The following is a 144,179-nucleotide window of genomic DNA, read 5'->3' as shown; positions in this document are numbered from 1 at the left end:
ATTTAAAAGGAAGGTGCTCTACACAACCACAGCTTGCATAGAAGTCCAGGAAGTAGCCTGTGGTCCGTTACCATCTACATTTTCTGGTCCTCTAACCTGTTTTTCTGAATCCTTCACAAATTCACCAAACCCCAAGGATGTTTTTACAAGGGAGTGCTATAATTACAATTTACCTCAGAACATCAATTTTTGTTTCGTGCATGGAGAACAGTTTATTACCCATCTTCATTCTTAGCACATTTACTTAATTTGCTGAGGCAAACCAGCCAAGTGTAAAATCAAATTATTTAAGGAAGATTATAGGTTAATAAGGTAGTCAGCATTAGTATAATAATCATTGTAATGTGCAGGATATTGCATATTCTGTGTTTTATTGTGGAAAATACAATATTCTAGTGAGTAAACTGACTAGAATTTTCTAGTGGCAGAAATATGTTGGTCATATATTTCTCCTTCTTAAGTAATTTTCCCTTGTAAACCTCATTCAGAGAAGGAAAGTTCCAACACTTGATTGCACCAAAAGGCATCGATTTACAGAACAAAGTTTAAGTCACTATCTTCTATGATTCATTCTGAACTCAGTAAAAATCCACACAAGTCAACGGAAAGGATTCTCACTGCATTTTGTCAGCTTTACATCATTACCTGTAGATCCCAATAGGTAGAGAGTCTGATCTCGGAGTAACCCTCCAAGATATCAGTGAGCCATCATCATCAACAATGAAGTGAAAGGCTAATTTTTGAAACTTTACTCCACTTGAATATTCAGATTAAGGCCTTTTATAGTATAAAATTATTTTCTTAACCCGTCTGCCTGCTACATGACAGTAACTCACTAAGTAACGGACAGGAACAGTATCATAGAAATAAGATTACCTGCGTAAAAATGGAGATGCGTTGTGTCTCTCTGTGGAACTGTCATACTTCAAAAAACAGCCTTAAAAGTGTTCATAGGGAAATCATTAATAAAATTAAATATATAAGAGGGTTTAAAACACAAATCTTACTTAGGTTGACCTTGTAAGGTTGAATGCATATAAAATAATCCTGTATGAGAGTTATACATTCAGTTCTCTCATAGATGTCTTTTTTTTTCCAGTTGACTGATGTGTCACTTTCAATTTTTCCATTTTAAAAGGAGGCAAAAAAAAGCACACAAAAAGAAGCAAAAAATACAACTAACTACATCAAGACAAAATTCATGTTCCAGCAAATGGTTCCCCTAGAGATATCAAGAGATGTCTCTCTCATGGCTTCCCACAGCACAACGCTGAATTTCACTGTGTTTATTCTGTGCTATAATATAATCAGAAACTGCATCATCATTATCAGACAGATCTCACGGACTTCACTGGGACTTAGGCACAGCATTAAAGCTTTCCGGAGAGGGACAGAATTACTTGTGTGAAAATACTTTGCTCTTTTGTGCTCACAGCTTAATTTCCTGATGCCACAGATGAAAAGTTCCAAATATGTCACTATCTAATACTAATGTCTTGACCCACACAGTTTCCTCCTTTTGGAAAATTTTCAGAAATATTTGACCAGATAAGATTTTTCAAAAACTGAAAGTATGTGAGCTAATCCTATTTATCATTATCCCCTTATTGAAAATACTTTATAAATATAAATGTATTACTATATAAGCACATATAAATCTGTTTTATATACATATATATTTTATATATGTATTTTACATATATGTGTGTATATATATTTCCATATATATGTACATATATCTGTTTTCCATGCCTTTCTTAAATTTGGCTCATCTGTATGCCTGGAATTTTCTTTTACATACTTCACATGCCTTAACTACTGAGCAATTTTCCTGTTTTTCCTCTGAATACTGAAAGAAAAGTCTATGACGAAATAGCTAAAACAGTGCCTTCATCAGCAAGTTCCTCTCCTCCTCTCCCTTGCCTGAGCCATGTGTGAAACACACAGGGATGCCATGGTCTATATTTCCTTATCTTCTGTAGAAAAATACATCAAAAAACAACGGTGGATGCAGTGTAGCAGCAACATAGAAACTACTTAAGCCTCTCAGAAGCATCATACCTGCCACATACCACAAAACAATTTAGGAGATGGGAGATGGTAAGAGCCAACACTGATTTTTAATAACATGCTGTGATTCATTGGGCTACAGAACATGTGAAGTACATTGCCCAGACAGTCAATAACTAGAGCTAGACAAAGTACAGAACAAAGTTAATTTCTAAATAGAATTTTAAGCAATCATTGTTTATCATTTTGCCAGCCACAAACTCTAATGTCTTTGGGGCCTGTCTGGAACAACTTGAGGGATCAATCAACAGCTATCCATTAAAAATTATTTGCCTTTTATTTATAAATAGAATTTACACAGATGATTCTCAAGTCACAGAAAAACAGTAAATATCAGAAATTAGGTCCTGTCCTTGCCTCATGGCAGATCTTCCCAAATAACAGTCTTGCTCTTTCTTGTCCTCATCTGCTTCCTGTTTGTTTGTATTATTTTAAGGTTATATCCTCAGTGTCTGACCTCCAAACAAACACAAACTAAGCCAATCAGGAAGCCCTAGTGACAGGAAACTTGAATCCACCAAAATATGAGTCAGTTCCATCTCTAAATCAACAAATAGGTTGTCCTTGATTTCATAAAATGTTCAATCAGTCCAAGAAGTGGCTATTACCATCCTGGCACTTCCCCTCCATGCTCACAGTTGCGCAGCAGTTAAACCCTGCCTTTCCTCACCAGTTGGCCATGCACACTCCAAATTTGGATACTTATTACTGAGATAATTCAGTGATTCATTTTCAAAGTCAGCAGCAAACATGAAACCAAAAGAAATTAAATTACATGTATTTCTGTTGACTGTAACATGGCAAGGAAACGCCTAACTGAAAATTCTTCCCGGAAGCAAAACAATCTCCAATAACACACATGAAAACACCCCTTCCATAACAAACATTCAACAAAACTTTTCTGGGTTCCCAACTACATAATTCATTGAACTGGAAAAATAAAAGATCATGAATGTTACTCAGAAGTGTACTTCAGATGTACACAGATGTTTCCACTAAAACTCCTCCTTACTCCAATGATAGGAATTATACTGGTACAGAGAAATCAGTGATGTATGTAGGTAGGGCATCTCTCCTGAAACAAGAAACAGCATCACCTCAATGAGATTATTGCAATTCTATCTATATTGGGAAATAATAACATACTACACCAACTAAAATTAGATTCTTTTATTCTTTCCAAGTAACCTAAACTCTCAGAGGATTTTGTATTTGATTTTTAGCAAAATTGTAGTACTCAGAAATAAAAAAATCACTTGAAATCACTAATGGCATCACAAGTGGATGGAGGTTTTGGATCATGCCTCTTGCATAAAATTAAATATTCTTCTGTGCAAAAAGTAGTTATTCCCCTTAAAAGAAGGTAGGTGAACTGCTGTGATCAAAGTTTCTCCATCTACTACACCACTGGTTCTTGTACACGGTAGGTTAAAGCACTAAACTACTGACACTGAACTTTAGATCAAAGCATGGATGCTGGCAAGGAGAACTGTGCCCTGACAGAGTATATTTATCAAAAGATATCTGAGCTTCAGAAAGCCTTGCAGAACACATGAGGACAGAGGTATTTTACAAAGGACAGCTATTTTACAGTGAACAAGGAATAGTTTATCCATAAGAAGGCAAACAACAAATACTACTACTTTTAGAAAAGAAAAGAAAAAAAATAAGAGAAAAAGAAAACACTTCCTTCCTCCTCCTACATAATTAAAAAACATTTGTCAGCATCACAGCATGTAGCTATGTCTCAGCCTGCAAAAAACCCAAGTCCCTTAGTCTCATTAGGAAACCAAAACACATTAAAACCGGTCCAGTGAAGGCAAAATACTCAGCCTACAGCAAAGTATAAAGCGCCAGTTCAGAAGTGTGTCGGAGAGGTTGTTTTCCTTTTCTCACAGGTAGGTTAGTTTGCAGCCAGGCTGAGGAATAAGGGGTACCATTACATGAAACACTGCAGGAGTAAGAGGAAATAAAAGTACTCTAAAACAGTAATAGATTAAGAGTAAGAGCAATAGAGGAAAACCAGTTCACTGTACCCAAGCACAGTAACAATAATATTGATAATTTGCTAAGTGTCCATTTCAGATTTCAGCATTGCATTTTATGTCATTACTGCTCCCGAAACTACATCATTTAAGCATTTGAACAGAAATATTGCAGAAAATATTAAAAAATTATCTTATCTTTGATTTGCCTACACTGCTCATGGAGTTTCCTCCAAAATTTTCTCAAAATTATTCACCATTTCAGAATTTGACCTAGTCAGATAACACAAACAAACACTTATGTCATCTGTTATTTGGAAACCCCAAGACACTGCATATTTGGAATTGGCACTCTTTCTTCCAATGGCATGAGATAGATTACTATGTCCTGTGTTTTTTCAGGAGAGTGATGGTACACCTTGCGACTTTTTGCAATCAAAAGATTTCAGTGTAGTTTTTGCAAGAGTAGATATGGTATACAGCAATGTTCTGTCCAGTTTTCCTCTCTGCAAATGATTTCTCTTTAGTCTTTTTAGAGGTTTGAGCCTTTGCTCTAAAACGTTCTTTAACCCAGCAACTGTACCCCTCAGAAGAAGAAACATCAGTTCATGGGTAGAAGTACTGCCGTTGTCTGATATTCCACCTTCCTTCTACGTGGAGAATGCAATGCAAAGACAAAATGTTTTTATTGTAACCAAGATGGTCTCACTTGAGACTTACACACAAACACTCTGAATCCTTCAACAAGTCACTAGAGCAAAGCTATATACAGCTTAGGTAGAGTAGATACAAGTGTGTTTTGGAAAGGAAAGAAATTATGCAAGCAGGCTGATGAGACATTTGGTGTTACTTTGCTTCTCATGGCAAGTACCAGCACAGACCATTTCTAAGTACATCTGTGCCTAGAGTATGCTATGTCCTAAGCAGATTACATGTTAAGCAGTGTGGGTATGCTATACCTATGGCTTTCCAGTACCAGTTGTGTGCTCTGTTTGTACTTTCTTTCCAGTGTCGCAGTAACCTCACAGAAAGCTGAGCAAGCTGACCTGATTTTTCAACATGTGAAAGGCCTACCAGAAGTACTTCTGACTGCCAGGTCACCATTTTATTTATTCCCCATTCCAGTGTGGAAAGAGCTTGGTAATATTTTTTGTTCACCGTGTCTATCTCATTTTCTTCCTGCAAGCAGTTTATGAAAAGGGAAAGAAAGGATTTCTATTCTAGACTGACCAGGTAGAATGGGAGATGCATGGGTTTCAGTTATTTAAAAATACAACGATTTCCAAGTTCATTTAAAAATTGATGTCATTTTCTAAAGATATAAGTGACTTGAAGGGTTAACATTTTCCCCCAAATAAAGGAATCAGTAGTGCAAGGATTTGCGTGGATTATGCTGAAATTAAATTTGTTTCTTAAAAAAAAAAATCAATTTTGGACCAAGTCAAATAATTTTTTTCCCTTTTTTTTTTTCTATTGTGGTCATTATGCCAAAATAGTTATTATTCCCTCAACTCTAGCCATCCATCTTCTGAAAATAGCCTTCTTGGAGGCAAACAAACAAAACAGCATCGCTGATATTTTCAAAAATTATCCTCAAAAAAAAACCCAACCTAGAATCAAAACGATTCTCTAAAATCCTCTACAAAACTCCAATCAAATTAATCCTAATTTAGGAATATTTATGAGCCCTCAGGGACCTTCACAGTACCATAGTGCCTCATCCCAGAGACGTTCCCATTTGAAACCCTGGTCTGGTTTACCCACTTACATGAAGCTGGCTGATTCAGCATTAAGCTCAGATTACTACCTTTATTAGTAATTTGTAAGATGTGATAAACTTCCTGTGAATTTAATCCATGGAACTGGAACATACTTCATATACTGGGAAAAACAAATTAATAATACAAAGCCGTCCTTTCAAGTCTTAAGCACTGGCACTGCTATCCTCTTGCTTCTCTCCAGCTCCCCAGTTTTCCTTCGTCTGTGATGTGTGCAGAGCACCAAAGCCCATTCCCAGCATGTGGCCCAACATGTATCCCATATATCAGGACTGCAGTGACATGACAGACACGTTCAGGATGTCTGTGGAAGACTATTACAGAGGAAAAATGGTGACTAATTAGGAAAATACAGGACAGGGTGCAATGATGTCAATCCGAAATAACTGCTTAGAAAACGTCAATGCAGGAAGGGGCAGCTGCAGCAAATAAACTACACGAATGGGAGGTGAGAGATTCAAGTTCACTTCTTAGCTCAGCCACAGATCTCATGAATAGCTTTGGACAAATTAAATGGACCAACATTTTTGAATGCAGATGCCCATATTTGTGCATTAAATTTCACAGTTTCACCAGTGTTAATACTTCTGCATGTCTGATGGTCAGTGCGTTTTGACACCTCAAATACACATTTAAAAGTCTAAAGTTTAAGCACCTCCACTTGAAAAGTAACTTTTTAATCTTAGTGTCTCAGCTTTCACACTGAACATCATGTAGTAGATGCTAAAAGATCTGTTGTGTTGGCTGAGAAACTGAAGGCTTAATAATGATTATGAAAGCAATGATGACAAAAAGATTACAAGGCTAAATGAAACAATGTACCAAAACATCAGTGTTATGGCAAGCTTCACACTGAGGCCCCAAGGAAAGATCATTCCATTTGACACAGCATTAATGTGGCCATTAGAGTGGTTTAAAATATTTGCAATACCGTATCTTCTACTAAGTGTATTTCAAAGTGGAAAAAAATACACCAAACAGATACAATATATATTAGATTTACAATTTCCATCTAGTCTTATTTGGAAAGAAATTTTTTTTAAAAAAAAAGTGTGGTCTGTAGGACCTAGGCTCCGTAGTGTTGCCCTCACACCACACCCCAATTCTAGTGTACCGGTGCATGCCCAATACAAAATGACATAGTTGAGGTAACACATAAACAATCTCATTTTCTCATGTCACTGCTGTCTATGGTGTGCTTTGTGATCTCACCTGGGTTGTTCAGGAGGTCCCTTAGCCATGTCCAGTGCATAACCAGCAAAGATTGTCCAGGCTTCATGGCTGCTGGGATGGTGGACTTTTACAGCATCATAAAAGAGAAGCATAAGCACGGTAACAGTTTTGCAAATAAATCTCAGACTAATTCCTCATGCCATGTCTTACCTAAAGAGCTATTTCAGGTTTTCAAGTATCATTTCAACTTACTGCTGACACCTGAAGTTTAAACAACCTTGCTGACTATAGTGAAGGTCACAAACTGAAAGGTACTTTTCAGCAGGAGCAAATGGAGAGAAGATGCAAAATAATGTAATGCTACAACTGGATATCGTTTGTTTCTTAATGTCTGGTTATGCTTTTGGAAACAAAAACTGTATGTAAAAAGTAAGACTTCTACCTTACTGACAGACTCATATGCACCAGTTTCTCCTATTTCAATGTTATTTGCTATAATTATATTCATTGTGCCTGTTTCTCCATGCTGACCACTTGTCTGCTTACACAACGCTGGACACTGTCCCAACAGAATTACAGGCAGCCGCAGTCCTGGTCTAAACAGGTGAGAGATGGGGAGTGGGAGCAGAGGTGGAGCTCAGTATGATTAAAACAAGCGTCGTCCTTGATGTGATCTGTATATTACCTAAGGCAGTGGGAGCTAAATAGGAGAAGATAAAGGGATAGCCCAGGTATGCTCCAAAGCTGTGATCAGTTTAAATAATTAAGAACATGAGTAAAGGCAATTCTACTGCATTATTCCTCACTCTATTACGGATAGATGATCCCCAATAAAAAGTGGTCATTCAAAGCACAGTTCAGGTCCCTGTTTTAAAAATGCAAATAAAATGGAAAAAATGTGTTAATTTCTATAGTACTGAGCCAGTCTAGCAGCTCCATAGCAACCCTTTTCCTAAGTCCTGTGCAGGGAAAAGGACCTGTTCAACATGAAACTGTATCAAGGATCAAATTAGTCTTTAGCTGGCTGCAACATCCTGGAGCCAAAAATCTGCCTGAGGTACATTCCACGCTTTCCAAAAGCAGCAGCTCTACATGTGCAGTTGTAACTGCCCATGAATGCTTCTATTTTTTTTATTGAACATCTATGGCCTATGTTATAGAGGAGGTTAAATTAATTGACGTCATGGTCAGTTTTGGTGTTATAATTGAAAATCTATGTTAACAAACTACCTTAGAAAAGACAGTTACTAGCCTCCCAAGAAGGATAACTAATGGCATAAAATCAAGTAAAAGACAGGCTGCCTTCTAGTGGGAGTTGTTTTAGTTATGTTGATGGCAAATAATCAATAATCAGAAAACACAGATATATAAAAACAATTATTCATTCAATATCAAGTAAATCTGTTACACTTACCTCTGAGGAACATAAAACGTTTTCCTAGAGAACTAACAAGTTTCATTTGAGACTACCATCATTCTACATAATTACCTGAAGTATGTTTGTGGAACGGTAAGGCTTTCAAATTGTGGATTAAGTCCTTGTTTCTGTACTGTTAATTACTCCATACTTCTTTTTCTCCTGTCAAAAGATGATTACATTGACTTTTACTTATATATTAACTTATTATTTATATTAGCTCAGTATCCTGTATGGTTTCTGTACAAAGCCAGCAAAAACAGTTTTAAACCTGAAGTGAAAAAAGCAACATAAAGTTGGCCATCTCCATCTGTCTATCTTAATTTCTCAGTTGAGTCAGAGACAGATATACATCATTAATCTCTCTTTATAGCTCATAATCATTCAGGATTGGGCAAATATAACCATTTCCAAACCCGATTATAAAAGCAATTCAACGAGTTCTGATCCTGCGAGGACACCTAGTGAGCAATTCCATATAGAAACAAAATAGTAACTACTCCTACCACATATACTATGAACAAATATTTTCATCAAACAGTTTATTGCAAACAGATATTATTATTACTGTTTGTATTACAGCAGCTTCTAAAGTCAGGCAGTAGTTGCAATAGGCTCCCTATATGCTTTTCTATAAGCATACAGAAAAGAGAAATCAGTATCCCCAAAGTTGATACTCTAAGGAAAATTAGCTCACACATTTTCACAAGCACTTATACAGTCTCTGGTAAAACAACTTTACAGCCTGTTTTAAATATTTATCCTAATATTATTCCTGTAACTACCACGGGGCTGTGACTGTAGGCTTTCACTGGAGAAGGAGCCTTCTGGAGGGGCTCTCAAGAGAGGGTGCAAGGAGCCAGGTGCCAAGCAGGTGCATCTGGCAGTGTGAGCACTGCAAGGAGACACTCTGGACCAGCGGGGAAAACACATGAGATGTAGCAGAAGGGACAAGGAGCATGTCGCATGCATTTCACACAGACTGCACAAGACTTGACAAGTCTGTATTTACAGAGGGAAAGAAAATGACACTGAGACCCAGAGCTTCATCCAGCAACCCTCTGGATTCAGTTAAGAGCAAGGCATGGTATAAAGGCAGGCTTTCTCTCCCTTCTTGTCTCATTTTTTTCCAGGCAGAGTGATTCTCCAGGTCACTGCCAGACTTTAATTTGCACATAGTATTTGAATGTGATTGCAATCACTGCTTTGTTTATTAGACTGAAAAAGAGGGGCAGAAAAAAACCTCTCAACGTTTGCAGAGTTTTGATAAATTATTCTGATGTTTGACCCTCTCTAGCTATAATATATGCAAGCTTTGTATCAGAAGAGCAACTACAATCAACAAATGATCAGCTATAGAGGACCTTAGCTACAAAATATGCCATAACATCTTAATGAAATTTTAAAGGGAGGAAACACACATTTCAAAGAAAGCCTGTAACTTTGTGTCTAGTTGTAACATCTTAAAACTTGGAAGATATGGATGAACACCACATTCAGCCTCCAAACACAAAATTTCATTTTGTACAGTACATAAATAACATGTTTATTGAATTGTGCATACAACTGCACTTCCCTAAGGTTCTTTTTGTTCTCTGCAAAGGCAGTGACTCTCTCATTGAAAGACTGCATATAAGAGGAGACTGAGGGGTGACCTCATTAATGTTTATATATATGTAAAGGGCAAGTGTCATGAGGATGGAGCCAGGCTCTTCTCAGTGACATCCATTGACAGGACAAGGGGCAATGGGTGCAAGCTGGAACACAGGAGGTTCCACATAAATATGAGGAAAAACTTCTTTACGGTGAGGGTAACCGAACACTGGAACAGGCTGCCCAGAGAGGTTGTGGAGTCTCCTTCTCTGGAGGCATTCAAAACCCGCCTGGACGTGTTCCTGTGTGATATGGTCTAGGGAATCCTGCTCCAGTGGGGGGATTGGACTAGATGATCTTTCGAGGTCCCTTCCAATCCCTAACATTCTGTGATTCTGTGATAAGAGACTCTGAGACTCTTCTAAATTAGTAACGCCCCAAACACTGGTTATGGCAGAAGTATTAATTGATAAGGCCTCCAATTTCCACCTAATTAGTGCACTAGCCAATTTCTCCAAATCCTCACTAATATTTAAGAAGTTGCCAGGTAATGCAGCAAGCTTAATGAAAAACAGAAATTAGCTACAGAAGGAATTTTTGCTACATCTCATGGCATGAGCACAGGGAATCTGAAATACCTGAAAATCCTGTGAAAGGAAGAACACAAATAGATAAATGCTTTGGTAAATTCATTAGTTCTGACCTGTGCTAAGGTTTTGCCTGCCTGCCCTTTTTGAGTCATCCAGACACATTTACACTTTCAAGAAACTTCCAGTCTAGAAGTAGTAGCTCTGTCATTACACTGAAACCACCCCCTTATGTTAGTGGAACTAGCAGAGAACAAAGGAGTTAGTTTTATGCATTTGAAAAAGTTAATTAGGTATTGTTGGAAGAAACATCTTTCTTAATCTTTTGTGAAAGCCATTCACAGAATAAACAGTAACATGTATGTGCAAATAAGCAGGATTTAAGAGTGGGTATGGAAATTCTGAAAGCTTTTTTTTTTCCCTAGCATATAAGGATTGAATATTAAATAGTACTTACTGAAATTATTCTCTAAAAATATTTTTGACAAACCAGAAAAAGAGACATGATGCTGATTCGATTTATGTAATTATGTTAAACATCTGAAGGACAATTGCCATGTTATTTGATGAGTTATTTTGTGAAGAGCAACCTAAAATAAGCTTATTATCTGGTATTGTTTCTGCTCTGAGACTTTTTAAAGTTATCCACAGACGTTCATATTTACTTGAAAAAACTAACACTTGGCAAATGAAAACTTTTGTAAAAATTGCTGCAGAAGTACTTCTGACATGAGTCTTCATGCCAGTAGCCATGAACAGTTGGATCACCCAGAAATGGTAATATCGTAGATCTATAATGAATGATACGCAAACACTAGAAAGAATGGCAGAGAAACAGTTAAATAATTCTGATATCAACTCCAACATCCATGTCCGCACCCAGTTTACTAAAGGAGGAAAAATCCCTCTCGATCACCAAAGCGTCATTGATTCTGCCCCTCACAAACTCTATAGCATCTAAAAGTAAAAAAAAAGTTAGAAATCCGTGTTCAGTCGGGGGGTTATGATCTAGTGGCAATTACAGAGACTTGGTGGGACACCTTGCATGACTGGAATGTGGTCATGGATGGCTATGTCCTGTTCAGGAAAGACAGGCCACTAAGGAGAGGTGGTGGAGTTGCTCTTTACGTGAGTGAGCAGCTAGAATGTATTGAGTTCTATCCAGGGGCGGATCAGGAGCGAGTTGAGAGTTTGTGGGTGCGAATTAAGGGGCAGGCTGGCAGGGGTGATACTGTTGTGGGTGTCTATTACAGGCCACCGGATCAGGATGGGGAGGGTGATAAGGCCTTCTACAGGCAACTGAGAGCAGTCTCTCAATTACAGGGCCTGGTTGTCATGGGGGATTTCAACTACCCTGATATTTGCTGGAAGGCCTACTCAGCCAGCCATCCTCAGTCCAGGAGCTTCCTCCAGTGCATTGATGATAACTTTCTGATGCAAATGGTGGGTGAGCCAACTAGGAGAGGAGCGTTGCTGGATCTTGTTCTCGCTAACAAGGAGGGTCTGGTTGAAGCGGTGAAGATTGAGGGCAGCCTTGGTTGTAGTGACCATGAGATGGTAGAGTTCAGGATCTCATGTGGCAGGAACAGAATAGCTAGCAAAATCACAACCCTGGACTTCAGGAGGGCCAACTTTGGCCTTTTCAAGCAATTGCTAGGGGAAATCCCATGAGACAGGGTACTAGAAGGTAAGGGGGCCCAAGATAGTTGGTTAGCATTCAAGGACTGCTTCTTCCAAGCTCAAGATCAGAGCATCCCAGCAGGTAGGAAGTCAAGAAAGGGTAGCAGGAGACCTGCATGGTTAAACAGGGAACTGTTGGGCAAACTCAAGTGGAAGAAGAGAGTGTACAGATCATGGAAGGAGGGGCTGGCCACTTGGGAGGAATATAAGTCTGTTGTCAGAGGATGTAGAGAGGCAACTAGGAAAGCTAAGGCCTCCTTGGAATTAAACCTTGCAAGAGAGGTCAAGGACAACAGAAAGGGCTTCTTCAAATACATTGCAGGTAAAACCAACACTAGAGGCAATGTAGGCCCACTGATGAATGAGGTAGGGGCCCTGGAGACAGAGGATGAAAAGAAGGCGGAGTTACTGAATGCCTTCTTTGCCTCTGTCTGTACTGATGGAGGCTGTCCTGAGGAGCCCCGGACCCCTGAGGCCCCAGAAGAAGTCAGGATAGAGGAGGAGTCTGTCTTGGTAGATGAGGGCTGGGTCAGGGACAAATTAAGCAATCTGGACGTCCATAAATCCATGGGCCCTGATGGGATGCACCCGCGGGTGTTGAGGGAGCTGGCAGAAGTCATTGCTAGGCCACTCTCCATCATCTTTGCTAAGTTGTGGGCAACGGGAGAGGTGCCTGAGGACTGGAGGAAAGTGAATGTCACTCCAGTCTTCAAAAAGGACAAGAAAGAGGACCCAGGTAACTATAGACCGGTCAGCCTCACCTCCATCCCTGGAAAGGTAATGGAACAACTTGTCCTTGGTGCTGTCTCTAGGCACATCAAGGATAGGGGGATCATTAGGGGCAGTCAACATGGCTTCACCAAGGGGAAGTCATGCTTAACCAACTTGATATGAGGACTTGATATGAGCCTTTTATGAGGACATAACCCGGTGGATAGATGATGGTAAAGCAGTGGATGTGGTCTATCTCGATTTCAGTAAAGCGTTTGACACGGTCTCCCACAGCATCCTCACAGCTAAACTGAGGAAGTGTGGTCTGGATGATTGGGTAGTGAGGTGGATTGTGAACTGGCTGAAGGAAAGAAGCCAGAGAGTGGTGGTCAATGGGACAGAGTCCAGTTGGAGGCCTGTGTCTAGCGGAGTCCCTCAAGGGTTGGTACTGGGACCAGTACTATTCAATATATTCATTAATGACTTGGATGAGGGAATAGAGTGCACTGTCAGCAAGTTCGCTGATGACACAAAACTGGGAGCAGTGGCTGACACACCGGAAGGCTGCGCAGCCATTCAGAGAGACCTAGACAGGCTGGAGAGTTGGGCGGGGAGAAATTTAATGAAATATAACAAGGGCAAGTGTAGAGTCCTGCATCTGGGCAAGAACAACCCCATGTATGAGTACAAGTTGGGGACAGACCTGTTGGAGAGCAGCGTAGGGGAAAGGGACCTGGGGGTCCTAGTGGACAACAGGATGACCATGAGCCAGCAGTGTGCCCTTGTGGCCAAGAAGGCCAATGGCATCCTGGGTGTATTAGAAGGGGTGTGGTTAGTAGGTCAAGAGAGGTTCTCCTCCCTCTCTACTCTGCCCTGGTGAGGCCGCATCTGGAATATTGTGTCCAGTTCTGGGCCCCTCAGTTCAAGAAGGACAGGGAACTGCTAGAGAGAGTCCAGCGCAGAGCCACGAAGATGATTAAGGGAGTAGAACATCTCCCTTATGAGGAGAGGCTGAGGGAGCTGGGTCTCTTTAGCTTAGAGAAGAGGAGACTGAGGGGTGACCTCATTAATGTTTCTAAATATGTAAAGGGCAAGTGTCATGAGGATGGAGCCAGGCTCTTCTCAGTGACATCCATTGACAGGACAAGGGGCAATGGGTGCAAGCTGGAACACAGGAGGTTCCACATAAATATGAGGAAAAACTTCTTTACGGTGAGGGTAACTGAACACTGGAACAGGCTGCCCAGAGAGGTTGTGGAGTCTCCTTCTCTGGAGACATTCAAAACCCACCTGGATGTGTTCCTGTGTGACATGATCTAGGTAATCTTGCTCCGGCAGGGGGATTGGACTAGATGATCTTTCGAGGTCCCTTCCAATCCCTAACATTCTGTGATTCTGTGATCTAAAAGGAACCTGACAGATTTGAACAGCTATCCAGGACAAGAGCTACTCACTCATCAAAATTAATGCCTCTGAAATGGCTTTGAAAAACTCACCCTTGACAATCATTATTCAGAATGCATAATATACGTAGAGCTGCACGTAAAAATGATAATGCCTTATTTTATTCTAAGGGAAAGGTTAAAACATGACCTCGCATTTTACATAACATCATTTAGAAAACTGTTATTTGATTAAAAGACTGCCTAACATCATCTATGTCTAGTTTAGCGTGTTTTAAATTTCCCAGAACAATAAATATGAAGATGAAATAAGCTGAATAATCAAGGAGTGCTTTCTGTCAGAACAGCCAAACCACTCTTACTGCATCGGCTGATTTAGCTCAGGCTCTTATTTTTCTTATTGTTTCTGATTTCATAGCATGGCCAGACATCCTTATCCAGACCCAGCAAAGCTGGATTAAACCGTTCCCCTGCCCTCATTAATCATCTCCTCAGCTCTGTTTGAAAAGGGGACCTGGTGTGCCACCGTAAGCCGTGCAAGTCAGAATGGTATGGCTGAAATTACTATATCTCTACCTGAAGTAGTGGAGGAAGTGCTCCCACCGTCTACTTCTACTAGCAAAGCTATGAAAGCTTCCAATGCCCCTCACAGGGTGAGAAGCGATGGTATCATTTTTAAGCAGCACATTGCCTTGGAAATGAAGCAGTTTAGGTGAGTGGAGCACACTGCTTTGCAAATACACCTTTGTTACTTCCACAGAAGACTCAGATCCCTTTGCATGAGGCAGAACTAGAGCTGATCCCAGGGACTTTATGCAGACTTCTGCACCCCATTCTTACCACCAAGAGTGCTAGGAAGCAAAGTGTAGGGAGGCTCTGCGTGAGGTCACTGAGGTCAGCTGGAATTTCTAAAATCAGCCATGCCATCGCTCAGGTGGTGGTTTCCAAAACCTCTGTTTCTTTAACTTGCTCCCTTGCAACTCCATTTCCAAGAGTTCGCTAAAGCAGGTGCAATTACACAACAGTACAAGGAACCGTCTTGTAGTCATTGCTTCATCTGCCTTCACACTTCCCTCTGAGAGCACTGAGGAGAAGAGAAAAAGGAGATATTTGATATGGCTTCACAGAAGTCAGCCTACATCTAGTGCAGCTTATGTAGCACTGGATATGAACGAAGATGTTGGGACACCACTGCTGTAGAGAGGTATATTTGCTTGAGTCAAGGATGGGCCTGAGTTGGCCATTTGTCTATGATACTGTAGAGTTGCTCCAGCAAATCTCCTAAGTAAATCCACACCTGGTTTTATGAGAACTTTTGTATTAATGCTCTTTGTCTGCATCAGTTTATCAAACTACTCACTTCTGTATGGCCACTTTTACACATCTGACACCCTACTTCCATTTTGCTTGCCATTTCCCCAATTTTCACTACAGCTGAAACACCTGAGTATTCACCATTACAGTATCATAGACAAATAACTCCCTTTTACAGCAACCATACACACCTTAATGCCAACCATAGGAAGTGGAAGCATACAGCATCAATCCTTCCCTTGGTGGTTTCCAAGAGCCGAATGCATTATCTCCTCATTAGAAATTGTACTAAATTATGGCATTAAAAAAATGGGATGCAAACTCCAACCTTCAGTGCAACTTACAACATGCAATAACATTGGTCTTTTTTGCAGTCGTCATTTATGAATGTATTGATCTTACACTTTCATTACTTTCAATGAAAATATCTTGCATTCAAGAAATGAAAGCTACATAAAAGCTTTAATTTTCTCCTTGCTAATGAACTTTATCAAATCTTGATACCAACTGCAGCTGAAAAAACGCATGCAAAATTCAATTACCAGAAAAAATAACCATGCTAAATTCTGAAAGAGTTTTAGTTGCTAATGTTCATAAATAAAAATATTTTCATCAATCTAATGTGTTTATCACAACTCAGTTAGTTTGTTTTCATACCCCCATAGATATTTCCCCCTATGTGTAGAGGGGTTTTTGGAGCAGAATGGTCATGTAATGAGCCAGAAGTATAAGAGTATGGAGTGAAGGCCTAGCTGCGTGAGAAGATTCATGTAGCTAGTGTCAACAAGCCGACCTTCGAGAGATGAGGAAAAACAGCAGCTGAGCAAACAAGAATTGAGGGAGTAGCCGGTGGGAGCCGAACACAGAGGAGAAGAAACAAGAACTGACGGAGCCAATTAAGGAAGGACCAGTGGCAGAGCAGTGACCAATCAACACATCAAAGAAGAGTATGTTTAGTAATATTAACAAATAGCAATGCACATGCTTACAGCCAGGGAAAGTACAAAATGTATAAAAGGGACAGCTTATGCTTAATAAACTTCTTCACTTTGATTCACATTGGATTTTGTGGAGGTGTGTTCCTTCTCCTCAGATGGTGACCCTGATGAGACGCTGATCGACGGCAAGTTCGGGGAATAGCCCAGAAGGAGGTACACTGGCTGGAGTACGGCTCAGCAGGTCTGAAGACCGGGGCAAGACGGAGGACGACTCGCAAGAAAAGAAAAGAACGTTGCAACGGGACACTTAGTGAGGTGAGCAGCCGGGGGAAAAAGGAGATGGGCCAAAATATTTCTAAAGAAGAAAGTGCGATAGTAAGGCTTCTCCTACATATCCTCTCTAAGAGAGGAGTGAAACATGATGAGCATTTGCTCCGGAGACTGTTAGTTTGGTGTCGAGAGCATGGGTTCCCTTCGGACCCCCAGAGCGCTTTTAAGGTGGACACTTGGGAAGATATTGGAAAGGGTTTATGGGACGCGATAAGCAGTGGGGAAAAGGAGGCAATAGAACTGGCAACTGCATGGAGGGCTGTTCTTACTTCTCTTCAAGAAATGAAAGCAGAGAGGGCTGTTGCAGCAGGGGCTTTTACGGCTCTGCGTCCAACAGAGGTTAACCCTGGGGCGAGAGGTCTTCGCGTTTTTGGTCAGCCGCCAATACCGGTTTTTTCAAACCCCTCCGCACCACCAGAAGAGCAGGAAAAAATGGAAATACCCCCTAAACCAACAGGGGAGCCCCCTAAGCCGGAGGAAATGGAGGTTGATGAGCATCAGCTCGAGCCCACCCCCCCACCCTTCAAGCCTCCGCAAGCCGCCAATCTTGCAAATCGCGCCGAATACGAATATCTCCCTCTGCCCCCATCATCTCACCCATCACCTGCTGGCGGTCCAGGGAAATTTAAGGATCCGGTGGCTTGGGCGGAAAAATTGTTAGCAAAATTACAAGACCTGGAAAGACAGACAACCTTAACTGAGCGACAACATAAGGAGGAGAAGAGGAGAGAAGAAGAAAGGGAACGCCTACGCGGGGGGGCCAGGGAGGCTGAGGGGGGTGCTGAGGCGGCTGGGACTAGCCGCATGAGAAAAATGGATGGGAATGTTGGTATGCACTCTGTCATGGGGGACGGGGGAGGAGACGATCCGCGATTACGGTGGCGAGGAGTTATACAGAATGCGCTAGTGGAGGGGGAGATTCTGCCCACAGCTTTCCCAGTTATTTTGGGAAATCGGAGAGAACCACCGCGCTGGGTAGGATTACAGTGGGAGATTGTTAAGGAGGCGCGGAAAGCGGTACAACAAAATGGGTTGCATGCACCTTATACCCAAGCATTTATAAATAGTATCTTTATGTCTATGCTTTTAACACCTTTTGATTCTAAGCAATTGATGGCAATGATTTTAACCCCGATGCAGGAACTCTTGTGGCGGACGAGGTGGCATGACGCAGCACAGGCTGCAGCGGTGGAAAACCTGGGGAGGGGAGATAAAGATCCACTTTTAGGGATAACATTTGACCAACTGGTGGGAGAAGGGCAGTTTAGTGATCCACAACGACAGGCATGACTTAGACCAGAAGCCTTGGCACTTACTGCCACCTTAGCCCGAGAGGCTTTTAAAACCCTCCCAGAAGATGGGAAAGTAATTCCTGCCTATACAAAAATAAGGCAAGGTCCATCTGAGCCTTATATGACATTTTTAGAAAGATTGCGTGAAGCATTGGAAAGGGCATCACTGACCAATGTAGCTCGAGAGGCGTTGCTAATGTCGTTGGCAGTCGACAATGTGTTAAAGAAAATTGGCAGAGTCCGGGTCTCTAGATTTGCTGGTTTTATTAACAACTCAGAGTTGGACCACCACCGCAGTGAATGGTACCTGACTCAAATTCACTATCGGTTTATATAGAAACTAATAATCAATTACATCATAAACATTTCATAAGCTTCTGTTAATAATCCACTAACTATTTCAATTCCTCTTTCTTCCTTCATCAAGAGTCCACAAAAGTCCATTCTTTTCCATTGTTTAGCTGATCTTTATGTTCTGGTTCCGCTCCGACTCCGGTCGACACCCCGTCCTCGATGTTCTTGCTGTGATCGGCGTCCTTAATGTTCTTGCCGTGATCAGCGTCCCGTCCTGATCCAGGTTGATCAGAGTCCAGTTCCCACCGCCAGTGTCTCCTAAACATTCAACCTTAAAAACAACTGAAGTTATGTTTAAAACCTTATCTATACTAATTTTTATTTCTAAGTGTCCTATATTTCTTTTAAGGTAAAGAAAAGGTTAACCATACATCCCCTTTACTAAAATCATCAGAAGGTAATACTTCTAGGCCTACTCCTGCTTAGCTACTCATTAAGCTTTGATTGATGATTTGTTCAGTCCTAGGTCAGGATTACACAAGGAGCTTTGAGAACAATATTCATGGATTGTGAAAGCCCACCTGTGTTTATTCAGATAGACTTATATTAATTATTCTATTCACTGTTCTATTTCACCCCTATTGATTCTTGTCTCTCTAACTCATAAGAACTTTTACATTAATTATGTGAAAATTTCTATAACAAATGCTAATCCTACTTGTAAGCGCATTTTACAGACATTACCCAAAAATTCTAGCCTGGCAGAAATGATGGATGCGTGTGAGCGCGTAGGAACAACGGAAGAAACAGCAGGATACATGGCATCAGCCTTTGCAGCTGCGGTGAAACCTCTAGTACCATCAGGGAGAGGCGATCAGGGACCAAAATGTTACAACTGTGGCAAACCGGGACACCTTAAGGCTCAATGCCGAGTAAAAAGTCACGAGTTTGCAGGGACCTGCAATCGCTGCCGGAAATACGGTCACCGTGCAGATGAATGCCGATCTAGATTCACTAAGCAGGGAACTCGGCTGGGAAACGGGGGGCGAGCGCGAGGAGACCCAGCGCGATGACACAAAACAGGTCTTCCACCCGGGCTGCCTGGATGGCGTCGCCGCCGCCACAAGAGGGAGTGCTGGGGTGGACATTGCCACAGCAGTAGAGGTGACTCTGATAGACCCGCAAGTACAATGTATACCCACTGATATGAAAGGCCCACTGGGTCACGGGTTGAGTGCCTTACTTATCGGGCGATCCTCTATGACCCGAAAAGGTCTTTTCGTTTTACCCGGTATAATCGATGCCGATTTTACAGGGGTCATATCTATTATGGTATGGACCCCCCTGCCACCAATTCATATACCCAAAGGAGAAAAAATTGGACAACTGGTCCCCTTTAAATCAGCTGTGCCCACAGCTGGGAATCAGATAAGAGGGGCTGGGGATTTTGGATCAACAGGTCAGGCTGACATTTATCTGGCAATGGATATCAGCAAGGCAAAACCAACAGAACGGGTAACACTAAAAGAACCTGGTGGGAAAACTTGCGTGGTAATTATGCTGATTGATACTGGAGCAGACTTTACAATAATCAGTCAAGCAGCGTGGCCTCATTCGTGGCCATTGGAGATCCCCCCTACGCCCATTTTGGGGGTCAGGGGAATACAGACCACTAAAATCAGTACAAATGTGATTTGTTGCAAATTGCAGGATGGGAGTACCTGTACAGTAAGACCATATGTGATGCCTGTCCCCATTTGTTTACTGGGGAGAGATGCATTAAGTCAATTAGGGGCACGTTTGGTAACTAACAGTGAGGGTTTTTAGAGGCGGCCATTGATGAAGGGCGACCAATCCTAAAACTAACCTGGAAAACAGAAACCCCAGTTTGGGTTGATCAATGGCCGCTGTCTGCAGAAAAAATCGCCCACCTTGAAAGCTTGGTACGGGAGCAACTGGAAAAAGGTCATATTGAGCCCACAACAAGCCCATGGAACACCCCAATATTTACTATTCCGAAAAAAAGTGGCAAATGGCGTTTGTTACATGACCTTCGAAAAATCAATGAGGTCATGGATGATATGGGAACCCTACAACCAGGGCTCGCATCCCCCAGTATGATCCCTAAAGATTGGGACATTTTAATCATTGACTTAAAAGATTGTTTCTTCACCATCCCTTTGCACCCTGATGACTATCAGAAATTTGCTTTTTCGGTGCCATCAGTGAACAAAGCTGCACCTATGAAACGCTATCATTAGGTTGTGTTACTACAGGGAATGAAAAATTCACCGACAATGTGTCAAATGTATGTGGCCTGGGCACTTGCTCCTGTGCGCAGGAATTTTCCAAATTTGATTATATACCATTATATGGATGACATTCTAATAGCAGGGAAACAATTGGATAAAAACCAATTGATTAATACACTGCAGACTGAACTAGCAAAAGGTGGATTGCAAATAGCCCCAGAAAAGGTACAACAGGAGGAAAATTGGAAGTACCTTGGGTGGGAAATTACCAAAACTACTGTTAGACCCCAAAAACTAGAAATTCGTGTGAATATCAGTACTTTTAATGATGTACAAAAACTGTTGGGAGACCTCAATTGGGTGCGAACCCTGTGTGGTCTCACCAATGCTGAATTGGCACCTTTGATGCAATTGCTAAAGGGAGGAGGTGGTGCAGATGCCCCCCGCACATTGACACAGGAAGCTGAGCAGGCATTGAAACACCTGAGTACCAAAATAGCTATGGCATACACTCACCGTTGGGACCCAGATTACAGTATTGGAGTATTGGTTATCAATCACGATCGCCACCCCCTGGCATTAATTATGCAGTGGGTGACTGACAAGGATCCTCTACATGTGCTGGAATGGATCTTTTTGCCTATGCAACCAAAACGTACCATCACTACGAAAGTAGAGGCCATAGCACAACTTGTAATGAAAGGAAGGCAGAGGATTGTAGAGATAGCAGGCGTCGAACCTGCTTTTTTGGTTATTCCACTGGTTGCAGAGTATCTACAATGGGCATTACAAAATTCCATACCATTACAAGTTGCATTATTGGATTATAGGGGCGAGTTGAAGGTACATCTACCCCCTCACAAATACTTCTCTGCGCTGCAATTGGGTCAATGGGAAGAATTACCAAAAAGGTCAGAACGTCCGGTCAGTGGTGTCACCGTTTTTACAGATGCTGGAGGCAAAGCTCAAAAAGCAGCACTAACATGGTTAGACAATGGGAAGTGGCATGATGTAATTTTATCTGACATTCAAGGGTCTACACAACAATTAGAATTGCGAGCTGTGGTGGAGGTCTTCCAGCGATGGAACACAGCACCTGTTAATGTGGTATGTGACTCTATATGTCGTAGGGATTGTCCAGAGGATGGAGCGTGCTCTGCTCAAAGAGATAGCTAATGAACAACTATACCAACTTTTTCATGAATTATGGCTTTTGCTGACAGAGCGACTGCATCCATATTTCATCACACATATCCGTAGTCACACAGGACTCCTGGAAGGCTTAGCTGAAGGCAATGCTCGGGCAGACAAACTTGTCGCACCTGCCTGGGCTGCACCTTCAATTGATCGCTTCACTCAAGCACAACAATCCCATGCCTTTTTCCATCAATCTGCTAAGGTACTGTGGCGTCAGTTTGGGCTACGCAGTGCAGATGCACGTGGGATAGTCCAGTCCTGTCCAGACTGTCAACATCTTGGGGGTGGTTTAGGACCTGGTGTCAACCCCCGCGGTACTGTACCGTTGGAGATATGGCAAATGGATGTAACACACATCCCCGAATTTGGACGGCTGAAATATGTCCACGTGAGTGTTGACTGTTTCTCCCTTGCTACCTGGGCTACAGCACAAACAGGCGAATCCAGCAAACACGTTCAACGACACAGGCGTTCTGCTATTGCAGCCCCGGGCATTCCACAGACGATTAAAACGGACAATGGCCCAGGCTATGTGGCACATGCCACACAGGACTTTTTCCAACTGTGGGGTATAACACATGTAACGGGCGTCCCACATTCACCAACGGGACAAGCTATTGTGGAGCGCATGAATCAAACTCTGAAACACCTTTTACAAAAACAAAAAGGGGGAGAGACAGGGCTATCTCCTCCTGACAGGTTGTGTAAAGCGCTTTATGTACTAAACTTTTTACGCTTGCCACAGGACTACTCTGTACCTCCAGCAGTAAAACATGGTGCAGGGTTAAAGGGAGGTATGGAGGCTTTTCAGAAAGAACAGGAACAAGCCAAAGTGATGGTAAAAAATGGGGTGACTGGTGTGTGGGAAGGTCCAATTAAATTAATAACGTTGGGTTGAGGGTATGCATGTGTCGTTACAGATACAGGAGCCAAATGGGTACCAGCTAAGTGGGTGAAGCCATGGCTACAAAAACAACCTGAACTACAGGAGCCAACTCAGGATCTGCCTCGGAACACTGACCTCTCGAGAGATCCAGTGCCCTGACTGCGGGAAGTGTGAAAAAAGGTTTGCGTGGGAGGTATAGAAAAGGGAGCAAAAGGCGCAGTCATGATGAAGCAAGGGGTTGTTTTTTCTGTGTTAAGCCTGCTTTGGATCCTGGACCTGACAAAAGGTCATCAACCAATAGTCCTTCCACCGACACCGTGGAAGGGGAGTCACAACGTTTGGGTGACTCTGATGCAGAGCTTGAACCAGATGCAGTTTTGTGCCTCCTTAGCTCAGCCTGAACAACCCTTTCATACATTTCTAGTGGGGGTCCCCTTAAACAGATCTGAAAGTAAGGAGATAGTGGCAGGGTAGAATGTGCTGAAACAGAGCCTCTGTGAGAATGCAATGAAATGTGGCGAACATTGGGATTTATGGGACGATAGCTTGCCTGTCAGTCCCTTAGAGCCCCAAGAACTTGACATCCTAGGAACTTTAGAGGCAGAATCCTGTGTGTTTTTCAATTACACAGAGGGATCAAACATTTATCAGAACAACATAAAGAGATTACAAAATGTCACACCCAGTAATCCATTGTGGCAAAATGAATCTATCTGGTGTGCAAACGTAGGGCGCAGTCGAACAGAACCAGCACTGGATTTGGCCATGCCTAGAAAATTACCAGAAGGTTTATTCCTAATTTGTGGAGATAGGGCTTGGCCAGGGCTGCCCAGTAAAAAACTGGGAGGTCCGTGTACCATAGGTAAATTAAGCTTACTAATGCCTACATGAAAGGTCATATTAAACCACACTAACCTACACAAGATTAAAAGAAGTGTCACTACCTTAGGGAAAGAATGTAAAGATGAGGTAGAACTATGGTCTAGGACCAAAGTAGTTCTTTCTTCTATTTTTGCACCGGGTGTTGCTGCTGCACAAGGACTAACACAATTGCGAAATTTAGCTTGCTGGGTTGCAAAAAGAGCTGATCAAACTTCTAGAATTTTAGGAACATTAGCCAATGATGTAGATAGTACCCGACATGCTACCTTACAAAATAGAGCTGCTATAGATTTTTTATTATTAGTGCACGGTCACGGATGTCAGGAGTTTGATGGGAAGGGTTGCATGGATCTGAACTATCATTCCAGGTCAATTCATAAGCAGATCAAAGAGCTCATGGATACCACACAGAAAATACGGGAACAGCATGGGTTCCTGGATGACTGGTTGGGTAATTTGGGAATTGGAGGGTGGCTGGTCGGATTGATTAAAATGCTATTGATGGGATTGTTTGTGATTTGTATTATCATCCTTGTATCACCGTGTTTATTCTCCTGCTTGCAAAGGGCCCTGCAGCGGATGATAAACACGGCCTTTCTGGCTCAAGAAAAGAAAGGGGGAATTGTAGAGGGGTTTTTGGAGCAGAATGGTCATGTAATGAGCCAGAAGTATGAGAGTATGGAGTGAAGGCCTAGCTGCGTGAGAAGATTCATGTAGCTAGTGTCAACAAGCCGACCTTCGAGAGATGAGGAAAAACAGCAGCTGAGCAAACAAGAATTGAGGGAGTAGCCGGTGGGAGCCGAACACAGAGGAGAAGAAACAAGAACTGATGGAGCCAATTAAGGAAGGACCAGTGGCAGAGCAGTGACCAATCAACACATCAAAGAAGAGTATGTTTAGTAATATTAACGAATAGCAATGCACATGCTTACAGCCAGGGAAAGTACAAAATGTATAAAAGGGACAGCTTATGCTTAATAAACGTCTTCACTTTGATTCACATTGGATTTTGTGGAGGCGTGTTCCTTCTCCTCACCTATGAAGTAAGATTCTTACTGTTTTATTTGTTCTTGTCACTATATGTTTTTTTTCAGATAAACTCATTTAGGAATTTTTTTCTACTTGTTATAGTTAATTTTCTTTGTTAGCTTAGAATTCAAGCTCATGCTTGAATCTGAAGAGAACCATCTGGATCACATGCCTGGAGAACTGAAGTATGAGGATGAGAGGGGAAAAAGGAAGAAACTTTCCCAACCATCAAATAGTGTTTTGCTTGAATTTCTGTCTTTCACCACAGCTATGTTCTGTTGCGGTAAAACAAAGAACTCACAGAAAAACAGAAATGTACTTCTGAAAATTACTAATAGGTTCTAGATAAAACTCCAAGCACACAAAAAAACACATTCAGCATACTGAGTCAGGAAAACTAAACCATTCTTCACTTACTGGCAATATGGCACAAGAAAAACCATAAGTTTGAGTAAAATTTTCAAAACAGAGCAGTCCACATTGATTGAGAGGAGAACTGGCTTTTTGTTTTTACAGAGAATAAAATGAATCTGAAAGCTTTCTACAGTTCAGAGAGTAAACATGAAATTTAAACACCCTCGAGAAGTGATATTCTAAATGAAATTTTGTTTCTAATGGACTAAGATTTTATTTTAAACTAATTAAAATGTTATTACCTCATTTAAACTCCTTTCAGCTTTCTGAGTAAAGTAAAACACTATTTCTCAAAGCAGAAAAGAGCAGTTTCAAAGCAAAGTCAAAGCATCCTGCCCTGTAAACATCAAAATAGAATGTAAATGCATTGTTTTATTTTGCTGGGCTTTTGTCTAAACAAGAATTCACTGCCATGGTCATGCTTCCACAAAAGGTCTGGGTTTAACACAAACAACATTTTTAATAGAAAAACCTTCTGTCAGAAAATTTCTGATTAACACTAATCAAACTGTATTTAAATGAAAGTTAAATTAACAATCGGTTTTATCCCAGATTTTCAGATTTATACAGACACCTAAATACACAGACAGTGCCTAGCCGGAATATTTTAAAGTACGTAAATGAATACATTGCTTTTGAAAATGAGAATTAGCTTTCTAATCCTTCCAGATACTTTTGAGAAATCAATTTAAATCTAATTTTGCTATCACATTTTAAACTATCCTTGTTCCCTTCTTTCTCAGAGAATATACAGAAAATTCTTGGTTTCACAGAATCACAGAATCAATCAGGTTGGAAGAGACCTCAGGGATCATCGAGTCCAACCGTTGCCCTTACACCACCCTGTCAACTAGACCATGGCACTAAGTGCCATGTCCAGTCTTTTCTTAAACACATCCAGAGATGGTGACTCCACCACCTCCCTGGGCAGCCCATTCCAATGTCTAATAACCCTTTCTGAAAAGAAATTCTTCCTGATATCCAACCTGAACCTCCCCTGGCGAAGCTTGAGGCTGTGTCCTCTTGTCCTATCGCTAGTTGCCTGGGAGAAGAGGCCAACTCCCACTTCACTACAACCTCCCTTCAGGTAGTTGTAGACTGCAATAAGGTCACCTCTGAGCCTACTCTTCTCCAGGCTAAACAACCCCAGCTCCCTCAGACATTCCTCATAGGTCAGACCCTCCAGACCCTTCACCAGCTTGGTCGCCCTCCTCTGGACTCGCTCCAACACCTCAACATCTTTCTTGAAGTGCGGGGTCGAGAAGTGGACACAGTACTCAAGATGCGGCCTCACCAGTGCCGAGTACAGAGGGACGATCACTTCCCTAGACCGGCTGGCTACACTATTCCTAATAGAGGCCAGGATGCCATTGGCCTTCTTGGCCACCTGGGCACATTGCTGGCTCATGTTTAGCCGGCTGTCGATCAGCACCCCCAGGTCTCTTTCTGCTGGGCCACTTTCTAACCACTCTTCCCCCAGCCTGTAGCGCTGCATGGGGTTGTTGTGGCCGAAGTGTAAGACCCGGCACTTGTTCTTGTTGAACGTCATGCCGTTGGTCTCAGCCCATCTATCTAACCTGTCCAGATCCCTCTGTAGGGCCTTCCTACCCTCCAGCAGATCGACACTCCCACCCAGCTTGGTGTCATCTGCAAATTTGCTGAGGGTGCACTCAATCCCTACGTCTAGATCATCTATAAAGATATTGAACAGCACCGGCCCCAAAACTGAGCCCTGGGGAACACCGCTAGTGACCGGCCGCCAGTTGGACTTTGCCCCATTCACCACCACTCTCTGGGCTCGGCCATCCAGCCAGTTTTCAACCCATTGAAGAGTCCACCCATCCAAGCCCTGGGCAGCCAGTTTGTCCAGGAGGATGCTGTGGGAGACAGTGTCGAATGCCTTACTGAAGTCTAGATAGACTACATCCATAGCCCTGCCCTCATCTACTAAGCGGGTCACTTTGTCATAGAAGGAGACCAGGTTGGTCAAGCAGGACCTGCCTTTCATGAATCCATGTTGGCTGGCCCCGATGCCCCAATTGTCCTGCGTGTGCCATGTAATGGCACTCAGGATGATCTGTTCCATCACCTTGCCTGGCACCGAGGTCAGGCTGACAGGCCTATAGTTCCCTGGATCGTCCTTCCGGCCCTTCTAGTAGATGGGCGTTACATTTGCTAATTTCCAGTCAGCTGGAACTTCTCCAGTTAACCAGGACTGCCGGTAGATAATCGAGAGTGATTTGGCAAGTTCATTTGCCAGTTCCTTCATTACTCTGGGGTGAATCCCATCTGGGCCCATAGCCTTGTGGGTGTCCAACTGGCACAGCAGGTCACTAACCGTCTCCTCCTGGATTATGGGAGGTTCACACAGCCCCCCATCCCTAACTTCAGGCTCTGGGGGCTGAGTCTCCTGAGGACAACCGGTCTTGACATTAAAGACTGAGGCAAAGAAGGCATTGAGCACCTCTGCCTTTTCCTCATCCCCTGACACTACACTACCCTCCTCATTCAGCAAGTGGTGGAGGCTCTCCTTGACACTCCTTTTGCTGTTGATGTATTTTTTTGTTATCTTTGACTGTATCAGCCAAATCAAGCTCTAATTGAGCTTTGGCCCTTCTAATCTTCTCCCTACACGACGTGGCCACGTCCCTATAGACCTCCCAAGTTACCCGACCCTTCTTCCAGAGCAAGTAGGCTCTCTTTTTTTCCTTGAGTTCTAGCCTAAGTTCTCTGTTTAACCAGGCCGGTCTTTTTCCCCTATGGCTTGCCTTCCTACACACTGGGACAGCCTGTTCCTGAATATTTAGCAATTCCCTTTTGAAGCATGTCCAGCCTTCCTGGACTCCTTTGCCCTTCAGGACCGACTCCCAAGGGACTCTGTCCACCAGCCTCTTAAACAGGCTAAAGTCAGCCCGCCAGAAATCTAAGGGAGAAGTTCTACTCTTGCCCCTCCTTACTTCCCCCACTATCGAAAACTCTAACATTTCATGGTCGCTACTCCCAAGACAGCCACCGACCTTCACATCTCCCACTAGTCCTTCTCTGTTCACAAACAACACGTCAAGCAGGGCCCCTCCTCTAGTGGGTTCATTTACCACTTGCATGAGGAAGTTGTCCTCCACACATTCTAGGACCCTCCTAGATTGCTTCCTCTCTGCCATGTTGTATTTCCAGCAGACATCCGGCAAGTTGAAGTCGCCCACGAGTACAAGGGCCGGCGACCGGGCGGCTTCTGACAGCCGCTTGTAAAATGCCTCGTCCGCCTGCTCATCCTGGTTGGGTGGTCTATAGCAGACTCCCACCATAATGTCCGCCCTGCCGACCTTCCCCCTGATCTTCACCCATAAACATTCAACCTTGTCATCCTCACCATCTTCCTCAATTTCAACACAGTCCAAGCACTCCCTAACATATAGCGCTACCCCACCGCCTCTCCTGCTTCACCTGTCCCTCTTAAAGAGCTTATAGCCATCCATAGCTGCACTCCAGTCATGGGAGTTATCCCACCACGTTTCTGTGATGGCAACCACATCATAACCTCCTGCTGTACAGTGGCTTCTAGCTCTTCCTGTTTGTTGCCCATACTGCGTGCATTGGTGTAAACACACTTCAGCTGGGCTAGTGGCCTTGCCCCCAACACAGGCCTGTCACCCCTAGGTTCATTTGTGGCTGCCCTGGTCTTATCCCCCTCCCCCATCGAACCTAGTTTAAAGACCTCTTGATCAGCCCTGCCAACTTCTGGGCCACAACCCTTTTCCCCTTCTGATTCAGCTGTTCCCCATCCAGCATAAGCAGGCCTGGTGCCATGAAAGCCGCCCCGTGGTCAACAAACCCAAAGTCCCACCTACGGCACCAGTCTCTCAGCCACATATTAATCTGTTGTACTTTCATAGTCTTTTCTCTATTTTCACCAAATACCAAAGGAATTGAAGAGAATATCACCTGCGCACCTACCCCCTTTACCAAACGCCCCAGGGCCCTGAAGTCCCTTTTGATTGCCCTGGGACTTCTCTTCAATCTCATCACTACCCACCTGGAATACTAATAGTGGGTAGTAGTCAGAGGGCCTCACCAGTTGAGGAATCCTCCTGGCAACATCCCTTACCCAAGCCCCAGGGAGGCAGCAGACTTCCCTGTGAGTCGGGTCTGGCCTGCATATGGGGCCCTCCGTTCCCCTTAGCAGGGAGTCACCTATAACAATTACTTTTCTTTTCTCCATTTTGGAGCTGGTTGCAACCCTCTTACTCGGTTGCTTCTGTTCACGTAGTCCCGTAGAGGGTCTTTCACCTAGATTTGTATCTTCCTGACACTCAGGAAGACGCTCAGGCTCCAGCGCCTCATACCTATTCTGCAGGGGGACGTGGGGAGGGGAGGAAGGTCAGGATGGGATTCGCCTGCCACCCCGAGCAGGGACCTGCCTCCATTCTCCCCCATCCCCTAGGTCTCCTCCTGCTCCATGTGGAGGAGGAAGAGGATCCTCCACTACCCGGGGAGCATTAGGCCCGTCTGTTTTCCCCAGGACGGGCAGGGAACAGCACTGCCTGACATCCTCTTCCTGGGATACTCTTGTACTCCTTAACCTTTCCACCTCCTCCTTGAGTAGGGCCACCAAGGAGATCAGGTCGTCGACCTGTTCGCACCTCACACAGGTCAGGTCTCCATTACCCTCGAGTGCCAGGGCCAGGCTCTGGCACTCCCTGCAGCCTGACACCTGCACCTCCGCATGCTTCCACGGTAGGTCCGTTTGGGTTGCCATGTCTTTTCTGGCACCCGCAAGGGACTTAGGGCCCCGCCAAGTGGAAACCATACCTTCCTGCCCACCTACTCTGCTTGCCCTGCCTGCGCAAACTGCCACGCAAACTGCCACACCCCTGTTTGCGTGCGTGGTTTAAGCTCAACAGTTTAATTTTTTAATTATATTTTGTTTAAAGAAAAATTGTTGTGGGAAATCCTGGCAACTGTTTCCCAGAACAGCAGGTAGGAAATCTTCACCATTCATGTTGGACTGTTTTGTCATTCCTATGTGACAACACAGAGTCACATCAGTAGCTGGACTAATGGATCATTAGGGAAGGACTGGGATATCATCACAGTTGGCTCTGTTCTACTCTTGGCTGCCTTGTTTGTTCTAAACAAGTAATCCATCTGTTGTTATTTTCCAAAACTTAGAGGAGGAACTAATAACCAGAGCCAGGGAGCTGCAATTGTCACAAACCCCCTGGCTGGACTAAGCTGGCTGCTCTACATATCATCCCAGTTCCTGGCAACTGACAGAAAATACTGCCAGAATTTGTAAAATAGCAGTCTCTCTTCACATGTCTAGGTCTGGCTTTCATTTCTGCAGTATTTCAGACCACCTCAATACTTTTGAGTACAGCAAGAGTACGTTATTCTACGCTTTGCTGTAGTATAACAAATACCAGAGAAACTGAAGCAGAACAAAAAAGCAGAGGAAAGGGAAAGAGGGTTTGTGTATAACTATTTTAGCCAAGTTTCAGGAAGAAATAGCCACCTGCATCTGGATGGGCCTGATTTACCTCGGTGACCTATATATCTTAGTACATAAATCAGCGATGTTGTTCACATTTCATTTTCATTCTGCTGGTCTGCACAGCTCTACCATTCAGCGATTCCAATTTTGTTTCAGACAGTCAAATCAGTACAGCTACTAACATCTGCACCAGGTGTGGTAACCCAACATTTCTGTGCGCAGCCTGCACAATCTCACCAGAGGCACGTTATCATCTCTTCAAGACAAGAAGCTACTTGTGTTCTTTCATTTGCATTCAACTGCCTTTCTCAAAATAAGAATTATATGGTCACCAGCAACTGGAACAAGTCTTGAGTTGGCTCTGTGCCTCCCTTCTATCTGGGGGAGAATCTCTGAGCTGCCACGTGCAGAATGCCATGCCAGAAATGCTTTTGTTTACCAAGCTGATGGGTTAAGGGCACTTCTGCACATGGGCCAGGAACAGACAGATGTTCTCCCAGACTACACTCTGAAATGTTTCACAGAGAAGAGCTGCTAAGAGAAGTACTAAGGCCTCAGGATTCCAAGTGCCAAAATAGTGCCTAACTGCAGTTCCTTTATGAATGCATCTACATGGGTAGGGCTCAACATTGCAGATGCTCACACTCCCAAATCCCAGATAATGGCAGCAAAGAGAGAAAAAACAGAGTTTGCAGTTTGTCAGACAAAGATGGTAAGGTATAACTTAGGTGTCAAAAGCCATCAATACCACAGTAACCACTAAGAAGCACGCAAGCAGCACAGCGTCACTTGGGATCTCAGCAGTGCTGCAGACCACAGCCTCATCTATGACTTGCTGCGAACACCTCCAGCATATCTTAGCACAGCAGCTACACCAAGAGTTGCAATCCTTGTAGGCCTTCAGAAGGTAGTTACTTGCTCTCCTCTACAACTTCTGCTGCAAAAGATGGTCTCTCCTGATTGGAGGAGAGACCATCTTTTGCATTGACCCAGCCCTTTTACACAAACCTCTGCAAAGCTGTGAGAGCAAGAACCCCATCCTGAGACAGAGAGCAACAGCTGAAAAAAGTTGACTGCATAAACACAGCATAGTCATACCCACATTGCTTGGATTTATATCTCCACAAAAACAACCCTCTCTCTCCTGCCCTTTTCTTATATACATGTCCTATTTACTTTTTTTTTTTTTAATATATGCACCAGAAGTTTCACATTTACATTTTAAAATCTGACAGACTATCTGCAGTGTCCCCTGATACGGAAATAAACACTGTCATACTTAATGAGATTAGGCAAGTCAGCAAGTTTACAATATTGCTGGAAAATAAAATGTACTTTTTCCTTGTGAGCTTATGAAAATAACCAGGAGAGAAGAATGGAATAGTAGAAAATGCTATTATTAGAAAATAAGGCTAATAGTTCTTACTAATTATCTCCCTACTGAGAGTACCTTAACACATTTGTTCTGCTTGATACACAGTTTAGTTACTAAAATGCTAGTCTTCAATGATGCAGCTTTTCTTTCTTAACTTCATAGCTTCTGAATAGCTCTAATTACAATTAAAGTACTATTTGGAAAGCCTCTAGCTAAATAATTTTCAGTTTTCTGAGATAATTGGTTATTTAAAGACTAGTGTATGAATTTCTAATTAAATCACAAAGTTTATAGTTGCTAACTGCATGGACACCAAGCTTGTCAGAATCATCAGCATGTAAACTAGGGCCAGGCAAAAAGTTTAAAAAGCACAAATAAGATACCATTTGTGTTTTTTAATTACAAATAATTTCTTATTTATACCTTTCAACTCTGTCCTGGTGGAGACTGGCTATGAAGACTATGCAGGACATGAAGATTATGTAGGACACCTCCTCTTACAGCTGTAGTTAATATTACACATTTGCTGCCATAATTCCATAAAATAAGGACACTGGTGAAGTCATGGAAGAGTGTATTCTGAGTTTCATTTTGCAAACAAGAAATTATAATTTATCTCACAATGAGCAAGCCAATCAGTAAGGGTAATGTTCAATACATAAAGCCGATCTTAGAAGAATTTCTCATCAAGAGTTATAAAGAAAAAAATCTGTTACAAAGTCTGGGAAAATGCAACTAAATGAGCTACACTGTCTGTCTACTGTTTTCTATATGGATTTTAAAAGAAGCAGCATTAACCTGAAAGATAATTTTTTAAAAGCTTTATCACTTATTATCAGTGTTTTATCCGGTTAGGATGGAGGAAGATAATTCCAAAAGAATCAGTGACTAGAGATAGGGACGGGGAATGCATCCATTTCTTCCGTTCAGTAATTTTCCCCTTCTAATCAGGCCCTCATTATGGCTGCTCGCACCAGGAGGCCCCCAGGGCTGATCGGGGCAGTAAGACCTGGAGGCGCCATCACGTCCCTGACAATAGGAGCTCAAGGGACAGCCAGGCTGGAGGGACCATGGGCTAGCCTGGTACAGCTCTTGGGCCATTCCTTAGATGCAGCGGGAGGGAAAAAGGAACCTACATGTCAGGTACGAGTGCCCCTGTCACGGTTTAAAGCTGGGCAGACGCTCTCTGTTAACCCTCCCCACCCCACCCGAAGGGAAGGGGAAAGGGGAAAGGGAAAAGGGAGAGAGACTTATGGGTTGGAAAGTTAAAACAGATTTAATAAACTATAGTAATGAAAAAAAAGAGTATAATAAGAATAATAGAAATAATCAAATATATACAAAACCAAGATCGAGAGCTTGGAAATCCTCCTCAGGCAGAGTTGCTCCCCCCAGCACGGGCAGAGGGCAAAATGCAGTAGTTCCCCCTACCATCACACCTGCAGGCTTTTAACTGGAGAATTGGCAAAGCTGGTACCAATCAGTGGGACAGAGGGCCCCTCCCTCCTGGGCCCCATCTCCAGGAGGCAGTGGGTTAGTGATAAATAGGAAAGTAAGAAGGACGCGTACGGGATGGAATACCTTGTTGGTCAATCTTGGGTCACCTGCCCTGTCTGCTCCTCCCTGCAGGTGCGACCCCCCTTCGGCTCTTCACTTGTAAGCAGTGAGAAATTTAGCAGTGACCTTGGTTTCTCTAAGACTAATTGGCCTGGTTTGGGCCAAACCAGGACAGTCCCCATGTGCAGCATTTCAGGAAGAAATGTCTCCTTGCACTGAGCACAGGCAAAAAGTCTCAGCCCCGCCTGGAGAACTTGTCCCTGCAGAAGAAAATATAACAGCATGAGCAGAACACTGCTGCAGGGCACACCGCATCCCTGAGAGATGGGAGAGGGAAGGGCCTCCTACCTGCATGCAGCTGCGATGGAAGCAGGCATGCTTGCAGAAGGGGCACACCATGGTGGTGTAGGAAGTTCTGTCCTCCAACAGCTCCATGAAGATGATGCTTGTGGTATCCTCCTCCTGAAGCACCTTCATGGTTTTCTGCAGGTGGTACTCACAGTAGAAGGAACTGAGGGAATAGATGGAAGAGATGAGCAAGTCTGAGGTCTGCAGGATGCCATCCGTGGCTCGGGACGAGGCTTCCCCAAATGCTGGAGAGGCCATTGCCTCCTCAGGGTGCTGGGTGCATGTCCCTCTTACCACCCTTTTTCTCCCAGTGAGCCCCTCCCACCCAAAAGCATTCAGCGTGAGAGACCAAAAGGTCTCAGCAGGTATTTCTATTCCCAGGGCTCAGGCTCAGCTCCCACATGCCCTGACTCCTAAAAAACAACCCATCACTTTCCACAATGCCCGCTTCATGACATGACTGATATATGCAGGGAGGAACAGGCAAATTCCCTTCCCAGCAGCACCTCACTGGTACAGGCCCTTGGATGGATACTAGAAAACAGAAAAGCCCAGGAGCTCACCAGGGCAGTGAGACAGGAGCCAGCATGCATGCGCAAAACCTGCAGAAGCAAAACTTGCTGAGTTGAGACCATGTGTGGGCAGGTAGTGCTGAACTGCAGGCTGTTTGAGCTGCAATAGTCCTCATCTCAGACCTGATCCTGAGTAAGAAGCACAAAGACCAGGAGAGGTGCAGCTCTGGGTGTGCTGTGGCTCCTTAAGCTCTTGACCGGAGCCACGGAGAAGGGCTCGAGACCAGCTCTGCAGAGGTGGCTAGCTGTACCTTCTAGAGCTAAGCAGATGCCATGCTAGGGTGGTCACAGTGGAGAGCCAGAGGAGACCTCAGGATTGGTGCCAACAGCTCCTCTGCCAACCCTGAGGGAGAAGCAGGAGCAGGGGGTGACTCTAGCACCTCTCAAGGGGCCTGGGGAAAGTCTTCTTGAGGGACTCCCCAAGGCTGCGATGAGCAGGAGTTGGCAGGCTGGCTGGGGAAGGGTGCCCCTGCACAGCCCCTGGGGCTTCACCTTCCCAGCCAGCACCTGTCTACCCCACCACACATCCCACTCCTGCTGAAATTCCCTCACCGGGCCAGCTGTAGCCCCACACTCTGCCTCAAAGCAAGGCTCCCTCCAGCTCCCCCAGCCTCTGCGGCTACCACTCTCTCCCTGTCCTCAACTTCCCCAGCCTCCTTGCCCCCACTGAGCTCTGGGCAGCACCTGGGTGAGCTGAAGGATGGTGGACAGGGAGAGGGGGCACACCCTGCTCCATCCCCTGGCACTCAAGATTGTCCCAGGCCAGGCCAGGAGCAGGCTGACATGCCAGAGCTTGGCAGGATTAGCCCAAGATCTGCTCCCCACCCAAGTGCCAGACCCACACGCAGCTGCTCGTGCACCAGCAGTCTGCTCTCCCCTTGTCAACCACAGGCTTCAGCTCCCAGGACATCACCCTTCACTCTGGCTTAGCCCACACAGCCTTCTGGGGGCCAGCAGGGCCAGGACACATGCTAGGGCTGGTCATGAGCGCCATTGCCAAAGGTCTTGATAACTGGCTGTATGGGTTGTGACTCCTGGAGTCCTTTGCTGAGAGGAATGGGCCTGAGCAGAGCCCCAGCAGCCCCTTCCACTGCTTGGAGGAGCCCTTGGTCAGTCCCATCAGATCTGGGGCATCCCTCCTCTCCTGGAAGCTCAGCATCCCCCTGGGAGAGCTCTGTCCCTCCCCTCAACACCTCCCCTTCACCCCTCTGCAAGGCTTTCAGAGACCTGGGCAGACTCTGCCCAGGCATTTGCCTCCACCAAGGACGTGCGGAACTGCTCCTTTGGAGACTTACCCCTCCTCTTCCCATTGCTCCCTGCCTCCCCAATGAAGGCACTGGCTAGCATCATAGCAGATGTGTGTTTGCTGTGGTGCCTCCTCCTCCTAAGTCAGCTTCCTGCAAGAGAAGGAAGGAAAAGACATGAGCCTCCCCCAACCCTGCCCTTGCTCGGCAAGTGCTCCTCCTGGAGCTGGGACAGGGTGTGTGGCACCCCTGCAAGCAGGCCTGGCTCCTGCTCCCCTCCAGGCAGCCCATCTCCTTGGGGACAGCCTGGCTGCAGGGACTGTGGGCCCTTGGGCCATTCCCCTCTCTTTTAGGTGTGGTGGGAGAGAAGAAAGGAACCTACACGTCAGGAACGAGGATCCCCATGTGCATCGTCTCAGGAAGAAATGTCTCCTGGTTTTTGCAGTGGGGACAAGTAAAAAAGCTCACCCCTGCACGGAGAGCTTAGAATATCTCTCCAACATTCATAGCCACCTGACATTTTTGGGGAAGAGGGACAACTGAGAGGAGCAGAACCCTGCTTTGCCATGCCCTTGAGACATATTTTTCCTCCCTTTATACCAGACATCTCTGTTTAAAAATAGTAGAGGCAACATCCAGCTAATAGAGATGAACCTATGTAGATGGAGAGCTCCTCTACAGCACACAGGTCTATTTGGGGAAGCTACTCTCAAGTAAAACAGTGTATGAGTTTCCAGTGCATTTTTTTTTTGTTTCATATTATCTCACCATGAGAACAGCCTTAATAAACAGCACACTTATGAGACCACTAAATGAAGTTGCACCTACCACTTGACAAAAACACTTCATTGCAAAGTTTTTTTGTATGTTATAAATTTACATTTTAGGAATCGTAAATAAGCTCTTTGCCACACTGCATCACTATCAAACAGATCAGGAAAAGCGGATAAATAACACTGTCTTTTCCAATAACAGGTCAATCACACCATTTTAGCTTTCATAAACAAGGGAAAAAGTAATGGCAAGGGAGTATTTGTCATTCTTCTGTAGCTTGTAAATTTGACTCAAACTTAGTCAAACTCCTTTCACTGAATTTAATGAATTCTGAACCAGAATTTTAATGACTGTTATATGCACATGTGCATGTAGTCACAAAGAAATAGAAGACTGCAATTCCATTAAGACACTCACCCCACAGAGAAACAAGGCTTGCAGCTCTGAAAATGCCTGATGCCTGCTTTCCTTTTATTAGAGTTGACAAAGTCTTGCTCTGGAAGGTCACAACCTCTGCTTGCTATTCTAAGCTTGGGGTGGTGGGGCTTTTTTTCCTTAGAGAGAAAGCACTTTACGTCTTCCACTTCACACAAACAAAGCTTTGTGTCCATTTTCAGAACGGGGCAAAGAGGGCAGAGAGAAGGAATGTGTCATGAAGGAAGGCATGGCCACTTTTTAGCTTTTCTGTTTGAATTCCACCGGAGAGAAATGATAAGCCTTTTTCCTTTGCAACAAAAAGAATTTAATGACTCAGTAGACTGAATAGAAAGAAATATGCTGTAAAATATAATTGCTGGGAGCAGTTAAAAGGTTCCACCTAATTTGCCTTTATTTTCTGAATGCCTCATTTTGTAGAGCAGTACCTCAAAACCAGAGGAGAAAAAAATCAGGACAGGAAAGTAAAAGAGTTGTTATTCAGGGTTTGTGCTGCTTATTACCTGTATTATTGCATGTGTGTATACATATATATGGGGGTGTGCTTGTGCACGTGTTCATATCTGTATGTATTTACATTATAATATTACAGTTTTAACTTAAGAGCTTGTGAGGTATGATAATCTCCGTTATCATTCCATTATAAAAGAACTGTATAAAGCATATCAAAGAGGAAGTAAGAGAACAATTCTGGCAATTAAACAAGAGGCATTGCAAAACACCAGTATACGGTAATACCTGCTCACAACAGCTACCAGAGCCAGCGGCTGCTGGTGTAGCTCGTTACCGAGGAGTAGAGCTGTTCCACTCAAGATTGCAGACTGCCACCTTCTGGTGGTCTTACTTAAAGTCACACTTTGTGAGAGAGTCGTCTTTTGAATAAGGTTACTTAAAACATCACCTTTATTCACACTGACTTTTTCAGAGCTCTTTTCGCAAGCACATTTTATATTTTTTTCCTAATATCTCACAAAATTGCTCAGGCTGCATCTATATTGCTTTTCAAGGTTTGGTCCACCGCCAACTCAAATCCAAATTCAATTTGTGTCCACGCAAGCCCATGCTCAAGCACTGGCTTGAGGCTTGGGTTGGGATGGAAGACATAACAGGTAACTTGAACTAATATTCGTTCTACCCAGGAATGCTCTTACCTTAAGCATAGTAGATGGCCCAGGTACACCGTGGCTTACCAGACCAGCCAAGACCATCTGGTGTTCCATCTGCCCTTGTGGGCACAGATGGCTGTAACACAGACAGTGTTACAAAAAGAAGACAGTCAGAGTGTCCCATACTAAGAAACACCTTCTGTGTTCAGCCATAGGCAGCCTTTGCTCAGTAATGTCTGTACAAGACTGTGCAGGCATTATACCAGTCCTGCATCCTGCTTCTTACAGTGTGCTCATACAAAGTTCAGGCACCTTTAAGGTGAGCCTGGAACTGGGTTTTGGCTCAGCCTTATAAAATGCAGTACAAGTGTAGCGTACACATAAATAATGTGAAAAAATTGGCATATTTCTCATTGAAATTAGAAGCACATTACCCACAGATTTCTTATTCCCTTCCACTGGGATCTATTGCATTTGTTTTAATTTGCTGAAAATGACAAATCTGCCATCATTTGACTCAGTCTCAAAACAAAATACATTTCTGAGATATGTTTCTTAGGGAGAAAGCGTTGAGATAAAAATAATTCAGAAACTAAGATTTGATTCATCTCCCTAACCACTCAAAAAGAAAATTAACTTTCATATCCACACCTGGCAAGGCAAGACTAAAACCTGATTGCTCTGCTCTAAAACTACTGTCTCATGAGAATCCCATAGCAGCAGCTGTAAGATTATCCTTCTTTATGCAATAGAGTTGCCAGTCTTCCCTCACTTGAACAAAGCCAGCAGTGCCTTATAATTTACTGCATCCTTTCAGCCCAAGAAAAGTAAACTGAAAACACTACAATCTCAGATATAATGGTAGACCACTTGCGTTCATTACATTTTGACAAAGAGGTTTCCCAAATTATCTTTAAACCTCACAAGTTTTCTTTCTAAAGAGTAGCCTTTCCTGCAAGGCTTGTTTTCAACCATAGCAGTGCAGAGTTTGGTTCACTTTTACTCATTTTTCACTTTCATTGCTATGGCAATCTTGTACAGCAATCTTGTCAATCCACTATCTCAGCCATACAGTCTTCAGCACCAGCTATGAATTTATTTTCTGAATTGACTGCATTTCTGGTATATGTGGCCAGTTGGGAAGGACTTGTATTTTTTGTCAGGTATCCTGTCCCAAAGCCCTGTTTCTCAATAAAAAACAACCCTACCCATACACCCAAACTATCTAAAACTCAGTAGAGTGGCTGACACAGGAGTTCAGCTGAGAACACAATTTTTTCATTTGCTCTGTTCTGGTTTATTTACTGTCATTGAAGTTTTTGGTTTGTCACTTTAATGTCAATTTTCTTTATTATTGTCCTTCTCTGTAAGCTACAAACAGCTATGTACATCTTGTTCATGCTAACTCTAAGGTGAAACTAAATATTTTTCAGCAATTATTTTAAAATATTATTTTAAAGTAAATTTTATCTACTTATTTTACAAAGTGGAGATCTTGAAGACGTGCGAAAATCAATGACATTTGTCATTTACATTGTGAAATAAGAAACCGTAAAATTTGAACCACTTTCTTTTCTCTCATGGGCTACCCATCTCACTGTCTCTGATTGTCACATTCTCTCTCAAACTAGATTATTAAACTGGAGATATACTACTGTTATGCAAATGTTTTTCTGACTTGAGTTGCAAATAAATTAGATTTCATCTGATAAAAACTAAGACCTCATCAATAACTTTAGACAAAGGTCTGCCGCAAAATAACTGCAAAAACAAAGATGATTTCCCCAAACTTATAAATAAGCTAGTTTCCCACTTTGTTTCAAAAAGTACCACTTTCCTTTGCTTTTCAATGAAGGTAATGAAAGATCTGCTGCATCATCATTTTGGTGGTGTATCCCATCCAAAAAGTCTAAATTAAAAAATATTGAAAGAAATTGCTTTAACATTCGATAGATGTATCTACGTAACTTACTATTCTATGAAAGATTACTCATAACTTCCTATTCCCTTGTCGGGCTTCAAATAGAAATATTTGCTTTGGTCCTTTTTTCATTACTTCCTCCCAAGGCATCTACTGCATTCTCTATTCATCAAACAGTATTACCTGTTTCCCAATAATGCATGTATTATCAGTATTTTAAAGAGGGAGAAAAAACCTGAATGCCACTGAAGTTCCTTAGTAACTCTGTTTTTTTTAACTACAGTCTATCAAACAGATTTTCTAGAAAAAGGGAATGAAAGGAAATAAACGCAGAAAAAAAGCCACCCAGATTATTAGATTTTAAATCCAGAAAGAACTAATACCATCACATAGGAAAGGACAAGCACTTCTCTTAAACTGTGCTTGTGAAACAAAATCACTTTGATAATCCCCAGTATGAAAATTTACTGGATCTATTATTAGCAATGGAAGTAACCTCAGAGTTTAACTCCTGTCCCATACTGGGTTGGGCAAAATTCAGAATGCCACAAATTTACCATAGTCCCTACCAACAGGGAAGTTCAAGTGGTACTGTTCAGCCTGCAAAATACAATTGCAATTTATTAGTGGAGCAGTGGTTCTTAGAGTCACTAATGATTCCATTAATTTATTAAAAAAAAAAAAAAAAGACATGAAAGAAGTGCTATTATACAAAATATTTCCACCTACTTTTAAAAAGCTTTAGAAAATATAAAATTTCTTTTAGGCAAGAAAAGAAATTTAAAAGAAAGATTTGGAGAAAAAAAGGAGCTGATAATCTATTTTTCAAAGAAAGCAGCAAGTTTTGATCATGCAACTTGAAATTTTCATGTTCTATTGTGCAAATAAATTAAAAAAATAGATCTACACCATCCAGAATAAAAAAATTACAAGCAGGGGAGATTACAATATTCCATATTAGTTAAGTCAAGTCACTCTATCAATAGTGAGTCATAACTAATTTTATTTGGTTTCCGATTTTAAATGTGAAGATAAAAATCTTCTAAGGGTCCATTTCTGTTCAACGTTCAAGAGAGGTTAAACTAAAAAAAACTACAGTGAATATCACAAGAAAAGGATCCAAGGAAAGGTTAGACCTCTTTTCATTCCAATTTAAGTTTGATGATGCACTAGACATGATGAGGGTACCACTATCTCACAACCCATCAGCAGGTAATTCATAAGGAGGTCAAAGAAAGGAAAAGGCCACAGAATCATGCATAATTTAGCAATTTCATCAATAAACAATTCTTCAGATAATAAAAAAGAGCACTGAAAGAGGCATGAGGAGAAGGAGAATGGGGACAAAAATACCACCAACACCATCCTGCAAGCAAACTTTGACTTTGTGTGCTACAGGAAACTAGGTAAATAATTCCCCAGTTTGCATCAACAGCCATGATAATCATGTATGGAAATACAGACACACATACATTTATACTTTGTACATTACACTTGATCCACTTGGATATGTGATGATGCTGCAAAAATAAATAAGGTAAATAAATAAAAAAAAAAAAGAACCAGAGGGAAAAAGCTGTAAGCAATTATTCAATCACTTTGGACTTCACAAACGACAGAACGAGAGGAAATAGCCTCAAGTTGTGCCAGGGGAGGTTTAGATTGAATATAGGGAAAAATTTCTTCACTGAAAGGGTTATTAAGCAGCGGAACAGGCTGCCCAGGGAAGAGGTTGAGTCACCATCCCTGGAGGTATTTAAAAGACATGTAGATATAGCACTTAGGGACATGGTTTAGTGGTGGACTTGGCAGTGCTGGGTTAACGGTTGGACTTGATGATTTTAAAGGTCTTTTCCAACAAAAATGATTCTATGATTCTATGAAACTTAGCTCTAGTAACATAACAATCAACATTAAAGACACAAAAGCAAAACCTCAGAAAGGTAAAACTCTACAGAAACTTGTAGCTACAATGGTCTAATCAGACTTGACATAGTTATTCTGATTCTTGAATTCTGTAAGTCACAAAAAATTTCTCCCTATTGTGTGTTGCAGTCTACCAGATTATTTTTTTTTTGTAGTTATGAAGTGTGGTAAAACTAATACTTCTAAAAGCTATTACTAGCAATTCATATTTCAAATTACTGGAGAACAGAAAAGCAGAAATTGCTTTTTGATCATCCCATGGTCACATATTTTAATTTAATTTTAAGAAAAACTGTCATTCCAAACAGATTTCTAGTGAGAAACACTTTAATGTATAATACTCAAAAGAAATATTAATATGCAACACCTTACAAGGTCTAGAAATATTTTAATTTATTGTTTATATCTATAAACATTAATTTTTAAACATCAGAGACACTAAACAGGAATAAACAAAAATTAAGTACAGAATTTTTTTGAACTTGTTCTAGCTTTTATATGTTAACTATGATGCGTTTATTTCAGTCAACCTTATCATCACGGATCTTGCAAGTGCAAAGTCTCATTACGCTAGATATTAAACAACAAGATAAGGGGACAGTCAAGGAGAGTAGGGATGCAGTCAAATGCTTTACTGAGTTAACAGCTTTTATCTGTGATACTCTGAATTTCCTTTCCAATGTACTTTTTTTTTTCAGCCCAAATATCATAAGGTGACAAGCATAGGAATTTTTACAATGTAATGTGATATTACAAATGCAAAAATTTAGATACCAGAACAAAGGTAAAATTCCAGTCTATCCCATTGGCTAAACATACACTGCATAGGTATGCAAGAACAGGTATTTTACAGGAATAGCATATGGCAATGTGTTAAGGACTCAGAGAAAATAAGATGCAATTCTTCGTGACAAAGCAATGACAACATTTTTTACTTTCATCTGAATAGCAGATAAATGAAAAAAATCACTTAACTCTAGGAGTGCCAAAAAAGATCAGTTATAAAGTTAAATGGACCAATGTAATTCTTTAATACTAATTTTATATAAATTAGATGATTTAATTTTGATTCTATTGTGGATTATTCTCTAATATCTAGGGATTGTTCCACATACAGAACATTAGGTAATTACAGGCACTTAACAGCATGTGTTAAGTCTATTGTTTTGTAAAGGTCCCTCTCACCTTTTCCTTTTGCCCTTTTCAAGAGGAAAATTGATAGCATTTTATATCTAAGCTAAACTGAAATTTCACATACAATTTCTATACCACTGGGATTATGCATTGAAGTGCCGTTTGTGCCTTTAGAAATCTTCCCACTGTCTCAAACCACGGGACTGCTCGCATGCTGAATAAGACCTTAAGATTCCTTCTTTTACTCTTTTCTGAGAAAAAGACATCTGTTTTGCGTCATCTTTTTGCTATCTTCACCATAGTATTCCAGACTTAAGGATTTAATTTAGTACATGGGTAGGGCTTGACAATTTTTAAATTTTGGTCACACAGATTCACATTTCAATCTCCATGTTTAGATGACAGCCTGATCTTAAGCCCATTCTTACAGCTCAGAACACAAAACTATGATCCGTTATTTATGCATTTTTACGTGCATCTTTAAGTTGGCATAGTGTCATATATTTAAGGGGAAGAAAGTAACCTCAACTTTTTACTCACAAACTGAATCATGTCCTTCCCAAATGTCAGTTCTCTGAGTAGTTCTCACACACTGCAACAGATGGACCTTGCACAATGGCTTTCCCCTACCATGTGAGTAGGAGAATGGGAAATCTTATGAAGAGGTATAGAAGGAAGATCAGGAAGAAAGTGAGACCTAGTTAGCAGTCACAAGCATTTGGTAGCCACCTTAGAATTTTTACTTCCCAGATTATCCAGGTGACATATAATTAGCATCACTGTAAACATTTATATTTGGACGGGAAGGTGGAGTGTAGTCTCTTTTATCCTTCTATAACCAATATGGTTGAGGTCTTTTGCCTATAAATTCCTCTTCTCTGTCCTTCATTCACACAGTACAATCAATTATCTCTTGACACTAACAAAGAACAATCTATAGATATACTCATATATATATACTCATATATATATACTCATATATATACTCACATAGTATATACTCATAAAAATCAAATGTGGCATTCTATTCTTAAATAACTTCGGCTAGTTTTGCACAATCAAGGTAATTATATTATTTAGGAGAATAAAGTGTGTGTAAAATATATAAAAATGAAAATAAGTTATAAATTTTTCTTGCATGTTGGACTTCTTTTTTTTAATTAGAGGTCTGAGAAATCTGTAAATAGAACCCAAGCAGTATGAGAACTGGTATCTTTTCACATGGAATCAATCTGTTCTTGAAGGCTGATTGCTTGTTTGTAGTCTTCTACAGCCCCTTTATTGAAACCCAATTTACCACGAATTTCAGCTCTAAAATTATACATCAAGGCATCATTAGGCTGAATTGACAATGCTGTAGAAATAAGAAATAGAATGTTAGGCTTTTTTTTTAACATTATCACACGATTATAAAGAGAAGCATGGTCCAAAAACTTTTGTCAATGCTCAAATTCTCCAGATATGCTTTCACAAGACAAAACATACTACATACATTAACTTTACAACAAGAGGTAGGCAACTTTGTTTTGTTATTTAAACTTCAGATTTTTCTTCTCTTTTTGATGCCATTTATGAATCCCACTTCAATTTTGCCCCAACAGTAGAAACTATGCTTTCCTCTGAAACACAAGCAAAATCTAAGAGAAGAAAACTACCACCATCCAATTTCTGGAACATGGCAATGTACCCAATATCTCATTCAGCTTCTCATTTGGATAAAAAGGATTTAGGTACTTCTTGGAAAGTTTAATCTGCTGTTTTAAAATTCTGCTTTAGGGAGAAAATTTGTTGAAAATCAATCAGCTCCCTGGTCTAGTCAATTTTCACCATCTAACACTGTGAAAACACTAGTCATGTAAGCCACAAAGTAAAAACACTATTTTGACAAATTCCACTGTAAAAGTAAACTAATTTCTAAAAAAACAAATCTAAAGAGTTATTTTTTCTGGAAAGATCCTTACCTGTACAATCAAGTGTTGTCAAATCAAAGCCACATTACTAAATTTTGTTTTATAGAACCATAGAATAATTTAGGTTGGAAAAGACCTTTAAGATCATTGAGCCCAACCATTAACCTAACACTGCCAAGTTCATGACTAAACCATGTCCCTACGTGCCACATCTACACGTCTTTTAAATACCTCCAGAGATGGTGACTCTACCACTTCCCTGGGCAGCATGTTCCAATGCTTAATAACCCTTTTGGTGAAGAAATTTTTCCCTATATCCAATCTCAGCATCCCCTGGTGCAACTTGAGGCCACCCACCTCGCTACAACCTCCTTTCAGGTAGTTTATAACTACCTAAAATAAGTTTATTTATAACTTATTTTCATTTTTATATATTTTACACACGCTTTATTCTCCTAAATAATATAATTACCTTGATTGTGCAAAACTAGCCGAAGTTATTTAAGAATAGAATGCCACATTTGATTTTTATGAGTTATAGATTGTTCTTTGTTAGTGTCAAGAGATAATTGATTGTATTGTGTGAATGAAGGACAGAGAAGAGGAATTTACAGGCAAAAGACTTCAGAGAGTGATGAGGTCTCCCCTGAGCCTCCTTTTCTCCAGACTAAACAACCCTAGTTCCCTCAGCCGCTCCTCATGAGACTTGTGCTCTAGACCCTTCACCAGCTTCGTTGCCCTTCTTTAGACATGCTCCAGCACCTCAATGTCTGTCTCGTAGTGAGAGGCCCAAAACTGAACAGAGTATTTGAGATGGGGTCTCACCAGGACCAAGTACAAAGGGATGATCACTTCCCTAGTCCTGCTGGCCACACTATTTCTGATACAAGCCACAATGCTACTGGCCTTCTTGACCACCTGGGCACTCTGCTGGCTCATATTCAGCCAGCTATCAACCAACACCCCCAGTTCCTTTTCTGCCGGGCACCTTTCCACCATTCTTTCCCAAGCCTGTAGCGTTGCATGGGGTGGTTGTGACCCAAGTGCAGGACCCGACACTTAGCCTTGTTGAACCTCATACAGCTGGCCTCAGACCATCGAACCTGCCTGTCCAGATCTCTCTGCAGAGCCTTCCTACCCTCAAGCAGATCAACACTTCCACCTAACTTGGTGTCGTCTGCAAACTTACTGAGGGTGCACTCAATCCCCTCATCCAGATCATTGATAAAGACATTAAACAGAACTAGCACCAACACTGAACCCTGAGGAATACCACTTTTGACTGGCTGCCAGCTGGATTTAACTCCATTCACCACAACTCTTCAGGCCTGGCCATCCAGCCAGTTTTTTACCCAGCAAAGAGTGCACTCATTCAAACCACGAGCAGCCGGTTTCTCCAGGAGAATGCTGTAGGAAACGGTGTCAAAGGCTTTACTAAAGTTTAGGTAGACAACACCCACATTATTATAAAATTAATACAAACTGAACATAACTTTAGCTACTGAGAGAAGCTTGCCTGTATCCAGAGTTGCTGAATCTCATGTTAGTAGCAATGACAGAAGCAGCAATGGAATAATATAGCTTAGCTGTCTTGAAACTGAACGAAAGATTTGTTTTTTACTAAGATCAGGATGAAAGTTTGATTCAGCTCTATGAGCCAATAGAAAAGCTTACGGAAGCCAAATACTGTTTCAAAACTTGTTCTACAAAGAGTACATTCATTAAATTTCATGTTTATATATAAAATAAGTTACCTGAATGATGTTTTCTAGGCACCTAGATATCTCAACACATATACACACACACAAAAACTCAAAAATTTTTTGGACTTGGTAAGTAGAGTATTTCGCACAACTTCTTGCCACAATTTCATTTAGAATAGGGCTCTGTTCAGCTGCTAATGACACACATTATATGAAACAGTTTATATTCTAATTTACATATTCTTTCAATTTTGAGACTCTGTTCTCAAAAAAAACCCCACAATTAATTAATCTCTTCTTTTTAATCACATCATAATATCTGATCAAATTAAGTAGAAAATATGCTAGCAAAAATACACACATACTTTCTGAATTATGAAATAACACCAAGTAATTTGTTATCATAATTGTTAGTATGTTACCAAACATAATCATGACAGGTAAATAAAGATTACCTGTTGAAATGTCTTTCTCAGCTAGTTCATATTGCTTTAATCCATTATAGAAATTGGCCCTGTTAAAATACACTGCTGCAGAGAATGGGCAGAGACAAATTGCTTTCTCAAAGTCTTCTTTTGCTTCTTCAATATTGCTTAGTAATGTATTTGTAACAGCACGATTCATGATAGCAGATTCATTTCTTGGGTCAAGTTGTAATACCTTGGAATAATAGCAATAGGCCTGCAAAACACATGAACTTGAGACAAAATACACTGTGAAAATTTGAGGAAATTGCTTATGTACAACTTGTAAATTCCAGTTTGTTTCTTTAAGCCGTTAGTATTCTTAAGTCTTTACACGTTCTGTTTAACATTCTTTGTACATAGAAAAGAGACACAGCACCAGCACGTTCATCCACAAATAGGTCAATCCCCACCCAGACTTCTGAAAAAAGAACAGCTGTTTACGCTGAATTGTAATCATAGCACAGAAGAAATTAGCTACACACTAAGGTCTATTTTAATTACCACAGAAAATAGTTTATAATGCAGCACCTATTCTTAAACTTCTTGATGAGAATGACAAGGATGAATGTCTATGGGTAAAGATCAGGGGGAAGCTGCAGAGCGGACATTACGGTGGGAGTCTGTTATAGACCACCCAACCAGGATGAGCAGGCGGACGAGGTGTTTCACAAGCGGCTGTCAGAAGCCGCCTGGTCGCCGGCCCTTGTACTCGTGGGTGACTTCAACTTGCCAGATGTCTGCTGGAAATACAACATGGCAGAGAGGAAGCAATCTAGGAGGGTCCTAGAATGTGTGGAGGACAAATTCCTCATGCAAGTGGTAAATGAACCCACTAGAGGAGGGGCCCTGCTTGACCTGTTGTTTGTGAACAGAGAAGGACTAGTGGGAGATGTGAGGGTCGGTGGCCGTCTTGGGAATAGTGACCATGAAATGTTAGAGTTTTCGATAGTGGGGGAAGTAAGGAGGGGCAAGAGCAGAACTTCTCCCTTAGATTTCTGGCGGGCTGACTTTAGCCTGTTTAAGAGGCTGGTGGACTGAGTCCCTTGGGAGTCGGTCCTGAAGGGCAAAGGAGTCCAGGAAGGCTGGACATGCTTCAAAAGGGAATTACTAAATATTCAGGAACAGGCTGTCCCAGTGTGTAGGAAGACAAGCTGTTGGGGAAAAAGACCGGCCTGGTTAAACAGAGAACTTAGGCTAGAACTCAAGGAAAAAAAGAGAGCCTATTTGCTCTGGAAGAAGGGTCGGGTAACTTGGGAGGTCTATAGGGACGTGGCCACGTCGTGTAGGGAGAAGATTAGAAGGGCCAAAGCTCAATTAGAGCTTGATTTGGCTGATACAGTCAAAGATAACAAAAAAAAGTTTCTACAAATACATTAACAGCAAAAGGAGTGTCAAGGAGAGCCTCCACCACTTGCTGAATGAGGAGGGTAGTGTAGTGTCAGGGGATGAGGAAAAGGCAGAGGTGCTCAATGCCTTCTTTGCCTCAGTCTTTAATGTCAAGACCGGTTGTCCTCAGGAGACTCAGCCCCCAGAGCCTGAAGTTAGGGACGGGGGGCTGTGTGAAGCCCCCATAATCCAGGAGGAGACAGTTAGTGACCTGCTGTGCCAGTTGGACACCCACAAGGCTATGGGCCCAGATGGGATTCACCCCAGAGTAATGAAGGAACTGGCAAATGAACTTGCCAAATCACTCTCGATTATCTACCGGCAGTCCTGGTTAACTGGAGAAGTTCCAGCTGACTGGAAATTAGCAAATGTAACGCCCATCTACTAGAAGGGCCGGAAGGATGATCCAGGGAACTATCAGCCTGACCTCGGTGCCAGGCAAGGTGATGGAACAGATCATCCTGAGTGCCATTACATGGCACACGCAGGACAATTGGGGCATCGGGGCCAGCCAACATGGATTCATGAAAGGCAGGTCCTGCTTGACAAACCTGGTCTCCTTCTATGACCAAGTGAGCCACTTAGTAGATGAGGGCAGGGCTGTGGATGTAGTCTGTCTAGACTTCAGTAAGGCATTCGACACTGTCTCCCACAGCATCCTCCTAGACAAACTGGCTGCCCGGGGCTTGGATGGGTGGACTCTTCAATGGGTTGAAAACTGGCTGGATGGCCAAGCCCAGAGAGTGGTGGTGAATGGGGCAAAGTCCAACTGGCGGCCGGTCACTAGCGGTGTTCCCCAGGGCTCAGTTTTGGGGCCGGTGCTGTTCAATATCTTTATAGATGATCTAGACGTAGGGATTGAGTGCACCCTCAGCAAATTTGCAGATGACACCAAGCTGGGTGGGAGTGTCGATCTGCTGGAGGGTAGGAAGGCCCTACAGAGGGATCTGGACAGGTTAGATAGATGGGCTGAGACCAACGGCATGACGTTCAACAAGAACAAGTGCCGGGTCTTACACTTCAGCCACAACAACCCCATGCAGCTCTACAGGCTGGGGGAAGAGTGGTTAGAAAGTGGCCCAGCAGAAAGAGACCTGGGGGTGCTGATCGACAGCCGGCTAAACATGAGCCAGCAGTGTGCCCAGGTGGCCAAGAAGGCCAATGGCATCCTGGCCTCTATTAGGAATAGAGTAGCCAGCCGGTCTAGGGAAGTGATCGTCCCTCTGTACTCGGCACTGGTGAGGCCGCACCTTGAATACTGTGTTCAGTTCTGGGCCCCGCACTTCAAGAAAGGTGTTGAGGTGTTGGAGCGAGTCCAGAGGAGGGCGACCAAGCTGGTGAAGGGTCTGGAGGGTCTGACCTATAAGGAACGGCTGAGGGAGCTGGGGTTGTTTAGCCTGGAGAAGAGGAGGCTCAGAGGTGACCTTATTGCAGTCTACAACTACCTGAAGGGAGGTTGTAGCGGAGTGGAAATCGGCCTCTTCTTCCAGGCAACTAGCGATAGGACAAGAGGACATAGCCTCAAGCTTTGCCAGAGGAGGTTCAAGTTGGACATTAGGAAGCATTTCTTCTCAGAAAGGGTCATTAGACATTGGAACGGGCTGCCCAGGGAGGTGGTGGAGTCACCATCTCTGTATGTGTTTAAGAAAAGACTGGACACGGCACTTAGTGCCATGGTCTAGTTGACATGGTGGTGTCAGGGCAATGGTTGGACTCGATGATCCCAGAGGTCTCTTCCAACCTGATTGATTCTGTGATTCTCCAGCTGGGATGGGGTAATCCTGATTATACATACAAATTGGGGGACAAGAGGCTGGAGAGCAGCCCAGTAGAAAGAGATCTGGGGGTTTGGGTTGATGGCAAGTTGAATATGAGTCAACAGTGTGCCCTGGCATCCAAAAGGGCCAACTGTGTTCTGGGGTGCATCAAGCACAGCATAGCTAGCCATTCAAGGGAGGTGATTGTCCCACTCTACGCTGCACTGGTGCAGCCTGACCTCGAGTACTGTGTGCAGTTTTGGGCACCTCAATATGAGAATGACATCAAACTATTGGAGTGTGTCCAGAAGAGGGCAACCGAGGTGGTGAAAGGCCTCAAGGGCAAGACTTATGAGGAATGGCTGAGGTGAGTTGGTTTGTTCAGCTTGGAGAAAAGAAGGCTGAGGGGTGATCTCATCGCAATCTATACCTTCCTCAAGGTGGGCAGCAGACGGGGAGGTGCTGATCTCCTCTCTCTGGTGACCAGTGATAGGACACGAGGAAATGGAATGAAACTCTGTCAGGGGAAGTTCAGACTGGACATTAGGAAAAGGTTCTTCACTGAGAGGGTAGTGGGTCACCGGAACAGGCTCCCAAGGGAAGCGATCATGGCACCAAGCCTGTCAGAGTTCAAGGAGCATCTGGACGACACTCTTAGTCATATGGTTTCATTTTAGGTAGTCCTGCAAGAAGCAGGGAGTTGGACTTGATGATCCTTATGAGTCCCTTCCAACCTGAGACCATCTATGATTCTGTGATTCTATACAAGAACATTAAATTGTTTTCTTACATGATCTATTTTTTGTGCTGTATTGAAGTACAAACTATCTAGGTTTAAAATCGTATGCCAAGCCTGTACTATACATGATGAATTCCTCAATAAGTGAACTGCAAACTGAAGTGTTTACAGATGCAACTCTAGGAGGGGATTAATTCAAGTAGATTAAGTGTGCTGAAGCATCCATGCTGGTTCTGGGTTTTTACAGCTGCTGGACCACAAAGCTCCAACCAAATAAAAGCCTGAGCCTACACCCAGGAAATGTGACTGGAAGACCAAAGGAAAAATAATTGCAGGGGCCTCCTCACAGAGAAAAATCAATGATCCTTGCCTTCAAGCAGATTTCAAGTTCACAAGAGGAATTTCAGTATCCATCTCTTCTGTATTTGAAGATACCCGCTGTATTTAAGCAGAATGAGGTGATTTAAAACTCCGAAGTTACTGTGATAACAGGAGGAAGATCTGACTTCTTGATTAAAGTTCATGAGCAGGAGATTCTTTTCACTCTCCTTGTCATGCTGCTGTAGTGAATCTGGGGGTAAGTTATTTAATGTATGGGAGATAGGCTGGTGGGAGAGTTACTGAACATCAGTGGGATTTTGGTACCTCATTTATTTACAAACTTTTGTGATGTGCATCCTAGCTATCATGAATCTTAGTTCATTCATATATATGATAAAATACATAGTAGTAGGGCAATTATTTACTATTAATTACTGCACATTAATTCATCTCCTGGTAGAGGACCATGAAATTCAATGTAAGAAAGCTTTGTGTTAAGTATACTTAAAGACAGCTTTATACCAACAGTATTTATTCAAGGAAAAAAGTTCTGAAGACAGTATAAAGACGGAGTATAGACTTACCTGTGAAAACTGTCGATTATGGAAGTAGATATTTGCTGCATTGAAATAGGCTAACACATAGTTGGGGTCAACAGAAATTGCTTGTTGATAGTCCTTCATGGCACAGGGTAGATATCCCATTAACTGATTGATGACACCCCGATTTGTTAGCAGCGGAGCAGTGGTAGCAAGCTGAAAGGAAATAGAAGATGCATTCTTACTCAGGGAAAAGTCACACTTCTACAGTAATTTATTCTGTTTTTCAAAGATACATTTACTTTAAAAAAAAATTGAATTGCACCTTCTAATACAAATTGGAAACTTTTCATATATAGTATTGTCTGACTTCATAGCAATAGGTTGATTTTAGTAAAATCACTTTAAGCTAACATTTACCTTTAATGCAGCATTTGTATCTTGAAACGCAGCAAAAGTTTCACCCATTTGAAGACAGACTGAAGCTCATCCATCATATGCAGTATGGCATTTTGGATCAATGCAAATGGCAACTGTAAATTGGCTCCAAGCTCTCTGAAGCTTTCCAAGGGCCTAAAATTAATTGCAATGTAACTACAATAAGAAACATAAGAAATGCCAAACATACTAATGGTCTCACTTAAAAAAATTACAGTAGAGAATGGAAGCATGCTTATATTTACAAATTCGGTTAACTAAATTACAGAAAAAATAATTCAAATATCTTGTTAATCATGCAATACTCATTGTCTTTGCAACTATGTAACATATCTGTCACAATGGTTTTAACTGTATTACCTCTTCTATATTACAGAATAAAAGAATGGTTGAGTTTGGAAGGGATCTCTGGAGATCATCTAAGCCAACCCCCTGCTCAAAGCAGGGTCAGCTAGAGAAAATTGCCCAGGACCATGTACAGTTAAGCTTTTGAACGTCTCCAAGGATGGAGACTCCACAACCTCTGTGCACAATCTGTTCCAGTGTTCATTCTCACGGTACAAAAAAAATAAAGAAATATTCTGATGTTTATATGGAATTACCTGTATTTCAGTCTGTGCCCATTGCTTCTTGTCCTGTCACTGGGCACCATTAAGAAGAGCATGGATCCATTTTCTTTGCATTGCTCCATCAGATGTTTATACGCATTTATAAGATTCCCCCTTGAGCCTTCACCTCTCTCTCCCTTCTCCTTGTATGACATATGCTTCAAGCCCTTAATCATCTTAGTGGCCCTTCAATGGATGAGTGCCAGTATGTTCATGTCTCTTTTGTACCGAAGAGCCCAGAACTGGACACAGCACTCTAGATGTGGCCTCACCAGTACTGAGTACAGGAGAAAGACTATCTCCCTCAACCTTCTGGCAATGTTGCTCATAACATAGCCCAGGGTGCCATTGGTCACCTCGACTGGAAGGGCACATTACTGACTAATCTTCAGCTTGTTGTTCATCTGGACCCCCAAGCCCTTTTCTCCAAAGCTGCTTTTGAGCCAGTCAGCCCCCAGACTCTACTGGTGCATGACGTTATTCTTCCCTACATACAGAACTTCTCACTTCCCTTTGTTGTATTTCATGAGGTTCATGTCTGCCATTTCTCCAGGATGTCCAGCCCGTCATCCCTCTAAACGGCAGCACAACCATTTGGTGTATCAACCACTCCTCCAAATTTTGTATAATTTACAAACTTGCTGAAGGTGCACTCTATCCCCATCATCCAGGTCATTAATGAAGACATTGAACAGTACTGGATCCAGTACTGACCCCTGGGGGTACTTCACTAGTGACTGGCCTCCAGCTGGACTTTATGGCACTAATAATGACCCTTTGAGCCTGACAGTTCAACCAGTTTTCAGTTCACCTCACTGTCCACTTATCTAGCCTATACTTGACCAGATTTTCTATGAAGACCTTATGAAAGACTACTGAAAGCTTTGCTAAAGTCAAGATAAACAACATTCACTGCACCACTCTCATCCACCAAGCTAGTCATCTCATTATAGAAGGCTATCAGGTTCATTAAGCATGATTTCTCCTTCATAAATTCATACTGATCACTCCCAATCACCTTCTTGTCCTTCATGTGTTTAAAAATAGTTTCCAGAATTATTTGCTTCATCACCCTTCCAGGGACTGAAGTGAGACTGACCTGCATGTAGCTCCCCAGATTCTATTTCTTGCCATTCTTGAAGACAGGAGCGACATTTACTTTCTTCCAGTCTTTGGGAACCTCTACCGATTGCCATGACCTTTCAAAGATAATTGAGAGTGGCCTTGCAAAGATGTTGGCTAGCTCCTCAGCACCTGTGGATGTATTCCATTAGATCCCGTAGCCTTGTGCATGTCCATTTTGTTTAATTGTTCTCTAACCTGATCCTTCTCCACCAAGGGTAAGTCCTCCTTGCTCTGGACTTTTCTACCAGTCATGGGGACTTGAGATTCCTGAAAGCCAGTCTTACCAGTAAAGACCAATGTAAAGAAGGCATTGAGTACCTCAGCTTTCTGCATGTCCTTTGTCACCAGATCCCAAATCAGAATCATCAGCAGGCCCATATTTTCCCTAATTTTGCTTTTGCTACTGATGTACTTGTAGAAGCCTTTCTTGTTGCCCTTCACATCCCTCACCAGATTAAATTCCAGATGGGCTATATACGTGCTTGTGACCTGAAGACTTATATATTGGACTTCACACAGAATAAAATTAAACCAATTAAATTAAAATTTTGCTTAGCAAAATCCCTCCCCTGGATGGTCAAATGGCATACTGTACCTCATGATGAACTTAGCACAGTCAAGAAAGTGCTTAATTCTGGGCGAGTAGGCCACTTGGGACCACAGGCAAAATGTAAACATTTTACCTAAGATACGGATTAATTAAGCAAAGGTGGAAGGCTAATCATATCATTCCCCACATCAAAATACTTCTCCACATGCGTCTATGTTTGAGTCACAAAAAAGTATAATCAGGTTAAAGAGAAGGCATCTAATGAGATTTAGGCCTCTCAGAAATTAAGCACCTGCCACTATGTGAAATTTCTGGGTTGCCTCCTGCACATAAGATATCTAATTCCTACCTACTCACCAATGTAGTCACTCCAGGTTTTTCTCTTGCACAGTACTTTCCAAAGCATTGTGAAAGCATTAGTTAGAATTTAAGTTTATTGGCAAAGCTGTAGAAGGAAATTTGCATGATACCCATGTAAGACCACCTGACACGTGCTACTAGCATTAGTTTCTTGTTTACACTGGCGAAAAATAATTTGCAGCAAGATTCATGACAATTCAAGACATTTCAGACAACTATATAATAGAGCACAGTAACTAAATGACAGAAATTAGACACAGACAAAAACTGTCAAGTCATATCATATATCCCTTTGCTAATATAGAAGTTTGTTTTCTATGTAGTTAAGTAGTTTTCAGAGATCGTTATATATAAGGCCTTTACCAAGGGATTTTAGCAAATTTGCTAACTGTATAGTTTGGATAACTAGGACATATGAGATTTTGTTTTACACAGATTCACCAACACTTTGGCTGCTTTTTACTTCAGTAAACAGCTCATACACACAACACATGCCAGTTCTTAATGTTAGTTTATCATAGAACCATATATGCAAATCAAATGAGTGTCAAGTTACTTGGTATTCCTTTATTCAAGAGCAGAACTCCAACAAGACTGGGCACAAACATGAAAAGAAAATAATAGCCTAACCATTTACTTACAAAGAAAGAAGATGCCATAAGGCTTGTCTTAAGTACATGGATTATCTGATGTTTATTACAATTATTTTATGTATTATATAAATGTATGCATATAAAATTGATGTTATTTTGTTTGATTAAGCATAGCATTGACAATGAATTTTGGTGTGTTACCTGCAAGCTGTATCCTAAGCAAATTCTGGCTTTTATACACTTTGGATTCAGGTGAATTGCTCTCAAGAAATCTTTTTGTGCTTGTTTACAACCAGCCTCATGTCCATTTTCCATGTACGAATTTCCTCGTCCAACATAGGCATCCACAGAAACAGGATCTAGTTTGAGAACCTGGTCAAATGATCTCCCAGCTTCTTCAAACTCATGAAGTCTAAAATAGAGATATTAATGTTTGCTGTTTAAAAATTCTATAAATAAAATTCTCAATTTATGAATTATCAGCAAATACTACGCCATAACGCCCATTGAAAGTAGTTCAGTTCTGATTGAAAGGGACACTTTTTTCCCTCCCCTTAAGTTTGCTTTCTGTATGTGTTCCCTGGTGGTTATAACAGCAAAGGTAGTCAGTGTAAGACCTTGCAGACTTCAGTTTGAGTTCCTTGGCCTGAGGAAGAAAACAGTAAAACTCTCATTAACTTTCGCTGGGCCAAGGTTTCACCTTTTCAACAGCTGTACTCAACAGAGAGACTTTATCTGAGTCATTCATGCTGCCCAAATGTCATGACCAAACATGTTTTTGGTAGTCTGTTCAGGCACAGATGTTTGAGCTGTAAATAATTTACTTCTAATATAAGCCTTCTCTCAGTTTTTTCTCATATCAATTCTTTAACTTATCCAAACTATGCTAATCTTGCAGGGTAAAAAGAGAAGATACTCGGGGTTCTAAGCATAGACCATTCTGGTCTAAGAGTAAGCCAAATGTGGAACTCCATCCTTAGATAAAACTTGATGCATCTGAGGTACACTGAGTAGGAATAAAAAGGATTAAATACCTGAAATGTCAATGAATGCTAGTAAAGCATAAACTTAAACACAAAGCAAAAACTTTAACGTGTCAAAGTACAAAATTGTTTTACCAAGTTGATACTGAAATATAAGATATTGTTTGAATATAAGCTACCTGTGTCTACCTGAAGCACAGCCTGACTTCTTTACCAGAAGAGGAAAGATTAAATATATTTAGCTAACAAATAACTTTAAGGGTTGTAAACCAAATGCTTTTTAAAATCACAACACTTGTTGCAAAAACAATCGTCTTGATAGGCAGTCATGAGGTTAGAGACTGCAGAATGGATCCCAAATGCATCTTAAAATCTATTATACAGCTGAGTTATATAGTTACTAGTGACCGCTTGTGACAGTTGAATACAGACACGGGCACCAAAATCATATGCTCAGTTCTTAGAAGCAGGATTCAGCATTCCTGTGAGAGTTCTGCATCATCCAGACACTGTGAAAGATGGAGCCAGTTATGCCCTAACTACAGGCATAGTAACACAAGAAGTTTTGATGCTGCAATCCTGAATATGTCCACCTCCACACTGTGTCAGCAGCAACAAGGTTAAGCAGACAGGTGGCAGAGTAACTGTAGAATAAAAGAGATTAGACTAAACTAACAGGCAGATAGCTATTATCATAGGTGATATTTGCATGAAACATGAGCTATCAACTCCAAATGCCACTATGGTAAGTAGACTAAGATACTAATGTACATCTTATTTCTCCCAATTTATATCTATTTTAAGTGATTAGCAGATTAAATTTAGTCTTTCTAAATAAATCCCATCTTGATGAAACTACACTTCAGAATTTCAAAATAAAAAATTCAGGCAAGGAAGACCATTCAGGCTTTTGCTTCTCTTTAAAGGACAAAGTGCATATTTAAACAGAAATTGCATCCTAACTAATTCTAAGCAAACCAACACAACTTTATAGCTACTTCATATTCCACCTGTGGGTGTGGAATAATATCTCTGTTTATCTCATAATTCTTTGTTCTTCAGTCCTTTTCTTGGTTCTATTTTATCATCATAGCATTTCCTCCTAACGCTGTCATGAGCACATAGTTGCTTGATGCCACAAGATTTTAACACCAGTTGTTAAACTTGAAAAATATCTAATTTTCTTTTTTCCATTCCTCTTTACCATTTTCCCCTCCCTCAGTTCTCGGCGTACTCGATATGACAAGGTGAACAGAAATATAAAGCTCGGGAATTATTTAATTTTTCTACTCTGCATCCAACAAAACTACATATCTTACCTATAGTAGCAGATTCCAATAGCTTGAAAGATCTGGCTGTCATCTGGACTAAACAACACCGCTTCTTTAAAGTCCTGAAAAGAACAGACATTAAATCATGGAAGTCGATATTGTTTCACTTCACCTATAACTGTAGTTCTAGCTAAACAATTTTATACTTCTATATAAAAAGGGAGATGACTTCTGACAAAGGCATTATACGTTCAGAAGTACTGGAGATGTATTTAATTGTTTTCATACTTGTTGTCCCAGACTTTGATAGAATAAAATCTCCAAAGTTATGTGGTATCATGGTATTTCCTACAGAGCTGGAGGCAACATTTCCAGAAACAAAACCCTCCAGAAAGGTATTATTTGTTTGTTTTTAATGGAAATACTGTACCTCAGCTGCTATTATTAAATGCATATATATTGAAAGTATATTTTGCTATGTGCAATTTCAGTAGAATTCTTTCAGTAATAAAATTATCTAGTTATTTTCTGTTATTAATTTAACAAATGTAGTAAACCAAACTCATATTTGCATTGGGAGACTCTATGCACAATGTTCCAGTGAAAGACACCACAGGGCTTTTGACTTTTGCCTTTTACTAACATTCAAAACATTTTTCAAAATGCTTGTGGTTTTGATATATGTGGTTCAATTGTAAAAACTGTACAGGTGCTTTTAAAGTCAAACACAATAATTTCAATTATGATGTAAGGAAGCACTTTAGGCTTCTGCATGGGAAAGTAATCAGCATGTAGTAGCAGTGGTTTAGCTGATGCACCCACTGAACTACAACTTAGAAAGCATTTTTTACTTGTTCATATTGTAAAAATAAAAAGATGTGGAAGATTTTAGTACTGTTGGAATTATGAAAGTGGCAAAATAATGATGTGCAGATATATATATTTATATTTTGTTAAAATAAAACCTCTCTTTTTGTGAACACGCTATCGTAAAATTATGGGTCTGTTTTTAAAATCTACTGAGACACCCTGTTCCCATCAAGCAAAGCCTTTCAAACAATACCCAGCAAAGCTAACGGGATTCTTCATGTGCACAATTTGGAGTATATGCTCTGCTCTGTGTATGGAGCAGGGCAAAAGCAGGATTAAAGTTCCAACGACCAGGTTTGGTTTATTTAAACCAAAGGTGCTGTCCTCACAGGTAATTGCACACTTCACAGAACCAACAGGAAAAGACACCTCTATATAACAATTCAGATCTTATATAGATTGAATTGTAACTTTTCCTTTTTCTTCCAGTGTACCTAATTCAGGAATACACTCACTTCAAGTAGTATGTATCTGTGCTTAAGTAATTATATCCTAATTCAACCAGCACTATACATGTATACAGATATACTCCTTGCAATAAAGTATTATCAGAACTGATACATAAGAAGGTCTCAAGCATATTTATAATCATGGATGTTTTTCTTATATTAGCTGTTATATTTTTGTGTCTGTTGTTCAATTACCATTTTGTAAATTTGTCTTCACTACAATCCATTCAAAGAACTTTTTGCTCATCCTGCTGGTTCTGTCCCAGTCTCTTTCTACTGGCTTCACATATCAGTTTGCACCACCTCAGCCTCTTTTCTGAACTATTCTGATCAACTGCATCTTGAAGCATAAGAGACCAATAGCACAATATTTCTACTTAATTTCTTTCTATGCAAGGTCTACCAACTGCAAAGAGCTTTTGTTGTGCACTTCCAATAGGACATTTCTGGGTCATTGGAATGGGATTCATATTCATTCTTTGTTTTTTATTTGCAAATAAGAAATATTACTCAATTTTTAGAATGCCTATGCTGAAATTGTTGCTATGATATAAAGAAGATAACACATTTTAAAGTTACTAGTCCACAATGAAAGTAATGAATGCACCAATTATACCGAAAATAAATATCCCTGCTTTTAAGGCAAGAAAAACTAAAACTTTTAGAAAACTTAAAAACTATTTAAAATTCAAAAATAAAATCCCATGTGTCTGAAAGTGTAACGTTTAACAGTGTTAGGTTTCAAGCCTGCTATTGCTATACCAGGTGAAGTTCCATGGAATAAGAGAGGCATCTGCACCGTGAGTCAGTGTCAGAAACACATGCTATTTTCTTACATTTAAGAAAATTATCCTGTGACCCTTCCTGCCCTTTCAACAAAAATGGTCATTTACACACATACGCACGCACACACAGAGTGTGATTTAGTACTCATTTGGACCCAACATAAATTACTTCAAGATTAAAAAAGCAGGGAAAATCAGGTTCTTGCTTATTAAATGTTGTGCAACTCCCATGTTTAACTCTAGTAGCATAAAATTGTAAAACAACTAAAACTGTATTTTATTTGCATCTTTACTGTCAGACTGGTATTAGATGTTGAGCAAATAAGAACTGGGCACAAACTATTTCAGAAGAATAGAAAACCTGTCAAGCTGGTCTTCATATCAGCAATGGCTTGCATTTAACAGAAAACTCTAAGTTTCCTTTACTCTAAGAAGGATTTTGTACCTCACATGCATTAACATAATCACCAAGTTCCACGTAGAGTAGTCCACGATTAATTAACACTTTAAAAGCTATTTCATTACTCATTTCAAGCAGAAGAAGAATTCCGTAATCTTTCAGAGCCTACAAAACAAAAAAAAGTATTGTAAACCATAATTTATTCAGAGGGATACAATGATACTTCAAAATTTAAAAGACATGCTTTCAAATTCCTACAAACCATGTGCATATGCAGAGACTTCAGTGTGCATATTCCAATGTTTCACTGTTTCCAGATTGAATTTAGCCAAATTAATATGATAGTAGAGACCAAAACGCCATTATTTTTAAACAATTTTCTGAAGAGCACAATCATTCAGGAAGACATTGCAAGATGTCAGAAATTTTGACTAATTGTCAATAATAGGTTACTAGCTAATGTGAACAACTGAGTGCTCATGTGATGTTGAAAAAAAATTAATATCATACCTTCCTGAAGTCCTTTATTTGGTGATAACAGTCAGCTCTATTATAATATGCCAAAATGCAAGTTTTGTTGAGGTCGATAGTTTTTGAAAGATCTTCAATTGCAGCCTTAAACATCTGTAAATGAAAAAACACTATGTATAAACTGTAATTCAGAGTTCATGGCACTACATATTCTTCCTCAAATAATAACCTACCATAAAATTTTATTTCATAGTTTTACATTTTGGTTCTTCATCAGTACTGGAAGGCATCCAACCATTTCACTATGTCCTCTATGGACTACTTACTGCAGTCCCTACTGCAGTGGGAGCACTTCTTCAGAAGTTCTATTTGTGCAAAGACTGGGCAAACAAATATTCTTAGTGTTTTCTTACATCACATCCATGTACTGCAACACATAATCAATCCTTCATTTTACTAGCTTACTTTTTATATCTTAATCTAACATAGAAGGTGTCTTTTGTGGGGTTTTGGTATTTCTATCTGTCACTTGGTAAGGGTCTGTTCTGTGGAACTTAAGAGGAGAATAACCAGATAGATGCTCAGTAGCTTCTCCAACCCATCAATCATTTTCAGTTACACAGAACAACCAGAGACTAGCTTCAATGGGGAATGGAAAGTATAATACTCAAGTGGAATTCCTGGTTTCCATCAGCAACACTTCTACCATTATTTTACCACTATAAAATGTCAAGTAAGATAAATCAAGTTTTAAGGGAGAATGCAAAAGTACAACAATAAAGACAGACCCACCTTATTTTGACACTTTAAAGTTCCTCGGTAAAAATAAGCTTGCACAGTTAGGAAGAATCTTGATTGCCTCACTGCAATTCAGAATTGCCTTAGAGTATCTACTTTTACTTCCATAGTAAGCAGCACGACTCATATATGCCTGTAGAGATGAAGACAGAATGATGACATGGTAAAAACCAGCTTTGTTTAGCATTATAAAGCAAGGGTTAAATAGAAGACAGAAATTACAAGCTTTATTAAAAACTTATATCTTACAAAGCTTGTAATTTCTTTTATTTAATGCTTGCTATGTTCTTGCTGGAAGATTACAAGGTAATACACCCATAAATGCAAAACCTGTCAGTCTTTGAACCCCTCCAAAAATGCCTCACAGAAAAAAAAAAAAAAAACAAACTATCAGGAGTCTTTATATTACCTGGAAATGTGATGGACAAAGGGAAAGTGCTCAATTGATATCTCGGATGCACTTATCTTGTCTGAGCTGCATTCTACACAGTCCTCGCTGATAAAAAGCATCAGGGTAACTTGAATGTAGTCTGATAGCCATACTAAAAGCATCACGGGCCTAAAAGAATGACATATCATCTGGGTTAAATATGGTCTGTTTGTTCAGCTGAAAACATAGGCTAACTAACTGATTCTTTTGTACAGCTAGGTAAGACCTATTTTTGCAGTTGGAACCCACCATGTATCTGCATTGTTTTTTATCACTTTCATCCAATTACTGCTACTTAAAATTTTGTAATATTTAAAACCTTACTAATGCAATCATAACCTCAAGGAGGCACAATCTAATTCATTGAATAATCTTGTTTCTTCAGTGAGACTGCAAAAGTTTAACCAAGCACATGGTCTTCTATCTGTAAGCACTGAAATAGTGAAGCTGTTTATTATAATGGACAATGGATTAACATGGCTAGTATGCAACTCCTTTAAAATCCATCCAGATAGTTTTTTCCTCTACATTGTACATTAGATTACAGTCACAGGCTTTTCCAGGATCTACCGCTGTAATATCAGATGTACATTGACAGAGGAAGTCACCTTTTGCAATTGTCATGTATTACCACATTAGATATTTCAGATAATTTTGATAGCCTTCCTCTAAAAGAATATGACTTATGACAAATGGTCAGGGAACCAGACAGAGAATTTGGGAAGAAGGAGGGGACGGGGAGGAAAGGTGTTTTAAGATTTGTTTTTATTTTCCCATTACTCTACTGTGATTTGACTGGCAATAAATTAAATTATTTTTCCCCAAGTCGAGGCTGTTTAGCCCATGATGGTAATTGCTGAGTGATCTCCCTGTCCTTATCTCAACCTATGAGCCTTTCATTATATTTTGTCTCTCCTGTCCAGCTGAGGAGGGAAGCAATAGAGCAGCTTTGGTGGACATTTGGTGTCCAGCCAGGGTCAACCCACCACAGAAGCAGACAAGGCATGAAATTTTTCTCTTCCCTGTAAAATTCTGATATTTCAGATGTTTCTAATTTCTGTCTTGAGCCTTTTAGCAAATCAACAACTGAAGCGTATTTACTAATATATCAACATAGAAAACATTTTCATGAACTCACAGTAGGCCTGCCACAAAGCTCACTGATAGGCTTTCAATAGTTTTCAACAGTCTCTAACATATAGATAAAAGTATTGATTTTGTTGAAAGAAGGGAAGTATATTTTTCTTAGGTAATGCAGTTTATTTCTTAAGTATCATACATAAGTGCCAAAGAGAACAGCTAAGGGTGTCAGGAGCTACAGTAATATAGAAAATAGTTAAATTACAACCAACTCCATAATACAATAATCTAGGAATTCCTTTGTCCAAGTTTACTACCAATTCACTAAGCCACCGATACTCCTACATGAGTGTTGTTTGTCTATAAGATCTGTGAAGATATTGATAAACAGATAAGAAATTCATGTAGTTTTTTATTACATCAGAATGGCAATTAATGACATACTTTAAAAAATCATAACCTTAGCACCAGAAAAATGACTCACAAACTTTCAAGACAGTCTAATGTAGATCATGAATTCAAAAGAAAATTGCTAAAGGCAGTGGAAGCTATTTAAAATATTGAAATTATTCGCTCAGTTATCATAGTTGTTTACAAGCAGTGTAGTTGTTTACAAGCAGCGGAGTCAAAGGCTAATATATTCTAAATAATTAATACCAACCTGTAATAAACTTTTCTGCTCCATGTAACACAGGCCTGTGAGATAATACATTTCTGCATCCTCAAATGTACTAGGCAGGATTTTTGCTGAGGTCATCAGGAGCTTCATAGCTTTTTTAAAACTTCTCACAGCATCCTGCAATACATAGAATATTAATAGTTGTAAAGCACTTAACTGAAAATATGCAAGATTTGTTAGACATTTTAAATTATTTTTCAGTGTTTTTTTCTTAGTCTTTGGAACATTACAGTAAAAATGACTAATCTAGTGTTCCTTGGTGTTACTGGAGTTAGACACTCTCTTGGTCTCTGAATGTTTCCTATTAATAACTGATTAGAAAAACAGAGAGATATTCCTGAGTTTTATTTATGTGACAAAGTAGCTAATGTACATGATCTAGAAATAACAAACAGTTCATTTATACTGTTATTTAGGTACATAGTTAATTATAATTATTTACTAATTTTACTTATGTTTATTTCCTCTGGAAGAAAAGGTATATCTTTTGATGGAGTCTGATGATAACTAAGTACTTGCTACAGGTTTCTTTATGACATAGACAACTTATATTAATTTAATAATCATTAAGAAATACATTGAGAGGATCAATCCTGTAGAGGCATAGAAGGAACTTAAGTGAATAGCCTCTCAGAATCTTACCATGTCTCATAGATCTGGGCAATAATTTATGCATATTTACTAATACTTCAGTTTAAAGGACAGAGTAAGGAAAACAACCAAAAATTTAAGAACAGTTCAAGGTAAGCCATTCTTCAGCCTTTGAGGATTATGAAGGGACCACAGTTGAAAGTTTCAATATCAAGAAGAGTAAAAGAATTATAGCATTTTTTTCTTAAGTGAGTCTTTCAAGATAAAGAAGTATTTGTTTAGAAAAATCAGTTTGAAATACCAGTGCCCATGGGGCTGTCTGCAAATACTACACCTGCCTCCCTAAGTTGTCAAGGTAGTAGAATTTTTAAACGAAACAGGTCTGCATTTACTGCTATTTAAAAATCATTTTTCTCTACTTCTACAGTTCAAAAATACTCTTATTTTAAGAGGAAAAAGAACTGTAGATACCTGAACTCATTCACATTTAATTCTAAAGGCACAGCTGATTCTCAGGGCACCATAGCCTGAAGTCTGATCATTTTCCCATATTGAGAGTATTGTGTCATTCCTCTCCAGGAGAGGTGGCAGTGCAAGTCCTCACCTCTGGGTGAAGCACTGAGAAATCAGAGAATGACTCTAATACATATCTTCTTAACCATGACAACTGAAATGGGTATTAATGGTCACCATCTTTGACGTAGCGTTCTTTCAAAGGTAGCAGAACTAGTAATGTCCCATTATGGGCTGAGACAAATAAAACACCCAAGACTAACAAAAAAAAAGCTGAATGGATCAAGAGGTTTTATCTGGTACAAGCCCAGGGAGTAGGAGTATAATTTTTGCAAAGTGCATACCTTTTCATTGAAAAAGAACTTGCAAACACAAGTTCTTAGAGGAAACAGAAAGACTGTGCATTTCAAAACTAGAACTCAATAGATTCAAGATCTTATGAATCTACCTGTTGCTTGCTGCTATTGTGTTTAGTGAAACAGGACTCTATACATTTTGTATAAACAAATAGGACTGTACAAAAAGAAACAGCTAATCCATACCGCCAATTTCAACAATTCTGCAGGACTCAGATACTGGCTAACTGCAGGACTCAGGAGTGACAATATTAGTTAAACCCTATGACATATGACTATTCACAAAGTTGATAAAATACCTGTAACTGTAAATTATTATATTCAGTTTGTATACATGAATTAAACATTTGTACTGCATTTTATTAGACAAAAAATGCTAGACATAATTCTGTATTATTTTATTTCAAAAGAAGCAAAATTATGAGATATAATGGACCTCAATCTATATAACTGTATCTTTTAATTGATCATCTTAAATGTCTTAAAGTTAAAATTGCCTAATTTATGCTGAACTATTAGTGCTGCTGCTGTTCAAAATTCTTACTCAGGTCTTCTTATAACTTAAACAATGAGGTACTCTGAAGGTTTATGTATATACTAGCACATTTCACAAAATATTAAAAGAATATAGAAAGAAAAACATTGTCTTGCTTGGCATATATATAATGTAAACTTTTCTAACCTTAGTTTTCTTGGCTTTCATTTGTATTTTTCCTAAAATAACAAACATTGAAGGCTCAGGCTGAGTTGCAGTAGCTTCACGTAAGCACTCTATAGCCTTATCATGATTTTGACAAAATGACTGAACGAATGCTTGCTGAATAGGCTGAGATGTAAAGGGTTCTGGAAGGAAACCACCACGAAAAACAATTATCTCTTTTACTTCAACCTATATGTTTTCCAATATAAAATACCTTTAAATGATATGCAAACTTTAAAATGTTATTAAAATATTTGGAGGATCAAAGCTTGTTTTAACATCCATAAAAATACAAATGTCAACTAAATGCTTACAAAATTCTGAAGTTGAACAGTTATTTATCAATGAGTGTAGTTTGATTGCTAAACATCTGCAAATATTTACCTTCCTCTCCCCATATGTAAGAAGGCTTTGCTCTGCAGAAGTACCACCATATGCCTGCTTTGTTTTTATATTCTTGTACCCTGTGTATCAACTCTTGGTCACTACCAGAGACAAGAAATTAATCTCATACAGTGTCGCTATTCATATGGATTCACCAAGAGCTTCAGGACTGCCATTTTATGCCCAGCACATAACTAGGAACTACTATACTGCAACATTTTTACTGTTCAGATACATTGGGAAGGTTCACTTCTAAAGCTATTTGATACTTTGTTAGGAAAGACTGTACATAAGTGCAGAACAGAATCCTTACTCAATATTCCTTTGAAGCAGAAATCATCAATATTGAAAGGTAGAAATAGAAAATAAGAACTCAAAAGAGAAAGGAAATTCTGAAATCACAGGTGATAGTACAGGCAATAGTGTACCCCATTATCAACTTTAAAGGCTCCAGACATGCAAACAAAATACTCGAGATAATAAGTTCCTGTATTTTAGCTGATTCATGGTAACTAACCTATTTACATGCTTGACCTTAATTTTCTTTAACAATTCTTTGGTTACAGACTGTTGCCGTGGTTCACAATTATCTAGGAAAATTGATGTCAAATTGATGTTACCTTCATCCATTTCTGCAAGTTGGTGAATACATAAACTTGCCAGCTCATATTTCTTCAACTCCATTAAATACTGTCCCCTGTAATGAAATATTTGTTGGATGTAATTAGTAAAACTATTTCCAGGGATTTCTTTCAAAGTACCTACTGAAATATGTTTTCCTTAGCACAAAAAGAGAAAAAGGAAAAATAATGCCTTCCAATAAAAACATCCAAAGTATTTCCTTTTTTTCCATGAGAAATATCTGTTGAATTTTTAATTTTTTCTTTCACATCCCAGTACCAAGAAATTATATGCTTACCTCTCTTCACATTGTAGGAGTTACAAAAATACATTTTCTTTGGATTCCAGAGATAGCAATCCTTACAATCTCAAGAACTGCAACAATAATCTTAATAATATTGTTTTTAAAATCCACCACAGACTGATAGCTGATAGATACATTCTGTTCTCAAGGACAATGTTTTGCCTCTCCAGATACTGGCATCAGTATAAGAGGTCATGCTAGCCAAACCACACTCTGAGAGACAAGCTGAGCAAACCCACTCTTAAAACTGGGAAAATACAGTATTATTGACTGGAACATAGTAACTAATTCACCTAATACACCTGAGGAATAATATCCTAGCATTTCCTCCTTCGTTCTTATGGCTTTTCAGGGAAGGAAACAGCTTTATCTAGTAATTTATTTTTTAGTCTTGGTAAAGGTCACTACTTCTCACTGGGCTGATGATGTGGAAGAAGAATAGTTCAAATCTAAACTGGCTTGGAATCAATCCTTCACATTCTTTGCATTACATGGATTCTGCAGACAAACCAGTGAAGGATCCATCCACTTGGGGAAAACAGTTAAAATTATTAACTTTTTAAAAGTTCAGACTTGCTTTTTTGTCATGGCACCTATTTACTTCTTTTTTCCCCAGAAACGACATGTACTTCAAGGAGCAGAATCCTGTATATGAAACAATATTCCTCCCTCCAAGGTAATGATTACAATAATTGGGTGACACTATGCAGATAAAGTTTTTCAGGTTTGAAAATGCTGTGAAAATACATCTTTTAAAACTCATTCACAGCAGGTTTCAAAGAATACAAGGGTATCTACCAACAGCACTCCAAATCAAAATTTTTTTTAAAGTGAGATGTGAATTTCTCAACTAATCACTTTCTTACCTTAATATGTAAAGTTGTGATTTATTTGGATAAAGATGAATGGCTTGGTTTATATCCTTCACAGCATTTAGTAAATTATGAATCTGTAATTTATAAAGAAAAAACAGAAATTTAATTGCTAATATGAACACAATTTGGAGACACAATTACTATTTCTGTAAATGTGGTTCCTCAGAATGTAATGCCCACATGGTAACAACTCACAAGGCACATACACCCTCTGTAAAGGAGCTCAACATGTTTTTCATAAAGGTCTGAAACAGTTACCCTGCATATTTCCATACTCTCCCACAGGGCAGATTCAAACTCCAGACAGTTTCTTTACTTTTCCAAAATCCAAAGAAGAGTCTGGACTATTGGGAAGGAGATTAGGTCATGAGATCCACATGCACGTATGTCCTGATGAATCTTCATTGCTGTAATGAGTTTGCACTTATTTTTCAAGTGTCTGTGCATGTGGTCCCATTCACTGTGCTTCAGATGTTAAGGAGAAAGGAGATCATTAAAATGAATATCCCAAGGACTGATTCATTCAGCTGGGATAGCTGTTAACTGGAACTCACATTAAAGAACAGGATTGATGGAATGCATGTACTGAGCTTTATTTTACTGGTTTACATTGAAATTTAAAAAAAACCAAACACCCACCCCCCCCCAAAAAACAACAACAACAAAAAAACCCAAACAAAACAACAACAAAAAGAAAAACTACAAAAGCAAGCTGAGAATTAGTGGATGACCTCCAATATAAACTATCAGGTGGAAGTTCTTAAGGACAGTGTCAAAAACAAGGATATCATCAATTCACTTAGATGGACTTAGATTTCCTTTAGTTACGGAATAAAATGAACAGTGTAAGTGATTTCTCAAACAGTTGATTGAATTCTGCCAATGAAATCTACAGAAATTAGGTCAGATTGAATACTCCATTCCTTGTACTCCTGAGAGGGTCTCAAAAAACCAACTGCTAGAAGAAACTATCCTCAAATCCCATGCAGAAGTAGAATACATTCTGTTTCACAGTAATTTAAAACACTGAAAATGTTTTCACTCCCATTTGTGGGGAAGAAAATTTGAGTTTCCTGAAAAATGACTATTCTAAAGAAAGTTCTGTTTAGAAAACACAGTATTTCAAAATGTGGTCTTTTATATTTTAAAAATACATATTTTTTTTAATTTTTAGAATATATTTAAAAAAAAATATTAAAGCTCAGATTAGATGTACATTGATGTAGAAAAGATAAAATGACACTTGAAATGTTTTGTTTCATTGCATTACATGCCAACAATATTTTATAATTGCAATGTATGTAATTCTATTATGGTGACAAGGACTACTTGAAACGTATAGCTATAAGCAGGTTCTAACATCTGTATAACATCAAGGCATAAGTATTAAAATACTCACAACAACCATAAATATAAATAAAGCTATATTAAGTGGCAAACAATAGCAAAAGGAATGTATTACCTTATGATATGCTTGCACTCTGCATACATAGGCTCGAACATTGAGAGGATCAATTTCAAGGGCATTAGTAAACTGTTGAATAGCTTCACAGTATTGATTGAGATGCAACAGCAGTATCAAACCAATATTTAGGTAAGCAAAGATGACAGAGCTGAAAACAAAATTTTTTTCCTTTTGTTATTGCATGAATTATGTCATTGTTTTAACCACAACTTATACAGTCTTCATCTACTTTTATGACATTTACCACACATCTGTTTTGTGATCACACTGTGATAAAGAATTGTAATTGCCAGCAGAGGAGATAGTGCATTAAAAAATACCATTTCAGTAGCTTGTGATGTTTGGCTGCACACTAGAGGCGCTCTGATCACCAAAAACAGCACTCCAAATGTGAATTTTGAAGAAATGATGACAAGACTCTGTCATAGAAGCTGGACTAGAAACAGAGCTAGCTGGTAATTTTGTATATACTGAATAACCAAGAAATACTGAATTCTTCAACACTAAAAAAACATCGTAGTTTTAAAAGACTGACAAAGCTTACACGTTTTCCATCTGGCCTGCTCCCTTATTTTCTGTCATTTCACTTGGCTAGCTGCTAGGGAGACCTGGGTTTCCAAGATCTGCAATATCTTGTGCAGCCCACTCTTACAGACTTCTAGGCAAAGTTCAAGGCTTCCTATAGCAGAGCCAAGACAAGGGGAAAGTTTTTAGGCCTGCCACAGATTGGAATGGAAGCCTTTGCTCAAGACAGGACTGTTGAGGTTGACCAAGGCTGAACAAGAACTCCGTACCTTTAGAGTAAGGTCATTAATGCAGCTAACTGGTATGGGAAGCTTGTTGCATATTGTAAGACCATTTGCATGTCAGGTCTACTACAGATAAAAATACTCCAGAAACAGATTGTAAGTGGTAGGAAGAAATGCAATTCAGAGGAACCACATCAGCCTCAGTCACCAACTATCAAGGACCACAAATAGTTTCTTTTTTAAATTTTATTTCAAGGACACCATTTACTGGCTTTTGCTAAAGAAAACATTGTAGATTTTCTTTTGGGAAAAAAATAGTTTGACTTTTTACCTGCATTGTGGACAGATTCCCTCCCAAAAGACTAACAAAATTATTATGGCATGAGTAGTCAACTTTAATTAGGACTTCACTTTCATCTTTTGTCTGCCAAATCGGAATAATTTACTTGCCAAGTTGCCATGTATGGCAAAATAAAATTTAATTTTAAAATACATAATAATTATTTTTATTATAATCAGACTACAGTAAAAGAGGCAACATATACTAAAAGAAGACAACATTATGTTTTTCTGTAGTTTAATTCTAGTCTATTTGCTGAATAACAGTTCTGATTCTAATTTGCTTTATTAGTATTTTTATGCCCCCGAGTAATCAGAATATAAACAAAATAGATTAAAATTCTCAAGTCCAATCACCTGTCCAAAGCTAGGACACTTTCAAAGTCACAGATTGCAAGTGACCATTGACACCTTTCTGAGTAAATAATCCCACAATGAAGAAAAGAATATAAATTTTTCTGAGTGTCATTGATGAGTACTGTGGGAGAATAAAAATCAACAGTTCAGATATTCACATATATTTCAGTTACTCCATGCAACTCATTTGCACGTTACTTTTTACTCTAGTTTTCTTAGAGTTTCATAAAATATCATAGAGAAACCATAACATAACTTATTAGATCATAATAGAAACTGTTCAGTGTGGCACGAAATACCTTCAAGACACATATATAATTCTCAGTTACACCCACTCAAATTGTTAAAAGTGAAGCAGAAAAGCTTAGGAAGCAGAGGCAAAATAACTGAAGACTAACAACAGCAAGAGTCAATGTCTAATAGCAAACTTCACAGAAATGAAAAGGAGCAAGTTATTACCAAACACTGAATGACAACCATACATTTCAATATTTGCAACATGAAATATCTGTGTTATATTGCAGTATAGTAATTACTGGTGAATTGTCATTCCTCTTTTTAATGATAAACATACACACCATTAAGAGAAACAAACAGTACCAGAAACACTGAAGTCCTGCACAGCTCTTTTTGGATCAGTCTGTCGTAGTATGCAACCTCTATAGTAGAATGCTAGCCAACAAGAAGGGTCTAGATGAACTGCTGCTGCTAAGTCTTGTATTGCATTTCTATACTGCTGCTGCTTAGCATATGTTCTTCCTCGATACAGCCTAATAATGAAAAAAGTTTCTCTCTATATATCATTTCCCTTAGAAAGTTATACCTACAGAATGAAGTCATACTGTGAAGTCATAGGCTATTATTTATAATATTAACAGGTTGAGTCAACTCAATATATCAAGAGTTCTTCCATAGTTTTTTGTCATGCAACCTTGAAGCAATTATTCAGGGAAAAAATGTTGAAAAATAGAATAAATATTCAATTTTATTTCTGAATTTAATAAAGCAAGTCTGAAGGAACAAAGTCCTGTAATCTATACCATGTAGGCAGATCACTGCACTTGCATAAATCAAGTTCAATATAATAGAACCCCATATGAGCTTTGGGCATCATAGATTTGAATGGAACTCTCTCCAAGTTCCCTAGTCTATTGGTGCAGCAGCTTCTGCATGGGAAATATCAGAATTGTTAAATCTGATTTAAAAGAAAAAATATAAAACTGCCCTCATTACTATTAAAGCCTTCTGAAAACATCTATTCTTCAATATTTCTTTCAAACAGATAAGTTTACAAAATCATATCCTACTATTTTACACTCTGTTCCTCCCTCAAATTCAGGAAGCTAGCAATATATTTAAACAAGATAAATCACAAGCACACATGAAAAAGTGTGAATAGACAGCAATGTCTTCACTTATTAAGCAGGTCTTACATCACATTCCACTTCTATGCAGTCATCATGCAAAATATACACTATTCCTTTTTAAATCTAACACAGTAAAGTCAGTTCCTCAAGAATTTAAATGACGTGCTTAACTCTACACAAGCACATGGCACTGATACTAATCATACTCACTAGGACTATTCACAGAGCCCACTCATCAACATGTGAGCCTCCATGAAATAGTGGATTTCAGGAAGACAAATGCAGCTTTATGTTGCTTCAAGATTTTATTTCAAAGTCAGAGTTTTAAGGAGCATCTGTCAATTTCTTTAGTAGCACAGGAACCTAATGTCATAAGAAAGCTTTGCATTATTCCGTGGTTCCCTGTGGTGAAGGAGATGGACTGACAAGTAGAAGATACACACAGGGGAATCCTTCCCTAGCAATTTCTATTCAGTTTGGATGGGAATCAGTTCCAGAATAAGACAATTAAACCTAGGTGTCTATTTGTAGATGTCTACAACATATGATAGGTGTCTGACTTCCCATTACAGCTGATGAAGATCTAGTCAATATAATCCAAGGAAATGACAGCAATTGAGTTCATCCAAAAATATACATTTACTGGCTGTTTAGCTGAACAGGGACTAGTCTAGGGACTAATCCAAAGTCATTAAAGCAATACAAAGGTTCCTCAATGGATACCATGGCCTAGAAATCTTATTCTATCAGATACGTCTTTGGAAATGCAATTGCTTTATTATTGTTTAATGAATATACAGTCTTTTACATATTAATATTATTTTAATAATCCACTTAAAATTCAAATACTTTTGTCAAACTACGTAGTCTACCTTGCCTGAGAATTGCTGGGGTCTTCCTTAATTACGGCTGTAAAATCCTGAATAGCTGTAGTGAAAACTGAATGGTCAAAGAAATGTATTCCATGTTTCATAAGCGCATCTGTTCTTTTTGGGTTATACTCAAAACTCTAATGAAAAAAATAAAGTAGCACATGATGTTATTCCTCATTCTCATAATTTCTAATGATTAAAAGTCTTAACCAGGCATAAAAATAATATTTTCTTTTATTCTCAGATTTTCTTCTTTATGCCTTCGTTCTTTAATGTCTATTGTAATTTCCATTAACTGTAAAGCAAGTTAAAAAAGTATTGATGCAAGCTTATTAGTGGCTGATAAATTGTAGGCATTCAGTAATTTATTGAATTAGCTGACAGGAGTAACAGAAATTACTTATTTCCATGGCATTGATTTTTTTTAAACATCATTTATTTGAAAGGGTATCTATTCTCCAAGCTACTTACCAGATATATCCAAATACAGTTTACTTTTATTAAAGTTACTCAAAGTTACTACATTATTGTAACAATACAAAAAAGTGAACTTACTTTGGCGTAATCATCCATGGCCAACAAAAATTGATTTTCCTCAAAATACAACTCAGCTCTCCTAAAATAAATGTCATCATCCATAGGGCTGCATTGTATCGCAGAGCTATAACTGATTATTGCCAATGTATTATCACCCTGTTTCCTGTAAATTTCAGCCATTGACAGGTATGTATCTGAAACAACCACCCAAAATATACAAGGCACTATTGAGCAGCCGAAAACAATAAGTCATCTCCTCCTTACAGAGTAGTTAACACAAGCAGTAGAAATAGAACAGTAGATTACACAGAAGGTCGGGAAGTCCTGTTTTAATCTGAGCAACAGAACTCCAAAGTTTAGAGCTATAGCTGTGTGCGCAATTGTGGAGCCCATGCAGCTCTAAACTGATAGCTCTTGCCGGATTCACAGGTACTAAAAATCTTTGCTCTCTGTAGAGCTCTGTAGAAATGGCCCAGCAAGCCATTTAGCGTGGACCTGTTGATCACAAAACAAATATAAAGAGATTTAGTTTAAATGAGCCCACACAGTATTTATCCCACTGAACTGGGTCTGATCAGGATAGAGTTAACTTTCTTTGTAACTGCCTGCATGGCGCTGTGTTTTGATTTGTGGCTAAAACAATGTTAATTACGCAACAACATTTTAGCTCTTGCTGAACAATGCTTGCACAGTATCAAGGCTCTTTTTTTTTGGTTTTTTCCCACTCTGCCCTCTCCTAGGGAGTAAGCTGGGAGTAGGCAAGAAGTTGGGAGGGACACAGCTGGGACAGCTGACTTAAGCAGGCCAAAAGGACATTCCATACCATATAACGTCACGCTCAGAAACAAAAAAAAAATAGGGGTAGAGAAAGAAGCCATGGGGGTTGTCTTCCAAGTCCACATCCAATTGAAATTTCCTTTGTTGCAACTTATGACCATTGCCTCCTGTTTTGCTGTGCATGTCTCAGAAGTCTAACTCTATGTTCTCTGTTACCCCCCATTATGTAGCTCAGGACAGATTTGCCTTTTAGCCTTACCTTCTCCAGGCTAAGTAACTCATCTCCCTCAGCCTTTCTGTATACAACTTATGCTCCACACCCTTGACCATCTTAATGGCCTTCTAATGGACTCTCTCCAGCTTGTTTCTCTCATACCAGGAGCTCCCAAACTGGACACAGTATTGGAGTCGCAGCATCTGAAACAGGTACAGGGGAATGAATCACTTTCGCTGACCTGCAGGGCCTGGGGTCTGTCAACCAGGTAGTATCTTTCCCTTTTAAGCTCCTCCTTGCCAGTTTTAAGGGTATGGCAGAACAGGGCTGACTGCAGCACTATAGTACACTGTCCCCATTACAGGACTGTTATCAGCTTTCCGCATTAAATTAATGGATACAAGTTCCATCAGTCCTCTTTTTTTTTCTTTTTTTTTTTTGCATTTTTAAAAAACACACTAAAACTAAGTATTTATTTTTCCTTAGAAACTCAGCTTCTGTCCCAAGCCTTTGAAGATTCATGTCTGCTTTACTATCTTTTTATAATATGGATAAAACAACTGATGTAAGGTTAAATACATACAAAAAAAATTTGCAGAACTAGGGCCAAAGACAACTAGAGAAAAAACCACTATGAAAAATTAACTGTTAAATTACACTTCAATAGATACTTACCTGCTTTATTTTTGCTCCATTTAGTTATAAAATTCAGGTCACTTAAAGCAGCAGAAATTCTGTCTTGAAAGAGGTAAATCAAATGTCTGTGCCAGTAAGCATTAAGCAGTAGTGGTTCTAAGCTTATAGCCTATAAACAAAATAAGTAAATAACTTCTTTATATTGCAGAAGAAACTCCTCAAACGTGCTAACAATTTCATTTTGCACTGAAATGATTATTTCTTTTTTGATAAAATTCCTAGACTGACAAACTTTTAACCCAAAAATCTGAAAAATTTGACTAATGTCACTTGTTTATTTAAAAGCATCACATACTTACACATACGCAGAATCAGAGTCCAAGCTACCAGAATATTCAGCACAAAATATTTATCAGCTGGGATATTAACATTTTTTATGATTTCTTTAAAGTAGTTATCTGAACTATTTGTAGAAGTCACAGTTAGTTCTAGGAGAATCCCAGGGAAGAGATGCTTAGAAACAATCTTGTTCATTGCTCTTCTATTTGAAAGTAAGAAATAATTAACCTGTCACTGTGAAAAAGGAATCAAACCACACTGTTATGATTCCTGTAGAAAGCACTTAACATTCCCTAACAAAAATACTTGACAGATATTACCAATCAAATAAGATATTTCACATATATTCATTATGCATATAATACACTTAACAGCCATATAGAAATTAGATAGAGACCTATACAAATCCGAGACTGTTCTGCTACAACAGTAATTCTCAAATTTTGGTCTATAAACTCTTCATAGGATCCATAAACTACATAGGGATTGTGTTCATATACCTTAAAGAGAAAAGTCAATAATGTTTTCACTAAAATATGCAATAGCAATGGTAAGCAATTTTGACTGTTGTTATCGGCCCATTGATCAATGAACCACTTCACCAGGGTGTGGAATTTTTCACCTTTCAGATCCTTGACAAGATGTTTCTAAAGTTTGGTGTTAATAAAAAAAAGACACAAGATAATTGTTGAGTTTTTACGAATATGGTCAATCTTCTGGTCAGATAATTTATGAAGTTTGGAAGGTAATATGTATAGATTGCAGGTGAATAAAATAGGTAGATTGCAGGTGAATAAAATAGGTCCCTATGTCCCATTAAAAATAAAAAAATATAGATTTATCCCCAAGAGAAGCATTAACAGGAATGGTGTTATAAAAGGAAATTTCACCCTAAGATAATACGCATTTTGGGAAAGGCAAACTCCAGAAATAGAGTAAAATCTGAATGGTGGATATCACTGCAGGACACACTGTGAGCCTCCTTAAAATTTATTGTGGCTTGAGACTGTTTGCTGAAAGGAACTCAGAAACCAACATGAAGCCAAGTGTTTTGTACTTCATTATTTCATTCCTCCGCACATTTCCAAATATTCCAGATGACTGAGCTTTGCATTTTAGCAAAAGAAATGCTATTTACATTATTTAAAGGTGCCCATTATTAAGATTGTTTTCAGGGACACTGGCAGATTGATGGTGTTCTACTCCTACAGAGCAATACTAACACAAAAGATCTGGTTCAATCTTCCATTATTAATCACTCCAATAGAAGGACCATGAACCCCAAAGTAGCTGCTTAGGATTGCTTCTCCAAACACCAAATGCTGTGTTAAGAGCAGAGATGTTGGTTAAGGAAAGAAGGACATCTTTTGCTGTACAACATTATATATAGGATGAAGAACTTTGGGGTCCCAACCTGGTTATGGCTAGCTGTGTGTAATATAGGTGTTAAATGACAATGAAAATACCATGCCCAAAGTATAACACATGACTTCTCTACCCAGGTTTCACAAACATACAGGTGCTTAGGGACATGGTTTAGTGGTGGACTTGGCAGTGCTAGGTTAACGGTTGGACTTGTTGATCTTAAAGGTCCTTTCCAAACAAAACTATTCCATGATTCTATGATACCATTGTTTAAAGAATGCCTTTGAAATCTTTTACAGCTTCTACATTGAAATTAGACTTCAAAAATATTCTTTTCATTTCTGTTTTTTTCAGCAATGTTTTTATTCTGTTTTGGTTGTTTCTTTCAAGTTGTGCTGGGTCTTGGGCAGAAGTAATGGCAAGTTTGTAGCACCATAAAGGGAACTTAAAAGTGTTGAAAAAATAAACATACATAGAAAACCACTAGTATTATTGTATAAAATCTTAGTGTCAAATGATAGTTTAATTATAAACAGGAAATACATGACTTCTTAATTTGTTTGCTCACTATGCTTTTGCAGAAATTAAAAATATGTCAGCTTTACCAGCAGCGAAATTGAAGCAAAATACTTTCTGTACTTTTGTCTCTCCTATCTGCAACTCCATTTAGGAGTGTTGTATCCTGAGCAAGGGTCCCTAGAGAAATGTTATGGTGCTTGGAGAACACTAGGGTAAATAGACACAGTTTATTAAGAGCCTGCATCTTCGTTCTTGCAGGACTGAACCTGGATCATGCTGTCATACAAAGGTAAAAAGTGGCAGCGTTCAGCTAGCTGTCATACAAAGGTAAAAAGTGGCAGCGTTCAGCTAATTATCAGCTCTCCTGCTTCTAGTTTGTCACCTGTTCAAGAACTCAGACAGTCAGTTAAAAAAAAAAAAAAGCCCTTGATAGAAGTAAAACTTGGCATTACACTTACTTTTTCCAAGTCATCCATAGCTGATTTTAACTTGCCTAACTTCCTTCCTATTGCTCCACGCCTGCAGTACTGAAAAGCTGAAGGATGCTCTTCCTTTTCTATTAGCTTAGTCAGTCGTCTTACTTCTCTTTCTAACTCTTCAATACTAACTGTTGAACCTTCAAGAAGAACAGGCTGTATTGAGTCAACTAGTTCTACTTGTAGATTTGCTTCCTGAGAGTCCACTGTCTCAGTTCCTTTTAGTAATTCAGTATCCTTCTCCCCAGAAGCAGTCCCACTAGGAGCGAAAGTTGCATCAAACCAGCAGTTCCATATTCCACTGACCCACATGCGAGCAGAAGTTTCTTTTGGAATTCCACCCCTCAATTTTGAAAACTTTTCAAAATCTAACAAACGAGGTCTGCTGGGGCTCTGATATTGTTTGATTGCTGAAGACACCTTGATACTGAACTTCTCATGAATAGGAAGCCTTCCCAGAGACACAGACCTGAGGAAAAATATATTAAAATTAACTAAAGGTTCCCTGATGTATTAACGATATCAAATTGTAACCTGCCAGTCAACAGCTATACAAAAACCTATTGTTAGCTCTCTTGTTAATGATAATTTTTTAACTTATCAGCCATTTATCAAAAACCATTATTGAAACTGCAGGTAAGCAGAATTGTTCTGAATGATTTGTCTTCCCAGAACGTTCAGCACTTATTTGCATGCTTATTTCCTCCAAAAGCTTCTAACTTGGGTTTACAAGGACAATGCTAAACCTAAGAAAGGACAATATTTCAGAGTGGATAATTACTAGCCTGGCTAAATGATGATAAACCCTAGATGGATGAATATATCAATGATAGATCCCAACGACATTAGGAAGAGGCCATAAGAATACAAGCAGAAGCAGCACCACCCAGAGGTGGAAAAAAGCACTTGAAATTACAAGGACATTTCCAAAATGATAATCTGGGAAAACTCATAGCTTCCAAGAGGAGAACCTTCACAAATGTTTAATATCAACATCTGCTTTGAGACATCGAAGTGAAAGAAACAGAAGACTTTAACAGAAACAGTTAATCTTTATCACAAACAATACTAGCCTTTCTAACACAGAAGGGAATACCAGAAAGGAATACAGAGAAAATATTTTATACATATATATTTTTATAACACTATGTACCTAATATTTATAATATTTTATACATAATGATCCTACTAGGAAAAAAAAAAGGGGAAATTAAATAAAAAATGTAGCAGGCGATGCATGAATGACATGCAAAATAGTACAAAGATGAAATTGCCTCAGTTTAGCAAAACTGATATGAAAGCCTTAGACAGCTAAGAACATACAGTACCCCTGTCTAAAACAAGACTTTGGAAAAAGGCCACCTTTTCCCTTAGTCACAGCGCACTGCAACAGTATATCACACTGTCACGGTTTAAAGCTGGGCCAGCTATTAAACCTGCGGCAGATGCTCTCTGTTATCCCCCCCCCCTCCCCCCAGAGGGAAAGGGAAAGGGAAAAGGGAGAGAGACTTCTGGGTTGGAAAATTAAAACAGTTTTAATAAACTATAATAATGAAAAAGAGTATAATAATAATAATAGAAATAATCAAATATATACAAATATATATACAAAACCAAGATTGAGCTCCCCTGAAGTCAGCCACGTCACCACCGGCACTGCAGGGCAGGCTCTGGGAAGGCCCAGGCTGGGCCTAGCGACGGTCGAGAGCTGGATTCAGGAATGCACGGATCGGGATCGGGGGCAGCAGGAAAACAGACGGAGTCGTCCTTGGACACCGGCCATAGCAGAAAAAGAGCGAGACCCTCGTGATCCCCCCGCTTTATACTGAGAATGACGTGTATGGGATGGAATACCCTCGTTGGTCAATTTTGGGTCACCTGCCCTGTCCGCTCCCCCCCTGCAGCTGTGACCCCCCTTCAGCTCTTCACTCGTAAGCAGTGAGGAATTCAGCAGTGACCTTGGTTTCTCTCAAGAACAAGTACAGCAAGAGCCTTTCTGCACAACATCCCTACCGGTGCCTCAGTGATAACTACAAACTTCGAGCGTTATCAGTCCTGGAAGCAGACACTGTCTGCAAAAACACGCAGTTAGTTTCAGAAAGTGCAGTTACTTAGAGGAGACTTAGCTGAAAGCAAAAATCACCGAAAGGAAAATCGGCCTGGTTTAGGCCAAACCAGGACACACACCATTAAAGTATCTTTGATTTTCTTAAGAATAAACCTACTGAAAGGTGGCTAAAAGCAGAAAAAAGGAGAAGCTAAATGGAAAACTGGCCTGAAGGACTGGGCCTGAGCATCAGTGTAAGTACAATGTGGATACATAACATATGACTGCACACAAAAATAGACAACATTTGGGTTTTTTTTGCAGGTCACACTTCAAGAGTAATTACTTAAGAAATATCAAAAAAACTAGCAAGAATATTAATTTCTTTTCTTTTTTTAATACTTTAATATTTTATAAATTACCCCATATCCAAAGTACATAAATAATAAACATTCACTAGAAACATATTTAGAGTGATACAGGAAAACAAAAGGTAAAAAGCAAACTACTTCTTTGATGTAATCTACAAAGTTCATGGTACAAGGGATGTTAGTCCAGCCTATCATTTTGGTTACCTAAGACTTAGAATTTTTCCCCTTGTCTTTCAGAAGAAAGAAGTTTGACCATTTTAATCACACATTTATACTTAGACAAAACTTCTTCTGCTGTTGCATGAAGCAACACCATTTCTGTTTAAAATGCAGTATATACTAAATGTCCTGAAGATACCTTAGCAGTATGTATTTTTTCTTTGCATTAAAAAAAATATATTATTCCTAAATAACTAAACTATTATTACTTAATTTCTGAGCAGCACTTAATACTAAAAAAGATAAAACCTGTAATTAGATAACACAGCCAAAAATTAAAATACATTCTTTAAAAAGCCAATACACATTAATTAAAGAAAACCTTTTAAGAATCTTTGGGGGTTGACTTAATTTTTTAATCACAGCTTCTAATTTTCTAGGATTTATTATTTTCTTTGGTTTCTTTGGTTTCTTTCTTCTTGGGAAAACAGTGTGTTTAATCCCAGCCTTTTGAGGTCGCTCCACAAGAACAATGTAATTCTCACTATCCTCTTGTCCAGTCAAAGTAGGCATTTTTTCTACTGGTATGTCTGCCTGCACTGACTGAGGATCATCAGAGATTTGATTCAATAGATGCTTGGTAGGGGAGCTTTTCCCAGTGTCTGTCTCAACCTCTGGCTCAACTATCCGTTGCTTCATAACCTTCAACTCTTTCATGCTGGTTTTGAAATTAGCTGACATATTTAACATAGTTTCGTCTTTGATAGCAGTCATCTCCAGAGCTGAGACTGATCTTTTAATCAAACTTCTCTGTTAAAAAAAGGAAACTTAATTTATTTAGATGTTCATTTGAAATAAGATTTATATATCACGTTTCCCTAGTTTTAATGGATTGGATTTTATTTTATATAAAATTGTAAAGAAAAAGAAAGCGCGACATGGGGACTACACTATTGGAAAAAATTAGAGTATTTAATGGGAAAAAAGGTCTGCATACCTCAGGATATGTGTCAAAGCAGATATCTGAAACATTAATTCAAAGTTATTTGCAGCTCATAAAGGGCTAAAATAAATTTTCTTCAAAAAGTATCACAAGAAATTTGAATTAAATACCTTCAGTCCCTGCAGGAAAGTTAAATTTTAACATCAAAAATGTATGCCACTGGTGGTGACACTTACAAAAAGATGAACTGAGATATATTCATGAACTCAGAAGAAAAGACAGGAGGACTCTGTATAATGTTTGGAAGTACAATTGTATTATATGAAAACACAGTTAATATCTGAATGGAATTATGCACCCTCACACTTTGTGCCCCCATCCCTGAATTGCCTGACAATATCAAAACCAAAAGAATGACTGTTATCCACTGGTGTTTAATTGTTATTAATTATTACACAAGTACTATTCACAATAATAGATGTATTGCTTCTCAGTCTTTTTGTTAATTCCAGTTCGCTAACTTGCACTATAATACTAGGCATAACACATCTTTGTCAAAGAAATTGAAGTGTAATTTCACGTACACTGCCTGAAATTTACAGAGGGGAAACACTTGTTAGTAATAAATTAAATATAAAAATAAATGAAGCGTTGAATAATTTTTAATAATTTTTAATTAGACTCAAAGAAGCACTTTTTCAATGCTTGGTTACAGACATCTGCTAAGAATTATTTAATTTATATATTTGTTAGAAAGACACTGCATCAGCCTTTAGTTTATTTATAATTTAAAGCACTCCATTTAAGCAACTAATTACCTTTCATTCTTTATTTGTGGTAATGCATTATACGTTGTGAAGTTTTGAAAAGATTAAAAAAAAAAATCTCAGTTTCACAAATGTGCCAAATTTCTTTAGGAAAATAATATTTAAAAAAATTCTAAGCTTCATACTGATTTATTAAAAAGCTGAAACTCAATGTAAAGCTATCATTTATCACTACATGTATATATCATTAGTTGTCATTTATCACCAAATCAAACAGTTTGACTGCAAATTGCATAAATATTGAATTGTTACTTGATAAATTATTTTAATGAACTCTGCATAGTTTTGCTAAAGAATTGCTAGCTGAATTCAACAAGACTACTTCTATTTGAACATGAAACTACTATTTTAAAAATAAAGCATCAATGCTTAATTCAAATTGCAAGTCTAGTGTTCAAATTTTTTTATTTATCATTGCGTACAAACTGCTGCCATGCTTCATGTCCTTCTTTAAAATAACACGGTCACAACATTTTAAGCAGGTCTTTATGGACTATATAGAAGTTTTAAATAAATATATGCTCCTCAAATTCTTACTCAAAATCAAATTTGTTAATAAAATATTACTCGTATAATGTTATAAAGGTCATCTTTGCACAAGTGTAAAATTTGCATGGTTTATTGTTGCTTTATGTATTTTGTGAAAGAGCTAACATAACTTCAATAGCCATAAAAGTACACAGCACCTTGCAGATTAGAAACTTGGACAGCATTGATGCCCTGATAAGTCTGAAATCCAAGGACCTGATACCACAAATCTTTACTCAGATATGTTGTCCCACTCATTTCAGGTTAGCTCAAGTACAGACTACTCACACTTATCTCTATCCAAATGCCTGTAAAGTTAACAGGGGTTCTCATTGCAGAGCCATGTTCTATTTAATGTAACCAATCCACTTGAAAAAGACCTTTGGGACTCTCACTTTTGCATCTAATAGAAAAATATTAAGTTCAATTCAGTTCAGTGGAAGAAATTCTTCCACAAAATCACCGTTCAGGAACAAATACAAGTAAATATAACATAATACCTCCAAGCTCTCACTGTCAGAAAAATCGGGCAAGGACTGGTGTCGTCTCAGTAAACTTTTTGTCTATAGATAAAACAAAAAGCAAAATAAGTCTGAATTAGTCTGAGTCTAATATGAATAGAGCTTTTAGATACTTTCTGCTTTTAAAAGCAGAAACCGCCAAAAAAAGAGCTCATGTCCAAATAAATCTGTGTTTTCACCAAAAAAGCGCAACCCCTCCTTTGCCAGAGTGAAGTAAGGACTCCATTTGTCTGGATTTCTGGATGTCTTAAGCCCATTCCACTGCCAGATGTCCAAAAATCCGAGACACAAGTAAGAAGCATCTTTTAAATATGCAGTGACTCTTTCCAAGCACCATCTCAAGTTTCAAAAAGGGAGATTTAGCATTTTCTAACTATTAAAAAACAAGCAAATATCTAACATAACATTGTTTCTAGAAGTCAACTATATAGAAATATTTTGTCTTATGACTAGATCTTCAACCTATGAATCGTTTTGCTAATCTGAATTTTTAGTGTTACATTACATTAAAAAAAATTGTACTGTAATACACACCAGTTCATAATCATAGAAATCAGGATCATCTTGCTCAGCTTCTAACTCTTCTTCATGATCAATGAAAAAGTCTTCAAATACATCACCCTCAATAATATTGCTCTGAAATATTAATATATTTGCATATTTTAATATGTGCAATACCGCTATTTTAGTCAGCTATAGAAACCACAGTAACAGATAAATAAAGCCTATAACGTATTTGAGCTAAAGACTTATGATGATCAAGACCAACATCACAGAAGCCATTTATCCCAGGCTTCTGATGGAGCATGTTCTTTACGTGATCAAGAATTATACGGTGCAAAACAGGCAAGAGACCTGAGGAAACTGATTATTGCTACCTGATTCTCTCAAGTTTTTTTCTTTAGCTTTGGTAATTTATGTCAAGTCAGAGCAGTCCATATAGTAACAAGAACACAGCTCTCAATTTAGTCATAGTAAGACTAGGAGATGGGGAAGTATGTCAGGTTTATTCCTGCTATCAATTAATCCATGCATAAGCGTGCTTTATCTCTTGCACAGGAGCGTGAACTGGTCATGAAATGCTAGTTTCTCTTTAACTTTTGCCGTATGAAGGTGCAGAGGGATACAAGTACGGGCATACAATAGGCATGCCCTTTTACATGAATGGCTCAAATCTCACAATAATGTAATCACAGTGGAGATTTTACATTCAAACATTTCAAAACTCAAAAACATTGGTATTTTCTAAAATGGACTTTGCTGAATGTAAGAAATGTTTTATTACACTTTGATAGAAATAACTGCAAGCATAGAACAGCAGTTGAGAAACTATGCAAAAGTAGCTTTCAACATAAATGTAAAGACATTAAGCAAGATAACAGCAAGTGATAATTAAGAATAATTACTACCAGAACATTTATTATCATAGAAAATTAAATTAAACAATACTATTCAATACATATTATTACAAATTGTACAATGACTTATATACTTTACAGTACACAGAAGTGTTAACAAGATAGCATAAAATACAGCTATTACAGTTAACAAATATAAAACACTATATAAATACACTCGAAATACATTTAAAATATTTACCTCATACGTAGGGAATAAAATTTCCTTTAATGAAGAAATTGGGGCAAAGAAATCCTGAGACATATAGGGCTCTTCAGCCTCAGTGAACTACCTGGTTTACTCTTTTAGTGGTTTTGTTTGTTATTAATTGCATATTAGCATATTTTATTACTTCACAGAAGGAATTAAGAACCGAGACATGACGTTTCAGAACATCACTCCCCATTGATTAAAAACTCCATATACATTTTTATATTGCATATTGTCAAATGCTGAAAAATCAGAACTCTATTTCCAAGGTGTTCTGTTCTTTTGTTGCATGACACAATAAAAAACCCCCACACCTTCCCCCCCACCCCCGCCAGATTTTGTGTCTTCATTTGTAGGATTGTACAGCACACATTTATTAAAATTATTTCTTACTTTCTCTCTTAACAGTTGTAGTTGTGGCTTTTTAAGACACTATTCAGCTACTTTTTGGCATTCAGTTAGATTTTTTGATGTATGAGGAGGAAGAAAGTGAATCCCATCTGCCCGATTATTCTGGAATTGCTCTGAAATAGGAACTCCTTCGTAACAAATTCTGCAGCAACATAAAAAATTAATAAATTAGTCTGATTATGTCAAGTATTAACAGCACAGAAATAGCTTTGTTGATAAAGACAAAGAAAATTACATAAAATTTGAATCAAATTAGAAATAAATTACGAATAAAACTTTTTTTTCCCTAAACTAAACATTGAAATGACTTAACATACAATGGAAACCTGGTACCAAACTTGTAATTTTTGTAGTCACACACCAAATAATTTTAAAACTACTTTCATGATCAGGTCTATAGTGTATAGTATAGAAGTCACAAGAAAAATATAACACTAAGCTCTAAATTAGTATGAAATGCATTACATGCATAACTTCATGCATGGCAAATACACCACTCAAGTGCTGTGCTTACAGTCAGGTATACTTAAATGCCAAAGAGAAATGATTTCAGCAGGAATGTCTGGCTGGTTTTGAATAGCACCTTTTGTGATTACTTAGGGATTGGATTCTGATTATTTTTTGTTTGCCCTTTTTTAAAATAAACACCTCGCAAAAGGAATATTTCACTCTAGAAAGTAAATATACATCCCAATTTTTCAATTTCCAAAAACAGCAAACACTTACACAACACAGTAATTCGTAAGTATGTTTATATATGCATGTGCATATATATATATATATTTATTTTTTAAAATCCTGTAATAACTGATCTACCTCTACCTCTGTTTCCTTTGTTCCTGGCACCTCTAAAGGGAAATTCAGATTTGAAGAATCCATTACTACTACCAAGCTGGTAAAACTATTGTAGAGATTAGTAGCAACAACTATTAACAATTATCACTTAAACAGATATTTTACAGGATTAATATATAAAAAAATAATGAATATTTTTATTTAACAGAGAGTAGAAGTTACATTTATGTTTTTCACTATTCTTCTTCTAGCTTGTTTTATAGTACAATAATTACTTCAGTTCTCATATAGTTCTTACTGTACTAGCAATTACAAGCACAACATGTAATAAATGTTGAAATATGTAACATATATATACAAAAGAACAAGAAAAAACACTCAATTTCATATATTCAGGTATCCGTATATGTATGTAAATTAAAATGCACATTACATGGAACACTTGACTTTTCTCAAGACATTGGCACATGCCAACACTGACATCTACTGGTGTCAATCAGGTTTGGGGTAGTTTTTCTGCAAACACTAAATTAATAATGAAGTTTCTTTGTGCATTCATGGAACTAAAGCGTGTAACTTCTGTTACTTGCAATTTCACTGTCAGATGTATACCTGCTATAGTGGACTTGATTCTCATTTATGTTAATTGCAATGTATTTCCATTTTAAGACCTATTTAAATTATCACAATGTTATGTAAACAAGGGGGTCTTAACAGAGAACCAGCCATTTGATTTAGCAAACAAAATGCCTTCTGAAGTACATTTGGATGTTAAAAAGGAATTCTTAAAATGTAGCACCAGCCCAGAAGTTGTAGTTCTTACACAGAGAGAAAGATTATAGATCTGGGAGTAGTTCTTGAACTCTTTCTGGAATGTTCCGTTCTTCAAGTGGAAGCTTTGACAAAAGACCTGTTTCTTAAAGAGAAGAAAAACAAGAACTGAAAATCTAACTTTTGACAAGTGTTTGGCCCCCCTAGTTCTTCTTTACATCTAAGTATCTGGTGGTTCTGACTCTTCAAGGTGGGTGTCTGCATAAAAGGAATGTCAAGTGAGTTATACAAGACACAAAAAAGGTATAAAAGAATCAAAATATTCCTTAGCATTTGTCAGTTAAAAGTGTTTTAAGTGAACAACATAAAAAGAGCTGTCTCTCTTTTTAGGGTACTTTTGTCATAAATAGTTTTCAATTCAAGGAGTTTATACTAAGTAATCAACTGTGAACTGATGCAAAACAACATTCAGACTTTTCACTTCTGGAAGAGAGAAGCAACATGGATGAAAGTTCCAAGTAATAATAATACTGATCTAGTAATAATCTGTTTCCATCTGCTGGTAAAAAACCTTAAAATCAGAATGTCTCAGGGAGATGCAGGCATTCCTGCATGAAGGAATCTTAACACACATAACATGAAGCTACAAATCCCTTTGAAATTTTTGCAGGATATCTGCCAGGAACAGGTTTGACTATCCACACATAAACTTTGTAAAAATATATTTATTTAGCTTAATACTTGTCTTCCTGGCTAAAAAAAGTAGCTTTTTTAACGCTGATAACTGATGCCTGCAGAATATGCCAAGATTAAACAGAAGAGCAAAAGCAAGGCACCTTTGCTATCTAATGAAATAAACTTAATATAGTCAATCCCAGGAGACAGTTGCAGCTGACTTTGGGAAGTTTACATCTTGATAAATTGATACACCATGCTTTGCAAGTCCTTTTTTGCAGATGTGAATGAAAAGTTATATACATTTTTAAGGCTGTGGGTATTTTTCATAGTGAAGATGACTTTAAAGCAAGAAAAGTATAGCTTTCTTGATCTGATCTACCATAAAATCCTACCGCTGGAGGCTTCTTTGGACTTTGTTACAGTCAAACAAGTTTCTTTCACAGAAGAACTCAGAACTAGTACAAAAAAAAAAAAAATAGATCTATTGCTATTTAAACAGTTGACAAAGTTATTTGAATTTTACTATCAAAATTCAAATATATATAATATATACTGAATTTTACACAGAAATCATGCTTACCCCCACATAGATCATTTGCATTTATGAAATTAGCTAAATGCGGGGAATTGGTCAGTAATGAAATGTGAATAGCTTAAACGGACCTAAGTTAGTGTCAGGTAAATGACACCTTTGACCTCAAGGCTCACATAAGGTAATCAGTTTTAAAACCTAAAAACCGGAGACGACGGTAGATGGTGCCACTAGATGGCAGTGCTCCAAAGAATTTAGTCTTCTAGATTTCAAGGATTAAATGAATTCAGCAAGAAATTTTGGTATGGACTTCTTTTTAAGCTTTAATTCTCTTCCTCTCCGGGGAATGTAGCTCTGAATTTAAAAATCTATGTCCATAAATCTCGACTGATTCATAAAGCTCAGACTCACCCTCAATTTCCTCAGCCTGTTGGCTACTTCTTGGAAACCAAACTATTCTCTTCTTCAAATCCTGCCCTCCCATAGCTTCTACAATTCATGTTTCCTAGTTCCACTCCCATCTAACTCCTTCAACTTCCTGGGTATTTCAAGGGGTTCTGTCCTCTAATCTCTTGTCTTCTTCCTCTACTCTATTTCTAGTAATGTTCTAGTCAAAGACCATGTACAGGTTCCTTCTCCATGGTAATGAATCAGAGCGTGATTCATCACTGTTCTGCACCAACAAAAATATCAGACGATCTTCCTTTTAGGGATGTCAAGCTGTGCTAGTTCAGCAAGGCTGAAAGATAAGGATCTTATGAGCCTTCCCCTTTTCAACCTTCATGTCCTCCCCACTACTTTCTTTCATCATCACTATGGCTAGCATCCCATCATTCACACAGAGTCAGAACACAAGTATCTTTCACAACATTCTAAAATTCTAAAGTCTTTTTCTAATCTCTCTACAAAGCTAAAGTCTGGTATCTAATTCCATATCTCGCTTGCTGCAGCATCCATTTCTTTAGCCTAGACAAGCATCACCTTGTTCCATTCACATTCATTCAAAACGCTGCTGCAAAGATCACAGTTGCTTCCTTTGAACGTTATCCTGTTCTTTGAATAGAAAAAGGTAAGCTCATTCAAATATAAGATGTTCCTCTGCTTTCAAATTTTCACAGCCTTTCCTTTTTTGTCACCTCTAGATCAGTAAAGTGATAACTTCTATTTTTGTGACTTCTGACTCCATCAATGACTTCCTAAGGTTGGGTTTTTTTCCTTTTTGAACATCATTTGGCCCACCCTCATGCTGCCTCTCACATCTGAGAAAAGCTCACTACAGCCATCAATTTATACTCTCAGAATTTCCTTAAACCCTCTTCCACCATGACCTGCAAAACAGTTAATGGCTGGGCTGTTGGTATACTGAAACCCCTGCTTACAGTGCTGATCAGTGTCCTTATTCTCATTGAGTCTTTATATTCTCTCTCTGTACCTGTCCAACAGACAGAAAATGCTGCTGAGTCAAAAGCAAACACTCCAATTGTGGCCATGAATGATATTCACATGCTACCTAAATTCCTAGCAGAATCAGGAGCTCACAAAAAACAAAGAGAAACATCAAGGGCCTAATACTGTACCCTAAAATAATGCCATCCTTGACGGTTAGGGTAAACTTGACTATATCAAAAGAATTCAATGACTAAAAACTTTCATAAAGCAATTTAAGGATTCCTATTTTAAGGTCAGAGAGAAGCATCATGATTACCCAACCTGACCTTCTAAATAATACAGATAATAAAATTTTGTATGTATTCCCACATCAAGCTCACAATTTGCTGGGTGAAACTCAGGATATCCCCCAGAAAGAAACCCACTTTTGATTTAAAGGCTGTAAGTAATAGATCATTTCAGAAGCTGCTACTTTCATTGCTATACATTGAAATCTTACAGCTACTCTCAATTTGTCTAGACTGAAACCTCAAATACTGGGTCTGTTATGTCTTCATTTAACAAATCCTCTTGCATCAGAAACTATACCATGCAGGTAACATATTCAAACCAACTCTATATCTCTTGTGTAAAACTAACATAATGATCTTTTAAAATATCTTAATACAGAACTGTTATTCAGGAAAGAGAGATCGCATACAGGAGTCGACACTTCTGCTTGCTCACCTAGAATGGTATTTGGAACACTCTGTGAAGTGCATTAAGTGCACAACATTCCTACAAACCTTCATATGGAAGAAGAATCACAGATTTAGCCAACAGGAAATCTGCTGCCCCTCTCTGGAACTTAGATTTTTCAGGGGCTGCAAGTGGAAATTTCCCTCCATTTCAAATCCAGAACATGGAGCCCTCTTCTAAGGGTGGATGTATCCACCCTTAAAAAGGTGATTTTCTTTTTTTTTTTTTTATAAGGCAGAAAAAAAAAGGCAGAACGGTGATTTCCACCTCTTTATGATAATTTATTATTGAAGCACAGAGCAAGGAAATGAGAATTCATTGTTTATCTGAGGATTCAAACCCCACTCACCATTAGATTATTTGACCATTTTGGGTGCAGGAAGTTGTGCTATTGAGCAGAAAGGAATGCAAAAGTCACGCAGCCAAGAGAGAGAACAAGTGGTGACATGACTGTCTCAGTTGTTAGAGCACTTACCTGGAACAGAAAAGCTCTGTGTAATATTTCTAATACCAAAACTCTTTTTCTATATTATTGCTAATGTCTCACCTCCTTTATTTTAAGGTAAACATGTTTAATTTAAAGTTCAGAGAGTACCACACAGCCATCTTCTGTTGCTTATCTTTCAAGACTGTAAAGCTCCTTTCAGAGTTACTCCTTTTCAGGATACAATCTCCCCTCCTACAAAGGATGACCCTAATTCCCTGTTCTTATCCTTATGACCTTGCATTTGGTTGCACTAAAACGCATGTTTTTCAAGTGAACCCACGTTAACAAGCTACGCAAATTGCCCTGTAAAACTGACCTAGCCTTATCCTTATTTACCACTCTACCATTCTTTAGATCACTACAGACTTTATGAGCAATAATTTTATATTTCTGGAGCTGGTGATACACGGAAACTATAAGTAGCAAACTGCCAGTCTGAAAAACCATCAGGAAAAACTCGAGAGTATTAAGGCTCAAATTATGAAATTTTTGATGTTCCTGTATAAACTAGAAAGGTGCAAAAATGTAACTGAAGTAATAAGCAATGAAAAAAGAATATTCTTCATATTCATTCACATGTACATTATTTTAGTGCAAAATACATCCCAAAAAAACGTAAAAATCCAAAGATTTAGGAATTCATTACCATCAAATATAAAAATTGGTAGTATAATAAAATTATAAAATTGAGTAGGCTTATTCCAAGATCCATTTACATTTCCTCACTATTTCTTATAGCACAGATTTTTTGACAGATCTCTTTTTACACGCTGCATCAATCTCAGAAAAATTAACTATTATGTATGTTGTTCTGCTTCAGCTCCTCACTCACGAAAGATGCAGGATCCTGCAGTTATTACGTGAATATCTTTTACATATGCAATGAATACTTTTGACTACAAGTTTATCCTAGGTCCCTGTTCTCTATGTGCTTAACTTCATGCATGCGTTGAGCTCAACAGAACTACACTCAATTACTTAAAGTTATGCTTCTTCCTAAGTGCTTGTAGAATCAGGACTGAGGTAAGATTGTCTCTGTGATACAGGGCTAGTGGGTGTGCTCTTTAAACCTTTTACTATTGCAGAATTTTACATCCACAGAAAGCCTACTCTATTTGCTCAGTATTGTTATTTCAATGGGACCTTTCATGTAAATAGAATGAAGTATAAAAATTCATATATTTACAACCCAAATTGTGACATATAACTTAAAATATGTCTACAAAATGCAATTTATTTTTAAAAACAATACGTTTTACGTTCTAAGTAAGATACAAGCCTTTTAGTACCCTTGTTCTAGTTATTTTAAAACACATCTACCAAATAAGGCAATTTTTTTTCAAATTTTTTTCTTTGCCACTTCTTTGAAACTACCAAATACTGAAACACCATGGAAGTTTTTTCTCGACATATAATCCATTAACTTACAGAATTAAATCATAGTAACTCTGAAAATACGTTCATACCTTTTCCTTTCAGCTTGCTCTTTAAAATAAATATATTTGGAACACGTTGGTTCTTCCTCCTTATGGTCCATGTCCTCTGCTGTACATAAGATATTGTGACCTCTTCTGTCTAAAGTATGATAAACTCTAGAAACCAGTTGTAAATAAGGAGGCAATATAAAACTAGGAAAAGCAGTACATAGACAATGAATGCCTGGATAATGTTGACCTCTAGAAATTAAAACAAAGAAAATAAGAAATTAAGAATCCATTCTCTATATTGTAAAGTATGTAGTTTAGCTAATACTACATCATGACACACATCAGACCATAGGATACAAATTGCTAACATAAATACTTGGCATGAAGTGCCTGGTAATTTCTACTAAAAGTAGAGATCATATTATTTAGAAAAGAAAAACAGGTAAAAGCTACAATGTTGGCAATAATGTTAAAGTAAAAAATAAGTGCAGTAGTCACTTCTACTCTCTCAAGTAGAGCTTTCACATGCTGCACTGAAAAATTAAGTAATGCAGATTTACAATTTAAATTGGGAATGTAAATAAATGTTACAATAAAATGTTACATACACATTCATCTGCAAATTCCCTCCCATGACAGAGTACCTTGTAAATACCCTTAAAACTTTAAATTAGTTTTATGATATGCTATCACTTGAACTTCTTAGCTTTTCAATTCAGCTGTTGATTTTAGAGGAAACACCAGGTCTTTTACTATTTTTGAAAAGTTAATAACTAAAAAATTCTACCATTTATCCCTCCAATCTAAGTTGTGCTGAAGGTGATGAAAGTCTATTGACTTCCACAGGCCACGGATCAAATTCTAAAAACAGTCTCCAGCTACTGTATGAACTCTACAAAGTTAATAAATAGCTAACATGAAGACAGTTACAATGTGAAGAGCAGTATATGGAAAACGTCTGAGATGCAAAAAACTCAGAAATGGCTCCCCAAATATATGTTACTTTTAATTAAAGTTCATAAGTGCCTTCACATTTTAAGAGAAAATCCTGAATGAAAATAGTTAAAATTCCACTTTGAAATTACACTGAATAGTTTTCAGGTTTAACTATTTTTCTGAAGTTCTGAGACAAGACACTTACAACTTTGTTTTTTGTTTTACTGAGAACTATGTCTTATGCTATAAAGGGGAAATCAGCAAGAACCAAAAAAAGGAAGTAAGGAAAAACACAAGATTGATTTATCATGCAATACATATTTAAGTTACAAAAATAATATTTTGTATTTGCTTACATTTTCTGAAAAATAATGACAGCAAAAAAAGTAAAATATAAAAATCACACATGTAAAGAAAAAAAACACGAAAATCAGTGTAATATAACAGAAATTTAACTGACAATCAAGAAATTATCACATCAAGTATATACCAGGTATATCTCCATTATATTAATATAGTTTGAGTCCCTAAGTTTATAGGCATATGACAACCCAACATGAAAGATTGTCAATAAGTCTTTTTATTTCAATTAGAACTGCTCAAAATACTTTCTGTCAAGCTATACAACTTTAATGTATAGAAAAGAGCCTAATTACTTCACGATTCAACAAGATCATTTCACCAGATCTTACAATCCAAAGTCTCTAATGAAATCACTGGCATTTTTGCCTGAATGAGAACAGGGTCAAGGTTATGAAATAAAATGCAAAAGTTAAACATAAAAATGAAATATCGAGTTTGAAAAGCAACTCAACTGACTCAATACAAGAGACTGATTAGGATTTAAGGCATGCTTACAGCAACCCCATTTAAGGCAAAGGATAAATTTTTTTTAAATAATTGAATACCTTTACAACATAAATGGAAATAAGTAACTGTTTTGGAGTGAGAAATCAGAGATCAGTGCTTTAATAAGTAGATGACATTAATTTAAAATTAGAAATATTTCACACTCCTTTTTTGACTCAATAGAGTATATAATCTTCATAAATGTTTATAGTATTTACCTCAGGATGCTCTAACATAGTTCACTTTCTCTGCAATGCAATTACCACACAATTAAAAATAAAAAATAAAAATAGATGGCAAACAGTTTAACTTCGAACTTTTTTGAACATTTGGAGTGATTTCTGTAAATGAAGGCAGGCAAATAATTTTAAAAGTCTCTAGGAACTTTTTCTCTAAGTTTTGCCTTTTAATTTAAATAAACAAAAACAATTTCAATGTTATTTTAATTGCATTATAGTTACTGCTCTTGTATAGAAGTTGATAATTTCATTGAATGAACTAACTGAATGCTTTATCAATGTAAACTGAAATATTTGGTGCAGGCTGCAGGTAAAGGTGAGTGTTTTTACAGCACACACTCTCCTAAAACAGACTATTTATCATTCTTTGAAAAAAGGGGACATGAAAAAACAATACTATGTGTGTGGCCTACATTACCTTCACTTAATGCACTAAATACAGGTTTTTTAGAAAATCATGCAGTTTCTGCACCATTGATAATCTGACAGTAAGTATTTATTGAAGGTAAAACACTCATTGTCTGTTGACACTATTTGTTTTAATATATAATCTAGCTAACCAAATGATCTTTAAGCAATGCAGATAAGCAATGGCATGCAAAGGGTCACTTAAATGCCAATTTGACTGTTTCATAAACGTAAGCATTCTTTTCCCATGACTATTCTCAGCTACTTAATTGAAAGTATTATCCATTTACAAACTTTAGGCCTGCCATAAAAAGGCTCTCTTCTGTAACCAATAGACCTTTCAGGACCCTAACAACAACAAAAGCTAATAATTAAAGCTGCTTCTCCCCCCCTCCCTTTTTTTTTTTTTTAAACCTCAATAGAGAAGTGAAGAAGCAACCTATGGTACATCTAAACAAAGGTATCTATAAAGAACTTGTTAGCGTTGAAGACCATAAAACAGAAGGGTCTCACTTGACATGGCATGGACAGGTTCAGTTAAATTAGGACACGGTCTGTACTACTTTTGTAATCTGCTCTTCTACTACAGAATGACAGATACAACCTATGACAAGAGCAAGGTAATAACCAGTTGTCTTTAAATTACAGCTCTCCATGTAAAATCTCCTGAATTTCAGACAAGCACTGACTGTAATACAAATTCAAGTTAATGAATTTTTAATACATCTTCTCTATTTAAAGATGATGACTTACAGCTGGCATTGCTTATATTAAATTTGTGGTATTTTCCATTGTTTGTTCTTAATTATTTTGATTAGATTATGCTCGGAATTGTATGGACAAATTCAACCCCCACATAAGCAACTTCAGATTCTGCTGCAGTCAAGAGAAGTTTCATCTGCATACAGCAGGACTGAATAGGCTCTCTGGATTTTAAAAACAGTAAGTTAGAACTATTTTGAGGACATAAATAGAAAATTAAAACTAGAGATACCAAACTAAACTTAATAATTTAGATCACAAACTGCAAGTGTTCAGATCCAAATTTGGGGGAATGGCATTATTTCTTCTCCAAACTTATCTATCATGCCATGCACTAACATATTTTCAGTATTTTTCTTATAATAATGAAATAAGATTAAAAACTTACTTGACATTTGAAGCCTGAGGAGGCAAAGATTGTTGTAAGTCATGTTCCTCTTGTAGCCCTTTCTCAACTTCATCTGGTTTCATTTTTGATATTGCTTTTCCTTCCACCTTTAGCACATCCAAGGATGGAGCCTAAAATGTTCATGAACAGAAGACAAACACAGTGTTACAGACTGATGAGTTATATGGATATTTTCACAAGAGCAATGTCACACAAGCAACTCTGACCATCAGAAAACACAATTCAATTTAACTAGAGTACTTTAGAACTGCTGTCACTATGCAGATCACAGCAGCACCCACAGCTATTCAGGATATAGAATAAGCAGAACAGTGTGATAAAACAAAATTTACAATGTGCCCTACCTAAACTGCATTTCTGAATAGCGTATAAGATGACTGTATTTCAATATGTTACAAAGAGAATAATCAAACGAGCATCAAAATCATAACATTACTATTCAGAACTACTAAACTTAGAAGAGCATGAACACATCTAAAATTTGTATTATGTTTTTATGCAAATTCAAACAGATATGCATGGTTTAAAGGATAACATTTTTAGAAAAGTTTCTTCAAGGTTATGTTTATTAAATACAGGAACTTCAGCAGGAATACAGATGTAAGGAATTCCTACTGTTTCCACCCACAGCGGCTCATTCCTATTTATTAGAGCACCACCTGCTTAGTTGTGTCAAAAATTGTTTTTTCACACTGTGAAATACATCAGATAACTGAGCCATGTTGAAATAAATAGTAAAAAAAAGTGTGGAAGGAAGGCAGAAATTAATCTAGATCTCTGATTCCCTTTGTAGATTGTCCTCCCATAGAAATTTTGTCAAGGGCAGATCACTGTAATCCAGCAGCAAGAGCAAAAAAAAAGGAACTACTGAAATCATCATTGCTGCCGAAACAGTCTGCAACTGTTTCATAAAACTCAGCTTCAGAATCTATACACTTGTGCTGCTTTTTCCACATTGTGATGATCTCCAGAGGTCCCTTCCAACCTCAACTGTTCCACAATTCTCTTTGCTGCAAACCATTAAACATCTTCCTAAAACAGACTTGCAGTGCCAGCAACAAAAAGGGTTCTTCTGAACTCCACTTAAAAGCTTGCACACATAACACACCAAAGCAGGTTCAGGAAAATAAACAAGTACAATCATAGCATAACAAAGACAGAAACAGAACACAGTGGGGAAAACTAATGTTAAAGCGCTTTGTCTTGAAAAAATTTTCTCCCTCAATATGAAAAGTAAGTCCACTTTTTTGCCCAGCTTTTCCTGATACACCATAGTAATTACTTCTGTAAGGCTGGCTAGCCTATAGGAATCAAAATAATACAATTGTTGTGACCAAATGCCTAATTAAGATTTGCAGTCACATATCTGGTTAAATTAATCACAAAAGCATAGAATTTTACTCTTCTTTGTCCACTCACATGCTTTATTTATCCAAGAATATAACTGGGCACAATGTCTATGTCTACTGATAACTTCAGCAGTATTTAAGTTCTTAGAAGAAATCACTGCATGAAAACATTATGGAAGTTTATAATTCATAAACAAGTATATTAATCACCAAGTAAAAGAACTGTAGCAGATACATAAATGAGTCACTACCTTCTGAAAAGGCTAAAATGGTTTCATATATTGCTAGGTTATTTTTGAAACCAACACCACTGTTTATTATCATCACATACATGAGAAAATATTAAGGACCAAAGTCAGATATTTGATGTTCACCAGAGAAACTGGAAGTCAATCAAACTTTTACCTAGAGAAAATAGGCCACGAAAGATAAGGAATACAGAAAATTGGAAAGTAGTATGTCTACCTAAAAATGTTTCATTAAAATGAGCCAAATATAAGACTATGATTTGTTGCTTTTGAATGTCAGGTAAATGTTTCTGTCATGATCTCTTGTCCAATTTAAAAAAAACAAAAATAACCTGATTGGTTGCAGTGCCATTACCAGCTTTTGGAATGCCCAGATACTCAAATAATTTGAAAAGAAAAAGCTACGTATGATATCCAGAGTAACAGAAGATACTCAACAACAACTTGTTGATATCTTAGACACCAATATGGCTAATGAAAACCTCCAGAACTAAAATTACAACAACTGCTATTTTAAAATCATAAGCCCAAGTTGTGTGATCTCATCTTTTTCATGAAATAGATCATCAAGGGGGACTTAACACATTCTTGCTAATGAATTATGTAGACTATACTAAGCACAGGGGAGCTCCTTTAAGCCTAAAATCAGAGAACATGAGCCAACACGCTTACTAATAGATGGACATTTTAAATGTATATAATCCCTTATTTTATTTCATTTTCTTTGCAGAAATACCAGTGAAGTAACATGCAACTTTTAAATCAAAATATTTATGTAATTCAGTTATAGATGTAACATAAAATCACATAATTACAGCAAATATCTGCATTTTTTCATCTGACTGTTTTGTGTATAACCGAATTTGCAAGTTCATCTGTACAATCAATATATCTTGAAATTACATGGGCCATGCAGCCCACTAAGCACAGCAAAATAATTTCAAAAATAAGATGTCACAAAAACATGCCAATGAATAGTGTTCTATAGATATACTAATATACAGTACATTGCCGTGACCTTTGACAGAAATAGTTCTCATAAGGATACAATAGAGCATTTAGCTAATACATATGGGTTATTAAAACCATTTCTCTTTCTAAAATTTTGTCTCCATTATTTTTTCTGTGTATAAAAGTGAAAGCATGCACTTTCAAATTAAATAATATATTTACATTATGTAGTGCTCATGTTAAATAGAACCAAATGTATGTTATCTTTTCAGGTGCCAATCTTGCAAACTACTTTGTGTTCTAACATCACTGAACACACACTGATGCGTGTTGTTGCAACAATACCACCAGTGCATTACAGAAGTGGCATGCTGCCCAAAATAATACTGTAAGAACATCATCACAGTACCCCAGTACTGCTTAAATAAATGGGAAACTGTTCCATTGGCAAATAGTATATCATTTAGAATAAATAATCTTACTACGCTAATACTGAATATTATAACAATTACCATCAGTAACATTGTACTGTGTGTTGTTTACACATCATTTAGCATATTTAGTTTAGTAACCAACAGATCAACTGATGTTGCAGAGTATACTCTTAAAGCTACCTGCAAACATCATTGTTAATATTAATTATATAAAACATTATAGCCAAGTACAGATGGCACATGAGATTTCAGTTATTGAAGGATTAGAAACATTTCTGACCTATAGACAGACAAATATTGTAAAGAAAATTTCAAAACACAATATTTTTTCTAATTTATCAGAATTTTTAAAAAGTAATATAATTCCATTTTCATCCATTTTCTTCAACAGAAGAATTCTAACCCATCTAACAGAAATAATTTTACTACCACAAAAGTTGCTGGGAAATATGAATCCTTAGTTGTAGAAGAAAGCCTGCCAACTGGAACTGCTGAGACCAGCATCACCAGATCACTTAGGGCTCTACTTCATGTCCACTGTAGCCCCATCGCAGAATGCAGTGCCAGGACTGATGGGGAGTTTCTGTCATCTCCCTGTGACTTACTCCCAGAGCTCTCCTGTCCCTTAGCTCTTCAGGGTAAGCTGTGTGCTTCTTTGGTTCTTGGCTATCCTAAAACCGATCAGGAAAGTTGGTTGCTAATCCTCTGGAATTCTAGGTGTATCCCTACCACTCTCTATCCCTTTCTCTGTGCACATTGAAGAGACACAATCAGGGCCAAACTACAGTCAGTGGAAGGAGCTGAAGAAGTAGCTGAAGCAAGGCCCGTAGACATTCAGAAGGTTTCTCATTTTGACTAGACCTCTGCCTTATGATGACTAGACCTTGAAACAACATACTCGCAAATACTGGGCCATCAAGAAGCATCCCACATGTGTGTCGCTCATCCTCTTTTCATTTTGGTCCCTTTATCTCCTTCTTTTCAACGCCTGTATCTGTCTTCCCATGTACCTTATCCAACCTTGTTTACATGTCATTTATTTAAGTTTAGGCCAAGGCTATCTGGTATCTCTGCACACAACACTGCCTAATGGAAACATCCATTCTTGGTTGTCCTTCACATTATACACATAATACATAGTGTTATTCTGTTTTACAATAAGCATGTATAACAACTTTAAGGCAAAGTAATCATTCACATCAAAGCCACAGAAGGAACCAGGTTAGGGTTTTATTTTAGTATCTAGTTATACCCTTGAAATACCAGAATGCTAGAAACTGACAACATATGGGAAAAGACATTATTTCGTCTTAGCAACAAATTGGTCCTCCGTGGTACTGTCTCCATAAACTTGATACATGTTCTCTACTAAAAATCTGAGCTTTATAGAGTCGATATCCTAATGACAGTTTTTTGTCATGTGTGAAATATTGCAAAACCAAAAGCACACTGAGCATTATGCCATTTTCCAGGAAGGCATCCACTTGTTAAATGTAGATTAGGATTCTATTTATATGTTGTTTCATTTGTAATCTTCTTTCCAATCTCATAAAGAAAAGCCTAACCCAACATCTGACCGAATGAACCTTAATTTGTTTTTTCCTCTAACCTTAAGCTGCAAGACCAGTATGAAGACCTGTTTTATAGAAAATCATCTTTTAAAGGGCAGGTGGTAAGGAAATAGCTCGCAGATTTCTCTATGCTCTAAAGCATGCAAACCTTAAGCATGGGAAAACTAATACTATCTCACAATAGTACTAAACCTGCTTACCTGCTTCACCTGCTTATTATATGTTAACAGCTCATCTTTAGGCCAAGATTCATTTTCTGCTGCTTGAGATTCTTTCTGGACTACTGGTGTCTTCTGAGGTGGGAGGGTTGGAAATTCAGCGTAAAAGGTGAATGTACAATTTTTTTTTTAAACACTTTTGTGCTCTCTGACAGGTAATTCAGTACAATATTTATTATATGCAATTATTCTTTCATCACCATGAATTTTATGAAGCACCTAGAACACTGTATTAATTTTATCTTAAGCCAAATATTTCCTCAACAGCTAACTCAATTTATAAAAATAAATATAGTAATAGACAAAGGACCTAAATTATTAACATTAAATAATAATATTTACAGAGATTTCTTATCAAAGAACTGGTCTGTTTCTTCTATAAATTGCACTTCCAAAATGTAAGGAGAAACATACATCAGAAATTTTTATCAAGAGATCTATCATCCTTTAAAGCAAATAAAACATTAATGCCTCTAAACAGTAAGCACCCACAACCATATGTAAGTTTAAATATTTACATTTTAAAAACACTTTTAATGAAAGGCATAGAATAATGAGCACTAATATATATGAATATAGATTAATGCCTTATGATTCCATTGCCCTAATAGGCATGCTACTTAACAAAAGTGAAATTCTTTATATCCAGCAGCTGGAGGATCAAACCCCACAAGAAAAAGAATGAACAAGAGACACAAAAGGAAGAAAGAGAAAAATAAAGGTATACTTATAATTTATGAAGTACCAAAATGTTTTCAAGGACTATTTAATTTCCTTCCCAGTTTTGTCAGTTTAAAATATGAACTACATATCTTAACAACTCTGCAAGCAAACAGAAGCGCTATTAACTTATATTTTAACATTCCTAGATAATGCAGAATGTTACCAGGCTTGCTTGGCAAAAACTTGGCAGGACTCGAGATTCAGTTTTTATTTCCTCATGTTCAATTGGTGCCTGCTGTATAAGAAAGAGAAGAAAGCCAGTGTCAAACAAGAATGCTAAAAAAAATTATTCATACTACCTTACAGAACAAAACAATACCAAAACAATATATATGCATAAATTAAAGTTTGGGTCTTCATTACACAAATCAGTTTGAAAGCAACAAGTACATTCAGAGACAAATTATCTTAGGCTCATGTTTTACAAACATTTATACACATGCTTAACTCTTCACTATAACTAACTTCTCCATGGAACTCCTTATAGTAGAGAAGTTTAAAAGCTGAGTGCAATTTTCAGTTAATAATTTTCTCCACAGGAAAAAATTATAATTGCTCCACTAGCAAAAAAGCTACTACAAAATTTAAAGTTGTTCTCAGTTCCCAGACATATTATTCTTTCTCGTCAAAGGAACGGTTCAACAAGTCCCCTTTTGGTTACAGCATATCCACACAAAAAAAAAACAGAAATAAAATCCAGGTAGTTTTAAGGACAGTGTGCTTTCCAAGCACCTGGTTAGCATACATGTATGTAACTCAGCACACACGCACTTTACCCTTTGTGCCATACACAGGCTTGAGGAACCAAGTTTTAAAGATAACAGTAACACACAGAAGTATCACATCTAAATGACATTTCATTTTAGAATACAGTTCTTCAGAAATGCTACAGAAATGTTAATATTTCTGGGGAAAATATTTCAGAGCCACAAACTGATGCAAGAATGCATTAAAGCTATCAGCTGAATACGTGTTAGAAACAGTCTGTCCTTTCATCAAAAAAAATCCTTTGCTGGCACTGCAAGTGTCCATTTGCTCTCTTAATGTAAAAATCTTCCATATAGTAGAATTTTTATTCCATTGAGTGTATTGTCCACTGAGCAACCTAAAAATATTAATTTTTTTTAATGCCTAGGATTTTTTGCATGTAATACTACATTTAATCTTACCACGTAAGAAGCATATTCTGAGCTGTGACATTGTTTTTTTTGCATATTAGTAAATGAAAAAGAAAAAAAGGAAGAGTCTGCAGGCCAATGAAAAATTGATAGATGCGTATAATACCCCAAAAGTGTAAACTATAAAGCAATAAAGCGCTATGGCCTTGCAGAACATTGCACACATTGGTGTTTTGCTTTTAATCAAAGCCTTAGTAATTTATCCACCTTTGACAGAAAAGACAGCTTAAGAAAAAAAAAAAACATATTACATATTTTTTCAGCACCATGAGCGTAAGGAACTAAAAGAATGTAGTAACAACTCAGACTAAAAGGAACAGATTCAGCATTATCTTCTCAAGTCATACCAAATAACCTTCCTCTTCTTTGCAACACGTGCATATTTTCAAACAGGGTCATTGCCATGACCTATTAACTATTACAATCCATCTTAGTCGACTGCAATTCTTTCCCCATGCAATTTATTATCCAATTCATGGAATCAAAGAGAAATTTTCACAAAGCCTTTCATTCAACCAGACTGGATCAACTTATGTTGCTAAACCCTGACGTAATATGTAAATTACAACTTTACATATTAATTTTCCTGTTCTGTCAAAACCAACAGAATTATATGAGCAAATATTATCTTAATTTCATTTTAGACACCTGTACATGCTATGTGATTGCTTCCCTTTGTTGGGTGTAATGTTTTTTCTTTTGTCCACTCCCCATGGGAGAATTGCAGGCACAATGCTATTGTGTTATTTTAATAAAAGGATGTGTACTGTGTATATATGTACTATGGGCTGTGTGTTTGCATTAAGAAAAACAAGGCCAAAGAGGTGTGATCTCACTTTGGGAAATAAAAGTGTTGAGAACTGTGGAACTCTTGACTCCTGTGGGAATCTGTTCTTGAGTGTTCTGCCCATTCTTGAGGAAGCCCTTTCCTGCACTGATTTTTTAACCTTGTGGTGGAGACTTCTACTGTGCCTTTAAAAAACAGCGTTATTAGCCATAGCATTCCTCCTGCAGGTGTAGAAAACTACTCAGGTATCTGAGAACCTTGATAATTCATTAGAAACCACAGTCATTTTGGTATGTCTGTGGTCTGAAAAGACTCATTGTGAGTCAGGACATACAGAAAATTAAGGCTGTTGTTGTTGTTTGGGGTTTTTTTAATAATTACCTCTAAATGTATCTTAAACATTTTCACCTGGTATTTCTTTGATTCCTCATTTGATAGTTACATGCTATTAAAATAAATTATTTTGCTCTCTGTTTTGACAAGAAAAGTCTCTGTCACTAGTGCAGAAACGACCCTGATAAATGACAAAACAAAGTCAATCTAGATGTGTGAACATACAAATATTTTAAAACATTCTTTTAACATGGTGAATTTATACAAATTATTTATACACAAACATAGGCAATCACCCTGTACCACTTTGATAAAGCTTGAAATTCTGGGAGATTACAATCTATCTGATTCAAAACAATTTGTTCTCATAACACCAGCATACTGACCTAATGAGGATTAGTCTCCCCATTTCGTGAGGCTTCAGGGTAAAAAAGATAATCCTTGCCCCACAAAGCCTGTATCATTTTTAAGACAAGCAGAAGTAACATGGGCCTAATGATCATAAGGAACTGGAAAGTATTGATAAAATGTAACAAACTGCACAACTGGATTGTTTTTAGTTACTTGCACTGGTAACTTTGAAGAAATAAACAGATTTCAGCAGTCCCCACGTGTACACCATCTACCCAACACATCTCCCTAGGCAGTTTCTTGCAATGTTATGAAAATAAGACATCTTTTTTAAAAAAATCTTAAGTAATATGAGTTAACTGTTCCAGAAAAAAAAATTCATGTGTCCAGAAGTGGTAGAGTCCATGCCTGAAGACAGAGCATCTCCCTTCAGCAAGTGGCAGGAAGTGCTATAGCCTTTTCTCTGCCATGATTAACCTTATTGAGCATAGCCACTAACGTGTGCTTCAGGAATTAATAATGTAATAGCAAACTCATAGTAAAAAGCATCTTGGTCTTGATTTAGCTACATTTTAACGGATGCTAAGACCGTGAGAAGAACATTCCACAAGCCACCTGTAAGCAGAAAATAAGAAAACCAATAGGAAGAGTTAGGGTTTTCCCACTTTAAGAGAACTAAATGAAACAAATTTAAGTCAATCTCTTGTTCATTTCCATAACACTCAGAATACACCTTATAGCACCTAAAGGGAAAAAAATATTTTCAATAAGCCTCTTAAAAATACTGTTTTATCAGAAAGCAATATATGATCTGCTGCATAATTTTAATGTCAGCTGAAATATAAAGAACATATAGAGGAATATACAGTGAGATACTATAAAGTTATAAGCAAATAGTTGTATTTGCAAAGAAAATACAAGTGTCTCTCTTCTTGAATTTTGACAATAATTAGTCTCCATCAAACCACTTTTGAGAAAGTATTAGTGTATTACAAAGAAAATCTTCTCAAGGCCTCACTATTGAGATTAGCTGACAAGAGACAGAGATTTTTTTTTTTTTAATTAAAGGATATTTTACGGTGGCTTGCCACTAGTATGGTACACTGTATAGTCCTTGTTTAATAGAAGCATTCAAATCTGATGTTATTTTTCAAGAACCAAAATGCTGTTCATTTAGTCACCTTCACAAGCTCATCTGAGGTACCAAAGAACTGAGCTGCTGAAAACAGTAACTAACTAAAGATGAGCTGCAGGTTCACCACCAAGAAAGCTGAACAACAAGCTGAATACCAAGCAAACGCATTTCTGAAATGAATATAAACACCCTCCTATGGATACTAAATCCAACATATAACTTAACAACTCAATATACTTCAGCGGTAGCAACAAGCCTCAAGGCAATAAAATTACTCCAGGCATTGGAAACTATATTATTCTTATAATAAAAATTCTACTTTTTAACTGAAAATATGGTAGGAATCATTATTCATAACTGATTTCCCTCAAAGGAAACAGGGCTAAGTACTAATGTCCCACTGAGCTGGCATTCTATTCCCCAGATAACGCTCTTTTCGATGCCGGGGGAAAAACAGTTCTCAGTCCCCACAGCAATATCACAAGCTATTAATGCTAACTTGTCATTAATGCAAGATCAAGAATAAGATAAAGAGAATAGAATTTTTTTTTGTAAGAATTGAAAAACACATTTAATTCTGAGAGCTTGTTTTTATTTCAGTAGTTCTGTTCTTTTCCTAGGTATTTCGATTTCATTTAAAAGAATACATTTCTTACTTCATTAGAGAAGGCAAGCCTTGAAGTTCAATGTAAAGTAAATAAACCATGCATAACAATAAAGAATTGCTAGAGTCTTCATCCTATTTATAAGGTCACTTAAGTTCAAAAGACACTTTCTGCAAATGCCTTTGATTTAAAAAAAAAAAAAAAAAATGTAATCAGCAAAGGTCTCATTCATCCTCACTAGTGTCCATATGTCCATACCTAAAAAAACATTAAACAACAAACAACTGGACCAGAAAGTCATCATCAAGTTCAAATTTTCATTTTACTTTGAACCTGATTGATGTAAATTTTAGAAATAAAGAACTAAACGTCACAGAACTCCAGAGGTTAGACTTTCAAAGCTCAGAGCCCAGCAGTTCCCACTACAAACAACAGAAAATAGGTGCTCTTCAATTTTAGAAAATCAGGACTTGCTAGAGGCCAAACTTTTAAAATCTTACCTAGAACATAAGACATGTCTGTAAAAGAGCAAGAGAAAACACTCAACTCAGCACATGTTACCGACCATTAATAGCTATTTCTGGTAAGTTGAACAATAAACGGTTTTCCAGGATCTTCTCTAGCCCTCTTCTCATCTGCCTGAAGTATTTTTGTACCCAACTGGCAAATTTCAAGGAAAGAGAACAGTCAGTCAAAAGACAGTCAATCTCACATTAAGGGAATGTAAAGTACTGCACTCACATTCTATAAGAGATACTCTTATGATCGTAAAAGGTAGCATTTTGACAGTTGTGGAAAACAATGTTCTTTATCACCTCCCAAAAACACAGGTTCCTATGCTTTTCGTCAGTCTTCCATACTCCCTTGCAGAGGCAGCTGCTGCTGAAAAGGAGTAGCTCACCCTCCATGGGTCTATTCATTCCATGGCATCCCTAACAAGTGCTAGCATGAATACCAAATGTGACAGTGATTTTCATGACATAGGTTTCAGTCCTCTTGGCACTAGAAAAAAACTATCAGTCTTGCTAAGAGGACAAAGAGCCATCTGATAGTAAGTTACTAGTCTAGTTAACAAATTAATCAGCAACCCTGTGGTGAAAATCTAGGGAAGTTTTCTGTAGCATCTACCTGATGCCTAGTATTACTGATATCACCTGGTGTAATTAATTGAAGGGACTGTCTTACAGCTGCTTATACAATCTACCTAACTGTGACAATAAAGAATTTGTCTTATCAAGACTTCACAAGCTAAGCAATAACTAAAAGAAGCAATACTTCCAACAATATCCCAAATGCATTTAATGCACTTTTTCATCTGTCAGACTGGAATATGTCATCTTAAAAAAGGTAAAGAAAAAGATGTATTCAACTATAAGCAGTATAATACAAATAACACCTCAAAAGAGCCTATGTTTTAATATATTTTGATACCAGGTCATTTTCATTTTTAAGGGATATCAAAAAAACTGGCAGAAGAAACAGTGAAGATTATCCTATGATACATTCATGTCTTTATGCATTTGTTTTGTCTGGCTTCTGTGTTGTAACACATTGTAGGAGCTGGAAAAAAAATATACAATCCTTATAAAAGTAATATTTACTCAAGAGAAAAATATTGCTCTTGTTCTGGTTCACCTGCTTCCATTTTTATGTTGTAGTTCTGGCCAAGAGCACTCTCCAGGAGTTCTTTGATCGTCTGGTCTGAGGGAGATTGAGAAGTAGACTGCAGGGAAGCAATTATTTCATCAATAGACCTTGCAACCACTTTCACAGGCAATGCTGGTGTGGAAGTAGGCTCTGCAGGTTTGCTCTGCTGGAAGTTCTTCTCGTATATTTTTGAAGTGTCTGGTCTAGTCACTTCTCTTGCCTCTTCCAACTGTTCTCGAGCAGACCTCACACTTAGCTGCCTGCTTCCTTTTCTCAGCATTCTTCCCAATTCAACATCTAAATCTTGTTGCTTTGCTTTTGAAAGCACTCTGCTGCTCTTCTTACAGCTTTCCCTTGTTATTTTTCCCTTTCTTGAAATGCTTTTACTTGTATCAGAATCTGTAGAGCTAAATTCATCACTGTCTTTAGTCAATAACATCTATTTTTTCAGTTTTATCTTTTTAAATTCTGGGGATCCATCTGTAGCATACGCACTCTATCCTTTACTTTACTAACAGCTTTTGTCTTTTCTAATGAGGCAGGGGAGCTATTAATGTGAAAATTAGATCTGCAGTAATTTGGCTTCTGAGGTGGTGCTGGGTGCTTGACCATTACAGTTTTTTTAGTGGTACCTGCAAATGATGCTATTACTGGTAGTTTTACAACTGTACTTTCATGACTACAAGTGGCATTTTCTCTGTTAACTTTTTCAGAGCATCTTCTCTGATTTTTGTCAACACTGTCTTCTTCCACAGATTTAGTTCTTTGAGTCATCACCCTGAGATCAGGAGTTTGTTTTTTCATGTCTCTTACTTCAGAAGATATCCTTTCTTTCTGTGAACTTCAGAACACCCAATGAATTAACTAGGAATATTTTTATTTATATTCATGACAGGCTTATGCGGACTCTTTGACCTCTGGAGAGGATAATGTTCTTAACTGATGCGATTGATCTGGTATTAAAACTTCCAGTACGGGCTAAATGCTCACGTTTCTAGGAGCAGTAACTATTGCTTGTTTGATCTTCAGACTATCCCACTGAGATTCCCTGCATATAGTCTCATGTTCCTTAATCATATTCAGCTCTTCCACATAACTCAGTCCAAAGTGCTCGTTTTCTAGCAATTTTCTCCTACTGTCTGCAGCCTGTAAATTCAAACAGAAATGAGTTTTTGTGTTTTATACACCAACACAGAACCCAGTCTTGCAAAGACTACTTCATTTTGTTAAGGGCCCCACTGATTTTAACAAGACTGTTCTAAATGCATATAATTAAGCACCAGCAATAGCTATTAGCATTTTACCTGAGGAAACAACTGAACCATTTCTATCTTTGGGAGAATAAATGGGGAGTTGGACAGAAACTCCCAATAGAGAAAAAACTGAGAAAGGATAAAGCTCATCGCTTTCTCGAAGTAACCACAAAAAGCTTTCCACCTACAAAAAACAGTGACCTCGGGCTCCTCCAAGCCCCACTTCTCCCCCTGGGGCAGGCAAAGGACCTCCCTCCCCTCAGAAAAGTACCTCACAGCCCGACATCCCCAGCGCCCACAGCCGGAGAGGCACGGCACGGGGCTGCGCCCCGCCACGCACCGACACAGGCCCCACGCAGGAGGGCTGCTAGTCTCCCCCCGCACGGCGCTGGCGGCCCCGAGGACGACAAGGAGCCGGGCCCGCAGCCCCAGGAAGAGCCGCCGCCTCCGCCGCTCCCTCTTGAGGAAGAAGGGCGGGGGAAGGACGCGCCCCATCACCGAGGAACGAGGCTCCCGCCGGGGGAGAGAGCGGGCAGCGCCGGCTGCCACCCCTAGCGAGCGCCCCCTGCCGTTGGGGAGGGCCCGGACGGGGCCGCGGCGGGGTGGGGTTGCCCCGCAGGCGGCGCGGGTGGGGCGCAGGCGGCAGGCGTGACCTCCCCCGTGGGAGACGGGTGCGTGAAGTCTCCTACGTGTGGGGCATTGGGGAGAATTTAGTCCCTTGAGTGAGCTTATATCCGCAGGTCCGCAAGTCTCAGCGCCATCCGGAGATCACTTTAGAAACGTTCAAGCTCAGCCCGGGGTTCCCGCAGGCCGTGGTGCGGGCGGGGCTGGCTGTACCACCGCAGCCTCGTCGCTCTGCTGTGTGTGATGGCAAACCTTGTTCTGCTGTCAGTCACGGGCTGTTTAAAGTCTTGCCCTGAAAACCAAATGTCAGAACGGCATTGCTGGGAATTTGTGTGCCATGCAATACAGCTGCTTCCTAGATACAATTACAGATGCTTTTTTTCCTGTCAAACTAATTTTCTAATTGTCAAAGAGTCAGCTTGGAGATGCAAGCCCAACTCAGCTGCGTGTGACTCCTTTATTGTCATCAATAAAGTTGCTATCATCGGGATTTAATTTACAATACTAGGGATTGCCTGCAACAGCAGGGATTGCCATCTCAGCCTCCATAAACCGACCAGCTCTGAAGTATTAACACAAGCAAAAAGTCTGAAACCAGATCTCTGAGAGGAATCCTGACTCCATGTCTTACAGTTTTACTAACCTGTCCTTCAGAGAACAGAGGTATCAAATATATTTGACAGCCATCCGGTGAAAGTTAAGTTTTAACAGTAGTTCTTTTCACACATGAAGTATGAAGTATAAGTGGACCAAGAAAATGTATGACCATTTCAATGTCCAACAAATATAGGGATGATAACATGCCAAAAATCATCAAACTTCAAGAAAGAAGTAAAAAAATTAACATATAATTGAAAAGAAAATGTGAAAAGTCAGAGTGAATTTATTGAGATGGTCATAACTATGACATAAACCTACAAGGTCACATTGACCAGGTTCCCAAGAAGAAGGCTGGCTGGCTGGGACACAAAGTGAAGCAGCTTATAGCAGTAAGGGTGGGGGTCAGAAAAGAGTTTCCCACATATAATCTGAACTCAAAGCACTGGAATTTCCATGAATCTCTGGACTTCAACAGTTCACAGAATTAAAGTTTGTAATCCACTTAAGTCTTTTATGGTGGGTAAAAATAAAGTCTTTTTTTTTCCTTCAGTTTGGGTCCCCAAACACCCATGTGATAACAAGGAACTGTAGGGACTAACTGCATATATGGGATTCAAATATGTCACTCAACTGATTGAAAGGCTCCGCTGATCTAACAGGCAAATGTCTTCTATTATCCTCTCCTTTCTTTGCAGCTTTCAGCTACGGCTTTGTAGCTTTTTTTCCCCTACTTAATTGTATTCCTGGAGCTCAAGGGGGTAGCCAGTGTACTTCTTGAAAACAATGCTTCTTACACTAGGCTAGATGACCAACTTTTAGCTTGCTAATGCAACTAAAAACTTGTTGAAGATTAAAAACTCATTAGCCAGTCATGCTACATCCCAATTAATAGCAGGTTTTCTTCTTCTGATAGCAAGATAACTGATTAAAGCCCTGTAATACACCCTAGGAAGCCTGTCTATTTGGTGTCTAATTTACTTCTCTCTCTCTCTAGCAGGAATCCCAGAGTAGTTGAAGGAGCAGAAGGTGGAATATGAAGTAGTTGATCTGTGTTGAAGGATTTCCATTAGCTGTCCAGGCCATTAGAAGCAGTTCAGAACAGGAATGGAAGTGTTCGATTGCCTCATTGAAGATGAATCCTATCAGCAGTTTAATGCCGTTGTAAGCCTAGAGAGCAGATCTGTTTCAAACTAGTTAAATAATAAGTAAAGCCTCAACAATTCCATTTACCTAGAACAGTTCCTCTCTGCAGGAGTCACAGTGGGATGTGGAAGAAAAGGCCCTACATGTGAAGAGATATTTGCATCAGGAAGTTCCAGTAAGAAGCTGCTGAATGGCAAGAAGTATTTGCATCAAAAAAATCTTAGGCAGAAGGAAAAATCCTTAGACATGTGTTTCCTCTTTAGGTTAATAGTTGTGGTAAAATGGAAGATGACTATGCTGTATTATTTTGCTGTATCTGTTGTCTGCCAGGTCTGCTTGCAGCAAACCAGGGGCTGGCTCCTGAAGAATATAGTTAGGTTGCAAGAAAGGTTCGAGCCTTGGTTCATAAACTTTTCTTGTTTTACAGCATTTAGATTCTAGGTCTTGTAAGCAAAGGGAGTGAGCACCCAAGGGGAGCTGATGTCAAGTTAAATCCCAAATGCTATATATTTCTTCTACTAAGCCACACACATTGCTTAGCAGTCATTCCAGGAGTAAGTGTTGCCAATATATCCTCTAGATCCTCAGCTGGAGTTCTAGAGATGACAGCTGCAGAGATTCTTGTCTCTGATACACATGAAAACAGGGAAAGCCTTTTCCCCGGGTATTATTAGCATGTGTCCCTCTCTAAATAATCACAGTGATGCTTGAAGCCTGGAGGTGTTTTTTTATTAACATGAAGTATTTAGCTAAACAGGTTAAGCCCTATCTCTGTAGCTTGCAAAGTCCAAAATTTAATCAGTAGATGAATCCTTATACTTAACAAATGGATCTAGATTTGGAAAACCTTGCACAAGTTTAGTCCCTGGGTACACATTATTATTTTTCTTAATTAGGCTTCACCAGATGACTAAGCTTTCTAATATCACATAAATTGTATAATCGAAGTTATTAGTCTATTAATGTTAGAAGGAAGGTTTTTTCTTTTTAGAAAGAGAAGCTATCATTAAAAAATTGTTCAGTTGGTTGGAGAAGGTCTGAAAATGCAGTTTCTTTTCTCCTAAATTGTCTGAGTCCACACCATGGGGGAAGTCCCACCCCCCCCGTGCACATTACCATGACCCAAGTTGATGCTGGAATGAAATTGAGATGCACATAATGCCCCACAGGCTGTGGGAGGAAACTGGAGCACAGTCAGGAAGAGTTACCGTACTCTCCAGTGTTCACCTTCATCTAGGCCATCAGAAATCAGGACAGTGTGGTGTATATGAAATACGTACAGCCTGGTATGGGCTCTGCAGCAATACCAGGAGACCTTGGAAAGCTAAATAGCAATCACTGAAAGGAAAAGGGAAGTAAAAGCATAACTACTTTGCTAGTTCTTCTGTGGCTTACACCTAGTTAGTCACTGGATGCTAAGCCTCGCCTTGGTATCCTGTTCCAGCTGGCTGAGAAATTCTTTTCACATGAAAAAGTCCAAAGGCCCCTCAGCCCTGCTGGGGTATGCTGCTCTCTCCCTTTTGGTGTGCTACAGCCAAAACACTAGTCTAGTCTGCCTCAAAATGGCAGTACGCTTGCTCAAAACTATTCACCAACGCAATAGTTCTAGCAAGGGTAGCAGCATATTTACAAATACAGTTTCACCATGATGCCTAAGCAGCATTACCCCATTTTAGAGACCAGGAGCTAGAACAAAGAGAGTTTAAATTACTTCCCAAAGTCCCCTAGTAGAACCAGTGGCAGATTCATAACTGAGTCTGTGCTTCTGACAACTAGTAAATAGAAAATCAGAGGTACGTATCCTCCGGCTGCAGGTTATTGTTTGCTCTTTCAGGGCATCAACATCTTTGTTTTAATATTTCTGCCACATATGTATATAAAATGTCCATAAATACTCAGAGAAAATCAATTCATTATAAGCTAAAATACTGAACTGTGATGTATGGCCACTTGGAATGTAGCACACAAAGTTCTCTGACAGTTACACATTGGGGGTGGTAGTCTGTAGCAGAAGAGTGGAGTAAACAGGTGGGGGGAAATAATCTCTTAAATCAGAGAATGTCAATACTGAAAAGCTTTTTCGTTACTTGCAAGGGTTTGATCCAGCTGAGCTGAAGGAAATATTTTTTTTTTCAGTGATCAATCTGTATTGAATCCCTTGTGCAGTAAGCAGCCATAGAAAGGTTTTGTGGAATTAGTATTATAAATCACACATTCAATCCCTTTGTGAGTGTTGAAAGCATTGCCATTCTTCTAATCACTATGTCCTATCTTTGATCCATAACAAATATGCACACCCAGCTCTACTAATCTGCATTATGATTGTGAGATATATGCATTTGCCAGTACTATGCCAGAAGAAATAGTTAAAATGTTTATTCCTCCTATGATTTTAGGCTTTGCTTTTTTTTCTCCCGATTGGAACACATTGTTTAAATAATGGCATTTCCTTTATAATTCAAAATAAAAATAAATAAAAAGTTGGAAACAAAATGGAGCCATTTTATTTTAAACCATATTTATAATGAGAAAGCCATTACAATGAGAAAATCACTTTGTCATTTTGATGATCATGAATCCAAGATTTATTTTTTAGTATGACGTGACTGTAATATTTCCAGATATGTGCCATTTTGTTATACAGCCCAAGAGAAATTACATGAGTTACTTCTAGAAGCCCATCACACATAGCCTTTATTATAGGCGCAAGGTCAAAGGCACTCCAAGCTTTGAAGAAGGCTGTAAGCAATAAACGGAGAAATTACAGCTAAACACATGCCAAAGTTGTTGCTGGGCTCAGCCCTTTACTCGCTTTAGTTTTAAGATTTGATCATATTATCTCTGCTTTCCATTGCCTTTCAGTTAATATAGCAGATTTTCCAGTCGGCTATTCCAGTCCAACACTTCTGTTCTCTTAGGACAAGAGCTTGACTGTGGATGTGGATGTAGATATATATGTGTGTGTTTGTAGATCTCATAGGTGTCACAGCTGAAGACTCAGTGTTGGGGGACATACAAATCCTATTTAATCACAAGAAAAAACTTCACATCTGATCAGTTTCTCCAGCAAAAGGAAATTTCCTGCAAAGCATGAGGAGAGGTGTCTGCAGAGGCTGAAGTTCCAGCTACCTTTAAGGGAAATGTTAAGCAAGATTTAAAGGATTTCTGACACAAGATGGATGGTGAAGGGAGTATTCCTGATGGGAATATGACTCCTGAAGGGAGTATGACTGATCCTGAAAAAGGGGTAAAGGATTGTTTGTTCAGTGGGTAATAAAAGCCACATGATGAGCTATGCAATTGTTGGGATGGAAGAGAGGTTCTCTCTCTTTTGGAGGAACTGAAGGAAAGGTCAGGTGTTGGATTCCCTCCAAATCATCCCACCTTAAGTCATACCTGAAAGTATATGCACTGCAGAAATACTTAGGCAGCTGCCTTGTTGGCTGGGGAGGGGTAGAGAAGAAATTAATTAAATGTGGTTTTTCCTTGTCTCACCAGTAGCCACACAAAGAACTGACCTCACGTGATGGCAGAAGGGAAGGCACATGGTGATCTAAGTGACCTTCCTGATGCCGTTCCCTTAAATGTGCTCAGCAGGGAGATTCACCCTTGAAATGCTTGAAACAGCAGCAGAAGCTTAGGCCAGCTGCTGGGAGGACCAACGACTCTCTGAAATACTGAACAGCTACTGCCCCTAAGGAGTCCTAAAATGTTACTGAATCCAGACCTTCCTTTACTTTCCCATAGACGCTAGTTGACTATCCTATTTTATGGGTCTTGCTTATGATTTTAGGGTGTTACCAGTTGATACTCACCTTCTCATATTTCAATGTAAAACTATGGGATGTGTTACACAGGGCCTCTGGGCAAGGACTTGATGATCTTAAAGGTATTTTCCAGCCAACATGATTCTATGATTGTATGATGCTATCCTTTTCCAGGGCAAACATCATTTTTGCTACACACAGGTTAGTGTATGTCCCCTGATGAAGTATGTGTGTTTATGCTGCCACACATCCCACAATTGCTGGCTGTCCATGTTAATACAGCTCAAGAAAATGTGCAGTTAATGCAGCCTGAATTCATTTATGCTCTAGGAACTGCAAGCTGGGTAAAATGGTGAAACTGCTACTTGGGGAGGAGTTTAAATAAGCCAGCCTTGATTTTGTACATTTGATTCTTTAGAGCTGAAACCAGCCAAGAAAGCCATTTATGATGGATGCTGGTCTCTCCCATGCTTTTCTGTAAAACTACTTTAAAGACAGAGACAGGAGAATGAATAATTCTTTATAGGTAAAGGAGAATGGAGCAAACAATTTGAAAATATGATGCTATGAAGTGAAAGAATTAGTTACCAAGTTACCAAGCCAAGTGTGCCTTCTGCATAAGAAGGTCAGTTTGCAGAAGAACTGGAGTATTATGTTGACATGAATATTACAATAAGTTGATCAGCTCTGCATGTTCCCACAGAGAACTCACTGCAGGTTTTGGAGAAGCAAGGCTTAAGAAGAGTGGAAATACCTTTTTTCCAAAGGGCAGACATTGTTGGGGGAAAAAAGGACAGACTTTGGTCCATGAAGTCACTTGGGCAACTTTAACAAAGAATTCTAGGATTCATGTGAAGGTGTGTTTCCTACCAAGCTTTGTTTCTTATTCTGGTTTATCTAGATTAACTGCACTCACTTTCTTAATTTGCTTTCTTGCTTCCTTACATGTGTATTGCAAAAATCTGTGTATGTCCTGAAATACCATTTTTGCAATTTGGGTGAGATTCTATGAAGTGGATGACATTGATGTACATGTGTTTATCTCTGTGCATAATCAAATTCCCATCTCCTCTGATACTGTTTCTTCCATGCCATGTTACTGCAGATATTTTAAAATGAAACACCTCTTAAAACAAAACAAAATGAAACAAACAAAACTTTCAAAAAGATATCAAGTAATTGCATAAGAATTGGCACACTGATTGAAATAAACAACAGAAGCATTTCCATTTATGTTTTAGTAAATCATAACATAAATAAAATACGCAATAATTGAAATAAATACCCACGTGGCTGCTCTTAAATAAAATGAGAAATACCAAGTGCATTTGTTTTTACATAAAGTAAGTAAAACACACTTGGCCAACCACACACGGCAGTGTGGGCATCCTGCCAACTGGAGTTCTGCAAACAGCATCTGCACATCTAACCATATTAGCAAAAATAAAGTGATTGTATTCAATGGGTCGTGATTCACCTAGTTAAGAACTATTTTGTTACAATAAAGAAAAAGTAAACAAAAAAACAGAGGCTTCCTTACCCTCATTGCTCCTACCATCGGTTATTAACTTATTTGTAATTTTTCATTTCGTTATTTGTGCTTCTTTCTCCTTTAACTAGTCTGATACATGAGTATTTTCGGGGGGGAGGTATTATTTTTTATGTCAGGTGTGTCGCTCAAGTCTCTACGTGTATGCTGAATGATGCCTAGAAAAAAGAAATGTAATGAATTGCACTGAAATTTAAAAAAAGAAGACGACAATAAAATAAAATAAAATAAAATAAAATAAAATAAAATAAAATAAAATAAAATAAAATAAAATAAAATAAAATAAAATAAAATCCGGCAACGGAAAGTCGCTACTGCAACGAGCCACAAAACGTCTCCGGGGCCTCGCACAGCGCCCGTGAAAGGCGCACTCTGAGTGTGACCCGTGAGAGCCCGGCAGGCCCGGCACGCCCCGGGAGCGCTCCCGGTGCCCCGAGGGCGCGGCCCGGGCAGGACTGGGCTTCCGGAGGGGCGACCCTTCGCCGCGCTGCCGCCGGCCGCTCCGGTGCCCCCTGCGCCCGGCGGTGGCTGCAAGGGCGAACAACCCGCGGCCGAAAAGCAGGCAGCGGGGCGGCAGGGCCCGGTGGGTGAGGGGTGCGTCCCCCCGGCCCTCCCTGCCGGGGACGGGGCAGCGGGAGGGCACGTCTAGTCCGCCCAGGAGGATCAAGACCACGGGTCCTGGGGAAGAGGAGGTGCAGAAGGAAAACGGAGTGCCCCCTCCTACCTCGGGTCGGTCGGGGGAAGGTGGTCGCTTGGTCGTCACGGTCGGAGATAAGAGAAGTTCGCGCAGCAAAGGCTCCAAAGCAAGTGTTGACCCCACGCAGTGCCGTCACCTGCCCAGGCGCTGCTCCCGAGCGAGAGGAAGGTGAACGCCACCTTATCGCATCGCACCGCCTGGTGAACCCCGGGGACCGAGGGCGCGGGAGCCCGGGCAGGTCGGGGGGGGACCCCCGCCGGCTCTTCTCATTGAGGGCTCAGCGGCAGGAGCACAGGGACAGGGATGCTCTGCCTGTGTGAGGCGGAGAAACAAGTCCCGCGACGCCGCCGCTGTCTCGACGGGATACCTCCGGAGGGAGGGTCGCTCCCGGCAGTCACCGACCCCTGCTCCGGGAGCGCCCCGGGACCGCCCGGGCTCCCACTCTGTCCAAAGGACCCGGCTCTGGGCAGAGGAACGTTCCTGTCCTGTTACTGTTTGCCCGCTTGGGTGGGGGAGGATTCCGGGTTGGAAACAGATGGGAAGAGGGATTTCCTACCGTCGGGAGGGGTGGATGAGTAAGAAGAGGGAGAGGATGAGGGGTCCCATGGCGTTTGAGGCGACCCGCTGTGCAGCGTTGGGCCCGCCTGGAAAGCCGGGTACCAGAGACCCTCTACAGGAGACAGATCCGGGGAAAAGAAAAGGCGGCTGTACAGTGAGGAGCAGGGGCGACATCCTGATGCGGAGATAAGCTCGCAGCTCCTTCCCGAGCTAGATATCTGCCCTGCACAAGCACTGCCGAGACATCCCCGGCCGGGAGACGATGACGTTTGGGTAAAATGAAGTTAAGAACCTGCAAGTTAAACTGAAGGGGTGGCCGGAAGGCGCTGCCCCTGACGGGAGAAAAGTAGCTCTTACGCTGGGGCGAACTGAAACAGCGCTGCACAGTTAAAATTAAAGGCCCCGCCGATGCCATCGGCCGCCCGCCCCACGCGTGGGCAGTACCTGCGGGCGGCGCTCCCGAGCAACGCTGTGCCAAGGGGCGCCGACCAGCTGCCGGGCCGTGGCAGCTCCCCGCGTGGGCAGCGCCGTCCCAGTGCCGGCTCCGATTCCTGCGCCGCTGCCGGAGGCCCCTTCCCACGGGTGAGGCCCCTCGGCCCGACCTGAGAGCCGGGACTCGGCGGCTATGCGCTTCCCCAAAAGCGGCCGCTTGCTGACTGGTCTTTGCGGGGCCCAGCTCTCGCTGCCAGCGCTGGTAACACGGGCCCCCGTGGACGTCCTACCCCCGCTCCACACACCCCCAAACCACACACACAGACTTTCCGCTTTTAGGTCAGTTATTATGTTTCCCTCCTTGGCAGCCCGCACCAGTGGAGCCAGGAGCTGAGATGCTACTCCCGTTTAGAAGGGGAAAATAGAGCCCACCTCAGCCTGCGCTTTTCTCCAGGCTACAAAAACAGCTCCCCCTGAAGGAAAAAAAAAAAAAAAAAAAGAAAAAAAAAAGCCAGTGTACAGCTTGACTGGCACTACTCTAATGAAAGCTGGGGAAATGCTCTGTGTAAATTGGGCCAGGGCTACCGTCCTGAAGTCTAGAAAACGCACAAGCAGCTAAGCGCGTCTGGAGAGCTCCTGCCTGCCAGCACACGTCCTCCAGCCTGGGAGAGTCCTTCCCTTCCCGCTGTGGCTGCTGCAAAGGGTACGGACAAATCGCGCTGGGCTCTCGGAGTATCCCACACAGGGTTTCGCAGAGGCTCAAGTGCGGGGCAAGGGCAGTTACCGCAATACCCTCTTTTTTTCTGTGGCCGTGGGCAGAGCAATCACGACTCTCTTCTTCACACGAGGAAGGCTTTTCCCCACCGGGGCTGCAACACAGCAACCCGGGCTGAAGGGAATTTCCAGCAGCGGCTGACTCTGCCTCGGGTTTGCTGATTTGTACACCAAGCGAAACGCTCTCTGAGATTACAGAGAGGAGCCCATCTGTACTCTCACCTTTACGAGCAGCCTTAGAAAGAGTGAGCTGAGCCCGCAGCCGCAGACGGACAACAGGAGGCGCTGCGACTTTGCACAAGCCCCGGCCTCCCCTCCCCGCCCGGCCCGGCCAGGCCCGGCCGGCGGGCATCCCGGCGGGGGCGTCCCGAGGGGCCGGCCGGCGAGGAGAGCGGCTTTGCCCGGGCGCCACGTCTGCTCTGCCCGGAAAAACGCCTTCGCTGTTTGTAGCAGCATCCCAGGAGCGTGGCCGGCTTCGTGCCTGCTCTTTTTTTCCAGGTACGGAGTGAGCCCTGCGTGGGCTGCCCGGCGTCCCGGCGGGTGTTGCTCCCGCGGGGTTGGGCTCTGGGAAGCGGGGCAGCACCGCCCCGAGGTCACCCGGCGGGGAGGTGCCGCCAGCGGGGTCGCTGGGACCGCTGCACCCCTCCCAAGCTCGGCGCAAGCAGCTGTACTTCTGAAGCCCACAGACCTCAAGTGCTGAAATGAACAAGCCACCACCGAAGGGTCTCTGTTTTCATATGTATAGACCGCTTCCATTCGTGAAAGAGGGAGGGTGCATACATGAAGACCGCAATTTTAATATCGCTTAGATTTTTCCACTGGGTTTTGTTCCAATTTCCATGGGTGTAGTTTGACCATTTGAGAAAGCAGGATTTTAATCCAGTGCTTTTATCTGTTTTATTTCCTTCAAGACACATTTTGATCCCTTGTTCTCGTCTGCTGATTCCAGAGTTTTGTTTGTTTCGAGGATTTGACTTAATTCTGTTGCCAGATTTAAAGAAAGAAGGACGAGGAGGGAAAGAACAAAGAAAGGGATAAGAGAAAACACATTTAGAGGACAAGTTAAAACATATTTGTCGAGGCGGAGATATGCTATATCTCGTCATTTGAATCCTGGGTCTTTCTATAAGAAACTTTAAAATCGTGTTTGTGAGGGTGAGGTTTTCGCAGATTACTCGAGGACAAATCACTGTAGAAGCAACTGTGATCCTGTTGAACGATAAACATGCCAGGCAAAAATTCAGACCCAGATGTGTATTTTAGTTGGTGTGGTATGACACGCAAGCCTTTTTCAAAATCCCGAGAAACTTTGTTTCCCCTTCAAATTCCCGTTGCACGGAAAGTTATTTGGGGTTGGGGGGTTTTGTTTGTTTGGTTCGTGAGCGGGTTTTTTTGATTTTGTCTTTCTTTTTTTTTTTTTTTTTTTTTTTTACAGGTGATAGAAGTTCTAGTAGCTGGGCAGGAACAAACTCATAAAGAATAGAGCAGAGAAACCGAAGAAAAGTCTGTGGTCTTGACATAAGCTCAAAGAGCCAGACAGGGCAGAAGCAGAAACAGAAAATGTTCTATCTGTCTGCAAAGACTGAGAGATTCCCTCCAGAATAATAAAGAATGTTTTCTAATGTCAATTTGTTTTATCGGGGTTGCCTCTTTTTACCTTTTAGCAGCCTGTGTAGATTCCTCCTCCCCTGTTCTTTGCGAGAAATCAGGTTAGTGAGCGAGAAGTTGGTAATGTAATACCCGCTACTCATTACCGCTGCTCCTGGGTGCCTGGCACCAGAGAAGCCTTCCAAAGGAGCCTTCTGGGCTGGACGTTTTCCACTGTAAAGATATAAAACGGTTCTAGTGACTCACCTGATGTTTGCCAAGTGGAGGTTAATATCGGTGGATCCACGCTCAAGCCTCTGTCCGCATTTATTGGGTGCCTGTAGTGTTGTGTCTCAGCACGGTGACTCACATGGTTCCTAAACGTAAGGCACCAGAAAAAGAAGTATCATCACCACCATCTACATAGGACGGCAGCCCCGTTTGAAGCACTAAGGTTTAGCCCATGGGGGGGGTCGGAGGGCTTTGGGGAGAGAGGAGCGGAGCCCTCCTGATCGCATCCCGGAGCGCCGAGTCCGGTCCCCCGCCCCGAGGGCGCTGGGAGCGGGGGGCGCCGCGGCAGGGGCGGGGGGCGCCGCCGAGGTACCTGCGCTGCAACCGGCTTTGAAGTGAGGGGCGGGAGCCGGGGGAGCGTGTGGACTGCAAGACTCGGGACTTTGGAACAGGTCCCGGCCATCAAGTTAAAGGAGGATCTACTGGACTTCGGTAAATATTACCCCTAATCTCAGGGGTTTAAGGCTGGGATGGCCTTTTGCATTCTCTTCAGAGGGGGCTGCCCTTCCCATATCTACTTCATTTCATTTCCACCGATCCCTTCTAGCATTTGTCCTATCCATCTGAAAGGGGGGGTCCCCGTCCCCCTCCCCTTCCTACTCTCCCCCCCTCTCCCACCTCTCTCTCCTTCTTTCCCCACAAGCTTAAACCAATTACACCGCTTTGCAAATAAAACGCCGCCCCGGGGGGAGTTGCAGGCGAGGGGAACTGCCTTGTTTGCAGGTGCATCTCCGGCTTTGTAGGTGCGAACGCCTTTGTGCGGCGGACAAATGGGGAGAGGAGGAGGAGGAGGTGGGTACTTCTGCGACGTAAGATCCACATCAGCTCAACTCCACTCACATCCCAGCCGGCACTTCCTCACTTTCTCAACTGTCTCGCCCCACACCGGTCCCTGCCTCCTTTTTGGCTGGTTATAGAGGAGAATTCAGCACCCCCCGCCCCTCCTGAGGGCTGGCTTCCTGCTAGGTCGGGCTTTCGGGCTCTTTTCCTGCTGCCCGTCGCTCGCTTGCAAGAGGGCTGGATGGTTACACCGGGCAGGTTGGCTCCATAATGTTAGGGACTGTGAAAATGGAAGGGCATGAAACCAGCGACTGGAACAGCTACTACGCCGACACTCAGGAGGTGAGTAAATCCCAGGGTCTGGCTCCGCTGCTGCCCCTCTGCAAGGGGGAGGGGGGCCGGGGGAAGGGCTGGGGGTCTGGCGGGGGGCAGCGATCGGAGGAATCGGTTTGCACTCCAGATCCTGCCAGCGCAAACGTGCCTCCCTCCCTCCTTCCCTCCCTCCCTCCCTCCGGCGCTGAAGCTGGCCAGGCTTCCCCGAGGAACACACGGCTTCCAAGAGCCCCGGGGGCGTTTGAGGGAGACCCGGGGCGTCTGCGGGCCCTCTGGGAGGGCCGGGGGGGCCGGGGGCAGCCCTTGATCTCATCTAAAAGGCGTAATCTCCGTTTGCGGCGCGCACAAAAGCGCTCCGTAAACTCTTGGCTCGGGGCAGAGGACTCGCCGCGCTGTCGGCCCCCGGCTCTTTCCCAGCAGATGGCAGGGGGCGAGGAGCCGGTGGCTAGCGCGTCCCGGGGCGGGGGCAGCGCCTCCCCCGGGCTCCTCGGCGGGGCCGCCGGCCTCTCTGCTCGCCGTCTCCGGGGGCCTCACCTGTTAAAGCCGGGCGAAAAGAAAGGAGGGGGGGAAAAACAGCCGTTTGTTCGTACTTCACCAGACGGGCTGCCTGCGGCGCGCGCTGCTGCCGCGGGCCGGCGGGCGGCGCTGCCGAGAGCGGCCGCGGGAGACAGCCCGGGAGGGGGCCCGCACCCGGCCCCGCCGCCCCGGCCCCGGCCAGGCCCGCGGCACCCCGGCAGGCGCTGCCGCCCCCCGCGCCTGTTTGACAACACGGTGTCAAACAAGGGGGGAAACCAGCCCAAGCGCCAGCAACCACAGCAGTGGAAAGGGCCACGGAAGCGCCCGGAGTGCCCCCCGCCCCGCACAGCGCCTCGGCCCTGCGCGGGCCCGGGGCTCGCACTGTGCCGCCGCGGCTCTGCAGTGGGGGGTCCCCGGGAGAGGCGAGCGCCCAGCAGCACCGCCAGCAGCCCCTCGGACTCCCGCCCGGGAAGGAGCCGTTTTAAGGAAGTGCGGTGGCGAGGCAGGCACCTAGGTGTGCGCACCCGGGCATTGCATCAGCACACCCGGACACACGGCTCCATGGTCCCCACGCCTCGTCCCGGCACCCCGGAGCTGGCACACACGCGGGCACAGGCAGATACGTGTCACCCTGCTGGCATCTTATTTAATAGAGGAAAGTCGGCTAAGGGCAAATAAGGGTCATCACAATTACGTGCTGTTTCCAGACTCATTTATCCTCGCCATACTAATTATCTACAAACATAAAGTTAAGCGATCTTCGCTTTTATTATTTTTTAGCGTCAATCTTTTCTCCTCCCCTGCTATTTAATTTGAATCACTGCATGGATGCAACGTGGGAAACCCATGCGCGTTCTACCATCTCTAATAATTAATGTGATCCTCTAAATTAAAAGGGCATTTATAAGCTCGTGGAATTCGTAGTGAACAGTAGTTAATTTTATACGTTCAACCATCACCTAAACATCCTTTTCTTAGCTGTATTGCCTTTGTTCGAGGTAAACTGGGAACATCTTTCTTCCTCCTGTTAAATCAGATGCCGTACTGGAAAGCACAATTCCAGGCTCTCCGATTCTGCCCTTTTTAAGAGTTGTGTTATGTGGTAGGGTGCTACCATTTTTACACGTCGGGCAATTGTAGAAAATCTAGGCAGGGGAAGTCCAGGCTTGTCGTACTTTGGGAAAGTTCTTTTTTTTTTTTCTTTAATTCGAAGACTGATTTGATAGAAAATGCAGACAAGGGGGAAGCTTTCCACAGATACAATGACCAGACGTGAGCTGTTGATTTTCATTTGATTTTTTATTATTTTTCTTTCGACAAGACATTATCGCAGCTGGTGTGAGAATAGACATTTAAATCAGTGCAGGGTGGGAGACATGCGTGCGATTATTTTAAGAAAGTGCAGGCAGTAGAATTTCTCCGCGGCGCAGACGGTGTACGCCCGTAAATTTCAATAATCTGAGGAGTTTAAATATCTAGCTAGCGAGGTGGGACACAAAATCAGCAAAATCGTGGGAGCACTTTGGAAGGAAGCCTCCTCCCGAGGTAGATACAGCCCGCAGCCCGGCTCTGTGCGGGTGCGGAGCTGCTCTGTCGGTCCGTGCGCCTCGGGGGTCCCGGCGCAGCCCGCGCAAGCCGCGGCACGCCAGTAAAACGGGACCGAGCAGCGCCCCTCCTTCTCTATTTATAAACATGTATAAATATGAATTAGACCTTCTCATCGCGCCAGCGGCCTTTCCGTGCGGCTTTTGGAAAGCGCGTTCCCGGGTGTCGGGGAAGTGGACGGCGTCCCGCGGCAGGACGTTTGCACGGCTCGCTGGGCAGGGCGGGCGGATCCGGCCCTGCCGGGGTCCTGCCCGCCCCTCTCTCCCCCCTAACCCCCTCTCTCCGTCTCGCTGCCCTAGGCCTATTCCTCGGTGCCCGTGAGCAACATGAACTCGGGGCTGGGCTCCATGAACACCATGAACACCTACATGACCATGAACACCATGACGACGAGCGGTAACATGACCTCCAGCTCCTTCAACATGTCCTACGCCAACACGGGGCTGGGGGCCGGGCTGAGCCCCGGCGCCGTCGCCGGCATGCCGGCGGGCTCGGCGGGGCCGGTGAATGGCATGCCTGCCGGCGTGGCCGCCATGGGCACGGCGCTGAGCCCCGGCGGCATCAACGCCATGTCGGCCCAGCCGGCCCCCATGAATGGGCTGAGCCCCTACGGCGGCATGAACCCCTGCATGAGCCCCATGGCCTACACCCAGTCCAACCTCGGCAGGACGCGGGATGCCAAGACCTTCAAGCGGAGCTACCCCCACGCCAAGCCGCCCTATTCCTACATCTCCCTCATCACCATGGCCATCCAGCAGGCGCCCAGCAAGATGCTGACGCTGAGCGAGATCTACCAGTGGATCATGGACCTTTTCCCCTACTACCGGCAGAACCAGCAGCGCTGGCAGAACAGCATTCGCCACTCGCTCTCCTTCAACGACTGCTTCGTCAAGGTGGCCCGCTCCCCCGACAAGCCCGGCAAGGGCTCCTACTGGACCCTGCATCCCGACTCTGGCAACATGTTTGAAAACGGCTGCTACCTCCGCCGGCAAAAGCGCTTCAAGTGCGAGAAGCCGGCGAACGGCAAAGCCCCTCAGGAGGGCAGGAAAGATCAGGCCGGGGCCTCCAGTTCCAGTTCCAACTCCCCCCTCCACAGAGGCCACAATAAAACCGCACAGCTGGACACCACCACCTCCCTCTCCACCTCCAACCCGTCCACCAGCCCACAGTCTATGGACCACAGCGGATCCAGCACGGAGCTAAAGACCTCGGCTTCGGCCGCCTCCTCCACCATCAGCTCCGTCCCCGCCTTGGCCTCCGTCCCTCACCCCCCTCACTCCTTAGCCCACGAACCCCAGCTCCACCTCAAGGGCGATCCCCACTACTCCTTCAACCACCCCTTTTCCATCAACAACCTCATGTCCTCCTCGGAGCAGCAGCACAAGCTGGACTTCAAAGCCTACGAGCAGGCGCTGCAATATTCCTCCTACGGGGCCAGCATCTCCGGCGGGCTGCCCCTGGGCGGCACCTCCATGGCGGGCCGGAGCAGCATCGAGCCCTCGGCCCTAGAGCCCTCCTACTACCAAGGTGTGTATTCCAGACCCGTGCTAAACACCTCTTAGCTCTGCACCCCCCGCCACCGGGGGCGAGCCCCTCTCCCCCTCCTTCTCTTTCCTGGCTTCTCTCCCCACTTTCCCTCTCCCTGTGACAAACCGAGGTGTTTCCGCACGCTGCGTGCAAAGGACTGTTACTTTTTAATTGTCTCACAACGCGTTGTGTGTTGTTATGATCCACCACGACCTCCAGCAAAGCCGGCCGCGTCCCGCTTGTACATACCCCCTCCCTCCCCCACCGCCCAACCCCTCTCCCCGGAGGTCCCCACTAGCCTTTGCAGGATGTTACTAAAAAGAAGAAAAAATTGCTGAGCTTGTAAACTACTTGTTTGTGCTTTCCGCCCCGTCGTCTTCCCCCCTTCTGTGCTCTATAATCTCATGTAAGTTTACAGGTATGTGGCAATACTTTAACAATACGGAGATGAAGAAGCGAGTAGACATTTAAGGCTTTTTTTAATTAAAAAGGCTTTGAAGGACAATACTGCTGTGAAGTAGCAAAACACTAAGAGAATCTCTAAGCAGCAAGAGGACTATTTACTTTCTCGGATCATCCTTTTGATACTTGCAAAATAAACCTTCGGCTAGTACAACCCGCATACACCCAGATGCTGCGGGCCGGATCCTGCACTCCCGAGGGGACCAACTGGAGCTTTGGAGTGCAGGATGCGACCCTTATTTTTTTCCAAGTGTTACCTGTCTTGGGATGTAATATAAAGTTACAAGAGGTCACAGCCAGTTGGATATTTTTTTTCCTTCCCATCTGTTACTGAAGATTCTCGTTCGTCAGGAACTCTCATCAACATGTGGATGACATGCTTATTTAATTTAAGTGTCTCTTCATTGTGTACCAGCTAGAACTGTGTATCTATAACAAGGTTATTTTCCTCCTCCCCCAGGAAACTTTGACTATTACACCGACACAAGGAAAAGAGGAGAGCTCTTTCTCCCCTTTTCTAACTTGTTTAATAAATTCCACATCCAATTTTTTTTGTGACCGTTTAATTATCGCCATCGTTTGCTTGTTTCATCCAGTGTTAATGCACTTTCAACAGTTTTACACGGTGTTAGCATAGCCAGACGGGTTTTATTATTATTCCTGTTCGCTGTCTCAATGTTCTTAATTTATTGCATGGTTTGTATTTTTTTTTCTTTCTTTACAGCTGGAATTTGCTTTAAATGACAGTAAAAAAAAAGAATTACACGTGAATTTAAGAAATTTTGTTAATTTTATAAATGTGATTGTAATTGAAAAAAATATTTTGATTTAAAACGATAACTGAGAATTTAATGCGTGAAGTATGTTTTTGATCATTTGCAGTTAAGGACTTTAAATAAATCAAATGTTAACAATGAAAGACTTCTGCTATTTTCTTTCAAAATTTCTGGGGTAGGTTACGGAGGACGGAGCCGTGTGCTAGAAAAACAAACGTAGCGCTAAAGCGTGGATGTGAAGAGGCATGATTTGTACGGCCAGGCTTGTGCGGAGGACCGGAGGGCGCCCGGCCGTGCTGCGGGAAGGAAGGGGAAGCGCCCGCAGGGTGTGTTTGCGGGGCGCTGCCATGCCACCAGCGTGTGCGGCTGTGGATGTGGTGGTGTCTTTTGTTGTTGTTTAATTCACAGTGCCGGGGTAGGTTGAGAGAGGGAGGGGAAAAGCCCCCCGAGACGGCGTAACCTCCTGGGTGCTTTGCGGCCGGGGCTGCCGGCAGCCAAAGCCGGTGTTTCCCCGCCGGACAGGGCGATGCCCGAAGGGATCATTTCCAGCGCTGCTCCACTTCGCCCCGGACCTCTGGAAAGGCCCAGCAGAGCTCCCAGTTCACCTCCCGCTTTGTAGCCCTGGCTCGGATCGACCCCGGTAATAACAGCAGCCGTGCTAGTCGCCAGCAAGTGGCATCGTCGGGGGAAGAGGTGTTAAACGTGAACAGATTTCTCTGTGCTCAGCCCCCTTCGTGCACTGCCCTCAGATAGAAGAACTGTAATTCTCATAATTATCACATAATTGCCCCCTGACGGGTTAGGGATAACGGCGACAAACTAAATTTAAGGGTCGATTTAGAAAAGAAAAGTCAAACCAGAGTCCCAGAAATCTCACCAAATTCGTCCAGCACTACTACCCAGCGAAAAACGAGAGAAAAAATATTGGAGAGCCCCTTTGCCGTGGGCTTTGCAGGTGCGGACGGACCGGCCGCCGGCAGCCCAGCGGCGAGGGGCCGAGGTGCGAGCACGGCGCTCCCGGCGAGACGGAGCCGGCTCTGGCGTTGTGCTACGCGGGTGCGCTCGGTCGGGCGCAGATGTACCGCGGGTCCCGCCCGGGCTGCCGCCTGCGGGTCCTGCAGCCGGTAGGAGCGGGCGTTTGTGCCCGTGACGCCGGGTTTGGCCGCGTACCCCATGACCCGGCTCTGCGGCCAATTCTCCCTCTATATTTCCTGAAGTGACAAACACCAACAGATCCCCTGCAGCCAGGGGCAGCTCGGGGTTGCTCGGTACGAAGTCCGGACAGGTGGACCCTATTTAAAGCCCCGCTTCTTCTGCCAAAAGGAGCTTCGTGCGAACTGAGGCAGGATGAAGCCTGTTTTCAGCAGGACTTCACTTGTCTCCACAGACTAGTCTATAGAGAATATGCCACTGCAGAGTGGAGACATTGATTTAATGCCTTGGGCTTGTACACAGAAAATATCAATCGACCGACAGCGATAAGGCAGTAGGTTTCACATATCAGCTGAGGAGCACAGACAGTGTGTAATGGAAATATTCGGGGCGCGGGTAATAAAAAGGTTTAAGCGGACCGGCGCGGCTCCAAACCCCTCATAGATAAGGAGCGGAGCCTGTCACGGATACAGCATGTGCCCCTTCGCCACTCGCCATCAAGATTATATTCTTTCCCTTCTCGCAGGCAAATGGTGGCTGCGGTGGGCAACGTTCCACTGACATAACAGGGATGCGGCTCATGTTAAAAATGCGGGTCCCCGCCGCAGCCGGTGCAGCTTTCTGTGTTCAGTTTAAGACTTGGAAGTCAACAGAAGGGAGAGGAGTCCCCTGTTTTGTGTCCTGCTCCTAGCTGTCCTGCTGCTGCTTTAATCCTGTGCTCATGAAGCCCCCAGCCACAGTTCAAAAATAAACTAAAAGTAGGCTCCAAAGGAAGAAGGTGCATCCCCCCGCCCCGCAATATGTAGAGGGGAGCTTACGAGTATCTCCTTCCAGCTGGACCGCTCACTCTGTGCCAGGAGGGAAGGAGCCGGCGGGCGCGGGGGTTTTGCCCGTGTTCGGAGGTGGTGTCTCAGCCCCGCGTACGGGACACAGGCAAAGCGAGGACCCGCCGGGCTGCAGGCTCCGGCCGTCACCGCAATTTATAGGGGAACTTCGCCTTTTCCTGCACGGCAATTACCTCCGACCGGCCACGTGCGAGGGAGCGAAAACGGCTCATTTAACGTCATTAAATACAAGCGGGGAGTAATTCAGGGCGGCGGGGGATCTCTGTAAAGATTTACGCGGAGTTTGGGCGGTGAGGAGGCCCCCGGCCCGGAGCGGGAGGGGAGTCGTCGGGCGCGTTTGCAGGACGAGCCGGCGGGGCAGCGGCCGTCGAGGCGGCGCGGCGGGGCCGGCCGCGCCACCGCGGGGCTGGGCAGGGGCAGCCCCCGCAACCGGGGGCGAGGAGCCGCGGCGGGTCTTGCCCTGGCACAGCGGGGCCCTCCCCTGCTGCGGGGTCCGGCGGCCCTGCGACCACCGGCAAGGGGGGCAGGATGGGGCCCCCGCCCGTGGCACCTCCTCGGAGCACCTGCGAACAGCACTTTCCCTCCGGAGAAGAGAAGAGTCGATGGAATCAAAACAGCTTCAGCCGCCCAAATCAGGGAGGGGAGAAGTAAAATCACAAGTACCTCCTGGGTTGTTTTCTGAGTGCGAATGGACAACACTGACATCTACATCGGAAACAATCGGAGGGTGTACATTTATTGGAAGGAATTCCTTTAAAATGTTCGGTACTGAAAGACAAGAAAAAATATTTCCCGGTCGTTTTTTTCCCTCTGAAACTTAGTCGTGTCAATAAAATATAAGTAAATCGTAAAAGAAATGCGCGAGAAAACACTTCAGTCGTTGGCATAGCTTCAAAAATGGTTTTGAAATGTTGAGTAGATATTGAATACTTGAATGGTTACTGGTCTGTCAACACGAACGCGAAACAAATGAATTCCCTTGCTGTAACGCTAACTAGCCTTATAAGAGCAATTGACTCGGTTTTAATTTTACAGCGATATTGTAGATAAAACGCTTGATTGCGATAACAATGCTCCTTGTATTATTTCTTTTCTGTTATGATAAAACGGGATCTAGACATATATGTGTGAGTATATGTGATTAATCACTCTGAAAAAATATTTTAAAAACAGAGTCTCAATAAATACATAATTTTTGTGTGCATTTGCGTGATAATTTGAATTCGTGAAGAAGCAAATTATCCTCATATAAACACGGGATAGAAAGTTCTCTCGGGAGGCATATAAATGCGCATATGCTATACATTAACATATATATAATTAATATGTATTTGTTTCCAGGGGAGACAAGTGGAAATATACACAACACACAATGACCAGGCGAAAATCACACCACAATAGTGCACAGAGAGTGACCGGGGTACGGAATGTACACGTAAGTCCTCGCAAAACTCCCACGCTGCAATATTCTGTTAGGAAATATAGGAGAATGGTTAATAGCGAAAATAAAAATGCCATTAGTTTGATTATTTAAACGTCAAGGGCGGCGCTGCAAAATGGGTCATTTTTTTCTCTTAATGCAAACCCAGGCTTCTCAACTAGTAACAAAGGCACAGTAACAACAAAAAAAATAGACTGTACATTTTCTGCCATTTGCAGTGTCGAAAGGTCTTTTTCAGCGGGAGAAAATAATTGAGGGAAGGGAAGAGAAGAGTGGAAAACGGGAGGCGATAAGAAGAAAACCTGCCTTTGTTCTCTCTGGTTATTTTCTACTAATTATTCTGCCCATTGTGTCAAAGTAGCAGTTAAGGATAGATTAGTGTAAATAACCTCGCATTTCACTCCCAAACCGTGCAGCTTTCTGGCCCAAGCCGTGCCGTGGTGTTTGTGTTTCTCTCCTTCACCTCAAACAGAAACTCATTGAGATTTCAGATCTTTGAACTTTGGGCAGATCAAACTGCCAGCGCTCACCTTTGTCTCCAGTCATTAGAATTTAAAACATATGTATCCTCATGGCAGAATCCATTTGTCTCTACAAGGGAAAAAAACCTGCACCCTCCTCTCTTCTCCCCCCCCCAAAACTCCTACATTTAGTTGAATTCACTGAAACGACCATTTCGCGGAATGGCGCCTCTGCTCCGGGAGCACTGCTCGAATGGAGTTTGCCCAGGCCGGTTATTTTAAGGAAAGCTCCTCGCTGTTTTCCGTCCTTATTTTGCCACTACTGTTTTACTGTTGGTAATGTAATTTTTCCCATGAAATGTTCATACACCTGCTCGTTGTTCCAAGGGGGAGCTATAGGCAGGATGGGAATCATTATTATTATTAATAATAATATTATTATAAGTATTAGTATTCTTGCAGCCAGCAGGCAGAGCGAGCGCTGAAGCTGAGCGGTGTCGTGCCCCCGCTGCCCTGGCCGCGCCTCGGAGGTCCCTCCGCGGAGGTGGCACGGGAGTGGGCGGAAGCGGGCCCCCCCGCCCGCTCCGGTCTCCTGCCCGGCCCCGATATCCAGAGCCTTTCCCAGCGGGCAGCGTTGCCCACCTGTGGTCCAGCCCAGTTTGGGTTTGCGACCCCCGTCCTTCGCCTTCAGTGGGTCCCCGGTGGGAGTAGAGGGGGGCGGGGGTCCCCGGGTGGACATGTTTCGAGTCACCGCATTTCTGCTTCCGAAATGGGGCCCGTTCACGCACCTCTTGGCAGTGAAAGGGTGCCGAGTTCGCCGTCGTCCAGCGGAAAAACCACCCCGATCTGGGGTGGGGGCATCCCCTCCACGGACGGGGCACCTGTTGGCCATGAGCAGTCAGGCGGAGGTGCCGTGTGCCCCCCAGGGCTGGCACCCGCCTCGGGAGGGCTTCAGGAGCTGCCCCACGCCGCTGCGAGTGGGACCCGCGTGATTCCACCACACGCCACGCCAGGGGGCACGGGGGTGCGGAGGTGCTCCCGGGCCCCGGCGGGCCCGCAGCGGGCTCTCACCTCGCTCCCAGCCACCCGGGCACCACGGCGCAGAGCCACCTGCCCCGGGAGCAGGATCTGGCCCTCTCTCAGCAACCATTTCTACTGCAAACAGCGCCTTTGTGCCAGATACCTCTAAGTGCTCCCTAATGAATCATCTACATTTGTAATCTCCTGAGCAGGAGGTGAAATACATTTTCCCCTTTATTCCTTCTCTCCTCCGAGCCTGCCCGGCGGGTTGCTAACACACATTTCCTCTGGTTATGACCGTAGGAAAATGTAAACATGTTGGTAACTAGGAGGTGGGCCTCATTCTGCAAACCGGGATCTCTCCATAGTGACTCTCAGTAATGACCTCTTTAGCATAATAAAGCCCCGGGGGCGGGGAATCTTTGAAGAGCGGGGCAGGAGATTGGAATAAGAGCATGTCTGAACTTATTCAAATGTATGCAACAAGTTTTCTAGTTCTGAGGTTATCTGATGTGACCAACAGACGTTTTCCCCTCTTCCTTCTTTCCTTACCTGGTTGCTTTATCTAAGGAAGTACTTTACAAACTTCAGGTATGTTGTTACTTTATATGAAATGGAAAGGGGGGAAAAAAAGGCAACAAAACCAAGCCCCGATCCCACATTTAGTGGGAAAAAAGCAATAATAGAGAAAGACTCCTGTTTAGAAAGGAAGGATGCCCTCGCCTCCAAATACATTGCAGCAGACCTAACATCACGCCCCAGCCACCAGGAGCTCTGGCAGAACCATCAGAAACTGTGAGCGGAGGGGACCCCGCACATCCCCGCCCCCTCGGGTTCCCCCTGTTCCGCCGGCCCCGCGCACTCCCGGCTGCCCGTGGCTTGGCCCCGCGGACACCCCAGCAACCCAAGAGCCACGGCGCATTTCCTCGGGTCTCCCTTAAAAACACTCCCACCGGGGCACCGGTGTCCACAGGACGGGGGCGGGGGGGAAGAGCCGCTGGCCGGTGCAGAGCAGAGCTCTCCCTTACCCCACCCCCCGGGCAATTGTTCCCTTGAGCCCCTATTAATGCGGGACATATGTTCTCCACAGGCAGTAGGCAGCGGTAAGACTTCGCCATCTAACTTGTTGCTCAACTTGCGAGGCGGTTCTCATCTTCTCATCAAAAGCCGCCGGTCTTTCTTCAGCCGTATGGACAAAAATGTGAACAACAATGCCCGCCTCCCTTCACTTCAAAAGCTGCCATCGCGGAGGCTACCCAGAGAATTTTCTCGCTGCCTTTCATTCCCGGTTTGAAAAAAGGCACTACAGGGCCAAGGCGCTCCTAATACTCTTTGATGGGGATTGAATTCATTATCTCCAATAACACAATTGTGCTTGGCCAACGAAAAGAGCAAAGTAATACTCATCTAGAATTAGAGAGCGGGGCTCAGAAGAAAGAGAGCGGGAGGGTGAGGGGGATGGGGGCATTTCAAAGGGAAAAGGCGGGGGGGGGGGGCGGAATGAGAAAACACCTATATCGAAAATCGCCTTGGAAGGAGGGGGTCCCCAGCAGTTTAAATTACAGAAGTGTATTAAGTGGCGCATTGTACGGCTCACGGCGCGTTGGTGGTCTGACTGCGCATTCCTCCCTCCGCCGGCCGACTCGGCACCGCCTGGCTTGGAGGTTCTTGACACTTCCCTCCCCGGGACGGCCCCTGGGCCCGCGGGCCCCGCCGCTCCACTACCTGCCCCGGTGCACCCCGCCGCCCGTCCCCGTGCCAGCCGGGCTGCAGGCGGGAGCACCTCCCTGCCTTGGGACACCGGCCCTGGCCCAGCTGCAGCCGCAGCACCTGCGGTCCCCGCCTGCTCACGCTGACTTCGCGGAGACTTGGCAGCGATGGGGAACTGCCGCAAGCACAGAGCAGCCAAACAGCCTTCCCCCCTCCCCGCCCTCGCCACCTCCAGGGACCTCAGGGACACCCAGACGCCTGTCCTAGCAGGGATCGGAGTGGGGTCTTTCAGCATCATCTCACCCCGACACCGTGCAGGGCAACGGGCATGCAAACAAACCCCGCCGAGGGTTCCCAGTGGCAGCAGGCACAGCCCGGGTGACCGCGGATTCGGTCTCGTCGGTGGAGGGCAAGAGATGGAAGAATGAATGAATGACGGAGCGAATGAATGAATGAATGAATGAACGGAGCGAATGAATGAATAACACACGCATAAATAAATAAATAATCGAGCACAAAAAATCAGCCGATTGGAAAACCGCTGTGTTAATATGAGAGATTAAAATATTTGCCTGTTTGGCTTCCAGCGTGGATGTTTTCTATCGGGTGTTATCCAAACAGGCTAATTTTCAAAGCCAAGCAAAATATAGAGCGGCTAAAGGCATTGCACTTGCGACGGCCGGTTACGGGGCCCTGCGCGCGTGGTGCGCGGGTGCGTGTTACACGCTTGTCCGCAGGCACACGGAGCGGCGGCGAGATGGGCTAGCGATGCACATCTCCATATCTCTGCGCACCGGCACACACGCCTCCATCCCGCCCCAGAACGCATTTGCCTTTCCAACCTTTCCAGCGCCCGCCGCGGGGGCCAGAAGGAGCTCACGCCGGCGCGGTAGACCAAGGGGGGGCCGCCGGGACCGCCCGAGACAGGCGCGGAGCCCCAGCCTCACACCCTGCGTGCTTGCCACACCTTGCACACGATGCCTTCAAAAGTGTTTTTCCGAGGCAATGCCCTTCAGGCGTTGACAGTTACATGGAAGTGGCCCAGCAAAGCATTTCGGTCACCCAGGGACCTCCTGGGTGCTGCGGGGGCGGGGGGGGGGGGGGGGGCAGGAGGGCACCCCCGCTTCCCAAGAGTCAAATTGCTCTCTAAGGAGCAGGAGTCCTCCTACCCCGCCCTGAATAGGGAGCCGGGAACCCTAAACTGTCCAGCTGAGGAATTCACACCGGGAATAAGAAATCCCATCGCCTTCGGTGAGAGGTTTGCCCCAACAAGGGACACATTGGCCAAAGTCGGAGGCAGGAGAAGAGAGAGACCATGTCTTCCAGCCTCCGTGGGGGTTTCCTCATGTGCAATTATGCTGACCCTGTCGCCTTTCCTCTCACAAGACAAAGCTGACCTTGACAGGATTGGTTTCTGTGGATCCACACTCCCCCTTTTAAACACTCCCTGGGCAGCGGGGAGGTTTTTTCTTCTTTCTTTTCCTAATGAGTGTGGACTGAGATTGCACTGATCTCCACAGAGTCTGAGGTTCAAGGATTTCAGGATATTTCCCACTTTGTAAAGTGCTTTAGGGGTTTATTTTTATTTGAGGGGAGGGTGCTGCTTATTTGTTTAAGAAATTTTTAAAAAATCTAGAAAATAAGGTGGTTGTTCTCAGGGAAAGCAGTAGCAAAATACTCTTTTCTGCAGAAGTAGGACGAAACCTCGCGTTGTTTCTGCTGAGGTCTGTTTAGACTAAGTATTTTACTGTTTGTAGTTTACCTCCCTGTGCATAATGACTTCTCCAAAGTATACATTGAATGACCACATACTTCATGCCCAAGGATTACTTTTTAGAAGTCAGCTTACCTTAACCATCAATGCGCCATTTATACTTTTACACAATAGATTTTAATTGTTACAAGGGAGCCCTTTGGTCTATGAGAAATAATTTATTTTGTGCCATAGCACACATGGAGGATTAGGAGTTCAGGTAAGGAATAAGCAGCAGCAACAACTTAATTCCTAGGCAATAAAGATCCTGCTTTCAGGCCAGATTTCTTTCTAGCAAAAAGCAGGACACAGCACCATCTCCAGCTCGCTGGACCAGCCAGACATTAGTTAGCCTACATTTCTGTCTGGTTTAAATCTCTCCGGGGTTTCCTGCCTGTCAGCCCTTCCAGGGCCAAAAGTTGCATGTGATGCTATGCACTGTTAAGTAAAAATAAACATCAGAGATTTGCCAAATTAAACAGAATTCCATTTTTTTAAAAATATCACGATTTAACAGGCAGAGGTTGAAGGCAGTTCTGTGGATTTAATTTTTAGCATTCCATATTTCCAGTGAAACCAGTACAAAGGCTATTGGACTTAAAAGTATCACTTTCATTTGGACTGATGGCTGGTTTTTCATTTTTTTCCCCCTGCAATCACTGGCGTATCCCAAATTCAGGTAGAAATTGTAAAAACCAGTCAGGTTTAGGACAGAGACCTGCTTTCACTTCCAGCATCTGGGCACTGGAAGAGCATCACAGTGGCCCGACTCTTGCGTCCCCAGCTCTGTGGGGCGGCAGGTGGCTGGGAAGGAGGGGGCACCCTTGTTTCTGAGTTTCCATGGGTGCTTCGGCAGAGGGGACAGCCTGTGCACACATGGTGGGCGAAGCCACCTGGAACATTCCCACTTTTGGAAACAAACCCAGTGACAAAGGGACCCTGAGATCTGACCCACTCGCTTCAGCCTGTTCCAAAACTGGCCTGGCCATCATCTGTGACGGGTGGCCTTGAGTCAGGGATTTTGGGGAGTGGTCCTGCAGGCTCCCACCACCACCCTCAGCAGGGGGGACATACTGTAGAGGGAGCCGTGGGCAGCCTCGGTCCTTCTCCTTCACCCTCATATGCCCCAGCTTTTCCCCGTCACTTTTCTTGGCTATTGATGCCCTTTGACAACAGTGAAGGTGGGAGTGGCTCACTCAGACCATGATCTCTTAAAAAATTAAATACATACAAATGAAGGACATAAAATTTGATGCAGTAAAAACCTTTTGCATGCCTGTATGAGTGCAAGCCACTAGGTCAAACCCACTTGAGAACCAAGATGGGTAGCAGAGGCAGCCAAGAGATAGATAGCAATGCCCTGGTGAATGAAAGCAATCTCCGAATGCTTCCTCCTCCCTCAACACCATCTTTTCTCAACTCCTACTTTAAGAATGAAGCCAGCTGAGATCATTCTCCTAACACCACTAAGCAAGGCAAAGAGGTGTTTAAGGATGCTGAAGGATGTCTGGGAGGACTCTGGGCTGCAGATAACTTCTGCTTTTCCTTTATCAGCAGTGTAGATGCTGGCGGGTTTCCTTCTGCCGCTTCTAGGAACCTGGGAGAGACTGACCTACTGGTGAGACTCATTGGGACTTAGTCTCCCACCCACAAGCACACACACACACACTCAAAGCACCCCAAGGGGAGAGCTGCACTGAGACATCAGCTGCTCAATGCAGGCCCACCACGAGACAACTGCATGGGCCTCTGCCGTGCTCGAGCCAAATGAAGGCTGGAAATACCACAGCGGCAGAAGCAGGGGGCCTTTGAAGGTACTTCCAAACTTTGGTTATCAGCTCTTTGAAACAGGGACCATTGTTTCACTCTCTTACAAAGCATGTTACAATCCCCGTGTTACTGGAATGTAATAAGTAAATAAGACCTAATTAAATATAATAGCCATTCTAAGTGTCTCTAAGAGATGCACAGCACTTTGCAGGTTGGAAGTGCAAAAGCCACTCAATATATTTTAGCAGTAGTTTGGATTTTTAAAGCTTGGAAAAACCGTATGTGTTTCCAGTTTCATCTTGATGCTATGAAAATATGTTTCTTTCACTATAAATAAAGAAGGGATACAGTATTTTTCACATATTGTCTCATAACGGGGGTTCTTGACAGAGTAGTTCTGAACTTTTCAGCACATATATATTCATGTGAGAAACCAGAACATTTCAGTCTACTGTACCGGCAGATTTGATAGTACCTTTAAGTCTCAGGTAATGTGCAATTTAATATGAATTAGTATGTTTTCTAAGACATAAATGTATTCCCACATATTTGTATTTTTGTATATTTGTACATATTGTCTCCATTCTAGAAACGCCAGAATAGAATAAAAGCTACTGTGTATACTAATCAGAAACTACATTCATGGAAAGGGGTCGTTCCTTTTCAAACTTGTAATTTCAGAAGGAGGACGGTCACTGTACTTAACGAGGTGGATTGTTTGTGATGGGGCAATCTAAGAATAAACGATCAATATATATATTTTGGACCGAATACTTCTTAACAGTCAGATCCTTCAGACCGCAGCAAATACACATCACGTGTCGATGGTGTCGTGAAGTACAACAGTCCTGTTCCCATGCCGGTAACCTTAGTAAGGAAAAAATAGAAGAGGGAAAACCACAGAGAAAACATCAGTTATCATTATACTTTAAAAAAAAGAAAAAAAATCTTTTTCTCAATATTTCACTGGAAGTATCAATAACGCCTTTCAATATTGAGCTACAAACCACAGCTAAAACCCTGTGAAAATAGTCAATACACAGACAGACGAAGACACAGAGCTCTTTAATTTACCGAAGGCGCAGGCTGGAGCTCTCCTCAACTGCGAGGACCTGTGCTCTGCAGGCTTTGCGGTTTGGCCCATGCAACACGCCGGAGCCGGGTTACTTAGAAAATTAAAGATCTACGTGAAAAAGAAAAATTTCCAGAATAACACTGGTTTAATTACAAAACTATTGCTCGGCTTACTAAACACAGGGGCGTCTCAAAGTGATCAGAGGAGGAATTAAAGCTCGGGCCGCCGAAAGGTGGTTGCAATCACAGCGGGTGACAGGCTGGTTTGCCCGGCGCCCTGCTCGCCTCGCCGGTTTCGGAGCCGTGAACGGGGCCTTGCCTGCCTTCGGGGGCGAAGGGGCTCCCGCCCGGTTGCCGCCCGCTCCGGCGCCCCAGGGGGTCACTAACGCGGCTGCGGAGCGCCGGGCTGCGGACCCGAGCAGCGGCCCACGCCCTCAGCACGGCGCGGGGATTTCCCCCCGTCCCTTCCCCGTCCCTCCTCCCTGCCCGGGCACACACCAGCCCCGGGTGTGTGGGCTGCCGCCGGCGGCGGGGTATTACCGGTCCGGAGCGGCGGGGGCCGGCAGGCCGCTGCCGGGGGCTGCGGGCGGGGGAGCGAGCGTGCCGGGGAGCCTGCCCTCGCACAGAGGGGTGTTCGGCGGTGCCTCCCCCCTGCCAGCCCGCCCGCTGCAAAGCACTGGGGAGAGAGAGAAAGATCTGGCACATTTGTCAGCCTGCGATTGTGTTGAAATCCGCCCCGCCCGCCCCAGCTCCTTCAGGCGAGGGCTTCGTGCCCCCCGCCCCGCCAGACCCGGCTGCTGAGTCAGAGCCGGCCCATCGCTGCAGGCAGCGGCCGGCCGGGGAGGCCCCGCGAGGCGGGCAACGGCCGGAGCGCTCCTCCACGCCGGGGGATTTCCTCCTCCTCCTCCTCTTCCTGCTGCCGGCCGAGCCCCGGCGAGACCTGGGGCAAAGGCACCCGGTGGCGGCTGCCGGGGCGCAGAGACCCGCGTCCGCCCTCCCTCCGCGGCCCTCCGCGGGGCTGCAGCCGCCTTCACTCCTCCGTGGGGTCACCTGCGCTTCCAGCCACCGCTGAGGCGCCTGGGCTGCAGCTCCCCGGTGGGTGGGTATCTACTAAAAACTGCCTACCTGCCTGTAAGGTTATTTATTTATTTTTTAAGCACGACTAACTGCTCTTCTGATCAGTGCTTTTCTTAAAAGAAACTGAAAAAAAACCCCCAAAGCCCCCAAGCCCCCTCATCTAAGTTGGGCTTAAATATATGCCAATGACCCCTGTAATAACCATGAAATCAAGCCACCTCCATGCCAACGGGTTTGCAGTGTGTGTGTGAAAATGCCAGCCTCATCGAGGGTGGATGTGAAATCTGATCTTGCTTCGGGTTCAACTGAAAGACCAAAATGATTCATGCTTGACCGTGTCTCCTTGATATTTCTTATTTCAATTTTTCCTGCTTCCTCCCTCCCATCTCCTGGTGCACACTCATTGCAAGGGGTCCTTCAAACACTTGAGCAGTGTAAGAACAACTCTATATGCGGTATTTCCTTGAAGGGTTTTATTACTAGGCTGTCCAGAAGGAAAACAAACGGCATTTCACAAAACACGTCTTTAAAAGAAAAGCAGACGGTGGTTGTTAAAAAAGGGGAGGATACATGGCAAGCTGCTGGTGTATTTAATAGTATCCTCGCTTTCCTTCTGAGCCGCACGATATTTGGTCTTTGTTTCCAGCAGTTGTCGTGAATGCCTGATTCCTACCCTCAGTTTTAAGAAGTTTGCTCCCCAGATGATGAACAACTTTTTTGCTGGCAGGGGTGGCACCACCTGTTCCCCTCTGCCAGGTGTCTGCCACATCTGCCTGCAGGTGAAGGGAGACAGCACTTAGCGAAAAAGGCCATGGGCTTGGGGAAGCCAGGCTCACGGAAAAGCCTGGAAAACCAGGGAGAGGGCCTGTGACTGTGGAGTATGAGAGAAGCAGGGATGGGAATAATGAGCAATGAGGGCTTGGAGGAAAGATTGAGGACATGGAAGGAAGGGATGTAAAGCAGACAGCAAGCGAGGGAAGGTGGACCAAGTGGTCACAAGTCAAGAGAAACTGAGGGATGCTGGGAAAGGGAGATGACTGCAGGGAGCAGATGGCTGATAGGGAATAGGGAACAACACGAAGGTGGACCACACCTGGAGCAGCTGTCTGCCTTTTCTACGAAGTGAAAAGTAATAGCAAAGCAATCTACTGTCTGTTCCCCCACCTTGCAGACGATAGGAGACATACAGTGGAAGTCCGCCTCTGAATGGCAAACAAGGAAGCTCGCTTTTTCATGTGTGTGTTTAAGGTTGAATTTTGACCCCAAGCTGATGTCATGCAAATCAAGGGTTGGCTGCTTCCCTCTAAAGGCAAAAGAAATCCAAGGAACCAGGTTAAACCGAAGAGTTACTAATGTTTAAATATATCCCGGTTTGGGGTGTTGGGAGAGGCTGACTCAGGGGTTTCAGAAGCTGCTGTTACCTTTGCCAGCGGTCAGGAATAACCATGGCTGTTTTTTTACAGCATGTACCAGGCCCTTTATAAACCCGTGGCAGGACAGTCCCTGCTGCTGCACTGTGCAGTCTAAGGACTTGAAAGATAGGATCGTTAGATGTTCCTTGGTATTATAATGTCACAGTGTCTCCAGGTTGGTTTTAAAGCATGTGGGAGCATGTGGAGTGCACTACTGCAAAAGTTACCAAGCTATAGGCAATAGAGACTCAGGTTAGATAAGGGGCTGGCTGGGTGGAGCTGGTGAACAATGCACGAAAGTGCTTTTCTTTCACTGATCTTGGTTCAAATTAAGGTTAAATTCCAAGGGGAGTGTATTTTTTCCCTCTCTCTGTCAACCTCTCTCTCTCTCTCTCTCCAGGAAGAGATTTTAAAGGGCATAATTTTCAGTTAAAAAAAAAAAATCACAAAGAAAGATACATGTTAATACAAATGTAGCATTCCACAGAGGGGAGCTAAGAGCTGCTGGTGTCGCACCCACAGCTTCTACTCAACCAAAGCGAGTTCAGCAGTTTCAGCACCTGGCAGGAGCAGGATTGATCCTGCTGTCAAGAAACGGCTATAGCAAAAGCAAGACTGCATGCAAGCCACAGAGTCTATACAGAAAAAATGCTGATACACAGGAATCGAAAATGGGATTATGAAAATAATACACAGAATTCAAGAAATTTTTACTAAAATGGCACAGTTCTCACTTTGTATGGCTTGGAAATCCATACCTTTACCCTTGGAGAAAAGGTAAATTAAAATCTCATCTATGCGAGTATATAACAGAAGGCAATAGAATATGAATTTTGCTATTAAATCTACAAAATTAGATGCTGTATCTAAAGGAAAAAGGCAACAAGGCTTCCAGCTAGCTACTCTGAGACCTGCTTTTGTTGGGGGAAAAAAAAAAAGGAAAAAAAAATTGGATCAGCTTCCTCACAAAGCAAACTTCATAGAATTTGTTTTGCAACCTGTCCATCATTAATTTTCTGCTTTAGAGCCAGTGTTCCAGGGCAGTGTAAGAAAGTGCAATAAATTCTGTGTCCTTCCAAAATCTGAAAGCAGAAATACAGTCTCTCCTGTGATAAGAGCTCACCAAAGTGGAGGGACAAAGGTGGTACACATTTAATGCTGGCTTTTCTTTGGTATGACAAGAGCTCTTAAAAATCAAAGGGGAAATCTGTGGTCTTGATCCCATGAGATAGTATGAGTTTGCTGTAGGGGAGTTCTTGGCTTTCAAAGGAGTCCATAGAACCTCTGTTCACACACTGCTTTCTAACTAGAGAGATGCAGCCAGATCCACCATGCTCAGGGCCATTTGTCATCCATGTGACTACTTTTGTCTTTTAAGAAACATGAGACATCAAAATATGTTATATGCCAGCACAAACTACCATTTCTTCCCTCAGTAATAAGGTTTATTTGCCACATACATGGTACATACTACACAAACACAAAAAACAGCCCATCTTTTCTGAGCTGTGCCTCTTTTTCCCCATCAAAACAAAGTATTTTGCCGCTTCGGTAAAACTAGTGTTCTTAATATCGACCCTCAGTAGCTCCTCATTACCATAAGAAGGCTGCAGGATGGACTGAAGAAGTGATTACTTCATGTGTCTTACATGTCTTTACAGTTCAAGGTAGCCGTGCTAGGTGTATTTCAACTGAAGTGTTAACATTCCTAGGAATACTTTGCTCAAAAACTACTGACACTCCACACCAGTCCACCTAAACAACATTTCTTTCAAGTGCTGCAGAGCACACAGCTCTGACAGCATTACTTAAACAGTAGTAATTTAAGGTCCATCAGTGCCACAGCTGATGACTAAATGCAGACATTACTGATGGACCTGAAAGCTAAGTTACCAGCAGGATACCCATCCAGCTGTGAGGGGAGGACACTGCGTCAGGTAGGGCAAAACTCACGTAAATTCAAGGTACAGCCTCATAGATTTTGTGAAGTGTCTGCAAGGGAGGGTGGATGCCCAGTGCTGGCATTCAGCTCTGCAGTTCTGTTCTTGTAATATCCTTCCTTATATGTTTGAGTCCTGCTTTTGACCTCCTCCCTCTTAACCAGCATCAGTGCAGTGTTTCTCAGCCCCTTTTCATGGTCAGCACAGTATCACTCTTCCTACTCAGCAGCTGTCATCCCTCGCCGCCAGCCCTGCCCGCCTCCTGGCACCGCTCACGCCAAGAACAGCCTTGTCCCCTCCTCAGGAGCAGAGCAATATTCCTGCCCATCAGAACTGCCCCCAAAATCGGTTCTTTCCGTTCACATTCCACTAACCTCTACCCAGCCACTATTCTTACCATCCTTTGATTTAGCTCAAATTACAGTGTAATTAAAATCACCATGGAACACAACTAAACCAACAAGATTAACTACACAATCACAGAATCACAGAATCACAGAATCAACCAGGTTGGAAGAGACCTCAGGGATCATCGAGTCCAACCGCTGCCCCTACACCACCCTGTCAACTAAAGATTGGTTGTCCTCAGGAGACTCAGCCCCCAGAGCCTGAAGTTAGGGATGGGGGGCTGTGTGAACCTCCCATAATCCAGGAGGAGACGGTTAGTGACCTGCTGTGCTGGTTGGACACTCACAAGGCTATGGGCCCGGATGGGATTCACCCTAGAGTAATGAAGGAACTGGCAAATGAACTTGCCAAACCACTCTCGATTATCTACCGGCAGTCCTGGTTAACTGGAGAAGTTCCAGCTGACTGGAAATTAGCAAACGTAACGCCCATCTACAAGAAGGGTCGGAAGGACGATCCAGGGAACTATAGGCCTGTTGTAGCAGCCTTACTAGACATCTACCTGGCTTCAGCAATTTTGACTTTCAGATGGTTATGACAAGGATGTAGTTCTTTCCGTATTGGACAAGATTCATGGTCCAGCAACAAAAATACAGGGGACAGGCATCAGCATTAATGAAGCACAGTTCACTGACATGAGCTTCCTAACTCTATTTTGCCACCTTTCTTTCAGCTTACTCTTTCATTATCATTTTCTACCTCAGACCACATTCTGTCTGGTCTCTTCTGCATGCAGAAAATTTTAGGGAGGAATGGACCACAAATACACGTACTCTGACTCTAGAATTGACACTGAGCACAAGGCCCTGGGGTGATGCTGTGCCTTAGAGAACGAGCATGGTCCTGGAAATAAGGAAAGTACATAGTAAGGGCAGAGAGAGATCAGCTCCATATAGACGATGTCTGAGAGCAGGAAAGGAGTGTTATGTCCAATTCAAGCATCTGCATGCCCAAGAATTAGAAATGGCTTACTGTCTGAGCAATGCCTGATAAGTGATAACAGAAACTCACTCTGTTCAGTTTAACCAAGAGAAGATTAATGGTAATCTGTTCATGGTCTCCAATTATCAAAATGAGGAAGTATTTGGGATAATAAATTGCTCTCTAAGTTCTCAGGAAAAAGCAGTGTAATGAGACCTGGTCTGAAGCTGAAAGAAGACAAAGACAGACTAGAAAACAAGTTCAATAACAGCTGTAGATTCTCTGTGGAGACCTTAGTCAGGGATTTGTAATTATCCACACATCTGTAGTTCTACCTGAAGGCCTGGGACCTGCTTTAGGTGTAACAGACCAAGGGGTGC

The 144,179-nt window shown here is 41.4% G+C and overlaps 2 protein-coding genes across 2 annotated transcripts; one reads left to right on the top strand and one right to left on the bottom strand.

The window, feature by feature from the left end:
- Positions 1-44,325: 44,325 nt before the first annotated feature.
- On the bottom strand, positions 44,326-107,980 carry TTC6 (tetratricopeptide repeat domain 6). The gene is given in 32 exon segments (XM_068397369.1): positions 44,326-44,462; positions 47,177-47,402; positions 51,976-52,146; positions 52,351-52,503; positions 55,806-56,016; positions 57,907-57,980; positions 60,408-60,527; positions 60,873-60,986; positions 61,626-61,674; positions 61,676-61,764; positions 62,041-62,190; positions 63,803-63,937; positions 65,963-66,123; positions 66,985-67,061; positions 68,156-68,238; positions 69,627-69,777; positions 71,075-71,195; positions 71,675-71,844; positions 73,314-73,450; positions 73,869-74,044; positions 75,517-75,646; positions 78,159-78,645; positions 81,136-81,563; positions 83,552-83,614; positions 84,107-84,208; positions 85,625-85,733; positions 92,448-92,657; positions 95,991-96,121; positions 100,765-100,857; positions 101,669-101,781; positions 106,395-106,412; positions 107,530-107,980. Coding segments are annotated over 32 exon segments (5,040 nt in total).
- A 13,886-nt stretch (positions 107,981-121,866) lies between these two features.
- On the top strand, positions 121,867-125,612 carry FOXA1 (forkhead box A1). The gene is made up of 2 exons (XM_068399444.1): positions 121,867-121,938; positions 124,350-125,612. Exons 1-2 carry the CDS (start codon positions 121,867-121,869, stop codon positions 125,610-125,612), a joined length of 1,335 nt encoding a protein of 444 aa, XP_068255545.1.
- The last annotated feature ends 18,567 nt before the right edge of the window (positions 125,613-144,179 follow it).

This window comes from Nyctibius grandis, chromosome 4 (assembly GCF_013368605.1).
Source record: "Nyctibius grandis isolate bNycGra1 chromosome 4, bNycGra1.pri, whole genome shotgun sequence".
In the NCBI taxonomy this organism is placed as follows: Eukaryota; Metazoa; Chordata; class Aves; order Nyctibiiformes; family Nyctibiidae; genus Nyctibius; species Nyctibius grandis.
This window is presented reverse-complemented; position numbering and strand designations above follow the sequence as displayed.

Excerpts from the sequence above, each read along its gene's own strand:
- FOXA1 (XM_068399444.1), top strand. The coding sequence starts at position 121,867 with ATGTTAGGGACTGTGAAAATGGAAGGGCATGAAACCAGCGACTGGAAC. Across the intron at positions 121,939-124,349 it reads ACTACGCCGACACTCAGGAG|GCCTATTCCTCGGTGCCCGT; the intron begins GTGAGTAAATCC and ends TCGCTGCCCTAG.